This window comes from Dermacentor silvarum, chromosome 9 (assembly GCF_013339745.2).
Source record: "Dermacentor silvarum isolate Dsil-2018 chromosome 9, BIME_Dsil_1.4, whole genome shotgun sequence".
In the NCBI taxonomy this organism is placed as follows: domain Eukaryota; kingdom Metazoa; phylum Arthropoda; class Arachnida; order Ixodida; family Ixodidae; genus Dermacentor; species Dermacentor silvarum.
The window spans coordinates 128,562,668-128,696,655 of record NC_051162.1 but is presented as its reverse complement, the minus strand read 5'-3'; the positions used below and the strand labels follow the sequence as shown (position 1 = coordinate 128,696,655).

Below are 133,988 nucleotides of genomic sequence, written 5' to 3'. Positions count from 1 at the left end.
CGGCCTGCATTGTCCAAGGAACGGGTGTCGGCGATTCGGAGAACGAATGGCCGAGCCGAAGAAGCAGGTCACCCGCGGTGCGTCGGCGCAGAGCGTCACGCGATACCGTTGCTGTTGACCACGAAGTCGCCCTGCGTCGGCCGCAGTGATGCAGGGTTTCGGTTAGAGTTGTTGCTGTTGTTGTTATTGTGGTTGCCTATCTCGTCTGTGGCTCCTACCCACTATGGGGGATTAGCCAAGAAATTGGTGGTTTATTCAAATTTATTATGAAGCATAAATTTCCGAATTTTTATGAAATTAGCGCTGTATAGCGTAGAATTATCTGTTAAAATAAATAAAATCAGTAAAGCCAGATTGACTGAATAATAAATAATTTAAAAGTACACAAAAAAGAAAAGATACGATTTAGCATGGCATTCGGTTGGATTCTGTAAGAAATGTTTGGACAGCGGAGCACACGTCCCTGTGGCTGAATACGAAAGTGGAGGCCCCGAACAAAATAACACGTTTTGTTAAGTCCAGGCCAAGTCTTTGAAGCAGTAGTTCTCATCCTCATCGTCGTCACCATCATCGTAATCATCATCATCATTTATTTTTCCTTAACATGGGTGTTATATAAAGAAAAGGGGGCGGGGGGGGGGCGGTATGAAGAATTGCAAGTAAGAACATACATAACAAAATAACAGACACAGCACGAGGAAAAGGGACAGACACGTGACAAGCGCTACTCTGAGCGGTTCATTCCACAACGGAGTCACAATATGTTGTCACGAGCCTCGAGAAGTAGCCCTGAAGGTTTAATAAACGTAGAGCAGCTGGCTCTTGGAAGACGCGACCGTCGGGGCTGGCTCGAGCAGAGAAGGAGCGCGCGGTCTTCTTTCTTCTCTTCGGCTCGACCCACTCTTGCCCTCGACCCACTACCTACAGGTGGCAATATATATGCGAATTATCTTTTAAATGCGAAGCATTTCTTGCCGGTGGCTCTGTCCGTCCGTCCCGCGTCCCACACCCCCACAGCGCATGCGCGTCCCCTCCCCCTCTCTCTCCTCTCCTACGCTTCCCCCCTTTCTCTCCTCTAGGAATCCTCTACGGAGCGGCGCCCGCGTGCCACACCCCCACAGCGCATGCGCGTCACCTCCTCATCTCTCTCTCCTCTCCTACGCTCCCCCCCCCCCTTTCTCTCCTCTAGGAATCCGGACCGGCGCTCTCGACAGGTCACGGTAGTTCCGCGGTACGAAAATGACGGAGCGCGCGCGCCTCATTCTCTCTCCTGTGCAGCGCCGCGATGAGCGCTCGGGCCGCTGCGCGAAACCATCTCCCGCTCAAGCTAACCATCTCCCCGCTGCTTCGCATCCACACATGGTTCCCTTTAGCGGGCGATGGAGTAATTTTTTTATCTAAAATCCTTCCAGTAACAAGCCAGCTTGCTCATTGCAGCTTGTGCCAGAAATATTTGCTTCCCGAAACAATCTCTCACAAGTCTCACAACCGCAAAAGTTCACGTGCGTTCAACTTTTTACCTCCTCCCCCCCCCCGCCCACTATGTCCCGTATGCATCAACTGTAGGGCCTCAGCAAGTTCGTTTTAAGACAATAATGGTCACATTCCGGTATGACAAACAGAAACACACTTGAACAATCGCACATACACTTGTATATAGACGCAGCATGCCAAATGACGTATTCGCTTACAATTGTTGGCTACTGAAAAATGCAAAAGGTAGTGTTTTAACTTTGATAGGGTCTCGTTCGGTAGCTATATGCGATCAGGCAATTTTTTTTCCATTGTCTGCGTGGCTTCCGGCCTTAACGATCGCGTAAGAGCGTTAGTTGAACTGTGGCGTCGTGAACCGTGTTAAGATTTCTGAGTGCTAAGATGTCTTAGTGAGTGATGAAACACCTTTATTTCTGAAAAAAATTTGTAGCACTCCGCACCCTCGTAAATAATATCAAATATTCCTTTTTTTTTCGGGTGTTCCTGATGAGAACTGCAAAACTGAGATATGGAGACTGCAGCCATTTGTTTGCTCAAGTGCTCAGAGGGGCGACAGACCATGGCGGTCACATTTCGATGAAAGAGAAACGAAAATAATAATAATAATAATAATAATAATAATAATAATAATAATAATAATAAGAAGAAGAAGAAGAAGAAGAAGAAGAAGAAGAAGAATAGTGCAATAAAGAAAAAAAAGAAAACAAAGAAAAAACGAGAAACAGAAAATCTTCGGGCATTGACCTGAGGGGATGGCGTAGTCTACGCCTCCAGTGAGGTAATGCCACGACCGCTGCATTTTTCTCTTACTATCACGAGACCGGGACAGTCCCACAATAGTTGCCTGACTGTCGGGCGAGCACCGGTGTTTTACGTACTGCACGTCACTGGTGATGAAGTAACAAACATCGAATAAAGTTTTCTTCTTCCCGAGAGCGTATCTCTCGCGCACGTCTGTGAATGTCGATACTCCAATCGAAACCAGACGAAACCGTGCAATATTTACTGAGTACAAGGTTCCAGAGGCTCCTCTGCCATTCCCGCCGATGCTAAAGCAGATAAAAATTACTGCGCTTGGAGAGCGCGGTCATGCCGCTGGCAGTTATGATTAGCTGAAACCATGCTCTGCAGGGCTCAGTCGAGGTAAAAGAATTTAAATGAAGCCAATGATAAAATGTGAAAGACATGCTAGGAAAGAGGAAGAATAGGCGTGCTTCTTCACTTTACCACCGGAGGACGCTACCGCCACAATGAGTGACGTTTTTTTTTGTGTTTTTTTTTTTCTCATCAACCAGCGATTGTTCTGCGAGCATCTGCGATTGTTCTGCGAGCATCTGCGAATGTTTACTCCACGGATATCAAACGAAAGTGGGCAAGACTTACAGCGAATGACCAATCGATTGTGTCGATGACCCAACAGAAAAAAATAATGCACCTGAACAGCAATGATTGGCCGAAACCAAGCTCTGGAGCTGATCACCAGCACTCGCGAGTTGAAAGAATTCAGGTGAATTTACGCCGGCTATCGCGGCACTGTTCCACATTATGGGCAAAGCTGCATCTTTTATTTATTTATTTATTTATTTATTTATTTATTTATTTATTTATCTATTTATTTATTTATTTATTTATTTATTTATTTATTTATTTATTTATTTATTTATTTTTATTGCGATAGCAATTATATGGACACTCAAAAGCAGATTTCTGCCGTCGGCGTCGCCGTCGCCGTCGCCGTGAGGTTCCGTATGACGTCAATGGAGATGAAATCGTCGCCGGTGGTGGTAAGTGGTTCTTGAGGGAAAGGGAAAGGTTGGCGCTATCTTCTGCAGCCCTTGATAGCGCCAACCTTTCCCTTTCCCTCAAGAACCACTTACCACCACCGGCGACGATTTCATCTCCATTGACGTCATACGGAACCTCACGGCGACGGCGACGGCGACGCCGACGGCAGAAATCTGCTTTTGAGTTTCCTTCTCCTACCCAGCGGGCCCACGTCAAAATGATGCGCTCGAGTTCCATAGACTCAGATATAGTGTGACACGTATATGACCACACAGTCTGACGGTTGAGCAGAACGCATCACCAGACACGAAACCAGGCCTGCGTCTTTACTGACTGTTGATACAAGGCGACGCCAGCATTCAGCTGCCGGTCGTTGTTGTTGCCTATCTCATTTGTGGCTCCTACCCACTGTGGGGGATTGGCCAAGAAAAGCCGCCTGCTACAATGCGCAGCAGTCGAGGAAGAGGACGATCAACGGTGACGGCACCCACGCGCGCTGCTGCGAAGGGCGAGGTCACGAGGCAGCCGGCATCTCGCGCCCGGCAGCCGCGGTGGCCATCGTCGTTCCACTAGGCCTCGCCAGCCCTGCACAGCGGCCGCCCCGAAGATACGCCGGCGTCCGGAGGTCCCGCCGACCGAAACCTCTCGGGCGAACTAGGTTCCGTCCTAGCTCCACCACGCGTCCTCCAAGCAAGGCCCGCCTGGCCGCCGGCATGACGCCGGCGGCCGCGGCGGCGGCGGCCCGGGAGCACGACAAGAAGCTGCTGTACTTCGCCGGTGGCGCCATCATGCTGATCGCGGTGACCACGGCGTTCGCCAGCATCGCCATCATGCGTGCCGCGCTGCAGAACGTCAACAGGCACCGCAAGAGCAAGTCGCAGTACACGCTGCAGGCGGCCGACCTCAAGCCGTTGGGGCATCGCCAGGACGCGGCGCTGCAGTACCCCAGCAAGTTGCCGATAGTGGCGGCCCCTTCTGCAGGCAAGCTGCGCAAGAAGAAAGCCGCCGCCCGCAAGGCTGCCGAGAACCAGCGGCCGAGCAAGAAGAAAGCCCGTGCCACGACCAGGAAGGCCAAGAAGGCGACCACGGTCCCCCGCAAGATTGCCAAGACTGCCAAGAGCGCCGGAAACAGCAAGAAGCGCGCCACGAAGCCCACCACGGCCGCACCGGAGGAAAAGAAGGACGAAGACGACCAGGACGACGAGTGAGGATCCCTCTTACGTGTCGACCGAGTACCGTGCGTAGACCAGGCCACGAAGTGTGTTCGACGAGACAGGAGTCAGAAGAGAGGTTTCATGTGGGCGCCTCGCTTTGAAAGAACGTACGCTAGAGGTTGCACGAGAGCCGGTGTTCGGACTTGCGGAGTTTGCGCTTGTGCGACTCGGTTGTGCCAATAATGATACTCTGGAATGTGTGTGTGTCTTCCTTTCGCCATGGCTATGTCACTCGTAGGTTCGTAAAAGACACAGTGAAATATTTACACATTTAAGGGTGCATTCGGGGTATCTAACTCGCGCCTTTGCACGCACACACCCATCCCGGGAAGGTTGAAAGAATGCTTGCGCCCTTTCGTAACAGTGTTAAGTAACAGCAGAAGCATCTCTCTCTGCGTGTATGAAACGACTTTCTGGCACGCAAGAGCAAATAATGTTCGACACCTGACCACAGGGAGGGCTATACGCACGTAGTTCAGCTGGGGGCCAACGTGACTTCGCTTTTTATATACCACTTGGGACGGTGTAAAAATAATCCCAGAAGTGAATGAACTCCAGCGCATTCCTATATTTAAGAGTGACCAATAATCCACATTTAATGGGAGTAACTATAACAGGTGTTTATGGCACATATTGCAATTTACAAACTCTAGCCGGGGAGTTCGCAAAGCGGATCCAATTGGAACGAATTTCGGGATGACACCAGTTTCGAGATATTAATTCCCCAACTTTGTGGAGAAATGCATTGGCGTTTGAGTTACTTTTGCGCTTCAATGCATAAAATGACGTTTTCTTGAGAGAGTAAGCGGAACGACAGTGAACTTTTACCGCAAGTTTCAAGGCGCATATATCATAAATGGTGTCATGTGCACAATTCTTTTGAAGTGGATATGCGTTGCAGTCTCACCCTCTAGAATTTGTAAAGTGCAATATGTACCACAAGGTAATTAGTTGCAGCGGGGTTTCAACTGGGATGTAGCGATTACGAATCAGCATTATGGTTGGCAGCGTGACTGCCACTTCATGTGTCTGCTGATATGGCCGTAAAGTTTCGTGATAAACGGATGGTATCGGGATATGCGGCCTGTAAGGCAAGAGAGATATCGTTGACTTTGATAGTAATCTTCCATGGTTTCTGCAACAATTCCCGTGCCGACTGGAGTTCCTGATGGAAAATAATGCACCCTTAGGAGCTGCACACATTTTATGACGCAGTTTTGCCATAATGCTCAACATTAGTTATCAATAAAACAAATAATTCTACTAGAGTGATACTGCACAGTTGAAGAAAATACACAGTCCATTTTAAAGGCAACGTCTTTCTTAGCGAGTTACCCCCCCCCCCCCCCCGCTTTTTTTAGTTTCGGGTATGTGTTTCCAGCCTCTTTCATGGGCCGATCCCGAAGATAGTGAAGTCTAAAATGCGGGCCGATCCTGAAGATAGTGCAGTCAAAGAATTTAAGCAGTTCGACGCACCTCCTACTCTCCTCACGCGAGGGATCACGGGATAGAGCACCGTGCACTGTGACTCCTCCCGATTCTTAACCCCAACTCGCTGAGGAAAACATTGTCTTCAACTTCAACTGCAGGTTGAAACGCCTTCCAACTCTTTCTTTAACTGCGCTCTCCCAGTATACTTTCCTGTCAGAAACACCACGTTCACGTCTCAGCGGCTGAAGTAGCAGTAGCAGGCGGACTGCGTTAAAAAAAAAGTTTAACAGAAGATTGTTTCAAGTGAAAGAAACCAGCCAAAACCAAGCCACAAGACCAGAAGGAAGCACACATGTACACACGCAGTCTCTGGTGACTTTGTGTGTGCCTCCTTCTGGTCCTGCTTCTTGATTTGGGCTGGTTTCTTTCGCTTAAAACATGTACCAACTTCACCAGCATTTCACGTTTCCACACACACGAAAAAAAAAGCTCAAAAATTAAAGATGATGAAATAACTTCACTGCGTACGCAGTCGCGTGTTCGCGTGCAACTGGCTGCTGGGTCTCGTCGATTAGTACTTCCGTAATGCAGTTTTTACGGCGACTTGCTTTTTCTTTTCTTTTTATGTCTTTTTTTTCTGTGCGCACTGTGTACTTCTTGCACTTTACGTGTGTGTTATATCGATGTCTTCCTGCATGTGTACAAAAAGTAGTACAAATGTCGCTCCAAAATCCGCCTTTCTAAGCGAAGGCTAAATAAAAATAAGAGGTCGGGAAGCTGACGTGGCACTAAAATATCGCAGCAGGCATTGTTCCGATTAGGTTAGATTAACTTAGAATTTTAGTCATTATTTATATTTATAATTCTTATTATTTTTTTTACCAGCATCTTCTATGCCAATCCCTCGTAGATGGTCTGTCTCATCTATTTGCATAAAGGGTATGTATTCAGTTATTCCACATGACGCGATACGAATCTGCATTGAGGAATCCATAAATGAATTCGGCCCTAAGCCATTCATAATGCAACAGGTGTCTCAGGTGGTGCTTTTTTTCTGTTTACAGCAATGCTGTATATTTAGGTTCTGACCAAAAGTGCCCGCGTCGACAGGGTGCGTAGAAAAAAGTTGCGTCGATAAAATTGACTCCACAGTAGGCTATGTATGTAGGTTCTTTAACGTAAGTGTCAAAGCCAGTGATGGATGACCATTACGTCACAGTCTATCCACCAATTAAGGTGGATGAAAGAGGATTAAGGTGGATTAAGTCTTGATAAGGTCGATTAAAGTGGATTAAGGAGGATTAGAGTGATTAAGGCGGATTAGGGTGCATTAACGTGGATTAAGGTTGACTAAGGTGGATGAAGGAGGATTAAGGAGTACTAGGGGGATTAAGGAGAATTAAGGTATATTAAGGAGGGTTAGGGTTGATTAAGGCGGATTAGGGTGTAATAAGGTGGATTAAGGTTGCTAAAGAGGACTAGGGTGCACTAAGGTCAATTGAGGTAGAGTGGGGTGGATTAAGGTCGATTAAGGTGTATTAAGGAGAATTATGGTTAATTATGGTGTCTTTGTCTTGATGCTTAATTGCATATATATAGGCATATATATATATATATATATATATATATATATATATATATATATATATATATATATATATATAAAAATAAATTTCGTTATTTTCGAAGGACACAAAACAGCTTCGATGGACGTCCTTCTTCACAAAGTAGAAGGGCACTGAGTTTTTTTTTTTTTTTTTGAAAAATGATGCTCAGGTTTTACCTTAAATCGAGTGTCATTCACTGGTATGGCAAACCACATCTTTAGAAAGAAGGCGTGTGCATTGGCTCGTGCATCGTACCTATCACCAATGATATCTCTCTTTAGCGAAACTTGGCAGATCCCTCGCGAAGGTTTTGGAAGGCAACAAAGTGGAAAAAGCTTTTAGATACTTTCATTACCTATTCATGTTTCTTTTTTTATAGCAGTGGCGTAAAATAATTCGAGTCAGATGCTTTTAATGTACTAACTGCAGGGTGGGAGCATCTTAAACTTCTTCAAATGACACATGGATTCCCTGACAGCCGTGAAATAACCTGTTTGATGTGAATTGCATGACAACAGCATGTGCTGGATTTGTCAACTGCGTAGCAATAAGTCGCTTGTATCCTTCAACTGCGCATTCCAAGCTTGCGAAGCGTAACATTGTTAACTTGTGTTTTCATAAAGTACTCAAGAATTCCTGCCAGCAGAAAATGACACAATTTCTGGCAGCTTTCATGGCGCTTGACAGAAGCAGGCTACCTAATGCAAGTGCAAGTTTCAGTCACGGAAAACTTGTTAAAAATATTCTGCAGAAGAACAAATGAAAGTTTATAAGGGTCACCTAGGGAAAATCGAAGGGCAGTTGTCATTCCGTATATATGCACCAGATTTCTCCTAACTTGAAAAAAAGGTCACGCAACGTGCCTGGATAAAACTACCAAAACAGCAAGAGCCTAGATGTTAGTTTCTTTCTCTCTCTCTCTCTCTCTCTTCTCTCTTTGAAAAATCGTTATCCACATAAGAAGAAAAATGTCGCAGTTTCGCCCGAAAGGCGAAGCATCGATTGCGATAGCAAATTAGTAGAGAGCTATTCGGAGTAGGGATAGTAGTTTAATCGGCTGCACAAATTTGGACACATTGGCTTACTAACTGAATTAACAATCGTGGTGTCAGCGCGCACAAGCAAACATGAATAGATCACACTGAATGACCGCAGCCAACGACTGTCAAAACTGACAGCAAGCGCAGGTTCGCGCAGTCTATCGCTTCAACGGAAACTGAGCGGCGAATGCACAGCTCATACAAAGATCAGAGCCGTGTGGAGATAAGAGACGGTGCGGGCGACCGCCGGGCAGAGAAGAAGTTGTTGGCAGAGGAGAAGCTGCCCCCCCCCCCCTCTTCCCGTTTCTTGCTTTCGCGTGGGAGATTGAGTGGCAAGATACTAGGTGCCGGAGCACAGCGCCGCCCCGCCTCCCTCCCTCCCATACCCCTCAAGGCCTTTCGCGTTTGCTTTCCGCCGTGCGTTCGCCCTCCGTGATAGCGCGCGTCCCCCGCACGCTTTCGCTCGCGCATACGGCGCGCGGCGACGATTTTATCGCCCTTGGAATCTGTACGGAACCTCACGGCGACGGCGACGGCGACGACGACGGCGACGCCGACGGCAGAAATCCTGTTGAAGTGTCCATATAATTGATATCGCAATAAAAACAACTGGTATATCCGGTGATAGACCGATGACCCACGCCAAACCGCGGAGAGGAAGCTTCGCTTTAAAAATGGCTTTCCGCTTAACTGAGAAGACGTGATCGGCGAAAGCCGTCGCTTGTCGCAAGGAGCACAGGGGACCATACGGTTATACACGTGTGCCTATACTGAGCATCAACTGACCACAGTTTACCGATATGCGCTCACGGTTGACCAATACATACAGTATACGAAAAGATGGTATATCGATGTCAACAGAGCATTGACCAAAGAACTATAATACCCCACCCCGAAAAAAAAAAACATTGCACTCGAGGAAAGCATTATTTAAGTACAGCAGCCGTCAGTAGCACTGACCCTGAAAAGCACGCTTGCAAAATTTATTTTGCCGAGCTCTTGAGAGCCCGAAAAATGTCTCCGTTGTCCGCGATTTGAGCGAGATTCTGCGAGAGTTGATAATCCGAAACTATGTAATTGCTATACACTGTAAAAACAGTTTACACCCCCTGGGACGTATATTTGTCGCGCAAAATTATCGTCATCGGTCTTGCTTGCATTTTCTTTCTTGAACACTCTGCCTTCGCTACCTTCCTGTCAAGAACGCCAGGTCACGCTGATAACGCGCATGCCATTTGTGACCTGGAAGTACCGGACGCTGTTTAATGTGCTTTTTTCTTTTTTTTTTTTTTTAAGAGTAGAAGTCCGTGCTAAGAAGCATGTCTACTCCACAGGAAACTCTACACGCGAAAAACCGTTTACACGCTTTGGGACTTATCTTTGTCTGCACAACGATAATCGTCATCTATCTTGCGTACCGGTATTTCACGAACGGCATGCGCGTTATCAGCATGGAATATCATTCTTTACAGGAAACTTGGATAACATCTTCAGCGCCAACGGACGAGGACAGAAGGGAGACGTTGACAACACAATGTGCTAACTTCAACAATTTACTCCCAGGAAAAAATATCTTTATACACCATGCACAGTAGCGCCACACCTGATCAATATGTCAAACTGACGTTTCCAAAAAGGTTTCTGTATCATTTAACTGCGCTAACCCACACGGACAAAGACGAGGCAGACAAGACGTGCGCAGACTCGCAACTGAATGTTTAATGGGTGAAAAGGACATATATACAGAAGAAAAATGAATACATCTGATTGGCCATCCAACCATGGAAAAGTTGACGTCACACAGTAGCATCTAAAAACCCCCATCTCGCAATCAGTTATAGTGACACCGAAGGTTCGCTTGCACACCCACGTGTAGTTTTTATCTTAAATGCCTCAAACAGCTCCCTAGTACTACGGTCCCTATGACGGTACAAAATTCTAGTTTGTTTAAGAAGTGGGAGGCAAGTTTCCTTGTCAAACTAGAATTTTGTGACCGTAGTACTAGGGAGCTGTTTGAGGCATTTAAGATAAAACTACACATGGGTGTGTAAGCGAACCTTCGGTGTCACTATAACTGATTTCGGGATGGGGTTTTTAGATGCTACTGTGGGACGTCAACTTTTCCATGGTTGAATGGCCAATCAGATGTATTCATTTTTCCTCTGTATATATGTCATTTTCACCCATTAAACATTCAGTTGCGAGTCTGCGCACGTATTGTCTGCCTCGTCTTTGTCCGTGTGGGTTAGCACAGTTAAAATATACCATGCATGTCAGCAGGACCTAAATAAAGTTTTTCCAGTCCAGTCCATGTCAACCAACTAGCCCGACTTGGAGCTCTACTTCACTGTAGCTCCAATTCTGTATCTAGCAGGTCGACAGACAGTAGAACGTAGCGAGCGCAGCTTCGTAGAGTTTCAAAGAAGGGGAACGCAAGCAAGATAAATTACAATTGTTGTCTGGAGGCAAGGTACGCCCCAAGGGGTGTAACCTTTTTATGAGTGTACACTATCAAAAAAGTCTGCACCCATTGGGGCATATCTTGTCCCACAACCACAATCGTCATTTGCCTTGGTTACGTTTCCTTCCTTGAAACTCTGGGTTCGACCGCTGCTTTCCTGTCAAGAATACAATGCCACGTTGATATACGCGCATATCGTTCGTGACCTTGGAAGTACTGGATGCGCAGGGCTAAAAGAAAGGAAAGGCGCGCAAGATAGATGACGATGATCGTTGTGGGACAAGACAAGCCCCAAAGGGTGCAAACTTTTCGTGGAGTGTTGAGTGCACATGTTTAATTTAAATTAAATTATGGGGTTTTACGTGCCGAAACCACGATCTGATTATGAGGCCCACCGTAGTGGGGGACACCGGAATAATTTGGACCACCTAGGTTACTTTAACGAGCTCATAAATCTAAGCACATGGGTGTTTTAGCATTTGGCCCCCATCGAAATGCGGCCGCAGTGGCCGGGATTTGATTCCACGCCCTCGTGCTTAGCAGCCCAACACCATATATCCACTAAGCAACTACGGCAGGTGAGTGCACATAGATGCCGAAACGATTGAAGGAAAATTCCGCATATGAGCAGTCCACCCCAGGAAGAAAAGTAAGCCCTTGTCCGTCACTTAACAGGCGAAGCTCATTTATTCGCTTCAGCAAGTAAGGCAGATTTGTGTTTTCTTAGCGGCCCAACTTCTTTTTTTCTTTGCTTACACCACGCTTTTTGGTGCTCACAAAGTGTGTTCAAGGCCGGCGCAGCTTGTGCCTTTTGCCGGCCGCAACGCACAACGGTTGACACAAAGGAACTGCTCAAGCGTAGCGAAACCGGCGTAACTGCGTAACGCGCATCCGGGCTTTATGTACGACTTTCGCGCCAAATTTAGCGCCGCTCGCGCTGGGAAGCGGGCCACACTGGCACGACGTCGCTCTCGGAAAACGCCAGGTAGCGCTCGTATCGCCGGCCGCAGCTGAGAGGAGTGCAGCAACACACAAGTGAGAGCCAAATGTGTGCGCGCTTCTCAGGATCCCCCGTATGCGCGACAGCTGTGATTTTCGCAACGTCGTCTCCGGAGCAGTTATGTAGACGGCAGCGGGAGCCGACCCTTCGGCCACCAATCTCCATGCTGTGCTGACCTGTTTTGCAGTGTTTTCTTGCAACCAGTGGTGTCCGCGAACTTTACGGCAGTGCACCATGGCGTCAGTGAAGGTCGCCGTGCGTGCCAGGCCCTTTAATCAAAGGTGAGACAGTTTCGCGTCGCAAAGGACTCGTGTATGTGACTCACGCGCCTGTCGCTCCAAGAAAACCAGCCTCACTTCTTGAACCGCGCTCTCTTCCTTGCCTTTAGTTTGCTACGGTTTGCTTTTCTTTCGAAGCGGTTTCGCTTCTGACGGCCCTTGAATAGGTGCTGCTCCTGACATAACAAACACCTTTTTTTTCCTTGGAACGAAGCTGTGCGCTCCCCGCTGTTGCGCTCCCGATTTCAGCTGTTCGCCGCGCCGTTCCGGGCTGCCGTCTTTTTCTTATTTGCGTTTTTCGTTGCGCAGACCGCCAGCTCCGTGGACTGCGTACGTGCGACAGGCCGCTGGCCTGTGTCAACATTGGCTGAAAGGATTGCGCGGCGCGCTTTCAGATTTTGGGGTGTAGCGCGTGATGATCCGGCTATATTCGGCGCTTGCGAATAAAGCGGCGAACTGCGTGTGCGCGGTTCCAGGACGTTTGGCAACTGTCGGCGCTGCGGGCGAGTGTGTTTTGGTGCGCGCTTGCTCTCCGTCGTACTTCAATACCTTCGGAGGCGTAGTCGTTAAGTCCCACTATTCCGGTGGCGATTCGTGACTTCTCTCGACCGTCTATGCGACTCCTAGACAAAGGTGTTCGAGCTCCATCGTGTTCCCAGTCGAAGCAAGGCTGTAAACAATACTTGGCGGGACACGCGCTGGCAGAGATGTATCGGTTTCCAGCAGAGCACCTACGAACCCCACGTTCAGTGCACCCTCATTGGCTTCGCACAGTCTCACGTAAACAATACAGATAGATTAATGGGAGCGTGAGTAGCAGGGGTGCTTAAACCACGCATACATTTCGCCGACAGTGCTTCACTTTTTATTTACTGACTGGAGGCGTTGAACTTAAGACCCCATGGTAACTACACAGCCAGTGCTGGAATATGCTGTAATTTGCACGGTTAACTGGTTCCATGTTAGGAGTACGCCTTTTGTTCTCATAATAAAGGTTCAGTGCCACATACCTGCATGTTAAATATCTTCCTGCGCAATCAAATTTCGTTTCTCGCTAGTTTTCTTGCTTTTTCGTTAGTCTGCATGCAAGCTTTGTCGTGGGTCTACAAGTGTTGAAAAGCTTCTCAATAATTTAAGAAGCGCTCTGTATACGCCTGGAAAAAGAAGAGTTTTGGGTGTAGCGAGATTTCTCAAATACAAATCCTTTCCTGATGATCAGAAAGATGCTGTGAAGTGTCATCAGCCACGCAATTATAAATAGCACTCTTGAGAAAAACCAAATGGCAGAATAAAACCCAACAGCGTTTTACTTTCTGTGGTGTTGTCATCTCGCCGTTAATATCTTGCTCTATCGTTTGTTTTGATAGAGTGAGGTCGAGTGTGTATTTGCTGGTAGATAAACAGGCATTCGCTCATCGATATTGCATACTTGAACCACATGCTCTGTTGGGGAAACAGTCAGCACATGTCAAAGTACTCGCACAGCCATTGTGTCAGACCACCATGTAGTAGTGGTTTCATTATAGTTAAAACATATAATATATTCCGTAACATGTAAAATAACTAATTTTAACAAAAGCAAAGTGTTGTGGATCATAAGGTGCTTGAAATTCAGTTTTGAAGTTAAAAAACGAAAAATTACACAAAGGAAGTTCACTTTCCAAACACTGTTGGCAAAGCTTCTCATGAGCACAAGCTTATAAGCTAGCATGCCAAAATTGTATGCTAACTTTTCACACACCATTTCCTTCCTCGTGTGATTTCATGGAATGGTCCTGTATGACACAGTGCTGGGCTAGTTGGTAATCATTATAGTAGAACATATTGAGTGTAGACAAAACAACAGAGTTGATCAATAATGGAGCATGTTGAGTGCAGATGAAGCAAGCTGGAAACGGATAAGAATGAAACTCTGTTGTTCATCTTCTTGGTGCTGTTTGGTCACTCAATGCGCTCTGTTCTTCGCCACATATTTCTTCCACAATGGCTCCTCCTTTAGGTGCTAAAAAAAGGTACAAAAGAGCACTTCATTGTTTCCTTCCTGGTGTTTTCTTTGCACTCACTCAACATCTTGCATTGTGTAGGGTTTTGCAGCCTCTAGTCTGGCTATCTTTTTCTGGCAGCCTTTCGGCCAACTAGATGCTGAATTTCATTATCTTTGCTCCCCTACTTGAGAATGTGCAAAGGTATGGTCAAGTGAGAAGACGGCGCAAGCAATGTGTCTCACTCGTCTGCATCCTTTACGCTGTTTGCATGTATGGGACCTAACCAACAGGCGAAAAGAAATAGCTTACTGATTATTATTTGTATTGTTTGCTCCAGAGTGTCTCTGTACGTGAGCGCTAACTGGTCTCTGGTGGGTGGAGTGTGAACGATACATAGCAAGAAGCCAAAATAAAGGTCACATTAGCCTGTTAAGTGGTGGGCTTAAAATTTTTGGTGTGAGGTGGCCTGTTGTTGCCTGAACATCCTTCTGAGCTGTGCTCCCGTGGCTTTGTATAATGAGATCATGGGGAAAATTCAAGCTTTTTTAACACTTCGAAAGAAGAAAGCTTCCTGTGATGAGGACAAAGAGCAACCAAACTCCAGTCCTTTCTTTCATGGTCCTGGCAACTCAGCCCCCTCCCCCCTCTTTTTTTGTTTTTGTTTGTTTGTTTCTGACAAGCGCTCGTCCTTGTGTCTTCTTTCTGTGTCCCCGTTTGTTTAGCGCAAAATTTCACCAGAAAAGATGCATAACCGAAACACAGGTGGTGACACCAGTTTGCCATGACGTCACATATTTTTACGGCATCTGCTGAAGCCTGACTAAAGTTTAATCAGCTCAGCGTAGATGGACTTTATTGTGTTCTAAAAGTTCCATAGTCAGAACTTAGTGAGTTTCAAGAACTTTTGCGAGTCTACAATAGCCGAAATACAAGAAAATATTTCGAAATTCAGGACGTTGCACATGACTTACCGGCGCTAGGGTTTCGGCGCGAAATTCAAAAATGGAACTTCAACATTCATTTTGTGTTCGAATAATCAACCTATTGCCAAGAAATTAACGAATATTGAGTTTTGAAAGAATACTTTATCAATTAAACTTATTTAGTGTTTCTATATGAGCCTATCACGGAGAGCCCCTGAAACATTTCAATTCTGCCTGGATTGTGTTGACTCCTCATTACTGTGCTGGAAAGAGTACTTTGAAAAAAAAATTTCGTGCGTAGTTGTTGCTCATAGCCTGTTCGCAACAGTCAATTTTGATTAATTTGACATTGGCTGGGTACTTCAACATACCTTGTGACTTTACTCTGTTGAAAAATCCTGAAATGCACCTATATGCATTAAACAGCACTTTTTAATTATTCTGAGAATCTGATAATGCGAGGCAACTTATGTGTCGCTGTGGGATCAATTTATTGTAAGTCATACAGTGCTTACAGTGGAGCGACACAAACGTAGGCACTTCATGAGGTCTCTTCTGAAAGTTGTATATTTTAAAAGTGTTATGGGGAGGGAGACATCGTTATGTTTCATGTTACAATTGTAGCACTTTATGGGGGAGGTGACACTGCAGTCTTGTGAGGCCCTTTCAAGGGTTGTTGAGAGCCAAAAGTAATACTGGACTGGGTTCATGACAAAATTACATTCATGCCTCTTTTTTCTGCAGGGAGATTGACATGAAAAGCAGTGAGATTATTTGTATGGATGGTAACAAGACATGCATTGAAAACCTGAAGGTTAGTGATTGGCCATTTACCTCGTCTGTGCATGGAAATTAGATGTGCTTGATGCCATTGTGTGCAGTCAAGTGGTACTAGAACTCCGAACATTTGCATGTGCATTTTGCTTTGATCTGTAGGAATGTTTAGTTGATATTCTTTCCTGCCGACTGTTTTGTCCTGACATGACTTAATAACATGGTGAATGAATTTGTTTTAGAAACTTTTTTTTTTTTTTATTGGCCGGTATTGTTCATATTAATTTGCAGGTACCTCATTTCTTGTTTTTGGGTTCTTGCAAATGTTGACAGGAATGCTTTCAGCTGTTTGCCGTGTTAAGACAAATTTAAGCCCCCATATTTTCTATAATTGTGTATTGCAGGCTAGGTTACCTTTCAAATAGAATTGCGAAAAGATGGAAGGGTTAGTCACTTACATTCATAGGATGCTTTAGATATCTGGAAAGATTGCCATCGTTTTTTTTTTTTTTCTTTGTTTCATCTCTCCATCAGATTTATCTAGGTTTAAGCACTCCTTTCTTTTTCCCGTGTTTCAAATGCCTAAACTAAAGATGGTTGCTGATGAAATGTGCCCTCCCCTCTTATATTGCTTTTTGATGTCTATATAAAAATTTATTAGCACATATTGGTACTTCAGGCAGCCACAGTTCCTGTAAGTCAAACCTTCCTCATGCCAGTGATTGCAATAACTGTCAAGAATTGAAAGGGTGTTGGTGCTACATTTCTTTTTGTTTTATAACACGTGCCAAACTTGCTTGCATACATTTTACCTAGCAGCAGCTTGCAATAGCAAAACTGACTATGTATATTTCTGGCATCAAAGTGTTATGGTCTGTGCTTGTTTATCCTAGAGAACACTTCTATTTATATCTTAGCACAGTCAATAATCTGCCTTAAGTGCAGTCAATGTTTAACATTTTATTAAAGGTGAATTAACATCATGAATAATCATACTAATTCAGTTTGTCACATCTGTGCACAAATGCTGTTTTTCTTTTTCTTTTTGGTTTAGTACTTCTTGTATTCTTGTGTACAGTCAGTAGTTCACTTTTTCTTTCTCGTACCTCGCAACTACTTTATTTTTCTGCACCATACAGTTTCAGAGCCTAATCTCCTGCCCCAATATAATAGTGAGTACAGTGCTTCAAGCCTGTCAATGTGGTTATCGCTTCCTGTGTTTACGTGGAGTTTGTACCAGGCTGCATGTTTTCTGTCCACACCGTGTTGCATGGACATCTTGTGGGGGATTCTATGTGCATGATGAATTTTTGCACAGTACGGTATAATTGACCTGTATTAGTCAATTGTCATAATATTTTGCTGAATACCATTTCTGACCTCTCAAATTAGGATGGGACTTGTGAGCACAAGGGAACTGCATTCTGGCATTATGCTTAGTTGTCAGAAAATAAACCAGCGTGTCACCACTGTGTTGTTTGTCAGACAAAGTTCTACGCATTAGTTACCTATTGAGACTGAAGTTACTGAGAAGATCACGCACCTGCATCTATTCAGCTGTCTTAAATTCTAAGGTTCAGTCCAGCAATATCAACTGTTTTAGAAGCACTCAGAAGGTGCAATACAATGTGATTTGCAAATATATATTAAGAGGAGCTACGGATATAAAATTTTTTTATCTTAGCGACACAAAATAATTTTAATTAAAATGTAAATAGTTATTATAGGCACAAAATTTGTTGTGACAGCTAGGTGCAAAAATTGGTGCGATCTGTCTCCCTCTTGCATTTTGATTTATAGCTGCACTTCACTACAGCAATGTTGAGTAGCAGCATAGTCATACTGCCAGCACTGTTGGTGAACAAGCTGATTACACCATGTTTTTTATTTATTAATATATTTCACAATACTGCAGGCCACTTGGTCCAAGCAGCTAGAGTGGGGATTACAATACAATGAGAGAACAAAAAAATACACAAGCGCATGTTTGGCAAAATGTGAGAAAAAAAGCACAGAAATAATCGGCAGCAGTACTTTTGTGACAAATGGTACAGCAATTTTTGCAACAAAATTTTGACTAGACAAATGCTAGTTAAGAAGATGTTCTTGGTCTGTCATTTGATGACATAAAGTTGTCCCTTAACATCTCAGATTGTCAGCTTTACAGGCTTTTAAATGAAATTTGCAGGTCAGGGTTCTAAACATTTTTCGGTTGTAATTATTGCAATTTATAATTTTACATCACTGATGGTGTGAAAATTGAGGATAGGAGAGCATAATAAGTGTTCATGGAACCTTTTATTTTATTTTCATTCCTTCATCTTATTGGAAACAGCTTCTTATTTAGGGCCATTTAATTATCATCATCATCGATGCGCATTCTTGAAATGTAAACCATTTCATCAAAATAGAGAGTGAATGGGCAGACCCAGAATTTTATTTACCAGCCTCTAAAAAGTGCTGACGAATTGTTGTACGCACAGGCCTTCCTGCTGCAATGGTGTTCCTGCACCACATTTCAATCTATTCTCGCTGCACAGAAACAATTGTCGGTCAATGAAATTCCTGCAATAGCGCATTCACTTGAGGGCGTTTTCCCCACAGTTGCAGTGACAGGCACATCGCACAACACGCAAGTCCAGCATTGTGTTGGCATGTAGCTTTGCCTTATCATTTATCACCACTCCCACGGGGACATCGTGATAATGGGGGCGGTCTTTTGTTCAGTCCTGCAGCGGCATATCTTTGATGCAGAGCCATCAGGCTTTGACAGAAGTTTTCTTAACCCACATGTGGGTTCACACTGTGGGTCATAAAACTTTATGGCTCAGGGAGCTGACCTCGCGAAACTTTGTCTGAACAAACGTGGTGAATGGAGAGGCGTGAGCACGAGCGTCTGACTCACTGTGCCAGAATCTGTAGATAGAACATCTGTCTCTAAAATTTATGACCGTGCGACAGCGCAGTCTTTACAAATAGGTCATGTGTTGTGTTCCTTTTCTAAATTGTGGCCCCAGCGTTGGTCCAAAACTTTACTGCAGGCATCGTGGTGTCTGGCTCAGATTTCCCAGAGCAAAAGAATATTTTTCTCTCTTGGTGCTTATTCCCATTTACTTTTTTCGTTTCTAGACCATTACTTTGTAACAGTGTGGTTAGTTATCCACATGAATACATTACTTTTTTTTTATATAGTGGTGTGTCTTCAATAGTAGAGATGTCACATTGCACTCTTGTCATGAAAGCTTAAGCAGCAATCTGCCTCTCGAATTTAACTGATTGGCAGCTGACATCGTCAAGCAACACCTTTGCTCAATGTGTGATTTCATTGGCATATTGCATTGAATTTAATTACAGTGTGCTTGCATAATTCTAAAGTTTGTGTTCTATTAAACAATTATAAGTCTGTCATTCCCTTTTTATTATTGTTGTTGAAATCAAGTAATGTTTTTATTAACTTCACATTCACTGTCTGCTGCTGCCTGAAAAAGCAGAAATACCATCCTGCCTTTTTTATGTAAAGCCCAAACCACATGAGAGCAATTTTGTAGGCGACGGCGATGGCTTCGAGCGACGAAACAGGTCGTTATGCAAACAGATCGTTCGTTCTTGTCGCTCGATCGCTCGGTTCTGGAAATCTAAAATTCGTCGCTCGTCGCCCGGAAGTGCTATAAGCGACTAGCCAATAGCGCAAATCCAGAACAGGATTTACATCAGTCAAGTACTACCGATTGTCGCACGGAACGAGCGAACGACTAAATTTTAATATGTGCAAGGATAAGAACCTAGTACAAGACCTTTAGAAATATTTATGCTGCTCTTTATAGTAATACACATCAACTTAAATTAATAAAGCACGTGTCACTCTAGTTTCGGTGTGTATTTGCTTCCCTCATACCAGCAACACTGGGGAGACGTCGCTCAAAGTCGTCGTGCGCATGTGGTACAACTTGTAGGCGACGAGCGAGCACGACAGCCATCTCCATCACGTTGCTTGTCGCTGTCGCGCGCAAGATCGCTTGCATGTGGTTTATACTTAACTGTGTAGTGCATAATAGTGAAAACAAGGCAATTTTTACAAAGACCTAGTTTTCATAATTTCTGCATAATTCCTGGCGCACAGCTCATTAAAAATTTGTCCTACGAGGAATTCATACTATTGTCACATGTCACAGCCAATCCTTGCATTTTGCAAAATGTTGTGCTGTATATCATCATTCCAATACTCATGTTATGGCTGATGTTGCATAATGTCAAGTTCACGAATGTAAAGTTCTTTAAAGTTCTCTAATGGGTACTCATTTTAGAATCCCTCTCTTTTTTTTTACAAGTTTCACACCACAGTGCACATCTGGATATCAAGGGCAATTCACATGACCCAGCGATACTTTATCAGCTGCATTCTGTTATGGACAATAGGATACCACTAGGTCGTGAAGCTGTGCTGCCTTTAGTTGCACAGTTCTGCCTGCAGCCTCTTTTCCAGCTATTTGCACTTACATTTACACTGCAATACCAGAGGCTTGATGCACTGTGGGTTATATGCATGATGAAGTGTCTTGGTCTTCTCCTACCAAGTTGTTAAGTCTGCAGGCTGGGGATATTTGCCATGCTCTCTCCTCCAGTGTTGCCAACCTTAGTCTTTGCTGAGGCAACATCTAAAAAGAAATTACAAACGAAAAGAAGCAAACGTCAATGTCATATGCCATACATTGAAAAAGTTCATTGCCCTCCTGTTTGCTGTGTGTAACTGAACCTTTGGTGTAGCAAACAAAACATTTTGCTCAAACTTAAAACTTATTTTTATTTGCTGCGTGCTATTCATCTGAAAAATAAAAATTATTGCCCTGACAAATTTAATAATGTTTACAGTGTGCTACTCATGCTTTGCAACACAAGAATTAATGACCCATTCATTCATTCATCCATTCTGGACTTCAGATTATGGTAAACTGGGAATTAAATGTGATAAACACGACACTACGCTAATAAGCATGTAACAGTGGGATCTAACTTTGAGCTTGTTTCATCGACTGTCTAGAAAAAGTTACAGAATATGTGCATCGAAAAAAATTCCAATCTGCCTATTCTTAAGAACTAAAGCAGTAACTTCATTTTCATGGTTTGTCTAATATGAAATTATTTGTTATTTTACTTTTGTTGTCCAACTTACATCCAAACACAGTGCAGTGCATTGACAATTCAGCTTGAGCACTGTACTTGTGCAAATGCCAGTGATTCCAGCGCACCCATTTTTCATGGTACATAAGACTGACGCACGGATTACCACTACATTTGATTGTGCCTATGTAATTTGTTTTCCTGCTCTGGCGAATGGGTGCAGTGTGCTCTGTGTCCTTGTTTGTCACAGCGAGTATGTCTGTGCATTGTGTCACCTATGCCAGCACCTTGCACAGGTTTTAACTCTGCCTTTTGCCCGTAGGTGTCGCCACAGGGCGGAAGTGAGGAATTGGGCCGAGAGCGAATTAAGGAATTTACATTTGACTATTCTTACTGGTCGGTGCACCCGAGTGATCCACACTTTGTAACGCAAGAACAGGTAATATCTATAGTTTCGTGTTATCCTTCTTGCTTAACAGCTCAGTGTTATTGGGTCATTTATTAGAGTTTGCAAGCGAAGACGTGTGAGTGCTCATAGATCTGGGTGTTGGACAGATAATCTGTAGCATCACATTGCTTCTTTTGACTCGCAGCTCAAGATTATCAGGCCATTAATTATATTTTTCAATAAAAAATACTCCGCTTGGTACAAGTGGTAGTATAGACTTGAGGGAACATGTAATATGAATGTCACTGCATGTAATCTTTGTAAATAACTGTGCTTGAAAACAATTTTTTAAATGGACTGCCAGAATAACATGAGCTTTAGCTATTTGAATAGTTGCTAAACTGTTGTTAAAGCTTAATAAGTAGCTGCTGTTGTAAAAAAAAAAAAAAAAAGTTGCTACTTTTATTAAAACTTAATGTCAAATAAAGCTTTAATCTTGTTCTATGGGGATGTCAAGGCTGCTAATGATTGCCTGCAGCAACACTGCTGTAGCAACATATACTGACAGAACATATTCAATGTTTTGTTCAGTCTTGCCTAGAGAGCTTTGCAAACCATTGCTACTTTCCATAAACTACATGATTGATTAAACAGAGACCTGCTGCTCCTATACAGAAGCTTGAATATATGTGCTTGAATTCCTGCATGTTAGTAAATCATTACTGGAAGATTTTTTTCAACAACAGCTTGATTTGGGCGAGTTGGTTCATTCTGAATAATGTAGGTACAGCGCAACAATTTTTGGAAGGAAACAAATAGACAGGAAAGAACGATGACTTTCAACTGAGTTTATTGAAGAAATTCCAGCCGCTTTTATACAGGGGAAGAACCGGGTGCATGTGCAACATTGTTCCACTAACATGTGAAACAACAGCTAACACGTTCCGCTAACACTGCGCAAGCGCAGCAACACGTGTGTGATTATACATGATAACATTGTTGGCCTTTTACCAGCTTTTTTTCATCAGGAAGGCCCCGGATCCATGCATTAGCCCACCTTCCCTTCACCTATCTGATAGTTTTCATTCCTCGGTCAACACTGTTATCATGTATAATAAATCACACACGTGTTGTTGTGCTAGCGCCGTGTTAGCGGAACGTGTTAGCTGTTGTTAGATGTTGTTTCACGCATTAACGGAACAATGTTGCGCATGCAATGGTCCTTCTCATGTATAAAAGCGGCTGGAATTTCTTCAATTAACTTAGTTGAAAGTCGCCGCTCTTTCCTGTCTCTCTGTTTCCTTCCAAAAAGTGTTGCGCTGTACCTACGTTATTCAGAAGATTTGTTAGGAACTAAGTATATCTTCAAAACACCTCCACTGTGCATAAGAACTTTGATGTATTGTGGAGATTTGGTTTATATACATTTAGTGTCAAGTTATGTTTACTTGTGCATAGACCCTTGCCTCAAGGATTCAAAGCACATTAATACTTGTCTTTTTATGAAAATCTTGTTCACTTTTACAAAATATTTTGGGTGACTTGGGGCAGGTTTTTAACGACCTTGGCCAGGAAGTTGTGGACAATGCATTTGAAGGCTACAATGCTTGCATATTTGCCTACGGCCAAACCGGGTCAGGAAAGACCTTCACTATGATGGGCTCTTCTGTGAGTTTGTTTTCCGGAACTTGTTTCCGAATTCTTTTTTTCTCTGCAGATTCTTCTGGCCATTGCTGTTGCTGTGTGCTTTACAAGCTGTAAAAAAGGCATTTATGGGTAGCTATATTAAATGGTGCTGGAACCAAACGAACGCGATTTACATTTATCAATAAGTTCATTCCGTCACTTCATCTGGGAGGGGATGAAGAGAATACCCTGTGAAGCATGTAGTATTTAAAAGAAAGCTTATCTCTGATCTAGCACATTTCGTTATGTGGGAAATATTATAGTGCCTTTATTAGGTAATTACTGAATAAACTAATAAATTTGATGCATTTAAAATTGAAATTATAGGTGCTGTAACAGCTAGTTATTTTTATTTACACTCAAATATTCTAGAAAAATTAATTAAAGCTGCAACTTACAACTTGAACATCCACTTTTGACTGCACGTGTTTTATTTATAAGGCAGTCGAACATTAAAGAGTCTATACTGTACAAGGTATGAATTTAAGACTTTAGACACATGCCTGTAGCCATACCTTTGGTTCCAATATGAATTATGTTAGAGTTAGGATGTAATGTTAATTTAGCATAGGCTTGTTACGATTAAATGTATAGGGAATTGCTCAGTTAAAGAAAAATTGCTAAAAATGCAGATTTAGGTGCATCATATTAGCTCTGGAAAAGTTGCTTTCTGATTACATTGCAATGATTTCTAAGTTTTGTTTCTGGCTTGAAAAAAATATTTTGTATGGGAGGAAGCCTGTGACGTTTGACTTCAAGATTAGCCGGTCAATTTCAGTGCGCATTGCATTGCATATTGCATAATGGCTACGAAGCAGAAGTCTTTTAAATGTAGAAGTGCATATTTGTTTCTGTAGTTGGGGACCTCATAACCATTCGACAGTTTAGCGATTGTATATTTATGTTGAGCGCTACTGACAGAACACTTTCTTGTGAGCACTGTTTCTAGATTCTGCATTGTTGCTATGATATCGAATGCCATATTATCGCTTAAGTTAAATTTTGGGTGTCTTGACTATCATCTCAGAGACTTCTCTTTTTTCAGGACAATGAAGGGCTCATACCACGAATTTGTCAAGTAAGTATGCTTGTCATTTGAAGTTCATCGCTCTGTTTTGAGTGATTTCATTGGGACATTAGGATGAGAGCTCAGCGTAAACATGCTTGATAATTTTGAAGAGGGTGACACTAGTAATGAACTATAACGGACTAATAATGAAGGACTGCTTTGTCACTGTGGTCTCATGAACACTGAGCCATTTACCATCATTACTGCACACGGTAGCAGGGAGCTGAATTTTTCTCAAAAGGCCACTCACAATTCAACTTCATGTTTGTTGCATGTTTATTGTGTCACACACAATGGCTGTTGGCCACTGAGAGACCTTTTTAATGGTAAAGCAGTGTGCCACCTCGTAGTGGAGAGAAATACCATTTTCCCGACACTATGGCCTCCAAGATTGGGTGCTTGTGGCGGACTGATCTCAGAGGCCATGCCACTAACAAGGCTCAGCACGAAGATCGACAGAAGAATGCAGGCATCACTGACACAATGGCACTGCTTTGAGTGCAATGTAGGAATAACAAAGAAGTATGTAAAGCCAAAAAGCCATGGCAGGGGCAAAGAATTGATTGCCGATAACTTGGCTCATACAAGGCTCATTAAAAAAATCCTCATCAGAAATATTTGTGATGATGCTCTGTAATAACATATGCATTCTGCACCTTTTTTAAGGTGTGTTGCAGTGCTCCATAAATGTGTTTCTCTTTACATCCAATTTTTCTCTCACATTGTTTACTCTGTTGTAGCCTAGAACCTGTCAAGTGTGGGACGCCATTATATATGTATTGTTTTTCTTTTCTTTCATTCTAGGCTATGTACACTAGGATGAAATTAGGGCAAAATTCCGGCACAACATTTCGTACAGAAGTTAGGTAAGTACTAAACTTCTTGTGTTAACTTGCACCCAATGTTAAAAATGTGTGGAAGCACAAGTTTGTGTGCCACACTGGTTTACAACGATGTCACCAGTTTGACAGTGGCAGTGCACATCAACAGATTTTTCAAGGGTATATCCTGTATTTTTTTTATTTCTTGATATAAAATATAAAAAAGAAAGTTGGGACCGCTGGACATTTGCTGTACAGGGATGTCAGTTACTGCTCCACAGTGCCCACATTGTTCAACTGATCAGTTAGCGCCTGTACTTCTGCATGATCGTGGCAATTAACAGCTGAAAAGCGACCACACGAAGTGCCTCATTATACTTACTATAGTAATTTACATAACGAGAAGTGTTACTCGCCTCAAAGAAATAAAATGAGATTGCAAACCTAGCAAAGGTCTAGTGACAGTGACTTGAACGGTTGAGATCCTGTGCATGTAGTATTATTGTGCCAAGAAGCCATTGATAGAGCTCATTTCAGCAGTGTTACTCCAACCACGACAGCTCCGTAGAATTCCTTGGCAACAATTTGCACATGGGCAGTTGTACAGGACAAGCTGCTGAAATGACAGCGTGCAATTTCATGCTTCCTTTTTTGTGTCCAAGATAAATTTACCAACCCTCGACAATACCAGACTAGAACTGTATTTGAAGGTTTTGTATCCTTAAAAAAATCAAATAAACATAATACCTCCTTCCTTTCGTCTTTATTGTTTTTCATCCTTGCAGTTATCTTGAAATTTACAACGAAAAGGTAAAAGACCTGTTAAAGCGAGAAAGCACACAGCACAATCTCAGAGTCCGAGAGCATCCAAAGCTGGGTCCATATGTACAAGGTGAGTCTTCTAACAGCTGTTTGAACGTCTGTTTTATCTTTAGCCATTTATTAAGTGGCATGCTCAAATTATTCAAAGTGTGTTTTTTATTTTCAGTCTTGTCTTATTTACAGCCATCATTCTTTTTATAGCTGATTTTGGTATTATTGCTTGCATAGTTGAAGTCGATCAAAGACAATGTCTTCGTGAGCAAGTTGGGTACGAGAATGGGGCAGAGTCGCTGTGCACGGCACTCTATTGTGTCCCTCCACACGTGAGAGAAGTAGCAGGAGCGTCGGACTGCACTATTTTCGGGATCAGCCCACCTATTTAGACTGCACACACCCTCGGGAAAGGCCCACATATTTATACTGCACATCGCTACGGCAACGGACCACATTTTTAGACTGCACTATCTTCAGGATCAGCCCACAAAAAAAAAAAGGCTAGAAACCCAGATACCGAGTACATAAAAGCGGGAGTAACTTGCCAAGGAAGACATTCTCTTCAAAGAAGGGGGGATCATGCAAGGCGTATTTAAGTTTTCTGACTAAATGAGGAATCAAAGCAAACAGCTCTTCTGTTACAAAGCCGGTGGAAACACCAGTTCTGTTCATGAAATAGGTTCTAAACATGATATTTTCGCATTTATAACTGTAACTGTAATTGGCAGGCGCCGCTGTAAAATACACAAGGATCTCTTTCGATGGATCTCTAGCAACACACTCGTGGTGAAGATTTGAGTTCCATGGAACATTCAAAACGCAGTGTTTTTGAAGTGTAGTACGCGGCAGTACTGGCACGACAGCTGTCTCATGTACTACAACCTGTGATTTGAGTGCACACTCAACAAAGATTGTAGGCTGCGGATTGGAGTGATTGGCACATTTCATGCTTAGCAGGCACTTTGATGTCGTGTTCTCATCTCAAGAACCACATTTCCTCCATGCAATACAACTTGAGTGGACAGACTTCATGAAAGGTTGTTGTAAACCCTTGACTTCCGATATCCAGTAAGCATATGGAGAGGGTACGATCGTAAATATGAGCAATCGCTTTCTTTGATGCTCAGCTCTTATCAGCGTGCCACAATCTCGGGTCTGTAGGTCAATGTTAGGTTTGCTTGCACAAGACAGGAGTTGGACAGACTTCCCGAAAGGCTGTCTGCACTTGCCAACTGACAAGGCAAGGATGCCTCTAAGAATAAGTGAAAGCATCCCTTGGTGCCTGGCTGTTATCTTTACTGGCCTTATCTTTAAGATGTAGGTGTGTTTATGTCAGCAAGATTTTTTTTTTTCATTTTTTTTTTTTTTTCTGTGTTATGCGCCTCTCTCTGTGCTGTGATTTCAGGGAAGTTGTTTCACAAAAGCAGTGGTCATCACTTTGGAATCCCTGAACACTCGCCACAATTTCAAAACCTTTAGAAAAGACTTTTGAACAGACTTTTGTTTTCTATTAAGGGGCATTGAGTGATTGGCAAAGTGCAGCAGCTATATTATAACTTACACATGGTTGCACTGATGTCCCTTTGTTGTACCTTACATAAAAAGATGAGTAAATAATGTTACTCTGTAGATGTAGATAATATGTATGTAGATTATTATCTATGTAGATAATGTTATGTAGATAATAGTTATGTACATTATTATCTATGTAGATAATAATGCATCCCTACATCCTCACTTTAGATAAATACATTTTAATAGATGTACTCAAATAGGATAATATCTGCTATAGCCCTGTATGTTCACTTAAATTAATGTCTAGTTAAAAGAACCAGCACTTCTTTACTTTCTCATACTTACCAGTGATAAAATTGTTTATGTTGCTTGAAACATACAGTGGTCTTGCTATAGTGAGATCAAAGTTCTGCGTCCATTTGTGCATAAAGGCTGACCTTGAAGACGCATTAATATGGCATAACATATGTTTATGACTTTGTGCTTATGCCACTGCAAGACTGTAAGAGTCAAAAGAAAGCTTCATTTCAAACATTTTAAGTTTTAGTGAAATATGAGCGCAGTTTCCTACTACTTCAACCATTAAGGAGAGGAGAAGGCTGCTTAGGGAATGAAGAAAATAAGACAATGGTAGTTATGTCTATACATATTCATGTCATGTAGGAACTGCTTAACGAGGCTTCACTGCCTGGTATGGTTTTTGAACTATGTAACTGTTACACTACAATTTGCAAATCTCTATACACTCCGCAGCTGTGCACAGTAAATTGCTCTTAATTGCAATGCTTTTGTATCATGAAGGTGACATAATTTTTGCTATTTACATTGGATATAGCACTGGCGTCCTGTTAGAATAACTAGCTTGTTACCCCTGCTGCTGCACTAGATGTTTCTCAATACATGATGCTTTATCGAGCTTTACTGCCCATTGCAAAGCCAGCAGATGTCTGCTTTAATGAATTTTTAATATTTTTCTTTTATTTTATTATTAACAGACTTGTCACGCCACCTTGTCATGGACTACTCTGATGTAGAGGAGCTTATGGCACGCGGAAATGCGCACAGGTGCGTTCTATGGCTTAGCTTGCTAGGCTTAATTAAGTTTGACCTTGGCTGTCACTGAAGGTGTCATTTATTCTTTTGCCTTTCTTTGTGCTTGGTAGGACGACTGCATCCACAGCCATGAATGATGTCAGCAGCCGGTCGCATGCTATTTTTACATTGAATTTTACTCAGGTAAAGCTTTTCCGTTTGATTATTTCCTGTGTAGGATCGCTTGGCAAACTGTTAAACTGTGAAACTTTAGTTGTTTCGCTACAGTGAACTTCAAACACCTAAGGCAAAAATTAGCGACGGAAAACTATAGCAAAGCCAAAGAAGCATCGTTAAGTGAGAGTTGAAGGAATTTTTATCATCTTATTTAGAAGCTGCTGCCTTACTAAGTTTGTTTTGAATGCCACAATGAGGTTTCATCTTTAATCTTGAAATTACAATGGTCAAGGCACAGATTACTGCTCATGCTAAGTGGTATGTTTTCACGTGTTTCTTTGTCTGCATATTTACTGGCTTTAACATTTTTCAGGCAAAATTTATTCGTGACCTCCCGAGTGAAACGGTCAGCAAAGTTAACTTGGTTGATCTTGCGGGCAGGTAAAGTTTTGATTTTATGTTATTATGGCATTTCTATTCTTTTGAAAATGATCAGTATTGATGTACAATGATGTGATTACTTCTTTAATCAGTGAGCGAGCGGATTCCACCAAGGCAACTGGCCAGCGTTTAAAAGAAGGTGGCCACATCAACAAGTCTTTAGTCACCCTTGGAACAGTCATATCGGCACTAGGTCAGTAGACATTAGCCTTTAAGCCAGCATTACTGTTGTTATCCTCTTCGTGTTGATATTGCTACTGCTGCTGCTGCTGCTGTCATTGTTGTTGATAAAGCTGTAAATTGATTATCAAGCAGGTAGTTATTGCCAAACAAAACATTCTGCGATTTCTAGTGGATTGAACAATATAAGAAGTGATCAACAGACCTCCTAATATTGAATGAGAACATTAGCACCTTGGTAATGATAAGTTTCTGTATTATTAGCATCTTACAAAAATTAGTTTATCCTATATTGATTAAGAGTTTAAATCTTCTACATTCCGTGTATATATGCTGACTAAGCTTAGGAAGTTGGACACATAACATACTGATAGTAAAAGGGAAGGTCAGAACTTTTATCGTAAAAGATGATTACTAAAATTAATTTAATGCACATATTAACCCAGTTATTATGATGCATTTCTTTTGTACCATCTGACTTTGTTCATTTGTGTTATCATCGCAGCAATGTCAGTCAAAGCTGGCTGTGATAATGTTCAAGAAAACTACCAGCGGAGAACTCGGAAGAAGCACTTTCTTCCCTTGTTCAGAAGTTTTACTCTTGTCAACTCCTGTTTACTTGTATACTTAGATATTTTAGTTGTTCTTCAGTACTTCACTCACTTTCATGCCATTCTTCATTTTCTCACTGATGAAGTGACCTCTTTCAGCCGTTTGTATATGTTGGGTAAACTTGGGGAGATGTTCTATTATATGCACTTTTTTTTTTATTGCTTCGAGTTATCTGCCCCTCCTCTTTTTATAATGCAGTGGTTTTAAAAGTGGTGTCACTCTGTTGTGTATATACCAAGAAACTAGGCAGAGTTTCGGATAAGTTCATTTTTTTCTCTCTTTCTTGAACTCACTAAATTCATACTTCTTAAACCTTCCCTAGTGAAGGAAGACTATTAGTTGTCGTATTGGTTATTATGCGGTTCTTTTCTGAGGAACCTCATTTTACACACACTCATTAACTAGATATTAGTAATGTAAGTCTGTGCTCCTTTACATTTTTTAGTTTTTTATGTGCCTTGGTTTGATCTGAATTAGCTTATTGTAACCAGTGTACAATCTGAGCTTCTGTCAGCTTTGCTCTGCAAACATCAGTTACACCCACCTTCTCCCCACTCTTCATTCCCCTGTATAACGGTGTGAATGCAGCACAAAGTGCCGAAGTGTGGAAAGATAGACATGTGTTTAGTAGAAAAAGGTATAAACACAAACCTATCTAACTAACACACCTAACCACAATTCTGTCTTCTCACATTTTGGTGCTTTGCACTGCATTTACACCATTAACTTGGACCAACTAGCCCAAATCGGTATCCTGATTTCCTGTTTCAATCGCAACATGTAGTTGGTAGAGCAGGTAAAGTAAATGTTCATCTTTTCAGGATGCGTGCAAATTCATAACATTATCGCAGTTGTGCATTTACCTGTGTGTCTTGATGCAGTGTTTCGGGGTTTCATATTTTAATTACATTTTTGCTTTTCTGTTCAAAGCCGAGCTGTCGACCAGTCACAGCCGGAAGCGCGTGTTCATTCCTTACCGGGATTCTGTCTTGACGTGGCTATTGAGAGACAGCCTGGGAGGGAACTCCAAGACAATCATGATTGCCAGTGAGTGTTGCTGAAGGAAAATCTTGCTAAATAGTCGAAGATAAAAGTGTCTACTGACCACAAACGTGACAAAACACAAGACGTTTTTGCCAGCCTTGTTCACTATCATGCAGGAGCCTTTTTTCACAATATTCATGAACAAGTCTCTTATATGGGTGCTGAAATGTGTTTTTTTTTTTCTTGTTTGTGGTTGTAGTTTATTTTTACCTTTCACTGTGATTTGTTCCAATTAGACGAGCTTTCGTGAAACTCGTGACTGTCTTGCTGAATTTAGATGTTTTTCATTTTTGGATAATTAGAATTGCATAGTGCAGTGCTTGCTGTACTGATTATTGCGCCATTGTAATGCTATACTGATTATTGCGCCATGGCTAACACAGACAAGTATTTATGCAGCTCTTGCTGAAACCACTAGCTTGCTTGTGCTCAGGTTTTGGAAAGAGCTCTTGGTGGTGGGATTTTTTTCAATGTGATGCTTAGTGTAAGCACAGGCATCACTTATTTAAAACTGGTTGGAATGCACCATTCCACATAAGTAGGCTTAACAAAAGACACGAACTTGCATAGGCAAAAATTAACGATGCCATCTGTTGCTGGGAAGACAAAATGCTCACCAAGACACCAGACGATGATTGCCTTGTTGGCAATACGTAGCACATGAAGTTTTGCACTGCGGAACTTTTCTCGTTTCTACATCTTTGTTTGTATACGTTTTCTGGGCTTAGAAATTTCTACTACTTCTTTTATTTGGACCATAGACTGGCATATACAGTCAATGTATAATTTTTCGGACTCCCTAGTGGCCACGAAAACGTCCAAAAAATCAGGCAGTCCGAAAAAAATTATACCATCTTCCCGTAGGGGAACCCTGAGTAGTATGCGAAGCAGCCATGGAGTCGACTCAAGGTAGTTTTATCAGCTGTATAAACTTGGACATGCAGCAGCACCAGCAACGCGCAGAACTGTTGTCGACGCCATCGGTGTTTTGCCCGCGTTCGCACCGAACGCGCGCGGCGGTGGTGACTGTTGCCGGTGCCTCTGGAGCACCTACTGTCGCGCCTCTAACCTAAACTGCTTCGCATTATCGCGCGCAGAGCCACAGGTGTTGCCATTCGTTGCGCAATCCAGAGAGGAGAGGAGCGTCGGAGAGGAAGGGGGAGGAGGATGCGCATGAATGCCGAGAGGAGAGGAGATAAGACAAGGAGAGGAGGGGGAGGAGGATGCGCAGTGCGGGTGTGGATGCCGCATGGCAGAGGGAGGGAGGGAGTGACATAGGCCCGACCATAAGATGCTTTGCATCTAAAATGAATGCATGCCTTTTACTGTTCTCAAGGATTCAAATCGCCACAGGCATGTCCGAAATAGCTCTGAAGGCCTGCCAGTACACTTATTAGGTGTTTCGGGACTCGTACTGTGACAGGAGACTGTCACACTTCTATAATACTGTGCACACTGTGCTATACTGTGCACGCTTGTACAATTAAGGATTCCAAACTGTGTCCCGTGACAATTGCCCCTTCCCACTCTTGGTATGCTTCACCGCAATACTTTGCGTATGCTTCACCGATTAACACAGCTGTATTGAGGCGAAGCTGAGTTTCAGGAACCGGCATTATGCAATGCGTCATGCTTTTTGAGCTTCGAAGCCATTGGCGAAGATTACAAAGGCAGAGTCAGTGCCATTGCTGATAGTGGCGAATTCTTTCAATGAAAAACATGCCACTGGCTATGGCTGCCAGTGGATCTGCGTGCGAGAGCGCCTGTTTGAGGTGGCGAGATAATCAAAATGGCGGCTGTGGTGGCTTCGATAATGCCGTTTCGAACCTGCAGTCATGGCAAAAAAGTCCAGAAAATCGGGTGGCGAAGGTTTTTTGCGTCCGAAATTTCGGACATTCTTATACATTGACTCCGTGGGGTACGTAGCAGTGCCGCGAAGGCATCCGAATTATCGGGCATGTCCGGAAAATCGGGCATTCGGAAAATCAGTCATTGACTGTATCGTATATTGAAATTAAAGAAGCAAATAATAGTCTTCAGTACATGCCATTGCATGAAGCCACATTCATAGGGTTTCATCTAATAACCTCTGTGGATGGAGCCACAAAAGCACCAATTCTCTCTGTTTTGAGTTCTTGAATTTTTGGCAGGTATTACATGTGTGAAAACATGGTACTTACTGAGAACTCGTTTCACATGCAGCCATCTCTCCTGCGGAATGCAACTATGGAGAAACGCTGAGCACCTTGCGCTATGCAAACCGTGCCAAGAATATTATCAACAAGCCGACTATCAATGAGGTCAGTTCACACATGCTGTTTGCTTATTACTATGCATATTTCTGCTACAGTGACTCCACCTAGTATCAATCAGCTAGCCCAAGAAGCAGTTATTTTTGGCTATTTTCTGAGAGACTTAATGGGAGACAAAAAAAATGCCAAAAAACAACTTTTTGTAACATTTTTTTCTTCTTTGTTTTGCGTGTTCGTTATAGTGAGATTTACTGTATTCTTAAAGATAAATTTCCATTCGATTCATGGTCATGTATACATTAAGTGTCTTGACTAGTGTCTTGCCATTGTGGGCTTTTTTTTTTTTTTTTTCAGGATCCAAATGTCAAACTCATCAAAGAACTTCGAGAAGAGATTGCCAGACTACGGTCAAGAGTCGGAGGGGATGATGTGAGTATCGAATCATCTACCTCGATCACACAGCCGAGATATATTGCATGCAAAAGATAACCTGCTAAAATTGGCCACCCTTGTGATTTCAGAGTAGCACGCAGGTCATGGAGAAGCTCCAAGAGAATGAAGCAAGGGTAAGCTTTTATCTCTTATTAAGTGGGTGTAGAAATAGCATAAGCACGCATCATATTGTACTTACTGACTTCGATTTCTATTTCACCCATCAGGTGAAATTTTTGACAGAGGAATGGACGGAGAAATGGAAGGAAACTCACAAAATTCTAAAGGTAAGCTTCAGTTTGTAGGGTTTGGTTTGAAAAATAGAAGCAGATAAACATCATGACTAGTTAGTCACTATTTTTTTTACAAGTGCAAATATGCAGAATCAACGTTTTATTCTGGGGCAATGTTTCATTGGCTCCCCTGTTTTGGTTCATGCTTGTTTCATTTTATTTTTGATTTGGCTTAATACATACGGGCCCCTTACGAGGAGCATAAATAATGATGCTTATTTCTTATTTCAGATTACAGAAAGGGTAGCTTAAGCATTACCTTACATTTCATTATAGTAAGTTCACTTGCATGCATTAACACTTACATGCATATACTACATACACGGATTAGGTTTACCAAGCTTACTCTTACACACATTTCTGTATTTAAGACTGACTTGCTTTTAGACTATTAATATAAATTTAATTTTCTTTTTTTTTTTTTTTTTGCTCTTATGATTGGTGTCTCAGCATGGTGTAGTAATTGCCATCACCGTGAAACATTTTGTCGTCTTGTTGAGCTGCCCTGAATTTTGCCATGACTCTGGTACCAGTCGGTTAACTTGAGAGTCCATCTTTGTTGCAGGGTGTTTGTTGTTATGCACCATTACTTTAGTGGTGTCTGGTGTTACTCGACATAGAATGTTTCTCTTCTAGGAGCAAAAGACCCTAGGCCTGCGGATGTCTGGCCAAGGCGTTGTCCTCGACTCCGAGCGGCCACACCTGATTGGACTGGGGGATGACATTCTGAGTACAGGGGTTGTCCTCTACCACTTGAAGGTGCGGGTGGGGCCTATTAAATCTGTAAACCCTTCGTAATGCAGTGGTGCAGTTCTAAGTAACGATGTGGTGTCTGTTTCTACAGGATGGGAAGACCTTCATAGGCACTGAGAATGCAGTGACCAAGCAAGATATTGGTGAGAATTATTTCATTTTTATAATGGACTTCTACGCTCTAAGAGACAAGATCTTTATCTTTTTGTACTGGTGGCAGCACCATGTAATTTTACATTGTGTTGGCTGCTTAATTGAGATGATGGTTAAAAGGCACTCAGTCATACAGTGTATTCTAAAGCTGCACTTTAGCGCTGTTGAATTCATGGATGTTCTTCTGCTAGGATGAGTGCAAGACAAATTCTCGGCACTTACAAGCTGCAAGATCTGCCTGTCGTGGCTGAGCTGATCAGAATAAAGATATAAATGTGGTCACTATCCAGGACAAGGATATGGAGTATCATATTAGAACCTGAAATTCTATGGTAGAAACCTTATCATGTTTCAAGGAATAGTTCTGTTTTTTTACTTGACTGGTGACTGTGGTTTTTGTGTTGACTGGAACAACTTTGATGGAAGCCTTCCTTGGCATTTAGGACCAGTCACTGCCTTTCGAGTCTTTCACATCTGATCCCTGATTCTGCTGGAAATCTGGATCATCCAGAGCCTTGAATTTTGATCATTCTGTCTGTGTGGTTGTGGCGCAGTCCTGTCTGGATCTGGAATCCAAGACGAGCATTGCTCCATAGAGCTGGTGGATGGTGGGGCCACCCTCTACCCGAACTCAAACTCCGAGTGCTGCATCAACACAATGCCTGTGGACAAGCCTACCAGGCTCACACAAGGTTTGTGAAAACACATTCTCAAAGAGATTTTTTTTTCCTCCATTTCCAAAGGATATTGTGTAGTTATCCTTCATAGGATAAGGATGATGATTAATGAAGTTTTATGGCACAAATGCTACTATGGCTTCAAAGTGCCATTGTAAAGGTGATTGGTCAGCTCAAAGTAATTAAAATGAAAAAAGCTAATCAGTGTGTATAGGGTTGGATAAAAACACTATGCACATTTTTTATGGAAATGAAAAGTGGGATCCACATATCTTATAGTTAATATCAATGCAGTGAGGGTGGGTTCCAAGACATACCTGCCAACTCTCCAAAATTTTTTGTAAAATTCACGATATTGGGATCGTTCTACGATATTACGAACACTGCTTCAATATTTATGAATAAAGGGGAACTGTTAATGAAAGCGTCTTACTCGTCATTCTTCGACTCCTCACTTGTCAGTCTTTTGGCAGCGAATTGGACACAAGAGGGGTACTCTCTTCAGGCAAGTTTGTCCAGACAAGTTTCTCATGCAGGCGTAATCGGAAGCATCAAAGCTGCTGAGAAAGTCAATGTGATCCAAAAGCAAGGTGTTGCTTGTCAATCTAGCTGTTTCAAGTTTGCTGCTGCTAGAGTTCTATGGCTATATACAAATCATCACTAATAAAGTGTGTGTGCTTCCCTCAAAAGGCTTTTGTATAAATAATAAGTCATGGTGATTAGGCTGAGACAAGAATTCTGTTTACATTATGTGCAAGATTCTAAAGTACTTTAAACATGCCATGGTGGACTCCGTTGCTTTCACTTTCACTTCTCTGTCTTCTATCTGCCGCGTTGGTGCATGCTGTCTTTCCTTCTTAAATCTGCCTCTTAGAGGAACGACTATTCAACAGCTTGTCTCGGAGCACGCTTTTATAAAAATGCATGCTGTTCCCTTTCCCCTGTCAGTTTTGTGTCCGCAATATCTTGTCAATCATAGTTTCACAGGTTGGCAAGTATCCAAAAATACTTTCCAGTCTTAGGATGTTCAAGGGTTGTGAAACCCACTTCAAATTGAAGTGGTTAAGGCTACCGCAGTTACTGGCTCATCTCTGATATAGGACTGGGCTTAGTTAGTATTCTTGATTAATTACTGTTCATGTAATATGCATAAAGTTATTTAATTGGCTACACAAGCTTTCTGGAATGTTAGTGACACTCAAGCACATCATCAAACTTATGCCATCATTCTCGCTGCTTTAATTATGAATGTTATAGTGATGTTATCTGTATGTAGCATGCACATAGCCCCCCCCCCCCCCTTTTTTTTTTTTTCAGGCTGTGTTGTACTGCTGGGATCGACAAATGTTTTTCGTTACAATGACCCTGCTGAGGTGCACAAGCTTAGAAAGGAGAAGGAGAGGAGGGTAAGTCACATGACCTCCACATGCTAGCATTACTCGGTTATTCTTTTCCTTGTTGCTATGACGGTGAAAAAAGTTTTCTTTGGTTTCATAAGCTTTCTTTATTCTCTCTCTCTCTGTTTCAGTTTGGTAACTTTTGCTTATGCCTAAAAAGGCATAAGGCTAAATTTGAGTGTGGCTGTTCATCTTGGTTTTCATTCGCTGCCTTTGTGGGGGGGGCACTGGAATGTGGAAATCTCTATCCCAGTGTCTCTGCACACACCTTTGAAGCAATCAAACTGTCTTGCACTCAACTTCTTTATGCTCATTGTTGTACTGTCATATTGCTTGAATGCTAGCACAAGTAATAGGACTTGGGCTTCTGAATAATCAACATTTTGAACTATTTTCCGTGGGCAAATGCACATTGATTGCTATTGAGAGTTGTCACTCTTGTTCTGCAAGTGACGGTATGCCTTACCGTGTTGTACTTGTTCTGACCTAGTCTATAGTGAAGGAACATCATTGATAATTGAGTGATTTGCTTAATTCATTTTTCTTTCCAGTCACTTATGAACCTGTCCCACTTGTCTTTTCTGAGCCGATCAGCGGGCGACATGTCCAAGTCGACAGAGAGCATCTGCGGAAATGGGTGTGTGGCCAGCATCACTGCTATATGTTTGTGATTCTCCTTAAAGGGGCCCTGAGCCACCCCTCCAGCTTGGTGAAATAACAGTCTGCGGGTAGCATACACTGCTGTGAACATATCACCGTGGCCACCATGGGGTGCCGCCACAAGTCCACTGGCTGCGCACTGTAGACAACTGCGTTTGGCTTACGTTTAGCACGTGGTAGGTACCAAAATCGGAAGTCGGGGCCTCTACGTTAACTCGCTGTGGACAACCACGTTTGGCTTGCGTTTAGAGCGACGTAGGCACCCAAATCGGAAGTCCTGGCATCTACGTTAACATCCAAAATGAAATTTGAACTGTGCACCACAGTGACAATTCGAAGGCGGAGCGTTGTGGCCCCGCCCCACTCCGCCGTAGCCGTCGCAGTGCAAGGCACTGAAGGAGGAAGAGGAGCACAGCGGAGGCCGTGTTTGATCACCAATAACTCCACTTCTGCTGAACGCATTGAAGTACTTTTTGCAGCAAAATATGCTTCTGATTGTGAATCTTTTTCGACAAAGTTCTTTCATGTGCATTGGAATGATAGAGCAATCAAATCAGCACTCAAATGCAGCCACTGTCATTACCTTGTGACAGCAGTAATGTTGCAGTACATTGTTGCATTCACGCGAGCCCCTCTGACTGTTCTAGAATGTGCAATGATAAATGTATAAAAGCAGCCACACTCTAGCAGCTTGATTTGATTCACCGGTTGCTGACTATGCTCCCTTCTATAATTGTCATTTAAGTGAGTGAGCAAAAATATCTGTTATAAGACCTGATACAAGAACCTGCATGAAGATAAGAATCAGTATTTGCCCCGAAGGTCTACTAATGTTGCTTAGCTTCCCAAGCACAAGTTCACCCAATAAGCTGTTCGGGGACGGTATTATCAAACGATCACTTTCAGGGACACAATCACTTTCAAGATTTCGCACAACTCGGCAACGGGCACGTCAAAGTATATATGACCGACAGCATTCCTGGTGCTGTGTGAAGATAGTGAGCTTAGCACAGTACCAGGAATGCTGTCAGCCGCATACGCCGACGTGTCTGATGCTGAGTCGCACAACATCTCGCAGAAGTGATCACTCCGCATCCCTGCTTATTCCATTCATTCTCTTCGACAGCATTTCTGTGTGAGCACTGTCGCTACCTTGTGACAATAGACGGCATAAAGGAGTGTTCATGCTTGAGTTGGTCAGTGCTAGCATTTAACTAATTATGAATAATTATTCATTTGCTTCTTAGGTTTGAGGCTCATGAAGATGGAGGTGAAAAGATTATGGACATGAGGTGAGCCTGAATTTTCTTGCGAAGGTTTCTTGCCCGACAGAGTGTCAAAATAATACATCTTGTGCATTTTTACATTACTTGACGCATTAAACAAACAGCATGGAGAATCACAGGTGCCAGCCAATGACACTCTAGTTCTGGGGATGACCAGACTAAGTGGTGGTTATTTATATCTTAAAATTTTTGATTTACTTCATTATAGGCGATAATTTGTGACATCTGTGTTCGTTGTATCGGAGTTCCACTGCATTCAATGTTTTTCTTCTTTTTGGCCTTCAGTGTCCACAGAATGTTTCTCTCTCTAGAATATCCGTTCTTTTTGTTTGTTTTGGTTTATTGGTACATTTTTGTATACAGGTCATATATGTGCATAAGCTGTAAGTTCAGAAGGAGGTTCTGTGATAAGACTTACAGGGGCTCCAGCTCCTTGCTCTGTTTTGAAACATCAGTGCATTTCTCAACACTTCACATTTGTTTCTTTTCATGTGGCACGTGTCGTGTGAGCAGCATGCGCCAGTTGTTGGAAAAGCAGTCGGGCAACCACGAGGAGCACAACAACAACATCAGCAGCGTTGTCGCTCCGCTGAGCAAAGAGCAGGAAGCTGTGGAGGCACAGCTGTCTCAGAAGCGCGAGGAGCTCAGGCAACTACAGGAGAAGACCGAGGAGCTCAAGAGGATGGCCGATGAGGTAATGAGCACCCATTCTAGATGCACAACTTTATTTGACTGCACACAAGCCTTGACGAGGAAGCACAGATAAAAAAAATATATAGAATACCGTATTTTCCAGTTCATGGACTGCACAAGTTTAAACGTCGAAATTTCGCATGGTGCAGACTAAACGTTATTTTCTTTTTTTATATCAGAGGCACATGTGAGAATGACGGAACCAGACTGCACCTGCAAATTTTTTATGGGGTCAATCACTTGGCAAAATCAGCTTTGCGATGATCGTCGCTGCATGCGAGCAATATTTCCAGCTCGTACTGGCAGTGAGTTCCTAAGGCAAGCTAACACTGTTCACGATACTTAAAGTGGCTGCTTTTAAATTGCCTGTTTATAGAAGGGCAGTTTTTATTCAAACAGCCCTGAAGTGAGCGATATTAAAGGGTTTTAGAACTGACTCCTATATACAATCTAAAAAAGTATCCACGCTGGCTGGGAGCTTGGGTCATCATGGCTGACAATAAAATGTTTGCTTATCTGCTGTATACTGGTTTCAGACAAGTTTTAAAAAAAACTTCCTTTCAGTCAAAATTAGTCCATAAGGATTATACAGCAGGCGCGGACTATCAAAAAAAAACTTTTTCTTTTAAACCCAAGTTGTCCCCTGCAGACCATGCACCAGGTGCAGACTATAGCCCAGAAAATACAGGAATTTAAGAGCCTACTGCTTCAAATAAGGTGATAAGCTTGTGAGCGCCCATCGATTGCTTTGACCAGGAAAAAATTTGACTAGCTTATTCAGTGGCTGCATGTTATGCATATGTGAAGAATGGTGGCACGCACATGCAATGATCGAAACCTCTTGATCTCACGTGGCCTGCAGGTGTAATTTTTTGTGTAGCAAAATTAGTGGAAGACCAGCGCTCTTCCTGTACTGTTCTTTTTCTCTCCTGGAGTGCTTTCTCTCCTGCAAGTGTTGGAAATGTCACAAATGTCTAGTTTCCAACTAGCCCGGCTGTCACCTTTAAGTGGGCATTTAATTTGTGATGTCTTCATTATAGCCACATGTGCCCAGAGTGTTCATGGTGGCTACACATTGTGTCCAAAAGACAGGATGTCACGTGAAGCATGAGATTTCCTGCCTTCATTTATGACCATGCTGCAGTGGATATATTTCATAATTGTAAAGCTAGCTTTCATGAGGCAGTTTACCTTGCTAACGTTAGCGTAGCTATTTTTACAATTAATGCATAAGCATCGTTTGCTTGTGTTATGTCATGGAAAATTCAGATGTGACTCTTGTGACGAAACCATGCGCCAGAGACAAGCCCCAGCATGTGCAGGTAGCACTTTGTCTTCATTTGAAGGATAGCCAGTAGCGCCATTAGTTGGGCAAAGGTGCAGTGCATAGAAGTGAACTTATAAATTAGGGTGCGTAAGATCATTATATAAGTCTGAATAATTGAGCGTGTCCAAAAATGTGGGCTTGTGAAGAACTCGTCAGCAGCTGTTTGTTTTTTTACTATGAACGCAGTTGCTCGCTACTCGTGCAAGTTTCACTAACGGCACCTCGATCTACCTGTTTTAAGACACAGCAACTGTAGTAAAATAATGATGGTTGAAGTTGTCGATGTCTACAACAGAATAGTGGCTAGAGCAAAGAAATTTCTGCGAAACTTCAACTTAATTATAGTGAGGCCTAACTGTATTATTTTAGGATTGATTACATACAAAATATTGCAAGAGTTTGTGAAGCTAGCTCATACGTTCTAGTCTAGACACAGAGAGCACACAGAAGAGGTTGCACTAAGCAAGTGCTTTTCTAACATGGATAAAGTTTTTACATTTAGCATGCAAAGGCAATGACTATGGAAACTGATTTAAATCTAAGTCATCCTGTTTTTATTTTTATGGTTATTTTTCCCAGGTGACTAAAATTTCTAGATTTTATGTGCCACTGTGGCAAAGGTTTTGGAAGCTTGGTATGTGTTCACAAAAACCATATGCTGATTCTTTGCATTCAGTGTCTACTACAGGTGGCCATTAACTAAACTAGCTAACTTATTCACTAAACCCGTTAAGAATCTTGACAACCTGAGCTTGCCATAAGCGATTGTCACTTTCTCACTTATGGCAAGCCCACCACGGTTGGCAGACATTTTGTCAGTATAGCTTTTACTAAATTAAGCTTTCCACATCATTTGCAGACATATTTCTCTGTTCCAACATTAGTCAAGCATGTCACATTAAAAGACGAGCCGTTATGGTAGTATTCTCTTTTAATAAGTCACAAAGGGGTAAGGTGTGGCTGTTCCTGCTTTAATCCCATGAGAGCAAGAGTAGCATGCTGTTGTAGCTTTATTGGACCATCCAGCGAACTGCAACTTTCTGCTGTGTAACTCACTCTCATCACTGTCAGGCTCACAGAAAAGCTGAGGAAGAGCAAACGAAGCTTGAAAAAGTCACTGAGGAATTGCGAAGGCATCTGGAGAAGCAAGCCAGCGAAGAACAAGTAAGATTGTCTTTTTGCAGTATCAGCAGTGTCAGTATTTGTGCGCATACAATGTTCTGACTTCCATTTCAGTATTAGTCGACTTCGGTTCATTTGATCGTGACGGGACTGACGAAATTGATTGAATTATTCGGCGAGTCGAATTAAACATGATGCAGGAAAAAAAACTTCGAAGCATACCGCTGATCCATCTGGCAGTTTTTGCCCGATTCTAACACACTTTTGAATCAAACATGCCCATTCTTTCAATCTGTCAAAGTAGGAAACTAACGTAGAGATAATATTAAAGCTTCTAAACAAAGCTGAGACCTAACGTGAACCCGACTTTTATTCAAGAAAATTGGGCAAGGATATGTGTTGCACAGTGGCGGCCGGTTTCCTCAAGTCAGCTTCGCCGCACGGTTTTGGTCAGCTTTGCCACAGTACAGCTGCATTATGTGGCAAAGCAATAAATGTCGCAAACACGGGGTTTGGTTCAGTTTTCTTAGAAAAAAAAAGGCCCCTGTTAGAATCGTGTGGATACCGTAATCGGGCATTGAGCGAGCTACCGTTAGTGCTTGAAAATCTTCTTAGGGCACGTTGAAAATTGACGCTTTTGACAAGAGATTAATGTGTGTTCAAAGCATTCACTGTCCCCTAAGCTCGGTCAAAACGCACACTGCCACTAATGGGTTCGCTATTGGAATCACCATAGGGGTTCATGCTGACTGGTCACATTCTAATTATCCAGCGAAGTCCAATTTTAGGATTGAAATAACGAAAATTTGGGCCCATAGAAATGCATGAGTGCCAGCCTGAACTTTCGGTCAGGATCGAATGAACGAAAAATCTATTTAACCTGAGTTAAATTAATGGAAGGCTACTGTGTTTAACGATGACAGTAATGCAGAGCAGATAAATCTGAAGATAAGTGTATGATGAGGTGGGTTGTTGGTTGGGCATGCTCTGTTCTCCAGGACTCAGTGCCTGTGTGCTAAAATAATGAATGCCCTGGTGCAGGTATCTTTCTGTATCCTGTGTTGCATTAGTTATTGATAACTCTTTAATGAAAAATTTTCTAGAGGTCTTAGTTTTGGCACAAGTGCTCTTTGAGAGATGTACTGTTGTTCACAGCTGCATATATGTGTGTGTTGTCTGTGTGTGTTTGTGTGTTTGCATGTCTCAGTATTCCCTTGACGCTTCTTATTTCTTGAGTGGTATGTAAACGAGCTATGCCCCATAATAACACAATATACGTGACACTGAATACAACCAGTGCCCTTGATTACAAACATCAAGAAAATGTGTGCATCAGGCCTTCACGCATAAATAAGACTGCATACAATGGCCGTGTAAATTTTTACAGAAAGCAATATAGTGCACAGTCACCAGCATACAGCAAAGCTCCAGAAACTGCTCTTAGTTGAAGCACATTGCAGCTTCACTGCACTGCAGATAGCAATGCCATAAAGCCACATCACAGGGCCAAATTTGCGAATGACATTCACCCTCACTTCATGCTTACAGTTTTTGAATTGTTGGTGCCAGCATTAGACACGAGAATGCGGTGAAAGCTCACTCAAGATGTCCTCCTGCTTTGTAACTCGCTTTTCTTGCAGGGTACAGCACAGAGGATTGTGCAACTTCAACAGGAGCTGCGCTACCTGACGGCAAAGGAGAAAGAAGTGCGAGAGAATTTCGAGCAGCTCAAGAACAGGCTTCAACAGGTTAGTTTATGAACATTTTGGCACGCTGCAATCACTTCCCCTCTTTCCATCTGAACTTTGCCAATGCGAATTATATCTTGCATAACATTAAGCAGATAGGATCACCCCCTGTGGCCTCTGTGCACTCCACACACGACCAGCGTAATCTGCAATTGCACTCTTTTCACACTGCAAGGGATCTTCCTAGCATCTGTGCTGGATGTACTTCAGGGATTGTGCCTTGAACTACAAAATGTACCTGGACCATGGACTAATGCCTCCTGTGTGTCCCATGCTATGAGGGCAGTTATTATGAATTTTTCTGTGAGACACTGGTCTCGTCAAGATAATTGCGTATGTCTGTCGTGTTCCCTGTGCTGTAATTTCGCATGTTATTGCATTCACCTAGATTAGCATCCTAGGCATGGTACCAGACAAACCTTTTTCAGTTTTGATTAAAAAGCCTCTTTCTTCCTTGGCTAGAGCTAAGCCAAAGCTCTAGCCGTGGTGCTTGTGGTGGCTCTGTGCTAACACTAAGGCATTTTTCTATCTGGCATGAGGCTGTGGGTTTGACTCCCTGCCACGCCTGTCGCACTTCAGTGGGACGAATTGCAAAAGTACTTGCTTAGATTTTATGTGCTTGTTATTAAATCCTGCCTGGCAAAATTTAATACCAAGCTTTCCCATAATGACACCTCTGATTGTGCAGCATTAGGACTTAGAATCTAATTTATTATATTTATATATTACTTTATTGGTATTCTAAAAATAACTGAAAGAGCATTAAAAAAAATTAGATCCAGGTCTTTTTGTTTGTAGCGTAATATTAGCAGCATTTCGAAACTTTTGCAAGAATAATGTTGGGTTTTCTCATTAATTTTACAATATAGGTTCATCTCGTTGAATGCAGAGTTCTCATGGATTAAAATCGCCTTGCAAAAAACTGCAATCTAGCTAGGCTCACTTCCAGTTAGCTATTTATACACAATACGTTGACCAATGCTCACCTGTTGGAACATATTTGCATGTTAGCTTTTTGTTGTACTTACTATGGCAGCCCAGTGGCTATGGGGTTGCACTGCTGAAGCTCGAGGTAACGAGTTCGATCCCAGCTGCTGCAATGGCTGCATTTTGATGGGGCGAAATGCAAAAACATTTGTGTACTTAGGTTTAAATGCAGGCTAAAGATTCTGGTGTTCTTGAAATTAGTCCGGAGTCCTCTGCTATGGCTTGCCTAATAGTCATGTTGGGGTTATTGGACGTAAAACACTATTTCGAATTTCAATTTTTTTTTTTTTAACACTATCTGTTTGGTCATGGTAACAGTGGCATGAGAAAAGTAGCCGCAAATACTGGCGTGGTTTTGGTCATTTCTTTGAAGTCACAAAAAGAGTTACACTGGGAACCGTAGAGCATAATCTGCTGGATCATTCTTAGCTATTATAAAGTTGTTGTTTCTTGAAAAACAAAAATTTCAAAACAAAGCAAATTACTTTTGGGTGTACAAATATCTGGCCTTCAGCTTTTCAAAATGTTGTACAAGAAGGTGATGTGTGTGTTTAGTTTACAGAGTAGGTAGGATAGAATTGTAGAACCTATTGCCTGTTTATTTCTAGAGCCAAAGAGTGGCAACTGCTGCAGCCCATCGCTTGTGTGCCAAGTGGCTTTCCTTTAAGCACGAAAAAAAAAACTACAAATGGTAGCACATCACTAACTGAATGTGATGGTTCTTCAAATCTATTATTGACAGCATGGTTATAAAGGTAATTAAAAAGTTAGGCAATTAATCACTACTTGGTTAATTAATAAGGGCACAATGGAATCTGGAGCCTTCTTTGGAAAACTGCTAACAACACACCAGTGGTTTCATTCTTCCAGAGTGGATCATTTATTGCCAGAACGCTGTGTTTCTTTAAAACATTTTTTTAGTTTCTTGTCAGCTACAACACTCGATACATTGGTAATGTATCTGAGTCTAGCTGTTTATGCTTGATTTCGCATTTTCTTAATCAGCACATTGTATCGCTTTTCTATAGGTGCTTGTGGTAGAGCACTGTGTCAGCATCTTATGGTGCCCTTTCCTTTTTGTTATTTGAACGTCCAGGAGAGAGTGTACGTGCTGAGCAAACTTGAGACAGAGCAGTCGCGCCTCTACGACGAGATCAAGAGCCTCGAGATGAAGGAGCAGGACTTGAAGGACGCTATTGCCAAGCAGCAGCAGGAGCTGGCCCGCGTGGAAGAAGAGGTCAGCCAAAAGAAAGATGAATACTCGTCTCAGGTGAGTGTTTTCGGCTTTTTAGCCTTTTGTGTTAAATGAAGGTCGTAGTCACCAAAACCCAAAAAGAAAAATACTGGCGTGCCTGAGAATGGTCCTAAGTACCATATACACTCGCATAAGGGCCACACATTTTTTTGCAATCTTGATGGGGTGCAGCCCTTGCACAGGAGTAGTCCATTTCAGTCCGATTGTTCCGCCCATGCGTGGTCCACATGATCTTTGTGTAATATAAGAGCAAACGATATTGCTTTCACAATACATTTACTTGTACACGCATGCACAGCACACACCGGTTTAGTGTTCAATAGTGTCGCCGTCGTCACTACTCAGGCCCAGCTCGGCAGCAAACTCGTGGATGTGCTTGTGACACTCAAGCTTTTCGGAACAATGCCATATGACATTGTAGTCCACAGTCCGCACACTCAGAATCATAGGAGACAAGCTGCATTGATGCATATCAGTTTGCATCTTATATATAGTATATTTTGTGTTACCAAGTTGAGGTTGCAGCTGTTACACAAGTGCAGTCCTTACTCGAGTGTATACGGTAATTTGCTATAAAATCTTTTCTGCGAGCTAATTTTGGTTTTGTTTCTTAGCAGGCGTGTATGTCGAGACTGGAGGCAGTCATGTTGGAGCAGAACATTAGTGACATTTTGTCACTTGCTCTGGCCTGCCCAGTCATCTGTTATGCTGCTAAATCGTGCCCTGTTATCGAGTAGCAGCATGGAATTTAGCAGCACATTTCGCAGCATAGAATTTCGGATAAGTGCACTGTATAGTATAGTATCAATAATGATGCACAAAGCGAGTTCAGACTTCGTTGTGGTGTATAAAACAGCAAATTCATTCAAAACAATGATGTTAAGGTTGCTTCACCCGTGGATAACATAAGCAACAGAATTAATGTGCTCTTGCAAAGACTGTATTCTTGTGTACCTCAAACACAAGTCCTCCTTCAAAACAAAACATTGCTGTTGTGTGACAACGCAAGTATTAATGGTATTGTGCAGCTTCTTTGCGCATTGGTAGTGCTTCGTTAGTTTCCGAATGCCACAAGCCATGAAGCAAGGTGGTCTAGTGATGTGAAAAAGATGAAAAAAAACCTTGAATTTTTAGTAAACTTTCAAGCTCCTTGCAGAATGATGGAATTGTGAGAGAAAGTGTTTCATGTAGACAAATGAACAGTACACAATATTTAATTTCTCAGCAAAGCTCTGTTACAGTTAAAAATTTTCAAATTGTCCAGCCTCATCGGAAACTCCAGGGGTAGTGTGCTGTTTTCTAAGGGCAAGATGGTGATGCAGAAACATGTTCTTGTTGAACAATTGCACACAATGTCACAATCTGTCTTTCTCTTCTCGCTTAAGGATTGTTCTTATTTAGGAGCTCGAAACCGGTACGTCGCAATATTCTAACAGCCAGCCAGAAGTTAACAAACCATTATGGGCTGTTTGTTTTCTTGCCTGTCACACAGACGAATCTCCTCCAAGATGAGATACGTCTTCTGAAAGACGAGCTCGCACTTTCGACTACCCAAGCATCGGAAAACTGGCGCTCCCTCCTGTCGCTAATCTCCGGCGCCCGCGATGACTTGCCCCTGCCCAAGAACACAGGTGACCTAGAGAACATTGTCGAGAGCATCCGTCAGCAACTTGCCGACAAGAAACACGCCCAACTGGCCGAGATCCACGAAGAGCGGCAGAGCATTGCCGGGCAAATCGAAGCCTTGGCAGAGAAGCAGAAGTTGTTGCAGAGCTTTGCCGATGAAGCATCGCCAGACGAAGATGGCTCAGGTGACGGGCAAGGCCGCGAAAGGAAAGTTCGCCATGGTGCAAGGACTTCTGGCGAAGCGTCCTCCGACGAAAAGGGTGGCGGCGGAGACAAAATCTCGTCGGACGAGTCAGACAGCGAGGAAGTGAGCACGCTAGTGAAGGGAAGGCTAGCTTTTGTGGGTGAAGAAGTGCGCAAACTTCAGGAAGAGGAACAGGCGCTGGGCAGGAAGGAAGAGGACGTGGAAGTCGGCTGGCGGCATAACCTCGACACGCTGGACTCGCTGCTTCCATTGCTCGAGTCCATGGTTGAGGACCTGGACAAGCTGGAAGGTGGGTTGTTTTACTTGATGGTGAAGCTATGACAAAAACGCACAAAGGTACCTGCTGCAGTAGCTTAGCGACTGTGGTGTTGCGCTGCTGAGCACAGTAGCAGGTTCAATCCTGGCTGTGGCGGCCACACTTGTGTACTTTGATTTAGGCGCATGTTAAAGAACCCCAGGTGGTCAAAATTCATCCAGAGTCCCCTGCGATGTGCCTCATGATCAGATTAGAGTTCTAGAACAGAAAACTCCATAATTCCTTTTTTTTTTTTTTTATGCACGAAGGCAAGAACCACACATGCAGAAGCAAGACAAGGCAAAATGTGCTTAGTCTTGTCTCCTTATGCTTTTCTTACTTGTCTTTGTGGATTTTGTGCATTGTGGTTAGTTATTAGCAAACCAGCACATAAAAGATGTCTTGTCTGTTTGGTGTCCTTTTACATTCTAGGAAGGTGACCAGTGCGTGAAAGATAGCACATAGAATCTTTTGTGTATTTATTTGTTAAGTGCAAGCAAGTTGTTGCTATTATTGTAGCTAGCAGAATAAAATCAAGAGCTGAAAATGTTTCATTTGTTTTCGTTTTTCTTTTTTCTTTTTTTTCTCTCTCAAGGTTGTTTTCTATTTGCTTTGTTAAAGGCATTCACTAGATGTACCACAAATGTTCCCAGGGTCTGGAGTCTGTTGTGGCTCTCTAGATGCAAAGGAATTGACATTTCTTCTTTTTCGCATTGATGGGCCACAATAAGTTTTGTAACACACTCTTTGAAAAGAAAACTTTGCAGCTTAGTGTTCAGCTAACGGGTGATATGTTACAGGTGGCTTGGCATGTAGGTGACCTAGAATGTTCGCTAGTACACACTGCAATTAAACGAGGTACTACTACAGAAACTCGATCTTTCCATTTAGACATGACAGCATCCCTATCTGGACTGTTGCATGCGGATATAAAGCATGCATACTGCCACTCTTTATTGTAACAGTCCAGAAGGAATTATGAGGCCATTCAGGTAGCTCTCGTTGGAAAGAGTCTCCGTACATGTCTACAGTGGGGTAAAGTCGTGCATAGTGTTGACAAAATCAGCCAAAGAAAACATACAGACACACTGCTGCTCATTATTTGGCACTTTCAACAATCGCCAATGTAGCTAAATTTTGGAAACCTGCGCCAAGTACAAAGGTGTTCATAATGTTTGTATTATCAGTATTATAAATACTAAACAGGTGTTTACGATAGGCATCAAGATGAGCACAGGGCTCTCTAGTTTTAGCAGAATATAAAAATTGTGTTATATTTAGCACTGTGAAACGCCTCTAGGGCATCAAACCAAAAATGCCAGCATCCATTGGAAAAGTTGGTTGAAGCACAAGCAGTGATGCACTTCCTCCATTCGAAGGGGCTCAATGTAGAAAGATTCATGTCAAGCTGGGGGTGGTTGCGGTGACAGTCACTGCACATTGCCACCATCCATTTTTGTTTTGATGTCCTGGCGGTGCTCCGCCATTCTATCTAGCGGTGTTGCGTGATACTATAAGAACACAATGTTCATATTCTGGTAAAACTAGAGACACATGCACTCATTTTGATCCCTATTGTGTACACCTGTTTCAAATTTATGGTACCGGTAATGGGAAAATTATGAACGTTCCTCATATTCGTTTTGTCTTATATGAATATCGTCCCTGTAAATATTGTGGGAAAAAGTTTACTAAAACAACTTTTAAGCGTCCTTCTGCAGCACAACTTGGTGTATGGTGTAAACGCATGTTCAGTGCCAATGCAGGAACAACATTCTCTGTTACAAGAAAGATATTGGCTGAAACAGGAACACTATTGGTATTATATGCAGTGCTAATATCAGCCATAAGGTGAAGAGATAATGGAAGCCTGACCTAGCCTCAGGATTCAACCTCATTTCACAGTACGCCTTGCAAGCATGTTAGCTACAAGACCTAAACACCAAGACGAATCATGCCAAGAATACTTATGTTGTATAACCAAATCACACATTTTTTTATGTGTTCCAATGCAAATGTGTAGCTGAGAAGAATTACCTCTCTACTGTACAGTCCTTCTTAGTTGATTAATCTCGTCGCTGAAACATCCATGATATTCTCTCTCTCATATGTCTTTCTTTCTTTTTAAGGTTGCATATCGGAAAAGGAACAAGATGTCGCTGACATCGAGAGTTCTGTGAACCAGTGTGACACCAAGCTCACAGGCGTTGTCACCGAGAAGGAAAACCTGGAACAGCAGCTCCAGAAGGTTATTGCTTGCTCTTACAGTTATATGCATTCAAGGAGGATAATGGCTATGTAGCACCTTCTGCAGCCTTCCTGCAATAGAACCCTCACTGACACAATTTGCATGGGAACATGAAAGGAAACATGCTAAAAGCTGATAGAGCACAACACCAAGGAACCTAGCATTATATTGTCTTCGCACTGGAACCTTGCAAATGCGATGTAGTTGTCTGAAAAGATTTTTTTATTTTATTTATTTATTTAGTAAGCGAGGGGGAGCCGTAAGCTTTCGCTCGCATCAACAGCATACGGCAAGCAGCCGCGATGTTATCGCACTTGGACTTCTACGTGGAACATCAGAGCGATGCCAATGACAGCGGCGGAATTTCGCCTGGAGTGCCCATACAACTGATATCACAATAAAGAAAATGTTTAACCTTGCACTTGGCCGCGCAATGCTTGAAACAGCGAAGCTGGGCGATCGTAGCCCAGCATTTTTCGGAAGTGCACGCAAACTTTTCATCTTATTACTCATGATGATGATGATAATTTCTTTGCGCGCGTCTCAGACTTATGGCCGTCACTGCGCGTTGCATAGCACAGCTTGCAACACCGACACCGCATTGTAACCCGTTGCAATGCAGACGTGTTCCAGCAGACCCGCTCCGTGAATGCATCGCTCTCTCTCTCTCTGTCTCGCTCTCATAGGTCACATTTACATGCACTGCAAAAGTCGAACTACTCGTTTAAATCCACACCTGTCAAGCGCATTAGCCGCGTTTAGATGAATGCGACAGTAGCACATCAGTGCAATGCGGCAGCGCATCGCATTGATGCGCTCGCGCATGCGCCCGCGAGAACTTAGCGCCACATGCGTAAGTCGACTCACTCCTGTAAATCTACCCTCGTGTGGCGCATTAATGCGATGCGCCTTCCTAATGCAATACCACTGTTTAGATGAACGCGATGCGCTAAAAAGCGACACGATGCACCACGCGCGCAAACCTCTTCTTCACCTCACAGAGCACGAGCGTGCGAACACGCCAGCTGTAGACGAAGACGACGACGCTCGAACGCAATCATATGGTGCGCATAAATGCATGTTCTGCAAGAGTGGCTGTATAACCTAGTGGTTACGACGCTTGCCTTGGGACCGTGGGTGCGCCGGTTCAAATCCTGTCTCGGCAAAAAAGTTTATTTTCTTTTATTTCTTGATACGAACCACAGACCACAAATTGCGGATGGCTTAAACAGCTTCGCTGTTAAAACAAGCGTGTTGATGCTGTGCTGGTTGGTTCAGTATGGCTTTTGATGGCAAAATAGTGCAGAAAAGACACAGAATAAACATGCACCACAGCACTCTGTGGTGTGTGTTCATTTCTTCTGTTTGTCTTTGTTTCTTACGCTGTTTTGCCTTCAAAAGCCACTCTTAAAAATTTCTTTCTTGTGTGTGTCTGTTCTTATGCTCTGTTTTCATACCTTTATGCTATTAAGTGCATGCTCTGTTTTTTTTTTCTTGTTCTTGGTTTTTTTTTTTTACATTATTGTCCATGCTCCTTAGCCTCCAGTGGACTGTAGTCTCTAACAAAGCGAATTGAGAGTTTTCACAAATACACCGGCAACTTGGTAATATGCAGGTACAAGATCGCAAAGTGGATGCCGACACGGAACAGAAGGAGCTCAAGACGTCGCTGATCAGCCTGGATGACAAGATGGCATTTTTGGCACAGCAGGAAGAAGACATACTGAGCACGTTGAAGAACAAGCGACAACGGTCAGTCACTGAGCTTTCATCGCTTGCGCATAATGACTTGGAGAGCAAACGGGAGTAGTCGATGTTCTAGTTGAGATCAAAAGGAAGAAATGGAGTTGGGTAAGCCATGTAATGATAAACAGTGGCCTGTTACAGTTAGAGAATGCGTGCCAAGGGAAGAGAAGCGCACACAGTCAGGGAAGGCTCAGAGTTAGGTGATGTGATGAAATTGGGAAATATGCAGGCCTAAGATGCAATCAGCTGGCGCGAAATATGGGCAAGTGGAGAACGCTGGGAGAGGCCTTGATCCTGCAGTGGACATAAAGATGGGCTGATCATGGTGATCACTCTTTTTGGGATCAATGCTGGCCTGACCCGCCGTGGTTGCTTAGTGGCTATGGTGTTGGGCTGCTAGGCACGAGGTTGCGGATCTAATCCCGGCCATGGTGGCCGCATTTCGATGGGGGCGAAATACAAAAACACCTGTGTACTTAGATTTAGGTGCATGTTAAAGAACCCCAGGTGGTCCAAATTTTCTGGAGTCCCCTGCTACGGCGTGCCTCATAATCAAATGGTGGTTTTGGTACGTAAAACCCATAATGGTTAATTTTTTAATTAATGCTGGCCTGCTGCATACATTTTCTCTCAAGATTCCTTGGGTGTGCAATGTGGCATGCAAAGTAAGTTTTTCCTGCATATTCCCACAACACATATAACACCGATATCAACACAGGAGAAAAATTGAAAGGGTTGTGGCATGATGGTGTGGTCCTGTTTTGGTTTTTAATTTTGTTCATGTTTTAAGTTTCACTGCCAGAAGACAATGTGCTTATTTCCATCAATAAATTTTAGAGCTTTCGACCCTAGTAAACTTATTAATCTCATACTGGTTTTTCAGTGAGCTTAGCTTGTCAGGATCTCCACAACACTTTTTAACAGTGCCGAACCTTCAATATCTTTTTTGCTCTTTTGGAAGTGCACAGCTCAACTTCGCTCTGTAATACCCATTCCTGTCTAAATTCTGTTAATCAGGCTGATAGTAAGAAATAAAATAAATAACTTGCGTGTGCTAGTCGTAAAGCTGTCATGATTGCAGAGTTGGATTTGAGGCCAGGAATCCTCACACTCACGAGTTTGGCCTATAAATTATACTTGTGTAACGTTACTTTTCAACCTAAAGAAGACAACAGGCTACACACACAAAGAAGAAAAAGAAATGGGTATTTTCACGCATATAGCCTATTGCTACTCATAATTCACATCCCATTTACAACCCTCCATAAAGGAAAGCAAAAATCTGCACATGAAATTGTACAGTTAACCTGCAGAACAATTTTCACAACTTCTCAGAAAGTTAAGTATTAACCCCATGTAAGCGAAGCATGCCCACATAGAGTGGCAGTGAGAATGTGCATTTTTCACCTGTGTTGGAATTTCCGCGTGGTTGCTTGTTCCTTATGAACCATCATACTGGCCATGTATGTAGATGATAAATGCGCTGTTGCAGAGTTGAAGAGGAGCTCTCTAAGTTCAGCAATGGTAACGACCCACTGATTGACGCCCTTGGCAATGGCAGCCAGCTGTCATCCCCTACACACGAGAGCTTCCTTCTGTCGTGCTCCGACAACCTCGGACCTCTGACGTCTTCTCCCATGTCCAACAAGTTGCATCACAGCAGCTGGGTGAGTAGGGTGGGCACGTTACGCCTGCTGTTGTTGTTGACCAATTGTGGGTTGGAAGAAAGATAACAAATTTTAGATTGTGTCTGGAATCAGATGCATGTATGAGTTGCTTCTGATGTTAATTCTGAGCCACCATCTAATAATAATATATGGGTTTTGTGTACCAAGGCTACAACATGACCGTAAGAGACACGGTGGAAAAATATTGCCGACCTAGACGGGCAGTTGAGAACGATCAAATCGAATGAAGTTGGCGTTGGTGTTGACCTTGTTTTTTTATTATTATTTCAGGATCTATCTGGTCTTGAGGAGAAGTACTTGGTCATTGAGAAGGAGCTTGAGGAACGGCGGAAAGCATTTGATTCTGAGCGGGGAGAAGCTGACAATGTCTGCCTGAAGCAGCTCAGGGAGATGGAATTCAAGCATCAGGAGGAGTGAGTGAATGAGATTCCGATATCATTGTCGTTATCACTTTATTTATGGGCTCTTGACTGGATATCACAGAGAGATGTAGACAGCCATCAAACATGTCAGATCAGCAGCTGATGGCAAGACATAGTTATTGTAGTTGAAGTAGGCGACAAATTCTGTGTGCACGTATTGGGTATTTGGTACACATCAATTTTAGTTGCCAAGTCATTTCTGCGGGATTCAACCCACACCCAGGGCCCGTCAGAGGACCCTGCAGCTCCCCTTTATTTTAATAAATGTTTTCTCTCTCTCTCCTCTCTCTCTCCACAAGGTGGAAGCTTTTGAAAAGGTAAATTCCAATTATCGGCTGGATACTGATCTTTTCTCTTTTCTTCTTTTTCTTTCAGAAGATATTCAATTGTATGTGCCAGTCGATTGCACTTAAAAACATGTCCTTGGTCAAAGTAGCTTTCCACCATGCACATAATGTTGTATCATGTACAAAGAACACTGCTGTGCACATTTGCTGAAACATACTGTATATAGTACTGCATGTCACTTATGGAGAAAGCACGCTGTTTCAGATTACTGGAGCTCATTAAGGAAAAGGCAGAAGACCTGAAGAGACATAACTCAGGCCTGCATCCGCTGCCCTGTGATGGGTATGTTCTGGTCCTTTCGCTTTCAGACGTTGCCATTGTTTGGCCATGCATGTACAATCGAATGTTGATATATAATGAACATGGATATAGCAAATTATCTGGTTTAACAAACTAAATATAAAATTTCATTGGCCATACTTTATTTCAGTGAGTATTTTACTGCTATAATGAAACCGAAAAAGGTAGATCTAAGGCAGTAACGGTTACATCGAAATCAATATTTGTTTACTCATAGGTCGAAGTGTGTATTCTCATGGAAAAACGTCATATATTCAGTGAAAGCAAGTTAAAATGACATTCTGGACCCATGCGCATTTTGGCCAGTGGCTTTGCTTGGCTGGTTCACAGTCGGCAAGCCAGTGCTCTGATCCCTGTGGTCACACCGACCACATGGTTGCATGTTTATGGCGATGCAAAGTGCATTTTTAGTTCAGCGTCATTCACATTCATATGCCATGCATCATCATGGCAAACCGCTGGCAAAGTCTTAGGCATAACACTTGCTTTTCTTTAGCACAAGTCTAATTGAGATTTCTTCTTGTTTTTTAAAATATCAATATGTACGTTTATAACGAGTGCCAGAAATATCGAAAGTTTTTCTCTTGGATTTGACTTCATTATAGAGGTTCGACAATGTGTCCTCACATTTCATTGGTTTTTGTCAGAAGCAAAATTTGGCACCGCATGAAAGAAACCGTACACTAGCAGTCACTTGGGGGACTAAACAGACTTTCCATTATAGGATGGAATGGTTGAAGCTTGTTTTGTTGCCCACAAAAGATTATGTGGCTCCTATACACATGTGCAATAAAGGATTGTGGAAAGAGAGTGAGCTTTTGGAATGAGAGCTGAGATGGGGTTTAAGGTGGCAATACAGTCGTCTTCCTTTAATTCGACCCTGATGGGACCGCAGAAATGGATTGATTTATTCCGCGGTTCAAGTTAAACAAGATTCACAAAAAATGCCAGAGCATGCCGCTGATTCATAGATATGGCAGTACTTGCCCTATTCTAACACACTCCAGAAGAAAATGTGCGCCGACTTTCTATGTGCCCGAAGTAGAAAACTAAAGTAGAAATTACATTAAATCTCCTAAACATAGTGTAAATCTGATGTGCACCTGATCCTTTAGCAAGAAAAATGGGCAATGGTCTAATGCGTTGCACATTGGTGGCCAGTTTCCTAAAATCAGCTTCACCGCACGGTATTTAGTCAGCTTCGCCGCAATACATCTGTGTTATGCGGTAAAGCATACGAACGTGGCAGAGGCAGTTTCGGTTTTGTGTCCGATTGCACCATGCTGGCAATTTCCGGTCCAATTTTCTTGAAAAAAAAAGTGCATGTTAATATCAGGTGAATACCATAATCAGACATTGGGAGCTACGGTTATCGTTTGGAAGTCCTCCTAGGGCAGGCTCAAAACAGGTGCTTTCAATGGTAGATTTTTTTTTTTTTTTTACATGTGTTCAACACATTCACTGTCCGCTAAACTCCGCCAAGATGTGCTGCCACTAAAGGGGTCTCTATTGGGGTCACCATCGGGGTCTGGCACTTGTGTGCTGACTGGCCAAGGTGGAATCACCCGGCACAGGCCAATTTTAGGATCAAAGTAACGAACGTTTGGACCAATAGAGATGCATGGGAACCGGCCGGGACATTCGGTCAGGATCGAATTAACCGAAAAATTGAATTAACCACAGTTGGAATGAACGAAACTGTACTGTACTTGCTTTGTAAATGCAATGCCATTGTAGTCCTGTCGTGTAATCACTTTTCTACTGTATTCTCAGTGCCTTATTGATAACATTGGATTTTAAGTGATTTGATATTCGAAAGCACAGAAGAATGGCTTACGTGCTTATTCAAATTTTTCTTGATTAAAACGTGGTGTTTGCTTCTCACTAACAGCAATTCTTCCACTCTGCCTGGAAGGAGACAAAACATCACATCTCGATCTCTGGTGAGTTTGTTTTGTGTGTGTGTGTTCATTCATGCACGCTTTTTCTTTGTTGAGGGAGCAAGTAATAGGTATCTTCGATTTGAGGGCACCTTCTGCATTAATTAAAAATCATTCAAAGAGCACTTCTATGCGAGTTGATTGCATCTTTCGCATGCTGCTTTAAAAGTTCAGGACATTTTTGGTGAGCTCTTTGTTAGAGGTAACGTAGAACTGTTGTTATTATCAATGCATGGATGGACATGTTCCCTGTTTTCTTATTAGAATTATCTTTATAGGTGCCATAGGGTCAGTCAAAAGTCACAAGGCTAGATTATTCTCGGAGCACACGTGTTCAACCTTTTGGGACTTTTGCAAAACATGTAGATGCTGAACAGACAAAGTGTTTGAACATGCACATTAGAAAAGTGCCTCAGGCTAGTTGCCTATTAAATTGCAATATGTGATCTCACATAGCATGAATTCTATATGTTGTGCTAGTAATGGAACAAAATGTTATCAGGCAGAGGAAAATGCACAAAGGGATCCACTCTTTTATGACTGTTGTGTGTGCTCCTTGTGCATGTCTCTCCACAGCACAGTCCCTTGATATCAACACCAAAGTCAGAATCTAAGCGAGATGGTTAAGTATTTATTATGTATACAGGGAACAGTGCTACAGTACAAGCCAGAATAGTACAATGATACTGAGTGCAATCTGTGCACGCATGTGCACCTCGCTACCTACCTAATTTAGTGCTGATGCCTGTAAATATGATCCTCATTATCAACGTAAACATGAGGTTGTAGGAGTGGCGTTATGGAATTGCCCTCAAGAGTGTCTTAGGCTGAAACAAGATTAGGTTTATAACATCTGGCAACCTTGTCTGCCTCCTTGCAGCCCATTCTCCCAACGCACCCCTACCTGTCATTCGAGCGAGGCACGGAGGAGTGCCCCATCAGAATATCTATTCCGTCCTACACGTTGCGAGGAAGTGGATCTAATGCTCACATTGAGTATGAAGTCAAGGTAAAAATCGCTCTGCAAAAATAGTTTTGGCTCTTGCCTCTTGAAGCAGGTGGTACATTGGTGTGGTGCTTGTTGCATATGCACCACACACCACACATGCACCACACCACCACACATGCCTGCTGGCACACATTCATTTTACCCTGTCTGTCCTTGGTTAAGCACCCCTTACTTTAACTTATCAGGCTTTTCATTGCCGTTGAATGTTTCATGGAAGATTCTGCCATGTGTCCTATTTATTCCTTTGATGTTCTCGTGGCTGTTTCTCCTTCATATAGTGTCATAAAAATTAAGAGCATTGAAATGAATTTCAGAACGGGCCTTTCGTCTGTCAGGGGCTGCATTATGATGGGGGCAAAATGCAGAAATGTTCGTATGTCAAGCACTGGGGGATTGTCAAAGAACCTCAGGGAAGCAAAACTAACCTAGGGCAACCCCCCCCCCCCCCCCCTTTTCCTTGCTGTGGAATATCTCGTAGCCGCGTTACAGCTTAGAGACATAAAGCATGACCATTGAACCTCTTTTTTTTTTGTGTGTGTGTGTAAATGTGTGCTTGTATTTCTTTTCCAGGTAGTAGTCATGGATGACAGCTGGACCTTGTATCGGCGATACAAGCGGTTTCGAGAGCTCCATGACTACATGAAGTTAAAGTATGGACACAAGGTGAGACCGCATGGGAAAGAAGGCCGTGGTTGTTCTCCTTGCAGCAACTTCAGCGCCATTGGTTTTTGACCATTTGAACTGATTATTGTAGTACGAGGGGAGCACCTGCTCAGTTGTCTTTCACACTTGTGCTTAGTACTAAGTACATTCAGCAAGCTATCTGTCGTTGCTAAATACTGTATAAGTGGCCGGATTTTCGTGAGGATGTAATTTTTAGCATTTTTCTCAAAAATGCAAATGCATTTCATGTTGACTTGCCGAGACATCTTGGTGGCTATGGTGTGCCACTGCAGACCACGAAGTCATGGGTTCATTTCTCAACCATGGTGGCTGTATTCTAACAAGGGAAGAATGCAAGAATGTTCATGTACCGGTATTTTCCGGTCTATAGTCCGCACTGGTGTATAGTCCGCAGGGGCCAATTTGCGCTTAAAATAAAGTTTTTCTTAGATAATCTGTGTCCGCTGTATAGTCCGTAGGGACGAACTTCGAGAGAAATTGGGCATTTTAACTTGTCTGCAACCAGTAAACAGTAGGTAAAGAAAATTTTTTATTATCCACCAGTAAAAGCCTGTGTCCTTTATTAGACTGTATAGAGGAGTCAGACGTACTCAGACGTCAAAATTGCTCTCGTCGCAGATGCCATTTGGACTCAACGGATGGCTCCTCAATGCCTTTATCACCTTCATAATCGTTAGTTCCTTGCGCATGGTCGCCTACACTGAGCTTGAACAAGGCAGTATAGCCTATTGCACATTCACTTGCATGTTGTCACGGTGTTTCATATGTTGTGGCATACATTTCATACACTCTTAACAATCTCCCGAGCTGCCTGATTGAGCTGGAAATATTGCTCGTGTGCAGTGACGTTCATTGCGGAGCTGACTTTGCTATGCGATTTAGCACGGAAAAAAGTTCACAGGCGCAGTCTGGCTTTTTTATCTTCAAGTGCGCCTCCAATCTTAAGAAATAGAATCGTGTAGTCCGCACCCCGAGAAATTTCAACTTAAAAACTTGTATAGTTCGTGAAGTATGCTCCGGAAAGTATGGTACTTAAATTTAAATTATCATTAAGGATTCCCAGGAGGTTGAAATAATTTAATTGTGATTTCATATCGACCAGTGGAAAACGATTTCTTTGCTGTGGCCTCCTCCACGTCATCTTATGCTATTCTCCTTGAGTATTTCATTTTTAAATCGTCTCTTTGTTCTAATTCTGTGGCAGGTGATGCTACCATACTTCCCCCCAAAGCTGCTCTTCGGCAACAAGTCGCAGCGACTGGTGGAGGAACGACGCAAGCTGCTGGAGGTTTACCTGATTGAGCTCGTCAACAAGTGCCGTCGCGACTTGTCCTGTCCCTTGCACCGAACAGTGCAGGGCCTCTGCAAACAGCACATGTGGGAGTTTGCACCGTTCTTCCGAAAAGGATGCTTCGAGACGAGCAAGCACAGCACCGGTTGAAGGCCACAGCATTTGCACAGCCCGGGAGACAGCTTAATGCTTTGTGCCGCCTGTTTCGTGCAACGATATCATTCGCACCATGCCTTGCAATGTGATTTTGAATCTGCAATCGCGAGCCTTCACATGTGGTGTGCGGGTAAAGGAGCTTGACAAGTAGGGATGTGCAAATAGGGTAGTTTTTAACCACGGCTGGCATCATTTGTCATGCAAAGCACACTCGCGCGTGGTTCGTCCTTGTGATATCGTATAGCTCGTTTCCGAGTTGTTGGACTACTGTGCTTCCACGACAGGTTGGCCTCCAAGCCAGACAGTGGTATGGCATTGAGTTTGCTGGTTACGAGCATTCTTTTGCCAAGGCAAAAGTTATGTCATAAGTTGACTGATTGGAGTCATTTGTTAAAAGGATGCTGCATCGACAAACTGAACAGCAAGCTTTCAGCGTGGCCAAGACAATGTAACCATGAAATTGGTTGTTATACCAACAGCATGCCTGTGCCATTTCAGATGGCGCATTGGTGCAGCTTTGGTAAGCTTTCTGCTGTGTTAAGAAACCAGTGTGCAATGAGCGGGGGTGTGTTCACACCCAACTCTTGTAAAGTCACAACTGTTCCTAAACGCTGTCTGCCTTGAGGCAAACTTATGCGAGTTCAGCAAGAGGTAATGTTAGGAGGCCTTCCTGGTGGCCAAGGACCGGCTGTGTTTCCGAGAGCCAAGCTTTTGTTTCATATACTCACTTGACAAAGTGTAACCTAGTGCGCCCTCTTTTATCAGCCGCTTTGTTGCATCTGCTTTTCTGAAGCCTTAGTCGTGGTGCTTTTGCTTGTGGTAGCCCTGAAGAGCAGTACTGTTGCTGTGTTGGCTTTTAAATGGTAGTGCCTGTTACTGCAGCGTCACTTGTATATTGGTGCCACTTTGCAAGAGGAGACTAGTATTAACTGCCCCAAAAGTGCATCTGTGCATGCTGCAAAAAGTGCAAGGCAGTTTTTACTTGCATGTCTGTCTCATTGGAGAAGGTTGTAGGGAGCATTAAGGAGCGAAGTTAGCTGCTGCCGCAACCTTTATCAAATGCATCATCTGGCAGTTGTCACTAGCCTTCTGAGCAAGTCGTCGTACACCGTGTAAGGGCTCTGCCGCTTACTTGAGTGCAAACAACAGTCATTGCGACGTTTTTGTTCCCATGTGTTATGTAGCTTTGGCCACGACATGGCAGCAGCTTGAAGCCGAGCTTATTTATGATGCACCCAACCATCAAGTCTGATTCAGATCTGCAACTATTCTAGGTTTGATATTTTTTTTTTTTTAAGCCATTTTGGAGCTTGCTGGAAGTCTTACCGTTCTGCCTTCTAGCTTTCATGGGGATGCTTGGGTTGCCCTATTTGTATAGATATTTTTAACTTTTGGGGAGCTTATACCGTTTTGCATGAAAGCACAATGTGGGGCGTGCCTTTTCTTTTTTATTATTACGAATGAGTCGGGCTTGTTGCAACACTCTTGTACAGTTTTCTATTTTGTTTTTCTTTCTCGGCTTCCACAGAGATTTCGTGTATACTAGATTATCCCTTGTCTTTTGCATTTGTCTGTGCTTTGAATGCCCATCATCAGAATTTATTTACTCAAACTCCACTTTCTATTGTGGGAACACATCGGCACAAAGACATCTGGTGCGCACAAGAATTCCTTTAAGTAGTTATATACACTATAGCATGTGAGCTTTAAGCCCTGGGTTCACTAGTTGCAGGAAGTGAAGGTTGTAAGCTCATAATCACCAAGGAGTGCAGTACAGGTCCGCTGCTGTCGTATGGCAGCTCGCAACACATTTCCTGGGGAGTCCTGATCTCGTACATTGTATAGTGCTTGGCAGAGGTTATGATAATGTTTAGGTTTTTCTCACTTGGCCATATTACTGGCGTACAAGCACCCGCTCATCTTACATGGGAGAGGCTTGATTCAGCACAGCCCAGATATTCATCTCATACATTCATCTATGCAAATGCTGCAGGTTCTTCAAAGTGGATGTTAAAAATAGGGAGCGTATAGCAATTTGCATTAGCTTGAAGCAACTGAAACTCTTTTGCATATATTTGGTTTTACAGTTGTAGTATAAAACAGCATACTCTATTGTATCTAATCGCAAGGTGGTTATACCAGGCCGCATTTTAGTCATTTTTGTTTTATTGAATCCACGTCACTAGCTGCTTCACTACATTTGTAAGATTTGTGTGGTCATTGAGTGACGAGCTCACACTTTTATGAGACCACACTGAGAGACATAGTTGCTATATCAGGTGCCGAGGTTACCCAGTGGAAACAGCGCAAGAGTTTACGGTGTATAGTCAAAACTTTAGTGCACACTTTGCAGAAAACCACTGTAAAATCTAATGCAGTGACGAAGCTTGCTTTTTTTTTTTTCATGAAACTAAAGAAAAGTCACCATACAGCTTATCTCTCACCAGTCCTGTCACAGCACTTTAGTAGGTGCATTGTAAAGTTAATTTGCTTCAATGTGCCTGGCACACTAACGTATATATGTTGTGGTTGGCATGAATTTTATCACACATTTGCCACCATGCACAGACTCGTCCGCATGCCGCAGACCTGCTTGCTAAGGCTTGTCAATAGCATGGGACACTTTCTTGCATGCCACAATGTAGAGCTTTTCTTACAAAGCATTATTCTTGAACATTCTTGTGGACATTTGCCTGGTCATTCACTTGGTCATCGAACTGTGTTTCGGCAATACTAAGAGTGGCCCCCATTTCCACAATGATGGGGGACGAGCGACGCTGAACAGTGATCTGCCTCCTCTTGAGGGGCGTGCGCACAAAAATCTGCTCATTCCAGCGTTTTGTCAACAATGTGTTTCGTTCAACGTGTTATTGATGATGCCTTTTTTTTTGTGCTGCGTCTGTGCGAGTTCGTGTACAATGTGTGCGTTTTGTTTATATTTATATTGAGAAGACACCACCCCGCCCCTCTTTTTTTTTTTTTTTTGCTACTGTTGTTCTTGTGAGTGCGCACATGAGAAAAGAGGAAAAGCGTTCATTTAACGACTGCGCAACATCTTGATTGCCGAAGATATGTCTCCACCTGGCCTTAGCCGCTAAAAATTTATTTTAACTAGTGGGACTCTCTGGCTGAAGTTTGACTGTTTAATAAGTAACCATATTTGACCAACTGCCACTATTTGTGAATGTTGAGCCCTTGTAAAATGGAAAATTTAGTCCCTTTGAGGGGGAATCTGTAACTTTGTTAAATTTGTACTTACAGTTCTCATGAAAACTGTAGCTCGTTTTTGTTTATAAACAGTTAAATATGTTTGATTGATGCACATTCTTTGCCAATGTTTTCACACATACGCGTTTTTAGTGTTGGTAGTTTTGTGTATGAGACTGTTTAGAGCTTATTATGTTACAAAGCGCTTGCATTGCTTGTGTGCTGATATGTTGAGATGTCGTACCTGACAAATTTCACACCTCAGCGTACTTGGCTGAACATGTGCAAAGCTCAGTTCAAATGTTTACACATTTGGCTGGGCTCACATTTGGCTGGGCTGTAGGAAATGCTATAACTGATCCAAGTGGCTTCAGTTTCTACAGCAACAGACTGTGACTATACTCGCTCACTGTGCACTCTTGGCATGGCATCAGTGCCCGTGAATGTCAGTATTTGAGAAATGTTTGTTTTTTGTTTAGTCATTAGACATTGTTGCGGTTTTGGCATTTGTCAAAAGTGAATCAACACAGTTGTTGCTTCATAACGCCTCAAACCCCACCTACCAGGACACTGAAAATTTTACTTTGCTGATTGCTCGAGAGGCTTGTTTTCAATTACCTTTCTTTTGGAGACTTTCTGTGGCTAAGCAAGTAATTTTGGAGCTTGCACAATTGATGAGCTTTTGTCACTGCAATATATGGAAGTGCCTTTTCCTTTTTTTCTTTTTTTGTTTTGGTACAAATGTTGTTTTTTTTTTTAATATGAAGCCTGTTTTGTCTATGCATGAAGATATGACCATTTGTACATTACCTTTCTGCCATACAAAGTTACAGAAGCTCCTTTGCGGTTTGAAGTGTTTAGTTCTGTCATCGGTTATGCACATGACGGCTGTTGTGTATTGATTTCTCGCGACTTCTTTCACGTGAGTTTGAAGGCCAACTGCAAGAAAATTTTGACCTCATAAAAATCGTTGTCAGGCAGTGTGCAAATTTTTATTTTTGAAATACGAGTGTATGCATCACAACAAGCTAGCAAAGAAATGGCGTTTTTAATATCGCAACTGGAAAAAAAGAAAAAAAGGGCCACCATTACCACTCACCGGAAGTGACACAAAACCATAATGTGGAGAACCAGAGTGGCTCCTTGCCATGACCTCCAAGATAGGAAGATGCCTGCCGCATGCTGAAAAACTCGAGAGGCCACGGTCTGTGATCTGTGTCGTATCTGCTAACCACCAGGCAATCTATCGGAACGGAATGAAAAACGAAACGCGACAATATTTTTGACCCGAACGAAAACGTAACCGAAACATTATTTATTATTTTGTTTCGGAGTGAAACCAAAATGTTTTTGATCGGTTTTTGTTTCAAGGGGAAATTCAGCAATCCGAATCAACCGACATCAGGCAATGTTAGAATTGGTGCGTATCTCAGGCAGGCAGAGTGCGAGTGATAGCCTGTCGAGCGCTCCACTAATCTAAGCCTGCCGCTCGGTGCACTTTATACTTCGCTTGTGTTCGTTTAAGTTAATTTTATCGGAACAGCAGTCTCAAATTACGGCGAGTACACTCGATGACGTGGTGCTTCTGAGATCATGCTCATGATCTCAGAATTCACTTTTTTTTAGAAAAATTAATGCTACGTTTTTATCGTTACTTTTCTTCGAAAATTTTTGCATGCGAACCAAAACCATTATGAACTGTTACGGGTCATTTTTTTTTTTCGTTCCGGAGCAGAACCGGAGCGGAACATTTATCAGTGGAACGAAGCTAAAACCAGAAAGAAAAACATTTCGTTCTGACACCCTGCCACCAGGTGCGCGCATTGTCTGCTTGGGGGCTATTTAAGAATTGTTAGTGAGGAACTGAACAACTGCCAGCACTGCAGCTTTGCCAAAATTACTTCAATAAAATATACTGCTCACTTGTAACCAATTTAGCCAAAGTGAAAATTCCTTGCATTTGGCCTTTGAGAACATTGGCTTTGACTGTTGCTCTTTTTAGCTGTAACTGCACTTACTTTGCAAAAGCATGCTTGGTGCAGATAGTGATAGTGCAACATTGCTTGCTTGTCTGTATAAACAAAAACATTGCCCATGACTCTTGCAAAAAACAGTCTTCAAGGGCAGTGTTATTGTCTTCAAGGGCAGTGTTATTGTCTTCAAGGGCAGTGTTATTGTCTTCAAGGGCAGTGTTATTGTCTTTAAGGGCAGTGTTATTGTCTTCAAGGGCAGTGTTATTGTCTTCAAGGGCAGTGTTATTGTACTTGAAGACAAAATTTTGTCTGTCTCAATAGAGTAATGAATGGAGTATGGCTGTGGATAAGACACCAAATTTCACCACTACATCATGCCATAATGGTATAGCATTTGCTGTAGCATGATTTGATGTACTTCTGCTGGATTTCCTGTGGCTTGTGCGAACCGTTTTCTTAAGGTAGCCAAGTCCCGGCAAGTCCTGGCATTGTACTTGACATTTATATGTGCACAAAGCTTATGCAGTTCAGATGTTGCTCATGGCGCCAATAATATATACACAGTGTGCCTACCAGTTTTGTCTGATCAAAGGTATGTGCCTTATTACCACACCTTAGCCAACCCTAAAAATGTTTGTGATAAGAGCAATTTTAGTGATGCTAAAATGAAGTGTCTCGAGATGTAGGGGTATAAATTTAAATCGTCTTTAGGATTTTGTGTCCTTCTGAAAGTTGCAGACGTACAGTGTGGCATTGTCACTGGCTTTAGAGATTGTTTGCGAGTCACATGCATCAATAGCTATTTCACTTGCAGTATGTGTGTACATAAACATGCTTCCATGTGGTCTGTGTTGACAGGTTCATTTGGGTGTATTTAGGGCAATGCAAGCTGCTCGCAATACAAATAAAGGAGATTAAAACTAGGGCTAGTTCCATTGCAAGGTTCCAAGCGCATAGGAAATGGTGAGATGTCATTGTACAATGTGCACATAGCCATCAACATGTTCTGCTGCACAAGGGAAAAAAAGGCAAGGTGGCTGCAGCAAGTTGTTTGCCTTCGCACTAGCAATGGCATGCAGATAGGCATACAGATAGCTTGCCTTGCGTCAGCAGAGAGCTTAGGCCTGACCTGTGCGTATTAACATAGTGCTGGAATACCAGTGGCACAGATGTAAACAGCATTTAATTGTGGCATTTTGTGATACTGTTTCCATAGAGCTTCCTACAACAATTACTAGAGAGATCTGGAGCCATTGTCTGCGAAGGCTGGACGTATGGTGGTTCAACCAGAATAAAAATTATGGTTAGTACTTGGATTTGACTAAATTTAGTCCTTCTGGCTTCAAGCAGTTTTGTGACTTAGTAAATTGATCGTTTTCAATAAGATGTTGCGTTATAAACGCAGAAATTCACGATGGTTATGCATATTGTCTTCCTCTATGCCTTTAGAAGAGTATGCATGAGGATTAGAGGAATTCATTTACCATCCACCATTCCCATGGCAGCTTTGCATCACAGTGCCAGAGTTCCCTCTAGTAAAATTTGTAGGAAATTTTATGGCTGTTCCCAACCAAATTTTTGCAAAGCTTCTCTCATGACTATGGGAAAGGTCTTGGAATTGGTGTGAACTCCATAAGGTACGCTTGGCTCTCGATCTTATCGGCAAGGAGATTTGTGCTATGCGCCAACTTTTCTAACATGTTCCCGTTGAACGAAGTGTTGCAGGAGGCCACAACCATAGTAGCTGTTCTCATCTGCGTCCAGTATTCCAGCATTTCAGCAACATCAATATGTACACGCCAGGCTTAAATCTGCAGGTTTTCTCGAAATTCTGTAGGTTCTGTAGGTTGCTCAATACACGTCATGTTTTTTACGGTCAAGGCTGCATGGAAATTGTCTGTGGTGGAGTTCTTTGTATGATCTGAGCCAATTTATTTATCACAAATGCATTTCTGTTGGCTGTTTCTTTACAGAATGGCCAATAAATGTTCCTCCATTGTTACGATGTGTGTCTGCTTGACTTAAACATCTGCTGTTGAAAATTCAGATTTAGGGGGAGTGCTCGGTCTTCAACAATTTTTTTTTTTAATCTTAGTTATTCAGCTTAAGGTGCTTAGAACTTCTCAATATGTGCAATGTTAAGTGCTGACTTCAAATATGAAGTCCATTTTTGTTTATCTCATTTCTGATTTTATGCATTTTCTTTACCTAATATTCTGCAAAAATTAGAAAAATTACTAGTTTTTTACATTTCACTAAACGGGCCATCAGTGGATTCTACAAGGCACAACACATCCCATAAAACCAACCTTATCATTCTAGGATAGACAAAGCAATGAGGTTGGTCCTACTGTATTTCCTTAACGATGCAGAAGCCATTGAATACCTGATAGCTAGTCTGTATAGCAAAATCTGAGAAACTGATTTTTCTGCAGATATTTCAAAAGAATAGCTTTAAAAAACAAATAGAACCAAACAAAAACTCTCCCCATATGAAATAAACACGTAAATGTACACATCGGAAAGTTTTGAGCACCATAATTTTTGTTCCAGGACCCAACTCCCCCTGTAACACAATTTTTGCATGTTCAACATTGTAAAAAATGAGCAGCAGTAGAAGGGATTCCAAGCTGCAAAGTTCCGGCCAGCGTTTATTTTATCCGCAAGCATGGACTCTACGCCTGAACTTCGATGAATGTTTACATGTACGTGAACCAAATTGGCCATTTTTCATGTGCAGTGCACTTGGAAGCACCAAAATTCTCAATTTTTATAAAAATTTCTTATTGTACACATTCATGGCTTAAGTGCAAACAAAACAGGTGAGGAAATACCTTTGCTGATGCATGCCATTCTGAGAAACTCGGTCATCAAAGACAGCATATGGCTGTATAAGGTAGCTATATTCACACTCTTTGGAAGTCCTACACTCTGAAAAAGTTTACACCCTCTGAGCTATATCCTGTCCCCAAACAATAATCATCGGTCTTGCTTGCACTTCCTTTTTTTTTTTTTTTGAAAACTCTGCGCTGGCTACTTTGCCATCAAGATTGCTATGTCACACTGATAACACACAAAAGGCACACAAGATGACTATTATTGTTTGGGGAAACCTGCAAACTTTATTAGTTTGTAGGGGTTTGTTATGCCAGTTCCCAAAATCCCAAACGCTTCAATAATATATCCTGTGCAATGCCTTCGCTATACCTGGGCCTTTTCAATATGCTTCACTATATATCCGAGCTTAGTACTTTTATACTCTCTATTATATCCGATGCATGTTTCTGCATGGTGTGCCAGCTCTCCAGCGTCTTGCCGTGCATTTCGACGGTATCGTAGGGCTGCGTTGGTGGCTCTTAGATTACCGACTCTGGTGTCCGGCTTCATGTTCTTACCAATGACAGGCCCCTTTACACATTGAATCTGTTGTACAGTATTTGTGTGCGAAATTGTCATCCCCTTTCTTTTTGCGTACATTTTACTTTGCCCCTAGCTGCGCATGGTAGCAATTAAGCCAAACTTCTTTATGCTAGTTAGAGTTTACTAATTCTATGTCGATGATTAACCCTTTTTGTAATGGCAAGCTGAACTCAATGAGCTTTTACTAGCTGAAAATGTGGAAGGGTTGCTCAACTCATTCAAAGATGCTTCAACTGTTGAGTCCTGAACATGGCTTGAGCTTGTCTGTGCTCCTCCAACAACAGATTGTGTAGGGATCCTGTTGAAAGTAGTTAAATGTTGAAGTGTTAAAGAAAATTCCTTGAACAGAAACATTTCACTTCATTGCTCCATGTGCTCCACTCGACTCTAGGGCCTGGCTGCACTGTAGCATTGTACACAGTACTGTGTTTTTGTGTCTTGCTAGGAAGGATGAATTGCAAGAACAGAATAAGTATATGTGGGCGTGGTGCGGGAAAGGACAGTAACGGTTCGTGGTAGCAATGTGAACATTTTTCATGGTACTTATTTTCCTTTTTTTTCGTTAACACCAGAGCCAAGTTTCGTGTGTAGAAAGAGCAAAGGGCAGACATATTTGAGGCAATCAGGAGAGAATGTAGAGGAATGTACGTGTAAGGATGTAGTACGCACATATGTGTGAAAAGTCAACGCCATAGCAACCTTGGCATCTTTACACGACTGCATGCCACAGCGGGGAGCTTGCACTGAGCACTTCATTTGATGCTTTCATGAGCATGCGGTGCCAATTGGTGCACGGTACCACATGAATGTGCATGCCAATTTGTTTCAGTGGAAAAGGAATGCGTGCCTATTTTCACACTATTTCATGGATTCAGACGCACCATATGCATTTTAACCCCTTAGCTGGAGAGCGCGTCTGTAGACACACCATCAAGTTGACCCTGCCAGCCATGGGGAGTGCGTCTACAGACGCATGACTCTCTTGCCGCCTTGAAAAGCGTGATTCAAGCAACTCTTTTTTTTTTTTTTTTCCCAAGCAGAGCATGTTATGCCATGTCTCGGAAGAACAATAGTGAGTGGTGGTGAGTTGCTTGTTTTCCAGATAGCGCCACTTTGCTTTTGTAACAGCAAAGTGGGGAGCACGTGGTGGGGAGCGCATAATGGCGCATGTACGGACGCACAACTTTTTGGGTGCGGGAACTCTTGATTTTGGCGCAAATTGTGCAATACCTCCAAACACGGAATCCGCAATGAGGCGAAAAGCTTTGACAGACAGCGAAATTGAGGCTTTGCTAAAGGATAGTGACAACTCTGATAATAAACACGTGCCGAAGTGCAACAGTGGCTCTGACAGCAAAAATAGCGACAGAGAAGACGAGAACCACTTGGAAGCACAGCACCTGAACTCTATTTGTTTTTCAAGGAATTCCTGGGATGACTACATGCCCCGAGTGCTGGCTGTGCTTCAAGATACTTCACATAAAAACGAGCTTCTGAAATGACTAAATTGAGTGATTCTAAAAAATGTGACTGAGCTCTCATGTAACACCAACATATTTCTATATTTTTTTTTTTTTTTTTGCCCCAAACACTATAAATAACTGGAATACACTTCCCGCTGCTGTTGTTGAATGCCCGACGGTATTGTCCTATTTAGAAGCCCTAGAATTCATAACACATTGATCTGATTTACTTGAACCTTGATTGTCATTTCCATTGCATCGTTCCTGTATATTTTCCAGAACTTTATGATATAGTATAAGCACTAAGCTTCCTGTCGTGATTCTTTCCTGTCGTTTACATAGTATCTTATTCTATTCCTTTGTAATATGTGTTCAATGTATGTATTTGATTTGTAACCCACTCCTGCCTAAGGTCTGAAACCCAGACCGGCAGTACTGAAATAAATAAATAAATAAATAAATAAATAAATAAATAAATAAGTAAATAAATAAAAGGAGCATAACACGATGTTAAAAAGCTAACTATTCGTTGTATATCAAAGTTTTGTAAAAAATAATTTTTATTATTTAGAACAAAATTTCTGGAACTCCCCAGCTAAGGGGTTTATACAATTAACATCCTTTGGGAACTTCACCCAGTTTGTAGTATGACTGTTTGCCTGTTGGTCTGAGTTGAACCTCTTTCACGCCAACTTGTGTCACTGGATAGCCCATGGCAAAGTCTAATGAGTAGAGTACGTATCAGGCTGCTGTGCTGAGGGAACTATGTTCAAAACCAATTGTTGACCAACATATAAAGTCCCTAGATATTTTTTTGCTTTACATATACAGTGTAGACCGCTTATAACGTAAGTGGCCCGAGTCGCGAATGTCCGCACTATAAGCGGTACCGCACTATAACTAAAGCAACAATTTTCAAGGCCCGCACATATGCAAAACATGTGCACCGAGCCGCCACGCGTAAGCGACAGTCGAGGAATGCGGCTAGAACGTTTGCATTCAATTTACAGTCGAATCTTGTTAATTCGAACCAAATCACGCGGCGGCGCCTCCGACCGGCATTGCTCCGGCACCGCCATAGAGTATATGCTTAGGGGAGACCCCTCAATGTCGCGCGCGAACCAAAAAAAAAAAAAAAACAAGAAAAAAAAAAAAAAAAACCGCGGCGGACATTTCACCCTCTCTTAAATGGCAAGGTCGCCGATTCTGCGTTGCGCCGGAATATGCGTGTACGTGCCGACGTCTCAGCCACGCTACCGTAGCCACGCGTAGAAAATGGCAGTAAACCCTTCTTTCTCCTTTATGCTTCCTCTACTTTCTAGTCACGTGTTGACCTTGCACGCTGCGGCTATGGCGCAGAGGGAAGCAGCGGCGCTGTCCCAGGCCGGCCAACGAAACTACCCACGCCGGCAAATGCCCGCTTCCCGATAACGGCAGAAAACGAAACTTCGGGCAGCTGGCGCTGGGCCGGCTGTAGCGGTGGCGCCTGCACGGCGGCGGGCACGTACGGTGACAGTCGAAAGTGAGGGAGTTACGAGGGAGGGCGAGGGGAGCCAGCGAAGCGGCGGAGTTGCCAAGGCGAAATCCGCTTCCCTGCCGCCCTCCTTCCCTCACATTCCACGGTCTCCGCGTGCGCCCTTCGCCGTGCCGTGCCGGCGCCGCCCGCTCGCTCGCTCGCTGAAGTTTCGTTTACTGCCGTTATCGTGAAGCGAGCGTTGGCCGTTTCGTGGCCCTCGCTCGCTAGCTCGCTATGCGCGCCGTGATATTTCACGACTCGACTCGCACTCAAGATTCTGGTTTTAGCCTCACCGGCTGTTCGTTCGCACCACGCGCCCTTCTCCTCCACTTCGTCTCTTTCTTCCTCGATCACTCCTTGGGGCGCCCGTTTGAGGGGAGCGTTCGCCGTCTCCGCTGACTTCCGTACTCCCAGGCAGCCGCACTGTAACCGGTATTTCGTTTCCCGCAACTGCACTATAAGCGATACGTGTATACATGGAGTGCTATGGGAAAATTAACGGGAGTCTGAAAAGACCGCACTATATCCGGTCCTGCACTATAAGCGGTTACGTTATAAGTGGTCTATACTGTGACTAGGTCACTGCAGGTATATGTGACACTCTAGGCATGTGGTGCTCTCCAATGAACCCCTTTCATGCCATCTTCGGTCACTCTCTGCAGGTATATATGTGCCACTTTTCAATGAACTTCTTTTACGCCAACTTGGTTCAGTGGGATTGTGGGTATGAGCTATTCTTCGATGACAAAAAGAAAAGAAAACAATTCACAAATTAACTGATGCTGGGTGAAATTGAACCAGTAACGCGCGGACTTCGCGGCGTCGCCGCTAGATGGCGAAGCGTTTTCGGAGGGAATAAGGTCCCTAGATAAAACGAGGAAACTTATTTTTCTTTTCTTTCTTTTTTATATATCTGGGGACCTGAAGAGGGAAGCACAAGTGAAGAGTCAGTGCGGTTGGAGTACAGGACGCGTTTCGGCGTCGTTGCTTCATGCTTATCGCATTAAATTCGACAGTCATCCAGATATGGTTTCTGCCAGAATTTCTCGCATTTTTACTTCTGCAAATTATTTAGCGCTGCTTCGCTAGCGCCGTCGTACTGTCACAGTTTCTACGGCGCATGCGCGGCCTGCACGTACCTGGGGAAGAAGTCCTCAGGTATGGTCTCTAGAAAAGGGGACTTCAGGTAGAGTGCCGCAGGGACGCGACATATCTGCGATTGGCTGCAAAAACGGCGAATCCACAACACGCAGGGTCACTTGTCGCATACGCGAAACTAACGAACGTTGAATGCACTGGTGCTAGATGTTAAGCATTTTTCAGAGGTTGAATGATTGATATATTGATTTATTTGGACAAGTATTTGGTCCACGCGTTTATTCATTTCTGATGTGTTCACGAATTCTCATCTATTGTTTATCAATTTATATCAATTGCTAGTGCTGATCAGGTACCTTATACGAGTTCCTTGCCACATACCGACGTTCTCTTTCATCTGTAACATCCCATCTTGTTCATGGTATCGTGGTAGAATGCCGGAAGATGTTTACCCATGAAGAGGGTAACTGCATGCGCTCTCTAGTGCTTGTTACAATCACGTGCTCGACAGTAGCCAATGGTATTGCGCGACTGTCCTCGTCGTAAGCACCTGCGTTCGTCTATGTCGGAGCACATGGTGAGCGTGTGCACTGTGCCGTCAGTCATATGGGAAGAGGAACGTGTCAATCTTCGCACCGATCGCAGGCTTCCTAGTGCTCTCACGCAAATGAGCAACCATTTCGGTCCCAGCGACGCCTTCAGCACACCAGAGCCTTGCGTTGCTTAGAGCGATATGGCCCGCAAGAAAGGCGAAACTCTGAAGCCTGCGCCGGTTCAATCGGCTCAGCATGTGCTCGACCGGCTCAATGGTAAGCTTCGCATGTATATTTTCTTTCTTTTCCGGTACCTGTGCTCTATTTGAACCCACCGTAAGTGTTTATGCATTACGCGTGGATGCTAAGGATACATATAGTGAAGCATGGAGGTGTCCTTGTTTTGAAGCGACGGTTGCTTGTCTTGTCTTCGCCGCGGTTCAAGTCAACCTCTGTGAACGTAGCCCGACAGAGTCACCGCGGGAGAAATTGTGTCCCTTGTTTTCAAGCTAAAGCTTTTTGCTTTTCGTTAAAATGAAGCTGAACAGGGACGGGATGAGATCAAATGTCGGCACTCCAGAGCATTTTGCCCTGTCAGAAAGCTACAGAGCGATGAAACATTTTAACTTGATGACTCGCTTTAGAGTACGCGCATACAAGGATGTAATGATTTAGTTTCAGATCGCACACAGTGACCCTAAACCGCATACTTGCGTTTCGTGTCACCTGCACGTCGTTGCATTGCATCCGATCACCGTTTCAGTGGTCTGTCAGTGTATTACTATGAGCGGCGTACGTTCCTGTATTTTGGCCGGCTCGTCACTCGCGAGAATCTCTTACCTTTCAGTGATGAACAGCGGACTGTTTACCGCTCACCCTACAGTGATGGCATTGTCTTTCCTTGTCGTTGTCCAGATTTTCTAGTAAAGAATCCCAGCAGCAGCCTTCTTGGAGAGCTCTATCAGACACTGGTCAGCTCTGATGGCGTGGAGCAAGTGGCTGCCATAAAAAAGGTTTCGTCTCATCTTCATCTATTACCAAAGCTGCTGCGCTCACATATTGAAGCGGCTGTGCGTGTTCTGGGCGCAGCTGACCAAGCTTTCAACTTCCAGATTGAACAAGAGCTCCAGCAGTGCAAGGATGTGGTCCTGCAGGAACTAACCGTGGAAGTTCTGTCCAATGTTGTTATTACGGCCAGCCATGGGCAACATGTCAAAAAGGCTGCGTTCAGGTTTGCATTGTTGTTCTGCTTTGCAGTTTGTATCTTGGTAAAGTTTGCAAGAAATTTTTTTTGCAGAAAGAGAACTGGGATAACGAAGAGAAGGCACTCAAACACTTACTGTAATGGGCTGTTAGCACATGAAACATTCCTTTACTTGTCTCCGTGTTATGCCACATGTGCAGTGCAGATTAGCTAATGCACGTGACATGGGCTGTTGTGGTAATTCTAAATGTTAATTGCCGTGTTAAATGTTTGTATTAAAGGCTGCACTGTTAATAATATTGTCCTGAGCAAAGTGGACAGTTCTGTATACCTTTGTCTGTTTCGATTATCACTGATCCCCTGCATCAGCATTGCAGATATTTTTGACATAACACAGTAAATACAAGTATTTATTCTATTATGACTGCACCCATGTGTACTTAGTTCATTGGAATACTCGCTTGTAAAAAGGCAGTAGTAAATGCGCAAGAAATGATCACATAAAGCAGTGTACACAGAAAGCGTCAGTACAGATGCAGTAATTCAATGATTAAACTGTTAAGTGCCACCTGTGGTCGCAGTGAAGAAGAGCTGCAGAGTGACAAAGGTGATATTGCACAATTCAAAGATGAACAATTGGCAAAGTGCTGGAAAGTTGCAAAGATATTGGCAAGGCTAACGACGTCAATGGGACCTGTTAGCAGTTTACAGGACATTTACCAAACGACGGGGTGTACGGTATTAAAAAGCAGAATAAACAATGAGCACCTTTGATGCTTGGGAAACGCAAGGTGAGAATGCTTAACAGTGCTGTTGATATTTTGTGCCTGTATTTGGGTCTTTGAAAGAAACACAGATCCTGGGACCTTTTCCTGGAATGACGTGGTCATCGTGCAGATATTTACAATATCCTCACTATACACAAATGTTATAAGTGGTATTGTTTAGTCGCTACCCTTATCCTGAAAGGCCTTGCTCTCATAGGGCCTGTTGTGAAAGCTTCACCTCTCTGCAGTGATATTGCTTGTTTCATTCCAAGGTGGGGGGATTAAAAAAATATCCTTGCGAGACCTCTTGTACATTATTATGCCTATTTTCTTCAATGTTCTTCTAATAATAAATAAACTTGGAAGTGATTACATAAAATTATTCATCCTGGATAAAAAGTCATGTACGTGCGAAACTGTAGGAAAGTGGTTTATTCATATTTTTGCCACCAGCTTTTGTGAAATTCACACTTGATTTGATTGTGGCATATTGTCTCAACACCGATGATGAAAAGCACCTGTAAAGTGTGTTTCTAGTGCCACGAGCTCAGCATCATTTGCCAATTCAGCATCAGTATGCCAATGTACCACAGATAGCTACATCTTCGTCTCTGTGTTTAGACCATGAAAAAAGGTTTTCACTACCAGAAGCATGAAGAAATGGTTACTTTCTCCACGTGGATAAAGATGTATGTGGAGATGCATAAAGATGCTGCCTTCAACTTATAACTGGCATATTACTCTTCCTTTACCTGGCCCCCCAAAATAGATCATTTTGATTGACAGTTTTTTTGCAGGTTAAACATTGCTGTTGCAATTCTTCTTTGAGGACTGCCGTGCAAAATATGAAATGACAACTGCAATCAAACTATTAATCAGATTTGACAATTTCCAGCGCATTGGGGAGACTGGAAAAATAAAACACCGACAAGGAGGTATCGTCAAGACTAGCCTTTGGTGCTCCTAGTGCTTCCGCAATCAAACAACACAAAATTTGCCCTTTGGTCAACTTTGCAACATAATTTTTAAATGATAGCATCAGTGAAGACACAAAAGCTTCTGTCGGGTCTGTAAGTAACAGACACAGATGAAGAGAAAACGGGACTACAAACGAGTGCTCAATCTCTTTTTCTGTCCATCTGTGTTACTGTGCTACATTTTGTCGTAATACCAGTTGGGTTAAGAACTGAATTGAAAAGCAGTTATGATCCTGAGCTATCTTTGGGTCTGAGAAAGATATGCTTGCCACGTGCAAAACAAAGTTCAAAATTTAGCATGTGTCCTGTCGTTTTCACTATGCTCATGGGTGTCGAGTCCGTTCCTGTTGGAACAATTTAGTCTTGTTGGAACAGTGAATTCTTTTCTTTTTTTTTTTTTACTATGAAAATATTATGCTTTTGGAGCTCAGCGAAATAACGGCTCCCCGAGTTTTCGACTTTTTCGATCATAGACATCCAGCTGAAGTTTGTAGCTGGAGTTGTGGGAAGAAAGGCTGGAAAAGTAAGAAAATTCTGAAAGTGTGGTTTGCTGAAAACCCCACTGCAAAACTTCACCAAGTTTTGTAGAATTTCAATTCTCATTTAATTTTTTACTTTATTTCTTGCAGAGTTCTGGGAGCCAGTTTTCCTGCTGCTGCTGTTCTGCCTCAGCTGTCTGCGGCATTGAAGGACTCTCTCTTTATGTCAGATACGAATTTGGGCAAGATTTCGCACAATGTGGAAAACCTTTTGTACTGCTTGTCTGAACCACTAGGTAAGCTTGCTTTTATTTTTCTTTTTTTTAACTGCATACCTGAAAATGCGAATTCTTTGTTTCACAGTGTATATTAAAGGGGCCATGATGTAGTCGTCCAACTATTCTCAGTTTATTATTGCAGTTGAGAGTAAAGGGGCCAATATGGTTACACACGCACACACATGTACACACACACACTTACACACACATGTGGGCTCTCTATTGCACATTTTAACCTGAAATTTTGGGTTTTTCGAGGGCCTGTAAGCCTCTCCCTAAGGCAGCGACTGCTATTTCAAGTCATGAGGTGCAGGGTCATTGACTCATCGCTGTGTCATTTTATTGTAGCTTTACATTCGGGATCTGTAGGTGAAATAATTGAAATGAAATCTCGGTTATTACAAAAAAAAAAAATTGTCACCACATCTGATAAGAGCTGATGTTACCTGGAAATGGTTGCAAGCATATCAAGGCTTGAAAGAATACTACAGCTTCTACAACTTGTAAAGTTATTTCGGTACTCTCTAAAATCATGGCGAGAAAAAAATAGTACAAGAACAGTAATCAGTCATTGCCACTCAATATCTCCACACATTGTTGCACTTTTTTGGATGAAGGATACCAGGCATCCTCTGACTCAAAATATTTCCTTTTTGTTGAGTGCAAGTTGTGTAGGTCTCGTATCTCGCAGGAGCACTGCCCACCGTGGTTTCGGGCTTAGCGAGCCTCAAGGCTGTGTCAGGCGTTGCGTCGCGTAATCTAGCGTGTTACTGTGCACGCGCGCTCACCCTGCAAAGGATGTTCAGTGCTTCGCGGCAAGAAACATAGTAACAATAAGTTAATGGGAACAGGCTTATTTGTCTTCGGCGACAGCCAGCACTGCACAAGCGTCCGGTTCCGTGGCGGCGTGCAAAGCAAAAAGACTCCCGCGCCAAGGGTGAAACACAGAAAAAGAAGCTGCTAGGATATTGTCGTGAGAGGATGGTTCTCTGCCGCACACCTCTAAGCATAAAGTGTCCCCGCGGCTATGCTGTTTACTCTTGCGATAAGTAATGGGCCTACTCGTGAGAGCAGTAAGGGCAATGTTCGTTGGCTTGGGCCTTTGATAAGTGCAGCTTGGCGTAGTACAACCACGCATGAGCACTAGGCACTGCTATTTGGCTTAGCTTTCAGAATAGGAGCAATGCCAGGTATGCACTCGCCGTAGGTCCAAGGCACCATAGATGACCTCAAGTCCGAGCGATGGCCAAAACAAAAGGGGCCGGCGGATGAGAGGAGAAAACGGGTATGCACCTCATGCTATCCCAGAGAAGTCTCTCTCCCCCCCTGTGCTCGCTCTGCCAATCGCACTGGTTGTGCTGCCGTGGACGGCAGTGCACAGCGCCACCATTTAAAACCAGTCCATGAAGAAAGCCACCCCAGATAACCGTTCTGGGTGAAAAGGGAAATGCACTGCAATTTACACAAAATGCAAGTTTAGAAAATGCACGCTCTCCTTCGCTGTCCTTTTGTCCCCCCCCCCCCCCCCTTTTTTTTTTAATTACAAAGTGTTGCCTCTCACAGTCTACATACAATGTTAGTGGTGGCTTCTGGATCTGATGGTGTATCCATTGCATTGTTGTTGCTTGTATTCCCTACCCAATTTGACCTTTGCATTGCAGGAGTGCGATCGGTCGAGCGCTGCTTTTCTGATGGTAAGTGCACACCTCGGGCAGTGTTGTTTAACTCAATTTTTCACTGTTATCATATTCAATACAATTGGTCGCACATTTGGGTGAGCTGTCTGTGGATGGCTTCTCTGGATAGGTGACTGGTTCCTTTGCACTCAGCTTGGCACAAAGTTTGCATTTCGTGGCTCTTTTGTCTAACAGCATGCTTCTATGCACTATTTAAAGGGACACTCAAGACCGAAACTTAATCAGTCTAGACGGGTAAACTTGTTTCACTACCTTTTTTTCATTAATATGGGTGAACACATCTTAATAATTACTGGAGAAAATTAAGTTAGAACGTCTCCTTCGTGAATTTTGCACCAAAACCTTGCCACTGGTGACTGCTGGGATTAAATTTATCACACTTTCACTCCAAATATATGTCTGATTGTGTTCACTTGCGCATTTGAAATAATCAAACACTGTTAAAGAAATATCCGCGTTTACAAATGCGTCTATTCGATTTGTTCTTTGATTGAAATAGGACAATGTTCGATTCATTATTCAATAGTTTAGAAAATTCACACACTGCTCTATTAAAACCAACTGATACGTTTTCAAGCAATACAGGAGTTTCGTTAACTTGAATTGACTTCCGTTAATGCGACCTTGACGGCGCCAATGAAATTGATCGAATTATCCAGCGAGTCCAATTAAACAAGCTGCAGAAAAAACTCCAAAACTTGCGACTGATTCATCTTGCCCTGGTTGCCCAATTCTACCACGCCCCCCCAATCAAACGCGCCCGCTTTCTATTTGTTAAAAGTAGAAAACTGATGGAGAAAAGATATTAAAGCTTATTACACCCAATTTTTAGCAAGGAAAATGGACAAAGGTCCAATTTTAAGATTGAAATAACTAAACTTTGGGCCCATAGAAATGCATGACTGCCAGCCAGTACCTTTGATTGTGATCGAATTAACAAAAAAATTAACCAGAGTCAAATTAACAGTTGCTTGCTGCAGTCCATTTCACTTCCATGTGCTGACGCACGTACACACACACAGAAAACCTGTCTTTTGGAAAATAAATCAAAAGTATGTATTGTCTGCTGCGGTACTGGATGAAAGATGCAGGTTTTCTCATCGATGGAGCGACCGTGCTGTCTGTCACTGTTTTCACCAAGTATGCTGTGTTTTGCTGTAACACTGACAGGTGGCAGCACCATTTTGTTGCTGAGGAACTGCGTTACACGGTGTAAACAATTAAAGTTCATTTGTGTCAACCAGTTCTAGCAGTCATAACTGTGCATTGGGTCTGGAGCCCTCCACTACAGTGTCCCTTATAACCCACTGTGCAGATTTGGCACATTAAACTTCACAATTTAACCAATTTAAATAATTAGAAGTCAGAACTGCCAATTTTAAGTGCAATAGAGAACATTTCTTTGAAGTTCCCTGGCCTGACATTCAGCTTACTTTAAATGGACAACAAAGCAACATATTAAGTCGAACTCGATCGATTAATTATTCATGTAGAAGTCTATCACCATTTTCTGTGAGTTATCTCTTTGTCGCACAGAAAATTGCCTCCGGAGGTCACTCTGCTGTTCCTTAATTTGAACCACCTGTGCAAAAAACGGACAAGTTGACGTAATCTCCTTGCAACCTCCCTCTATGCTGCTCTCTGTGAATCGGCAAATGCTGACGTCACAAGAGAGGTACTATGTAGTGCCACTGCTATTTTCCATTGTCATCATTTCATTGCTCACAAAAGCTTTGTTTTTGCTACAAATGATGAATTTATTACTACAGAAGCCTAATCTTATCTAGCTCAATATTTTCTTTTAGTATGGGTGAACAGTCCCAGCTCATATACCTCATAGAGGTTGGCCTTATGAATATGGACACTATTCTTACTGTTTTAGTTTTTATTAGTTATTACAGTTAGCACGAGTTTAGTCGCAGGCTCAGTGTAAGCGGTGAATATAAATTTTATGCATAAATGTCAAATGACCCATTGAGTGAAATGTAGCTCCACTAACGTGAAACCTGGGGAGGTGCAAAGCATGCAGTGGTGCACTGCTAATGGGCTCATACTGCCTTAAGCAATGTCTCATAACCTCGTAAACGCGGCCTCCCCATTACGATGACAGAAGAGAAGTAAAAATGTACGCTGGAATGATGAGCGGCAACGCAGCCAGCTGTGGAAGACGACGAATGCTGGAGCGCTCGGCAAACACTCTTCACAAGTGCGTGGCAAGCACGAGCCGCTAGCTTTACCGTGACGATGATGACGACAGGAGACGCCGACAGCCCGAGCGCATAAGGTGCTTCGCACCTAAAATATCTTTTAGATCTATAGCTGCTGGTTTTGTGCCTGCATGAATTGCGTGTCTCTTCAGATTTTTGGAACGAGCATGAAAGTCAACTGATTGTAATTGCACTTTTTTTTTTCAATTTTCCTAACAATTTTTCAGTGCTTTTCTATCTCAAGTCGGTGCTCAACTTAGGCATTGATACAATTGGGTAAGTAATCTCATTGACGCTAGAATCTTTATCAGGCATGCTGAACGCACTGAGTTGAAAATTTTATGGCCCCAGTAGGGGGGTGTCGTTGGAGAAACTGAATTTGAATTTTTCAGTGAGTTCTTAGGTGTGTAGAACTGGTGACGGGAAACCGCATGTCGTTTCTAAACTCTGTCAAGCGCTAATTAATTGTCTGTTAGAAATTTGGATCTAAAACATTTCCTATATTCTCAGTGTTATTGAAAACATACTTTAGTGAAATAGGTTAACAACTGCGAATTTTCAGTCCACAAGTATGAATTTTACTCCCTAACTCAAAAGAATGCTGAGATTTATTTTAATATATTTAATATGCAGTGATTCGACTCCTGCGCCAACTGCACCAAAGTGCGCCAATTGGGATTTATTGCGCCATCCTGATACAATCGATGAAAATTGCGCCTAACTGCGCCAAACAGTCTCGGATTTGACGGCGTCTATCGCCAATTGCACCACCGGGGAATTAAAACGTTCAACGTGACGATAGGGCGAGCCTTAATTGCAACCTTAGCTGCAAACAGGAGACGAGAAAGCTCTAGCGCGTACGTCCCAATTAAGGTCACTGGAACCTGAAAAATACCGCAGCCCTTTTCTCTTAGCCGCCGCGCCGCCGATTGGTCAGTTGCCGTCAGGTGATCACTTCCCACTATAGATGGCGGATCTAAGCCGCGCTGGAGGAGATAAGGAGACAGACATCGCTCGCACACGCCGCGCGTACGAGTCATCAACGAGGTCAGATTTTGCATTTTGTATAATTTAGTGTGTATGTAACTTTCGTAGACTTAAAACAAAACGAAAGGAAATGCCCGGGTGCTGCACGTTCGGGTGCAGCAACCGCCGGGAGTCCGGGAAAGCGCTTTTCGCGATACCAGTTAAGCGGAAAGAGCGACAGCAAGCGCCGTGCTATCTCTGGCTGCACCGGATAAAGAGCGACAAGTTCACTCCCACTTGGTGAACTTGTTGATATCGCAAAGCTGAGAAGCTCCTTGCGGTATTTCATCGAACTCCCTAAATGCCATAATGTGATGGAAAAGCTTCTTCGCGCATTTGCTTTGGAGACTGCGGTATGCCTTGAGTAAACAAAGCGAGGAGATGCTCAGAAATATGCAGAACCGTGCAAAATGTGGCTCGAAGAGCGACGGAATACGGGCGGCTGTGTCAAAAATAACAAAGTGTAGTGAGAAAACCACTGCAATAAAGATCGATCGACCTGTCAATGTTGAAAATTAAAATATAGATTTTCTCGTGTGTTGTTTAAAACAACACGAACACAACCTGGTTAATTCTGTTGTAGCATCCCTTTTCTTGTAGTGCAGTCAGGGACCGTTTATTTTCGTAGAAATAGATCTGTATGAAACATTTCGTGCGCAGTTAAATCAGTAGCCACGTTAGAAAGCGATAACCACGCGTATAAACGATTTTGTGGCAGCGCTTGATACCTAGTCATCCGAAGAAAAAAACTTGTGTGACACACGAGCATCGGGATCGCTTTGCATTTAGAACGGGTGGCGCACAGTTGAATGCTTCACTTTACTACTTGTAATTTACATCGTATCTAGCTAAACGAAATGCGGTTTTGTTTGTGGATTTCACAGGGCCCACTGCGGCAGCCATCGTGCTGTTCTTCACTGTAGCAAGCCTAGAAAACCCGAGGAAGAGCTGCTAGTTTTTTCCGCAACACGTCGAATAGCTTGAGTTAGCTATACGAGGGTGAAACAGTTAATGTAAACAAGCCCGAGGTTCACGTAGGCCTGCCACGCATAAAATGCTTAAAACACGAGTAATGTTGCTTAAATATGCACGTTGTTAAGCAATGTAGTATACTCCTTGGATAGCTTTCCAGCGAGCACAAAACTTATCGGGAAGGAGAACAAACGAAAGAATCCCCTCTCGAGTGCCCGTCCTGTCGCTGGTCTTGCTTCATCCAATTTGGCGCCTGTAAAATATTACGATCGTACTTCGCTGTACTGCTTCGCACGCACAGTAGATGCACCATCTCATCTTCTATGTAAAGGACGATGAAATGTGTCGATTTGTGATAATATAAACAGCTGAAAGCGAAGCTACATAGCTGAGCCATAGAATAAAGACCAACTTTGGCTGAGCTGCCGCCGCCCGAGATACGCGTTGGACCAAATCTGGCAACAACAGCGCTCGCTCCGGCGGTTGCGGTACTTTCCAAGTTCCAGTGGCTTTAGCAGTGCCACGCACGGTGCCGACGCGGCATCTGCCTTGCAAGGCGGCTCGACGGCAAAGTGCGGTTTCTGCCGAGGCTCGCGGCTTCAAGGTTAATTGGAGATTCATCGGCGGACGTTATTTACTCCGGAAACGCAGCTATTAGCTTGTTTGAAGCGCAGTATGACGTGGTTATAATAACTGCGTGCCGCCAATGTGTCCATCATTTCTGTTTCTGGATATTACCGATGACATCTGGGAAAACTAGCAATATACGAAATGATATCAATTTGTGTCTGTGTGTGTCGCATGCACACAAGTGCATTTTTTTCTCCACGAGATCTGCAATAGATGGAAATGTTTACGAAGCTTCTCGTGAGAACATAAGAATTATTCAGGTAATTGAATGTAAATTGCAACTCGCTTTTTCGAAATACTTCAGGATGTGAAAAATCAGCTGCTGCAAGCTGCTCCAAAATGCCAAATTGCCTGCTCCAAAGTGCTCCAAAATGAAATTTCTGGTGCTCCAAAAATTGCTCCAACTCATAAGTCCGCAGTAGCATCACTGAATATGTCATATCAGTGTTTATATACAAAGCTCAGTTATGATGAACATTGATATAATAGAGTAAGTCTAAAATGTATGTTGCTGACATCAGCATGTCAAAATATACGCTTATAACAAATATCGGATATACCGAAGATCTTTTTCTGTCGAAAGCCCAGTTCATTCTAGCGAGGCTCAACTGTATTATTGCATGCTCTAATTTGATCATAGAAAAGGAAACCTCCATTCTGTTAAATGTAATAGGGCTGTGTGCATGAATTTGCATATACACTATAATCTCGTTTTAACGAAATGGGATATAACGAAATAATGGATATAACGAAGTAAATAAAATTTCCCTTGAAAACCCCATAGAGATCCACGTATTTAAAACTTCGTCGAAGTGAAATTGTCCTGCCAATGGATATAACGAACTAGATTCGTCTCCGAAACCAAAACATACCCAACCGTTGCGCACTGAGTACATAGATTTTTGCACGGATCGGCACTCGTTCGCTGTGGCAGTTCAAAACTACCGCTTCCCCACGTCGAATTTGGCATCGAGCAACACTGGTCTTTCTCACCGTAGCGCGTAGCTGTGCACGTGCGCACCAGCAGCGGCTCGCTATCGCACTTCTCCACTGAACTCTCTCTTGCCCGTGCCTGGCTACGTGAGGCACACCGCCGGCATGCTGCGCGGTGGTGCGAAAGATTAGTGCATTCACTTCTACTGTGTGCCGTGCAGGCAGGCACAGCTTAGCGTGGCCTCCGAGACCTCCCCAGTTCAATCTCGGGGGTCACGCGCAAGCCTGCACGAGTCGCGCCATGCTGTGCAGCTACGCATGGTGGTGCGAAAGATTAGTGCATTCACTTCTCTCACTCTCCGTGGCGTGCCGCGCAGGCAGCCGCAACTAGGCCTGACCTCCGAGATTCCCCTGTGCAGCCTTGGAGGTCACGTCCAGGCCGTGCATTCACTTCTCTCTGCTGCGTGCCGCGTGGGCTGGTAGCTGGGCGTGGCCTGCGGAATCGCATTGGCACTGGTGCAATCTCGGAGGTCACAAGCCATCTGAGCTGGGCCAGTTCGCCTGCCTATTTGATTACACGGTGGGGTGCTGTGTTGTGTGCCATGCACAGCTCGACCACAACGAGCCAAGTGGGAAGCAGATGTGAAAGACCATCGCATTGGAACAGAAGGGAGCTATCTAAGTGCTGTCGTGTAAGGTGCTAAGAAGTGGCGTGTTGCACATGCCGAAGATTTTTTTCTTGTTTTATCCAAATTTCATCGCATGCATGGCCGTGTAGCGGTTCCGTGGGCCGCAAAGCCGTTTTCTTAATTCCATGTTTACAATTGGGCACCCCATTGGGCATATATTGCAGTAAATGACAATAATGGATACAATGAAGTAACGGATATAACAAAGTAATTTCAGCTCCCCCTTCAGCTTCATTACAGCGAGGTTTGAGTGTATCTTTTTTTTTTTTTTCTCTCTTTTGCACGAATGTATGGATTGGACTTGCTTGCTCAGTGTTGTTCTTTGTGGGCTCTTTTCCAGGACTTGTTGTGGTGACACTCAAGTTGTTGGAGATTGTTACCAACTCCTCGCCAAAGTGGTCAAAGCGGTGGGGCTCCTTGTGCAATTTGCCACAGGGCAGCGCAAGAACTACTCACTGAAACCCTGCGCAGAGACCCTCATTGCTTGGACAGAGGAGATATTTCCACCCCTGCTCCACCTTCTCAAATCAGGTTCGTTGTTGGCGATTGCACGATTTGTTGCACCCTCCCTACCTGAGCCTTCCCAGCCGTAGATTTTGCCAAAATTTTCCTGAAGCAGTGGTTCTCAAATGATGCTCCACCAAAACAAAAGATTATTCTAGTTTGGCAACTGCTGAACATAGTGAAGCGTCATCATTATCATCAGCAGCAGCAGCAGCCTATTTTACATATTGCAGGGATGAAGGCCATTCGCAGCAATCTCAAATTATTGCATTTTAGCACTTGTAACTCGCAGCAAAAAACAAACAGACAAACAAGCAAACGAATAAATAAATAAAAAAGAAACTAAAAAAGAACAGCTACCGTATTTACTCGAATCTAGGCCGACTCCGATTCTAAGCCGACCCCCCAAAAGTTTGAAGTCCGAAAAAAAAAAAAACTTACCTCGAATGTAGGCCGAACGAAAAAGCGAGGACAGCATTCGCAAAATGAAACAGCATTTATTAAATTTGAACATGCCGAGCTCATTCTATGTCACCATCGCTGCTAGCCTCGTCGCTATCTTCCTTATTGCTGACATCTTCAAACAGTGCGCTATATTCAGTACCATCCAGCGCATTAGAGATGCTGCATTTTTGGAAGGAGCGCACGTTGCGGCGCACGCAAAAACCATCTCCCGTGGCCCCCTCCAACGACAGACCGATGCCGAAGTTCCGCCCGGTTTGAACGTTTGACGATGCCTCTACGGCTAGCACAACTACCGTATTTACTCGATTCTCACGCTTCCTCGATTGTAACGCGCGCCCGTTTTCCGTGAGGAAAAATTTGGAAAAATAGATTTCCTCCCGATGCACTGATGTTGCGATGAATAAAAGTCGCAGTTTCGCCCGAAAGGCGATGCATCGAATGCGGTAGCAAATTAGTAGACCGCTATTAACAAGCACGGTGTCACGCGCGCTCAAGCAAACATGAACACACCTCGCTCGTTGACCGCGGAAACGAACTGTCAAAACGCTGGAGACGAAGCGCGCCTTCGTGCTAGCATGCCTCTCGCTTCAACGTGGCGAGAACACGGCGCGCGCCGGACTTTACCAGTCGCAGATTGCTTTTAAGATAGGGCCAAGCCTGATCGTATCGCCGGAGTGGATCGTCGCAGATTACGTCCTGCTTCGGTCCACTGAAACCGTTCCGCATTGCTTTGCTGGTGAAAATCCTCTGCTGTTTGCGCCAGTCCCGCTCGCAAGTTTCGGATTCTCCGAACGCCCGTGATGCGGCCCGATTTCCGTCCGTCTCCGCACAGATGATCACTTTCCTTTTAAACGCGGCATCATGATGAACTCGGCACTTCATGCTGATAGATAGAGCAGACGCTGAGCACGTGAAGACAGATGGTAGACTATTGCCTAAGCACGTGTACTGCAGCACACAGAGGAAGCTTCCGCATGCTACGGTAGCTAGGCACGACGCGCGTGCGAGGCGGCCATTTTGAAATGCCGACGCAGATTTAGGGTTGTGTTGAAAGTGTGCGTTAGATTCGAGTAAATACAGTATTCGTTTAGAAAGCGGCACTATAGTGGCATCGCCCATTTGGTGCCATTACGATAACGCCACACCGCGCGCCGATGCTGCACCATACCGATACTACCGATACGACGCAGGTCAAAATGGCGACGTCGCTCGTGTACTTCAGCTGGCTACTGGCGCGGCTAGTAGCGGCTGCGATACTGACTTTTCTAGATGGCGCTAACTATGCACCATATTTATCAGTTTCAGTTAAAAACTGGCGCGTTTTTTAAAATCCTCGAATCTAAGCCGACCCTAGAGTTTCGTATGTGATTATTTGAAAAAAACTATCGGCCTAGATTCGAATAAATACGGTAAGTTGAGGTCTGGATTTAACAAATTTTGCCTTGAGATGTGGTTTCACGGCAGTGCACGCCACATTATTCTACTTCTGCCCTTCAAAGTTTCGTTGTCTCCGGGGAACCCTACCTTCTCCCCACCCTCGTGCTTTGGAGCTTCCTTCTCCTCTCTTTCATGGCTGCCTATTCGTTACCATTTTGTGCTTTGGCTGTCTTGACTGAATTGGAGCACTCAGTAGTAGTTGGTAAATAGTGCATCTGGCGCTGAGGAACCAGAACTTGGATCATGATGACCTTTATTTAACAGCAGTCCTTTACAGTGCAGCTGAAACTGTTTGAGGTCACCAAGGAGGTGGGGAACAGAGCTGCTGGCAGAAGATGAAACGTGGAGAACATTATCTACTATAGTGGTAACGGCATTTTAAGCGAAAGTTTAATGATTTAAAGTTTAACACCGTAGCACCCCACAGGTGCTACAGTGTTCATGGCGTCTGGTTTTGTAGTTGCACTGAAATGGCTCCATCAAAAACAAACAAAGCACACACACACACGCACACACACACACGCACACACACACACACACACACACACTATACTTACACATAAAAACATGCGAAATGCACTAGTACAAAAGTTATTTGCAGTGTCTCATTGAGGCCTGTATCCCACAGAAATGCTATAAGCACTTTAGTGGGGCGCACACACACACACACACACACACACACACACACACACACACACACACACACACACACACACACACACACACACACACACACACACACACACACACACACACACACACACACACACACACACTATACTTACACATAAAAACATGCGAAATGCACTAGTACAAAAGTTATTTGCAGTGTCTCATTGAGGCCTGTATCCCACAGAAATGCTATAAGCACTTTAGTGGGGCGCACACACACACACACACACACACACACACACACACACACACTATACTTACACATAAAAACATGTGAAATGCACTAGTACAAAAGTTATTTGCAGTGTCTCATTGAGGCCTGTATCCCACAGAAATGCTATAAGCACTTTAGTGGGGCGCACTTGAGATCCAGGACGTCGCTACAGTGCTGGAATTAGAAATTTCGGGGCCTGGGGCTAACTGCATCCTTGGGGCCCTAATGATGATGATGATGGCTACTGGTTTAAGACGCTGAATTTTTCGAAGTCCACATGTTACGTTTGCTGATTAATGATAAAATATACATCATCTTTATGGGTTCGGGAAACTAATTTCTTGGCATGATTTCTAGTATTATTTATTGGTTATTATCTGACGTACACGTCGGTATGTCTAAAGCGTCAGTCCATCACAAATTCACAATTGGTCGAAGTGCCGCATCGGCACGCAGCGCGGACCAAGAAATCGGAAGAGCATATTCTTCAAAACAATAAACATTTTATTCGGCATTCAATCTTGAATTTATAAACGCATAACCTTCAACAAAACGTATGTACAATTGCAATACAGTGTAGACCGCTTATAACGTAAGTCGCGGGAGTCGCAAATATCTGCACTATAAGCGGTACCGCACTATAACCAAAACAACTATTTTATTCCTATAATGGACACTCCAGGCGCATTTCTGCCGTCACTGTCACTGTGCTCTAGGTTCCGTATCTGCTTACTAAATAAATTAACAAGCACAGTGTCACGCGCACACAAGCAAACAAGAACACATCTTGCTCGTTGACCGCGGAAACGAACTGTCAAAACGCTAGAGTGACGAAGCATGGCGAGCGAATTGACCTTCGTGCTATCATGCCTCTCGGTTCAACGCGACCTATAAGCAGAGAAAACACGGCGTGCGGCGGACTTTCCCCTTCGCAGATTGCTTTCAAGATAGGGCCAAGGCGATCGTATCGGCAAAATGGATCGTCGCAGATTACGTCCTGCTTCGGTCCACTGAAACCGTTACGCATTGCTTTGTTGGCGAAAATCCTCTCCTTCTGTTTGCGCCAGTCCTGAATGCAAGTTTCAGATTCTCCGAACGCCCGTGATGCGGCCCGATTTCCGTCCGTCTCCACACACATGATCACTTTCCTTTTACATGCGGCATCAAGATGAACTCGGTACTTTATGCTGATAGAGCAGACGCAGAGAACGTGAAGACAGACGGTAGACTATTGCCTAAGCACATGTGCTGCAGCACATGGAGGAAGCTACGGTAGCTAGGCTCGAGAGTAGCTAGGCTCAATGGGCGTGCGAGGTGGCCATTTTGAAATGCCGACGGCTATATGGTAACGCAGATTTAGGGTCGTACTCGATTATGATGCGCACGCGATTTTTGGACCTGTTTTATCGGAAAAAAAGTGCACATTAAATTTGAGTAAATACTGTATTTGTGGCTTGAGGGGAGCATTTGCCGTCGAGGTTGACTGCCGAACTTCCAGGCAGCAGCACTGTAACCAGTATTACGTGTTCCGCAACTGCACTATAAGCGATACGCGTATACATCGAGTGCTATGGGAAATTAACAGGAGTCTGAAAAGACCGTATTATATCCGGTCCTGCACTATAAGCGGTTACGTTATAAGTGGTCTATACTGTATTTTAACTTTGAAATAACCATACAAATCATGTACAATGATTTCACTTTTAAATCAATGTTTACATTCAATACGACAAGGAAAAGCAATCACGTCGGTCTCAAACGTCGTCACTCGTGACAAAATGGGAACAAAGAACGACTTCCTTCACACTGTTCATTGACCAAAAACAAGCAAGTGAGAGACACTACCACTAAACTAAAACATGAACAAATATAACATGGCATCTTGCGGCTTTCAACCTCACAAATTCACATATGGCTTCATCAAAAGAAATATCTCTGAGCAGGTCCCTTTCGATCGGCATGAAGGCTTGAGGAATTCAACTTCTCGCCGAGAGTGGAGAGTAAGCAGCTTTTAATTAACGTCAGTTTTGAAAAGGAGCGCTCAGTCTCGCAGTTTATTGCAGGAATAGTTAGGTATAACCTAAGACGAATGGAGACATTTGGAAAAACGCATTCAATATCTTTTTACTCTAGCATTTTAAGCAGACCGCTCGCGCTTCTGTCTTGGCAACTGCAACTCTCCAGTAGTGAAGAACTGGACTAGTTCAGCGGAAAAAGTCGAGTTGATATCACCCTTGTATGCTTCCACTAATCCACTAGCTTGATTGACCAGGTTGTCATCGCAACGAACTTCCGTGGGAAGCACTGTGCACTGAAATTTCTGGCAGAGACTGGTGTACGCTGATATCCGAGCCCGTAACGCTGTGCTTAAGTTGTCAATAATTACATTGAACGTCCCTATTCTGAACTTTATGCTGCCACATGTCCTGTTGTCGTCCTGTTCTGCTACAAGCTCCGTTGAAGTGGATTGAGTGTGTTTACACTGATAGCTCTTATCTACGCCAAGTGCCTTTGCTCTTACCTCAAAAACTTGAAATTGTGGTCGCAGAGATCTCGCAAACCCGTCTAAAGAATTCAGCAAGTTCCCAGCCGTTGACAGGTCTAGACCAGTTTTCTGGAGCGCAACATTTTGCCTTGTTGAACCGCCCCAAAATTTCAGGCCACAATGTTGTCATGAATGTTTCCAGTTTGGACAGCTTCTTCAGAAGAGACCGTGCTTTAATGCGAGTGTCACAAGTCTGCCCCCTAGCGTGCTTAAACGAACGCGACAACTGTCAAGTTGTCCCGGCCATCAGTTTTCGATGACAACGTGGGCAGCAAGCACGCTCAGCAACATTTTTTTTTTTTTTTTCAAATGGGGGGGCCCCTGAAAGTTTGGGGCCTGGGGCTGCAGCCCCCATAGCCCCACCATAATCCAGCACTGCGTCGCTATAGTCTAGGAACTTCAAGCGAGAGCAACAGTGCGAGTGGTGACAACTAAAAAAAATTCGAAGCAAGAACATTTCCAAGGTGTTCCTTTGTGTGGATAAACGTGCTCAACTGTTTTTACAAAGGGTTGAGTGTCGCACACAGTGGTGTTCTGTGAGTTATATGAGCCGATTTCTTTTTTTTTTTTTCTCCTTGAGGTGTTGCAAGTGGGTGTGCAGATTATATGTGGAAAAATACGGTTCCTCTGTCTTTCATCAGCCGAGTCCACCCACCGCCTGCATATTTTCCTAATTTCATCACACCATGTACCTCTCTGCCGCCCTCAATTGCATATACCTTTTCTTAGCACACCCGTTCTGCAACTCGAATAGACTGCTGACCACCTTTTCTATGCATTACATGGCTTTCTGAACTTTGGTCCTTCCTCTTGGGTAATCTCAACTTTAAAATAAAAAAATGTTCGCTACTCCCTCGTTCGTCCTGTTATCCAAACGACTGTCCTCCTGTCTCTCTACACCTATAATTTTTCGTTCAATCGCTCCGTTTACTGTCCTTAACTTCTCCTCAAGCTTTTTAATATCTAAATTTCTTCCCCATATGTTAGCAGGATGCAGTGATTGTACACTTTTCAAGGATAGCGACTATCTGCTGGTCATGACCTATAATAGTGCCTGTTGCATACACCATATTGTATGCATGCGGGGACACAAAATAAGGACAAGCTTATTTCTTTAATGGTGGCTTGCTGGGCTAGTTGGTTCATTGCAACTTGTGTAACAGCGCGAAAAATAACAAGAAAAGGACGACGATAGAGACCGAACTCTGTCTCTATCATCGTCCCTTCCTTGTTATTTTTCGCGCTGTTACACGAGTTATTTCTTTAAAATGCGACCAAAATGACAAGAATAACGATATAAACTGTTCAACTTTCAAGTCAACCCCAGGCCGTTCTGCAGCCACTACTGTGACAACTATAGCAGCCGCACACCCTCTGCCGCCCTCGCCTTTCAGCCACCTGTCTCCTCCAACCTTTCAGCGTGATCTCTGTTATATTTATAAAAAATATGCAGTGCTGTTTTGTATTAGTTAAATGAATATGGACAGGTGCAAATAGCACAGATCATGCCTCAGAACTCTGGGAATCCTACAAGGCGTTTTAAATCCTTGCAGACTCTTCAATCCTGACTTGCAAGCTGAGTACAGGCACCGTCCTCCCGCTGGTCCTCAGAGTCAGGAACGATGGCCAGCTTCAGAAGGTACGCTTCTTGGCGCTGTGGAAAATTTGCTGGTGATGATGTTGGAACGGTGCTTATGCTTTGTTGAGTGCATTCTCGTTAATGCAGCCCTGATTAGCCAAACTGGCAAAAGATGTGAAGTTTCGGTGCGGGCACACCCATGCCAGCATTGTTCTCAGATCGCTTCTTTCCTTTGCCGAGAAGGCTTGGTAAGCCAGAAAAAATCCAAAATAAAAAGATGGCTTGTGCCATCCTAAAACACTAGCCTGCTGTGACATCATGAATTTTTGCTGTGTCTACTGTGGTCTAACTTATTGTCTATCAGTAAAGAAGGTCTAGATTGCATTCTCAAGGAACCAGAGGACCGATGTAGTGAGTTTCAAGAACTTTTTCGGTGCCAACATGGCGCAAATGCTAGAAGCTACTTTGCAATTTGTGATGTCTTATATGTACTTGCAATCAGGTTATGGTACAAATTTTAAACATTTGTTAAGCCTGCCATTGCTTGAGTAATGTACTGTATTTGCTCACATTAATGCTTGCATTTGCATAATTCTCGCACCCCCTGCATTGGCCATCAAAAATTTGATTTTTTTCATTTCCTCGAGTAATTATTGTACCCTTGAAAATTGCTGCAGCGACAGTCGTCTGCTTGTTCCGACATCATGGTTGACACCCACTCCGAATAGGTCATCAAGAAAAAAAAAGAATTTTTTGTTGGTGTGCATCTATGAGTGGGTTATGCATTTCTTTCTTCCCAGGCATTTGATCCGTGGCCCAAGGATTGGTTTCGGGAGTCGCCGTTGGCTGAAATCTGTTTCCTCAGTGGCCTAATCTCCGGGCTGAGCGAAGAGGAACTTCTGCAGACAGATGAAGACAATCGCACTGTACTGCTACACATCCTGCTCAAGAGGGCTCTCATAGTCCACGAGAGGCAAGCATTACCAACTTGAGGCTGTATGTTGTATGCATAGGGGGTGAAGTAGCTAACCGTTAAATGCAACTTTGCATCCTGCATCCTACCCGCCGGGGCGGCTCAGTCAGCTAAGGCGTTGCGCTGCTGAGCACGAGATCGCGGGATCGAATCCCGGCCGCAGCGGCCGCATTTCGATGGAGGCAAAATGCAAAAACACCCGTGTGCTTGCGTTGTAGTGCACGTTAAAGAACCCCAGGTGGTCAGAATAACTCCAGAGCCCTCCACTACGGCGTGCCTCATAATCAGAACTGGTTTTGGCACGTAAAACCCCAGAAAGAAGAAGATGCATCCTGCATCCTTAGTAATTTTTTTTTTTTCATCTTTCTAAAAATAATTTTAAGGAGGAACAACTGCATCTAAAGAGGTTATTTTTTATTTATGGGTACATTTTGATGAAACTTGCATCACTTAGGTATTTCAACATGCTGATTTCAAATATGTGATTTGTTTTGTGCAACAAGCAGTTTTGAAAATAAAAAGGAAATACTATGACCATAGTAATTTACTTTTTATTTTAAAAACTGCTTGTTGTTACTTTTTGTTATTTAGGTGATTCGCATATCCAAATGATTTTGAATGATTAGAGTTTGAAGTGCTGCGAGAATGAAGGCTGCAAGATAATCAAAATGGTGGCGGCAGTGGCTTCAATTAATGTCATTTTAGACGTGCAGTCACAACAAAAAGTTCGGAAAATCGGACGACGAAGGGTTTTAGCATCCAAAATTTGCAATGGCTCTATGAGGGTATGTGGCAGTGCCGCGGAGGCGTCTGATAAATCGGGTGTCTGAATAATTGGTTGTTTATATTTTAAGCCTACTTCACTCTCTCATGTTCTACCTTTCTGACAAAAAAAAAAAAAATTATTGCGATAGGGTATGTAGAGCATGAGATATTGTCAAACCAAAATTGCAACACCATCAAAAATGCTGTTTCGAGAAAATTATGAAAAAACATTTCCCCACATGTTCATTTTGATTATGGCAAAGGTTAAATTTAATCAAGGATGATACAGGGGTCCAAACAAACAAAAACGAGTGCTCTACACCAACTTGGAGCAAAGGAACATTAATATACTTTATTTATGGGCTGCTTTTTCATTACAAAAAGCAGTGTAAATTTTGTAGTGTTCATCATTGGCATTGTAATCAATTTGTTTATTCTGCATTATTGGCTTCGTTACACACATTGTACTGATTTTTGTGTTGCATGTTATTGAAGTGCTTGAACAAGACTAAAGAAAACAAATACTAATGAGTTAATACCACACAGAAGTTCATCATCCTTTTCTGCATGTTCAAGGTCTCGGGACTCTGGCTTTCTGCTAACCTGCGTCAAGAGTGTCCTTCAATTGGTGAACCGCATAGTGTAAGTTGCCCATGTTTATGTCTACTTCAGTGTGTGGTAACATAATGTGATAGTTAAGTACAGTAAAAGCTCGATGATACAAATCTCACGGGGTCACGAAAAATATTCGTATTAGCCGAAATTCGTATCATCGAAACACAATTAAAAATACTGTCGAATCTTGATAATTCGAACTCGAAGGGGCCCGAAAATTTGTTCGAATTAAAAGGACGTATTTTTGAAGTATTCGTGCACCATAGCACGATGCACGAACGGTGCAAGTCGTGAAATATCGCGGAGCGCAAGCGCATAGCAAGCGCGGGCCACGAAACTGCCCATGCCGGCTAACGGTCGCTTCCTGATAACGACAGAAAACGAAGCTTCAGGGAGCGAGCGGGCGGCGCTGGCACACGGGTGCGCGCGGAGACCGTCGAAGGTGAGGGAGGAGGGCGGCAGGGAAGCGGATTTGGCCGCGTCAACTCCGCCGCTTCGGTGGCTCCCCTCGCCCTCCCTCTCAACTCCCTCGTAGCTCTCTCACCTTCGACTCCGTGCGCGCCCGCCGCCGTGCTGGCGTCAGCTTATTTTAGCCGCCCCCTGAAGTTTCGTTTTCTGCCGTTATCGGGAAGCGAGCGTTTGTGGGCGTGGCAGTTTCGTTGGCCCGACTGTGCCTCCGCCGCTGCTTCCCTCTGCGCTGCTGCCGCAGCGTGCAAGGTCAACATGTCACTAGAAAATAGAGGAGACGGGTTCACTGCCATTTCATCCGCGTGGCTGAGACGTCGGCACTATTGTGTGCTAGAATACGGTTGTCTAGAACACTCTAGTCGGCACGTACACGCTTGTTCCGGCGCGATGCAGAAACGGCGACCTTGCAATTTGAGAGAGGGGGAAATTTCCGCCGCTGGTTCTTTTTTTTTTCCCCCGTTCCATCGCGCGCGGCATTGAGGGGTCTCTCCTGAGCTTTTGCTCTATGGCGGTGTCGGAGCAATGCCAGTCGGAGGCGCCGCCGCGTTATTTGGCGCGCTGCTAAGAGCATTGTCGGTGCGCAATATGTTCGAAATAAGCGTGTTCGAATTAACGAGATTCGACTGTAGCTAAATTAAAGAGTCAGAGGTGAACTCACTCAGGCACATGTACGTAAAAAGCATTTATTTCTTGAAGCGCCACCGCTTCAAACTCTTCGCGCCCAGTCGCGGAGTCCGCGCTGTCCGGCGCCGCGCCTCCGCACCAAAAGAGAAGGAGAGAAAGCGCGTGACTGCGCGCTGTTCTCTTTCGCGGCCGTCGGTGGGGCGGCGTTTATTCGTATCAACCGACGCAGGCTGAAAATCGATTCGTAACAACCGTTCTCTAGCACGTTGCAAAGTAATGGGGCTCGGCCGGGACCACAGAAAAATTCGTATCATCCGGAAATTCGTATTAGCCGTGATCGTATCATCGAGCTTTTACTGTACTGCTTTTGTTTCTCTTCTAAAAAGATTGCTAATGGATCATCAGCAAATCCTTGAAATATATATGCACCTTTTGTTTTGTTTTCTATTCTGCACAGTTCCTTTGTTAGTGCAGGTGCATTTTTCGACTTTGTGTTAACCTTTATTTGGTTGCTGTTCATTTTGATTTGATTGGTGTTAATTTTTATTTGGTTCGTGTAGGATCATGTTGATACCTATGGCATCTGTGTTTCTTTATTATTCAGGTGTCAAAAGTGTACTGGTGGTTTGGCTGGGCAATGCAGCTAACTTACAGCAATGCAGGAATTTTTTTACTCTGGAAGTAGTAAAAATAAATAAAGTTAGACTGGTATAGAACATGCAGGTCTGCAGAGAGCCTACAAGTTAGTGAAGAGCTGTGGGTTTAAATTAATCCAGAGGTTCTTCACTAAGTTGTGCCTCAACAATCTTGGCGTAGGTTATGGATGCAAATCGGTTGTTGCGCAGACATGATCAAGACAGCCATTTTGCTGGAAGAACCTTTGTGCTTAAGTTACGCTTTTAGTTATTGCCTTATAGATTTTAATAGTGTAACTCTTCCTTGTGCTGCCTTGCCCAGTCTGTGTTCGTGCACAGGTGCGAAAAGAAGAAAAGTACAGTCTCGATTTAAAGTAGAGTTATCAGATAATAAGAGAAATATTATAGGTGTAACTTTAAAAGACAGGAAGACAGTTGTGTAGATTGGAGATAGCTAGCGGGGTTAGCTGATATTCTAGTTCAGTTTAAAAGAAAGTAATAGAGTTGTGCAGGGCATATAATGCAAAGAACAGATAAAGGTGGTCTGTTAGAGTTAGTTAGAGAACAAGTACCAAGGGAAGGAAAGTGCAGTCAAGGGTGACAGCGAATCAGGTGGTGTGATGAAATTGGGAAACCTCAGGCAAAGGATTGGGTCGTACTTGCCAGTCCTCCAGAACTATTTGTAATGTTTACAAATTTGTGTTCATTTTATGACTTTTTGAATGTTGCCTCGCATATTAAGGAAAATAAATTTTGTTCACGAAAAAATATTCACTCGTCGATCTCCCAACTTTCCATTGAAAGTTATTTGAAGGTGGAAGGATGACAGAGGGGCACCCCTTCAAACAAGTTCCTCAAGCAGGCGAAATCAGCTACAGGAAATTTGCTGGTGGAGTCACCGTGGTCCAAACACAATGTGCTGCTTGTCAGTCTCTACTGTTTTAAGTTTGCTGGTGCTTGTGTGCGGTGTCTAAAGGTAAAAGATTGTTGAAGTGCGTATGTATCCCTCAGAAGGCGTGTGCTCAGAGAAAGCTTGTAAAAAAAAAATTCCGCGCAACTGCCCCCCCCCATCTCCTCCCTCTCCTCGGTGTCGTGTTCAGGGGTTTTACAAATGTTAATGTTCACAGGTTGGCAAGTATGCTCAAGAGAGCGGTACCGTATTTACTCGATTGTAGCGAGAGTTTTTTTCCAGATTTTTGCTACCTGAAGTTGATCCTCGCGTTACAATCAAATACCGAAATTCAAGTTGTTTAAAAAGTGCAATCATGCACCCAATTCTAATAAGTGAAATGTGCGAGTGAAGGGCGCGAGGGACGCACGCTTTCACGGCAGGCGAACGCACGGTGGAGAGTAGACGGGACGTCTCCATTGTGCGAAAGGCCGTGGGGGAATGGGAGGGAGGGAGAGAGGGGAGGCAACGTTTAGCTGCGGCATCAAATGCTTATCTCGCGACCGGGCGCAAGGGGAACTGGCGGCTCAATCTCCCACGCGAAAGGAGGAAAGCAGGAAGGCAGCGTGGGAGAGAGGGGGTGCGGCTTCTACTCTGCGTACTTGTACTTTGCGCAGCTGAGGGCTGTCGTGCACACTGTATCTTGAAAGTGATCTCCACACGGCTTTGACCTTTGTATGTGCTGTCCTTTCGCCGCTCAGTTTCCGTTGAAGCAATAGACCGCACAAACCTTCGCTCGCTGCTATCGCCACGCGTACTCATGCAAGCGTTTTGACAGTGGTTGTCTGCGGTCATCGAGTGTGATCTATTCATGTTTGCTCATGCGCGCTGACACCATGCTTGTTAATTCAGTTAGTAAGCGGATTTAATTATTTATTTATTTATTTATTTATTTTCAAATACTGCAGCCCTATGCAGGGCTATTGCAGGAGTGGGAGTACATGGAATACATAAATGAAAGACTTAGAACATTAACATCACACCAATGCTTGTACAAAATCAGATGTCGCCATTTCACGAACACAACCGGGTAAATCATTCCAGCATTCAATAACTCTCGGAAAAAAACTGTGTTTGAATACGTTAGTGCGCGCAAAAAAGGGCTTTAGGTTAAGGTTGTGGCCACGTCTAGTCGGAAGAGCAGTAGCATGCACGATGTAGTTATCATTAGACAGTCGGCAAGACGAGTGAACAAATGAATGTAACAGTTTCAAAGAATCAATATCACGTCTGGTACACAAAAGCGGTAATTTCAAAGCGGTCATTGCAGATGAGGGTGAAAAAACACGGTCATAGCGATGGTGAATGAAACGAACAGCCTTCCTTTGGACAGAATGTGTCCAAGTTTATGCAGCCGATAAAACTACTATCCTTACTCTGTATAGTTCTCTACTAATTTGCTATAGCAATTGATCCTTCGCCTTTCGGGCGAAACTGCGACATTTTCGTGCAACCTTACTTTAGCTGTTTTCTTCATGCTTTTTTTTTTTTTTGCTGGACGCAACAAAAGGTCACCCCTCGCGTTACTTTCACGGTTTTATTTTTTCTTGATGGACACAATGAAAAGTCACCCCTCGCGTTACAATCAAGTAAATACGGTAATCGGAAATTGCTGGGAGAGGCCTTCGTCCATGAAGGGGACGTAACATGTGCTGACAGTGTTGAGGAACAGAAGTGTGGAATTACTGTATGTGTGCTCTTTTTCAGGCAATTGCTCAAGTCACACAATGAATACCACGTTGCCTTCACCAGGAAGCTCCTCTGCGAAAGGCATACAGCGACAGAGCCACTCCTTCGCTTTGTTTGGTCGTATTGGGAGCACTATGTTGATGTGAGTTATTGCCCCGATGTAGCCTCATTGAAAAAAAAAAACAAAAAACGGTGCAGATTTGCACGTACTAAACACTAGATTTAAATATCGTAGAGCTTATGAAAGTCGTCCTAAGCATCTGATCAGTGAAAGTGAAAGCACTGAATCAGTGAACGCACTGATTCAGCATTTCTCTGAGGTTAAGCTAGCCCGAGTGCCACATATTTATACCAATGGGGGACACTTTTCCATTATGTGAGTCATTGAAGCTAGAATGCGTGAGTGTGTGTTTACTGTGAGAACAAGGTTAGCCCTGCATGCTGTATTACTACTGTTATGTGCTGGAGCATGCAGCGAACATGTTGCTGCTAGCAGTTAGGTAAAGTTAGTAATCACAGTAATGTGAAAGCTTGTGTGAATGACAAGCCAGACCTGGTTATCGACGTGCATCGTTATAAAATGTCAGTGGCTCTACTGTTTATCATGAAACAATGCTTCCAGTATCAAGGGCTACATACTAAAGCAGCAAATTTATGAAATTCTGTGATATCTAATGCAGTTATAGAGGACATACAAAGTTTTTCTCACAGTTAGGCAATATTTAGATAGCGTTAACTGTGCTTGTCTTTATTGCTCCTCAGGCGGTAAGCCAACATGCCAGGCTGATCTTCAGGGGCATCGTGGACATGAACATCCTGCTGGCATCAAGTAAGTTTTGTGCATAGCTCTGTATTTCCAACTCTTTTTGAGACAGATTTTCTTTTTTTATTTTTCTCCGAAGCAACAGAGATATTGAGGATACAATAGGATACTGTTAGCGAGTGTACGTTTTTTGCACCAGTATGTTTCCTCACCAGACGAGTTTTCGTCAAACACTTGACTAAATAGCATACTGTATGAACGAACTTGCCAGACATAACAAAAGTATGTCATTGGAGTGTACAACATAGGAAGTACGCTACAAACAAAAATGCAGTTCAAACAGCTATACAGTCGGCTTTTGTTAATTTTATCCTGACAGAACTGATAAAACTGGTCGAATTATCCGGCGGGTCGAATTAAACAAAAGGCAGAAAGAACGGCAAAACACGCCGTTGATTTACCTTGCAGTATTTGCCTTTAAAGTTAGCTTCGCCGCAATACAGTCGTGTTATGCAGTGAAGGGTACCAAGTGGGGAAAGGTGCCATTGTTACGGGACATTGCATCTGTTCCTTAATTTACACATGCACGTGCACCATCTCCGGTCACAGTACGATCACCAAGATGCCTAATAAGCGCACTGGCAGGTCTTCAGAGTTTTAGCTAGACCCCTGCTTCTTTGTTGGCTATAAATGCAAAACCCCAATTAACTAACTTTGTTCTCCTGTATTAGTAACTAGAATGTAAGCTTTCTTCAATTTTTCGCTGGAAACCGAGTTCTGTGTTGTCATTCTTTCACACACCCCCGCTGAGCCTATACGGCAAGAAACCTAGCTAGATAGCCACACCAAACGCGGCGGGTGTAGGCAGAGAAACTAAGACATCATTACTTTTTAAATGGTGGGGAAGAACACAAGCAAGACGTAGAGTACAGTGCTCTAGGCATGCAGTTACATGGTGTGACGTTCCAAGGTTAGAGGAAGTTCTGATCACCATCATGCCCGTTCTTGCTGCCAGGCGAACAGGAGGCTCGTGCCTTCTTGGAGGAGTCGGCTGTGTTCCTGATCGACCTGCCGTGGCACCGCAAGGGCAAGTACGACACGATCGCCTACCTGGCCGAGGTGATGGGCTGCTCGGCACTGCTGCGGCTGAGGCCAGCGCTGGTCACTAGCCTCCTGTCGGCCGCCGAGGAACCCACCATGTGCTCATATGTGAGTGTTTTGGCTCAGATCGCCACTATTGGTCAATCGGAGAGCAGCGTGCAGTAGTAGCTAGGGCCAGATATTCTCCATGGTGGTGATCAAGTGCTAATTCCTTACTGCATGAATTTAGATTTTCTTGTGAAAAAAATTAGACAAGCCTTTGCTTAGGCCAGATGTGCCTAAACCATCCTCGCTTTTTAAAGAAACACTTTTTTGCCAATTTATGATCAAAATTTGTCTCATATCATACGTGATATTACACTATGCAGTTACAGGTATATTTTCTAACCATGCAAAAAAAAAAAAAACGCATTTTCGCTCCGAAAGGCGAAACCTCGATTGTGATAGCAAATTAGTAGAGAGCTGTACGAAGCAAAGGTAGTGGTTTAATGGGCCATATAAAGTTGTAGACATTCGCTTTTTAACCAAATAGACAAGCACAGTGTTACGCACGCACAGGAAAACATGAACACATCTCACTCGATGACCGCGGAAAACGCCGGAGTGAGAAAGTGCGCCAGCAGCAGCGGGCAAATTGACCGCCACAACGACTCTTGTCTTGCTTCAACGCGAACTAAATGTCGAAAGCACAGTGCATACGAAGCTACCAGCACTCGGTGCATGCACTTTGTCCCCATCGCATATCGCTTTGAAGATGAGGCCCGCGAGGGCGGGCACTTAACCCATGTTGAAAATCGCTTTCAAGATATGGGGGCCGCGCTGTGAGCAGCAGCAGACGGAGGATAACGCACCCCCCCCCCCCCCCCGCCCCCCTTCCTCTTCCTCTCTGTCGCCTCGCCCCCGTGCCTCGCGCGCGTCTTCAGCGCGCTTTCGGCCTGCCTTCCTCCCTCATGTGTGCTATATTGAGCCGTGATTGCCGGCTCACCCTCGTACGCTTTCACTCAGGCACACAGCGTATGGCACGCGGCGACGATTTTATCACTGTTGGACTTTATACGGAACCTCACGGCGACGGCAGAAATGCGCTTGGAGTGTCCATTAATTGCTATGGCAATAAAAAGACATTTGAAATGCAGAACGCTTGAAAAAAATATCATAACCATTGAAGAAACTTGACACATTGCTAAGATTGAGTTTATTTCTCACAGGTCCAGCTAGTACAAGTGTCATCAAAATTTGATGATGTCATTCTTGATTGAATAATTCATACCTTCAGTATCTTGCCCGGATCATTTATAAACCTTGGCTTTATGTTAATTTTTGCTTTGTATAGTCTTGGTGAGTTTGGGGCAAGCAGAAGAAAAGACCTGCTTCCTCTTCTTCCAAGACGTATTTGCTTCTATTGTTGTTGGCTCTTGGAACATGGCAGGCCCTACGCTGTCTTCATCATCAACACTGCTGGCATTTCTATTTTTATTACTTATTCTGCACCAGTAATGGTTCTGAGAAAAAGTATAGCTCATGCAAACGATAAATTTTGCCACCAAACTTCTTCTTTGGCGAGGAAATGTATCTCTACTGTCCTCCAGGCAGACAACCCATAACTGCATGCTGTATCATATGTAATACGGCAATTAATGCTTGCCTCACAGAGCCACTCAATTAATTTCTCTATTGAAACATCAGAGATGGCTAATAAGGACCCTGATATTTTTTGTGCACTGATTTCAAGTGTATAAATTGTGGAAATAACATGTTTATTTACTAACTTTTCACATGTTATGTGACGAGTTGTTGCCATGCATTTTGTAAAGGAAAAATAGCTCAAGTATTATGTCCAGTGATAAAGTCATTATGTATTTCGTTGCTAGAGAGGACATAGATTCTGGGTAAATATGGTGACTTTTCTTTCTTTTGTTAGGCTAGAAGTTGTTCTATGTATAGCATATGTGATACACCATGCAGTAAGGGCTAAACTGTGACACTCCAGAAATGTTCTTGAGAGAGGCCTTTGTCCTATGGCTTAACTTCAGAAAACATGCAATATGTATTCTTCCTATATTTACATTTACAGTCAACATTTGATTTTTCGGACTCCTAGGGGCCGTGAAAACGTCTGAAAAATTGGGCAGTCCAAAAAAAAAGAATGCATGCCTTTTACTGGCCCCAAGGGCTCAAATCGCCACAGGCACGTCCGAAATAGCTCTGGAGGCCTACCAGTACACTTATTAGGCGTATCGGTGCTCATACTACGATGGGAGACGGCGGGTGCATGCGTTTACAGCCTCCCGCATTTTTAACTATATCGTGCGAGAACATTATAATATGGCCGTACGTCGTCCTGGAGGGAACTTCGCTTCAGACGACTCTTGCACAGAAGAGTGCTTGGTGCACTTGAGAGTACTTCAGCCAGTCTCGCTGATTATCACCGCTTAAAGGCGCTAAAATGACGTGTGATGGACGCTCGCTCATTAAAAATGTGGGAGGCTGTACAATTAAGGAATGCATACTGTGTTCAGTGACAATTGCCCTTTCCTACTCTTGGTATGCAACACTGCTGTAGTGAGGCGAAGCTGACTTTCGGGAACTGACATTATGCAACGCGAAGGCGTCCGAATTATTGGGCATGTCTGAAAAATCGGGAACCCGGTGGTGGGGGGGGGGCAGGTCGGAGGAGCGAACCGGCCCAGGGTGGAAACGCAGCAGGCAAAAAGTCCAGTCCGAAAAATCGGTTGTTGGCTGTATTGCAGTTAATTTCTTGTTTTCACTAGTGTGAATAACCATGTACGATCAAGACGCTTTCATATACACTTCCTCTTTTCTTTATCCTCTTTCTTCTTCTGCCTAATGTTGTTTTGTCTATCACATTTATCTATTCTTTACTTTTTTTGTGTGAGCCTCTGATTGATTGATAATTACTTTTTAAGCACAGACAGCAGCTGAGGATTATGGAATATTTATTTTCAATATTACTCCTTTTCAGTGTACTTTTGGGATTTTCAAAGTGGTGAGGTCATTCTTTCTTTTCTTTCTTTCTCTTGAAGGTTAAAGACTTAGTGCAGAAGTTAGCATCCCTGCATCGAAAGGAAGCCTGCACAGCTGAGTTCGAGCGTGCCTGGCTAGAGCCGTTTTCCTCGGCCACCAAGAACCATTCCAGAGAGCTGCTTGTACCTCTGTTTCAGGTGAGTGTGTGTCCTGCGGCCTTGAATCTCTTATCGAGGATTCGTGCCATGTTCTGTTGTATGCGTTATGTATCCAGTCCGCAGAAGCTGCTATCCTTTTGAAGCTTCTTTAATCTGTGTAATGTGATTTTTTTTCTCCTGTGTCTTTATTTTTTGACAGCATGTCTTGCCTGTCCTCACTACCATTCACCCTGGGACTACACAATACGTATTTGGCAAGCTTTCGGAGGACCGGAGTAAGTGTTCAGTAGTTCTGTATTTAGGTCAGAAGTGTGCAAACTTGGGCTTGTTGGTAGGTCTTACAATTGAACCTTGTTATAGCAAAGTTGCATCTGAAATTAAGATAGCATCATTATATGACACTCGTCATCATTAGAGTAAGATACCATCATTATACAAGGCATTCATTATAAGTAGAGATGTGTGAATATCAAATTTCTTGCATACAAATCGAATACGAATACTTAGCCTCGAATATCGAATTGAATATGGAATAATGATATGCACATGCATTTATTAGCAAGTTGGGTTATATTAACATGTTAGTACATCCCTGTTACATTGTCAATGGTAAAAAAATCAGACTTTTAAGCAGGTATCCTAAAAGAGAGTGGATTTGGCTCATTTTAAGTCGGGAAATTGAGTAATTACCACTAGCTGTCCATTCTTTCCAATCTGTGCCTTATTATACAACATCGAATGCCTGTAAACTAAGAGGCACTTCACCCTGTGCCAGCCGTCTCTCATCGCATTTGTTGTCAAGTAATAAGCTGCAAATGAGTGCACCCTCGCTTCCGCAAACCCGTGCCCCTTGCTCTTGAAAGACTGACTTTCCCGCGATGCATGGACGTCTGGTGGCGAAGCGTGCTTTACAGAGGAAATTTCATCAGCCGCACAGAATTATAAAAATTCAGCACAAGATTAGATACTTATTCTTGGAGTAGATAGAAACAAATGCTAAGAACTGTGTTTGCTCCCACACAGCCAGCAGTATATTCAATTTGTTTAGAATATTCGTATCCAACCAAATAATCAAAAATTTTCAAATGCGTTGTATTAAAATCGAATGCAGATATTAAAAATGTAGAATCAATAATATTTGAAATTTCCGAATACTCGCACATCCTTAGTTGTAAGCGTACATTAATTACAAGCGCTGATATCGGTGAGAAACATTTTATACTTACTTTGTTTGATCCAATAATTCGTTATATCCATATTTCTTGTACTGAGGTTCGACTATAAACAAATAGTGGAAGCGTGCTTTCTGTTGTTTCGTCCCAGCACTGGCACTCGGTTTAGCTAGCTCTTACGTGTAGGAAGCAGTTCTTGCTTCATTTGTGTGCAAGCATAATAGAATTTGCACTCACCCATTGGTTGTAGATTAGATGGCACGCAATTTAACATAATTCGGAGGACAAGTTCTCCGTGTAGCAAACATTCACCATTATCATTTTTTAGAAATGGAAATGACTGTAAAGGAGTTATTTTATGCTTGTTGTAAATAACATCAGATGGCGCAAGGAGCTGTTGAAGAGCTAAATTGGGAGCAATGACTCACTTGTGTGCAATGAAGCCCACCTTCATTACAGCGTAAAAAGATTTTTTTGTTTTTTTGTTTTAAGTAAACTTCATCTTTCTGACAAATTTCTTGCATGGCCTTGCTTTATATGATTATCAGAATTGCTTGCACATGATGTTTGGAGCATACACTAGTGTGCAGTTACGCCCACATTTGTTACATTGTAATTTTTTTTTTCGGGTCAAGTTCACCTTTCTGACAGAAATTCTTGGGGTGGTCTTACTTTATATGAACATCAGACAAATTTCTGTCTTTTTTGCTAGTTCTTCGCATTTTTTTACCGTTCCTTATAGTAGGTAGGCTAACATGTTAAATAGACATTTTGGGCTCCCACACATTTTAAGCAGAGCAGATTTGTTTACTAAACAAACGGGCACAGAACACTAAGCATGACTTCAATTCAACAGTTTTGGCCCTCTGTAGGGCACACATAGATTCTCGTCTTCCAAATTTACCCTTTCTGCTGGCACATTAAAGAACCCCAGGTGGTGAAAATTGATCCGGAGTACCCCACTACGGTGTGCCTCATAATAATATTGTGGTGTTGGCCCGTAAAACCCCATAATAACCCCACCATATCTGGTGCATGTATTGTTTGCGATTCGGAATGTTGCCACGGCAACCATTGCAACTAGTTCTTTTTCTTAGCAAACACAGACATTATTTTCTTTGTAATATGAATTTACTTGCCAACTAGACCAGGTGTCATTCAATTGCTGATTTTATCTGCAAGAACAGATGATTGCAGCAACTAACTGTTACTGCAGGTGATTTCGTCCCGGCCACCCTGAAGTGTCTGCTGCTTGACAAGGCACTCATTGAGTCTGGAAACCTGGAGCGATGGCGTCATGTCCTTCTTCAAGGAATGTCCCACAGGGATGTGCAGGTAAGATATCAAGCCTGCTGTTGCTTAATTGTTGGGAGAAATGGTAAGTAGTGCTAATTGATTTATGCTGCATATTAGTCTAAACCACTCTATTGATTCAATTTGCCTGCCAGCACAAGATGCTGTTATCGGTTGGCACCTCGAAAATTCAATGGCAAATACACTGCAGTTCAAGTCAAACAGAAGTTGATTAGATGTGCCAACCATTTACATTAGTTTATTTTCTTGGTGGAGGCAAACTTTCAATATCAACACGTCTTGGGAGGCACAGGGGGCACATGTGTAGTACAGTGGAATCTCGATGATACGAATCTCACGGGGTCACGAAAAAATTCGTATCATCGAAACACAATTAAAACTAGCTAAATTAAAGAGTCGAGAGGTGAACTCACTCAGGCACACGTACGTAAAAAGCATTTACAGTATAGACCACTTATAACGTAACTGTTTATAGTGCAGAACTGGCTACAACCCCGCCTTTTCCGACTCCCGTTTACCCTCCCATAGAACTCCATGTATATACGCATACCGCTTACAGTGCAGCCGCGTGAGACGAAATTGCGGCTTCCGCGGGAAAATCTCGCCGACAAGGGCGGTAGCGAGCACGAGGTGCGCCCACCGATGGGAGAGGAGATCAACGAGGGCGATGCGGAGGAGGAGCATGAGACGTGGAGCGCGAGTCTAAGGGCGATAAAGTCGTCACCGCGCGCCGCATGTGCGAGTGAAAGCGCGCAGGAGACGCGGGGGGCCTTCACGGACAGCGAACGCACAGCGGAGAGCAAACGCGACTTCCGTTGCGCGAAAGGCCGTGGGGGTATGCGAGGGAAGGAGAGGGGGGGGGGGGGGCGACGCTGTGCTGCGGCGCCTAAGGCGCCAAATGCGTATCTTGCAACCGAGCGCAAGGGTAACTGGCGACGCAATCTCCCCACGCGAAAGGAGCAAAGCGGGAAGGTAGTGCGGGAGGGAGGGAGGGAGTGGGGTGGGGGGGGCGGCTTTTACTCTGCGCCTGTGCCGGCTGTCGGTGTTGTCGCGCGCACCGTATCTTGAAAGTGATCTCCACACGGCTCTGACCTTTGTATGCGCTGTGCTTACGCCGCTCAGTTTCCGTTGAAGCGATAGACCGCATGAGCCTTCGCTTGCTGCGGCGGCCGCGCGTGGGGAAGCGCGGCCGCCGCAGCGAGCGAAGAGACAAAAAGAAAAGCACAAAAGCAACAAAAGCGCCACCGCTTCAAACTCTTCGCGCCCAGTCGCGGCTTCCGCGCTGTCCGGCGCCGCGTCCGCGCCTCCGCACCAAAACAGAAAGGGAAAACGCGCGTGACTGCGCGCTGTTCTCTTTCGCGGCCGTCGGTGGGGCGGCGTTTATTCGTATCAACCGACGCGGGTCGAAAATCGATTCGTAACAACCGTTCTCTAGCACGTTGCAAAGTAATGGGGCTCGGCTGGGACCTCAGAAAAATTCGTATCATCGAGATTCCACTGTATTCAGTCTCAGCACCCCATCTTAAAGTAATATTGTATAAAGTTGAACTCCGCTATAACGAAATCGGCAGGGAAAGCGAAAAAAATATGCGACAATTTTGTTCTTGTGAAATCTGACAGAACAGACTGGAAATGCACTGAAAAACAAAACTTTACCGTCAAAATTTGGTTAGCCTACTTTGGCGAGCCTTCCTCAAGGCTATCTAGAACTGTATTGTTGACAGGACAAAGTGCATCACATGCATTGGTCAATGGTGACGGCTCAGCCATAGAGTGGTATTCTCGGCCGTGGTGTTCCCTCAGGGATACGATCACTTTAGCAAAATTCTGCATGATTCAGCACCAGATGTGTTGGCGTCCACGAGCAACACTGTAACACGCACACAACAGTGTAACTCTAGTGATAAGCACATTGTCTTGGCACGATGCCAGGACCGCTTTCGCCTGTAGATGCCGACATGTCCGAAAGCGTTCGACCGAGATTACAGCCCCATTGGGCAAATCTACATCCAGCGAAGGTGAATCCACATGCGATGCCTGTTGGGTAGTACCGAAACCAGTTTTCTTGAAGCAGGGACCGTATTCTCGGATGATCACTTTCAGGGACACAATACAGCCACAATTCTCAATTGCAGCCAGAGAGGCTCTAGGTGGGACGTGGACTTTTGTTTCATCTGCACACCATGAATTCACCTCCACCAAAATGTTACAGGGAGAGGAAAGAGTAAAAAACTATATTTACATTATATATTTACTATTTACAATGGTTGAGCGGCATACAAGATGGTGTTTTTATTCTTGTTGTTGTTGTCCTGAATAATTCTCGCGCATAAACCCACAGGGAGGGATTGGCCATAAAACAGGTGTGAAATGTACGCAATCTGTCTGCTTCATTGTCTTCTGCGCTATCCTTAGTTTCTTCTTTTGCAACGCCTTGTGACAAAAAATATAAACTTGCAGCACAGGTCCAGTCAGAAGTGTTTCAAGTTGTGTGACAAGTTCTAAATACAGTAGAACCCACTTATAACGATGCTGGTTTTGACAATACAGTATAGACCACTTATAACGTAACCGCTTATAGTGCAGGATCGGATATAGTGCGGTCTTTTCAGACTCCCGTTAATTTTCCCATAGCACTCCATGTATACACGTATCGCTTATAGTGCAGTTGCGGGAAACGAAATAACGGTTACAGTGCGGCTGCCTGGGAGTACAGAAGTCAGCGGAGACGGCAAACGCACCCCTCAAACGGTAGCCCCAAGGAGTGCTCGAGAAAGTTTTCGTTGCTCAAACTTTTCATGCGGAAGCATGATTACAAATAATTTTTCCCTCGGCTGATATTTTTATACCGGTTTGCTACATGTACCAGCCATATGGGCTTCAAGTGCGGTTTGAAATGGCCGAAAACTTCCTTACATCGAAACCGTGTCACGAAATTACTTCGTTGAGGTGTGAGAAAAAAATGCACTCTTTTCAATAGAAGTAAAATTGGGAAATGAAAATAGTTAGTTACATTGCGAATTTCATTGAATTGAGGTTTGTTATATCGATTTCTGACTGTATTACCAAGTTATGGTTGGCAGCTTATCCCTATTCTTGATAAGCATGCAGGCACTGCATTCTACCAGTATCATAGCGCTATACTATAGCGCAGAAACTTGGAGGCTCGCAAAGCAGCTTAGAAGTAGTTAAAAACCATGCAATGAGTGTTGGAACAAGAAAATGATAGGTGTGACATTAAGAGACGTTGCATGTAGTCACCACCTTAGTTTAACATTGCTAGGTGATTTCATTAGGAATAAGCAATTCTAGCACATCAGTAGAATTACTTGTTTCTGACGGTGCCAGATGAGTTTCTGTAGTTAGTACTATGAAAAAATGAGCTTTTTGTTTCAGTGCTTCTTCTTCGGTCTAGGTGCGGCTGGATACACTTCAACTGCTCACTGAACATCCCAAGTCGTGCGAGCCCGTGAAGCCACTGTGCCTGCGGCTGCTGCGCTCCTTCCTGCACCTCAACGTGAACATGCAGGGAGCACCATTCAGGCAGCAGATGATCTCCTGCATCAAAAAGGTGTGTTGCGAAACATAGTGGTTGTTATGATGTAGTAGGGTTGCCAAAGGAAAGTGGCCATGGGTGTCTGTCATTGAGAAGCTGGGCAGTTGCGAGGCTCAGCCTAGCAAATCTAAACGATTTATTTACCCAGTGAAGGTCAGAAACGATAGAGGGAAAGAAAAAAAAAAGAGGGGGAGGCACTTACTTTATACAGTTCAGGGCTTCCGAAATGTCTCCAGTTCCCTAACAGGGGAAGTCACCATGTTCATGGAATTCTTTCCTTTTTGTTGCATGGTCGACGGTCTGGGCCACCAAAAGCAAGAGTGCTCTCAATTATGTGGCTCGTCTGGCATACAAGAGAGGCGTGGTTCCTTGTAGCCACAGTTTACTGCAGATGTCATCGTTTTCGAGGCGAGTTGTAATAGGGTGTAGTGGGTAGGTTGGCTGCACGGCAGATTGGAACACTGCACAATGATACAAGGCTAAGGACAGAATGTGAGGAACTGAGACTCGGGGGCATAGAAGGAGCTACTATCGTATTCACTCGCATAATGAATGCACTCGCGTAATACACGCACCTCCCACTTTTCCAATGAAGAAGTGTGTTTTTTTTTTCTTTTCCTCGCATAATGAACACACCCTAAACTTGCTGCCGTGAAGTAGGAGAGACACGGTACGATTCAGCATCTGATATGGTGTCCGGCGGGTACGATTGTATTGGATGCCGAATCGTACCGTGTGTCTCCTACTTTTATTGCGATAGCATTTATATGGACACTCCAGGCACATTTTTGCCGACAGCGTTGATGATTGCACCTGTCTCTCGTGTTCAAGGGAGGAAAGCGGGGAGGAAATGCGCCGTGTTCCGTTGTGCGCGTGGCGCCGGGGGGAGGGGAGGAGGAGGGGTGGCGCAGCAACTGCGCATTGTGCAGCCGTGCGCACCTTATCTTGAAAGCAATCTGCATCGGGGGCGGAGTCTAGGTGCGATGGCGGCTTATACCTTTGTGTGTGCTCGATTCTTACCACTCAGTTTGCGTTCAAGCAATACACAGAATGAAGGTCACTTCGCTCGCTGTTGCCGTGCTTCCTCACGCCAACATTTTGGCAGCGAGTGTCCGCAGTCATCGAGTGTGATGTGTTCATGTTTGCCTGTGGGTGTTGACATCATCCTTGTTAATTTACATAGTGAATGTTTGCAAGTTTATATGGCCGATAAAACTATTATCCTTACTTCGTGTAGCTGTCTACGCATTTGCTATCGCAATCGATGGTTCGCCTTTCGGGCGAAGCTGCGACTTGTTTAGAGGTGGCCGCAGAAAGAAATTCGCCAAAATTTTACCCCGCATATTGAACGCACCCCTCAGTTTTGCGCATATTATTTGGGAAAAAGATAATTCATTATGCGAGTAAATACGGTAATTGGACATGCGAGACTTTACTTCAATTAGTAAAGTTGTTGAAAAGTTATTAGTTAGCCGTATTAACAGCTACCTTAACAAATTTAGCTTGCTGAAGCCTTGTCAGTTCGGTTTCCGTTCAGGAAGCTCGACTAACTTAGCTTTGCTAGCATTAACTGATTATATTAGACGTTCACTTGATCTCGGACACTTTGTTGGCTCGGTCTTTTTAGACTTTACTAAAGCCTTTGATACAATAAACCATAATGTTTTGTTTACTAAATTGCAGTCTATTGGAATTTCTGGTCCCGCACTTAAAAAGTTATCTAATCGTGAATTAACAGTGTATGCAGGTGGGGCTTTCTCTGAAAGCAAAATTATTAACCAAGGAGTACCTCAGGGCTCCATTTTAGGTCCACTATTATTCTGCATTTATATGAATGATTTACCCGACTGTATTAGTTATGCACTACCGATATTATACGCAGACGATACGACTGTTGCCCTCGCAGATAAATCTCTACTTTCGCTAATTTTGAAACTAAACAGTGACCTGTCTAAAATTACTGATTGGTGTAACGCCAATTTTCTCATTTTAAACCCTGCTAAAACGCAATTTATGATATTTAGGTCATCACAGAGACATTTACCTTGCTCTCCGGCCATAACCCTCAATAGGCATAACATTCCTCCCTCCACTTGTGTGTCCTTCCTCGGCATTAAATTAGATCCCCACCTTAAGTTTACCAATCACATTGCTCACATCAAACAAAAAACAGCATTTGGTATTAGAGCACTACTCAAATCACGTGCATTTTTTTCCAAAGAAGCACTATTATCGTTATACTTCGCTTTCATTTATAGTCATATCATTTATGGTATTGCTTCTTGGGGTAATACTTATCATTGTCATCTTTCCTCTATTCAGCACATTCAAAATCAGGCCATTCGCATTATAACCCGAAGCCATTTTTTCTCTAATGCCTCCTCTCAACTACGTACAAACCGCATTCTTCAAGTGACAGATTTGTTCAACTATCATTTAGCGATATTATTTTTCAAACTATTAACCAAACAAGTTTCTTACAACTTCGTTAGTTCTGATCTACTTCTTAATCCTAATAACACAAGGTTTGCAGTAGAAGGAAATTTCCTGTTACCTTTATGCCATACTAATTACGGAAAGATGGCTTCCTCTTTTTGCACAATTAAACTTTGGAACAGTCTACCATATGTCATTAAATTGTCATCTACCTTGTACTCATTTAAACACCAACTTAAGAATTATTTGCTTTGTGATTAACTTTGTATAATGTTATATTGCTAATTTGTATTTTTGCTTATTCCATTTTGTTGTTTCTCTGCTCTGTATTCCGCTTTATTTTTTATATAACAATTAATCAAGGGTCCCGGTGCAGTCGCTGACTATGGGACCCTTGTCTGTATATTATATCTTGTGTAATTAACTGTGTGAATGAATAATAAACTGAACTGAAACTGAACTGAGAAGGCAAGACACATAGATCTCTTCAAACGCTACAGATGCGTAGTGAATGTGCAGCGTGGGAAAAGGCTGGCAATGCATGCAAGGAACGTCAGTGAAAGCAGCATCCTCCACTTTGCTGAGTAGGGCTACTAATGGCTACTAAGATGCAACTAAGCAGAGATGGTAGATTGAAACTAATGGCTACTAAGATGCAACTAAGCAGAGATGGTAGATTGAAACGGTAGATAAAATGAGTGAACAGTTTGCGGATGCAATAGGATAGATAGTTGGGCTAGTTGATAGTCCATTCTTGGAAAAACGTGGAGAGCAGGAACGAGACAAAGATGAAGGTGACACTCAACACAAGTTCTCAACTTGCAACTAATTTTACTACATGCGTTGAAAAAATATACGCATATACACAGTGCATGCCAAGAAGACCTAAGAACAAACATCAAAGGCATGAGTCTAACAATGTACAGTGAAAACTGATTACTACGAACACTTTTCAGAAATCCCCTGGTGACTGCTTATAGTTTCAATGTAAAAGTACAGTCAACGACCGATTTTCCGCACGCCTGATTTCTCGGACATGCCCAATAATTCGGACGCCTTCGCGGCACCGCCACAGAGTCAATGTATAAAAATGGTTGACATTTCGGATGCAAAAAACCTTCGCCGTCCGATTTTTCGGACTTTTTGCCATGACCGCAGGTCCGAAACAGCATTAATCGGAGCCACCACCACCGAAATTTTGATTATCTTGCCTCCCCAAACCGGCACTCTCGCACGCAGATCTGCCGACAACCGTAGCCAACACAGTGGCAATGCTAGCTAGGCCTAGCTACTTCGACGTTTGCTACCAAGCTTCTTTCTGTTCGGTGCAGTGTTTTTCATAATTCGCCACTGTTAGCAATGGCGCTGACTCCGACTTTTTAATCGTCGCCAATGTCTTGGAAACTCTGAAAGGATGGCGCATTGCATAATGCCGGTTCCTGAAAGTCAGATTTGCCTCAATACAGCAGTGGTATGCAGTGAAGCATACACAAAGTATTGCGGTGAAGTATATCTGGAGTGGAAAGGGGCTTGTCACTGTACATGGTGTGTATTCCTTAATTATACATGCGTGCACCCGCTGCCTCATAGCACAGGACGAACTATGATACGCCTAATAAGTGTACTGGCAGGCCTTCATTTCGGACGTGCCTGTGGCAATGTGAGCCCTTGGAGGCAGTAAAAGGCATGCAATAATTTTTTTGAACTGCCCGATTTTTCGGACGTTTTCGCGGCCCTTAGGGAGTCCGAAAAATCGGACGTTGACTGTTTTTCAGTACAACAAACTTCAGAATACTGAACTTTTCAGAATAATAATAGTTAATCAGTTTCCGTGTCGTGCTAACAATACCTTATTACCATGAATTATTATTGCAAAATCTGGGGATTCTGAGATTTTCATGTATCCTTCATGGCAGTTGGAGCAATAGGCTAGCAGACGGCAAGGTGCAGAAAGTGGACACTGTGGTTCATAGGTTCAGCAAACCTGAGACTGCGCCAGAGGAGAAAAATGCGAAACTACTGTGGAGGCGACAACGCATCAGGTTTTGTGAGCGCATGCTCCGTCCAGACAAGTGTCGCCTAGCAACGGAGGTGCGCCTCTTCCTTCTTTTGCCTTTCTTTCTGCGCATGTCTCTTTTCTTTGCTGTTATTTCTGCGGCCGTACCAGCTACGCGCGTGGACAAATGTAACCTTCATGCACGTGGGGATTCCACAGGGTCGTACTTTCCGGACGGTGTCATTTGCACGCGCTTGCACTTTGAAATAGTTCAGGTGTATTTCTCGAGTGAGACAGTTGTGGTGTCCACGGCAAAGAATTTGAAAAAAGAACAAATAGAACCGTTACGCTTTGGAGGTGACATAGAGCTTCCTCTTTGTCAGTGGTTTTCTTTTTTTCGGCATCAGCGTCTCTTTTACGTGTGCCACTCTTTAAATACGGTGCTTCGGTGGTGCGTAGCGTCACAATCTATGGAAAATAGCAACAGCGCGGGCCGAGAGCCAACAGCGATGTTTTCGGGGATAGCTCATACGGTGGCAACTGATAAGTTGATGGGCGGAATGGTTAATTTGGGAGTTTTCGCTATAACAACCTTTCAGAATAACGAACAATTTTCCGTGGTCCCCTGAAATTCGTTATATATTGAGATTTCACTGTATGGCAAAGTTGAATTCTCTGTTATGAAGTTAGAAGTTTGTCTGGCTTGCATATAAGAGCAGCATTCATGGTGATATCTGATGCCTCCAAATATATTTCATTTTATGGTCAGGGTGCCAGAACAAATGTACCGTGGAACTCTGTTCATACATTCCTTGCTGTTGCGTTTTCCTGGCTGCTGCATCACATTTTCAAGGTCCCGACCTTAAACCTATGTAATATTGTCACATTCTAGTGACAGTGAAGAACACAGTAGTATAGCAAAACTGAATCACGAAACAAACATCTTATTGGGCAAACCTTTGCCCACAAAAGCAAGTGACACTCAAAGGACAATGATAGCGGCGAGCACAGTCGGCGATCATCGAAATCTGATCAGCGGGTCAAGCGCGTTGGCTTTCATACATGACCCGTCGAAGGTTCCAGCGTAATCGCTGGTGCCTGCATGCCTTCCAGAAAGTACTACACATTTCGCGTCGCACATACAATCAGATTACGCAAGGTTTGGTGATAAAAGACAACGGATAGAACTATCGATAACATTCGAAAAACTTCCTAAACATGCAGGCGTGTTCTGAGCCGAGTGATAACGTTTAACATTTGTCAGCCGGTAAAAAGCGGTCACCAGAGAAAGATAAACAAGTACACGTCAGTATTAGGTTCCTATTTGTTACGCAGCATCTCCAGTCGGAGTATGTGTGCCGAGACATCTAATAAGTAGAACCCCGCTGTTACGTTCCCGGGTGCTGCGTTTTCCCGGCTGTTATGTCGTTTTTGGGCAGTCCCAGCATAGCTTCCATAGGAACCAATCCATTAGTAACTCCACTGTTGCGTCGCAACTGTGGCACCGTTCCCGCATCATGCGTTGTGAACTGCCACCCTGCACTGGCCCGAACGGCCATGCTGACTTTTCATACCGCTTGGCTTGGTGGCTTGATGATGAGATTGGCCGCCCAAAGTACCGGGGGCGGCACATATGACATATTTTCGGTTTCCGCCAGCAGAAAACATGGCCTTTGAGATCCGTATTTGCTATCTAAGGATGGTGTCTATGACGCGTTGGGGCCCTAAAATTGGTTTTGGCGCAGAGATGTTCCGTATAAACATCAAAACTGAGAGCTGGGCGACATGGTGTTGTTCCGTCTTAAGAAAAAGCTACTGCGAAAAAGACGTGGATGAGCAAGAAACTACAAACACGGACGCTGTGTTTGTCGTTTGGTTCCGTATGAAGTCCAAGGGCGATAACGTCATCACCGCACGCCGTATGCTGTATGTGCGAGTGAAAGCTTGGAAAGCAACCGACGACTGCGGCCTCGCACACGCAAGAAAGAAAAGTGGGGAGGAAGCGCCCCTTCTTCCGTTGCGCTCAAGACATTGGGGGGGGGAGAAGGATAGCAGGCAGCACGCAGTCGCGCTGGCCGTATCTTGAAAGCGATCTGCGTTGGGGGCAGAGTTTAGGCAGTGTAGGTGTGTCGGCGGCTCGTAGCTTGTGGGTACTGTGTGTTCTCGGCGCTCAGTTTGCGTTGAAGTGATTGACAGCACGCAGGTCACATCGCTTGCTGCTGCTTCCGCACGCCAGCGTGTCCGCACTCATTGAGTGTGATGTGTTCATGTTTGCCTGTGCGCGCTAACACCGTGCTTGTTAATACAGTTTATAAGCGAATGTTTACAAGTTTATACAGATGATAAAACTACTGTCCTTACTTACATTTGTATAGCTGTCTACTAATTTGCTATCACAATCAATGTTTTGGCTTGCAGGCGAAACTGCGACTTTTTTTCAAACAAGAATTAAAATAAAATTGTGTGCAGTTCACCACTACTCTCATTTCTAAATTTTCTTGATTTCTCGGTTCTCGAATTTTCCGGTTCGTACATTCTTTTTTTTTTTTTTTTTACAGTCTCGTGAAAAACGTATCAGCGAGGTTTTACTGTAACTGTACTGGCACCCATTGAGAGCCATTTCGGATGTTGTGGCGATTTGGGGCCCTTTTCATTGTTAGGTTTTTTTGGCTGTTAGGTGCATATCTTTTTCCACGGTCCCTTGAAAAACATAACGGGGTTCCACTGTACCCTGTTTTTGAACAAAGGTTTACATTGGCACGATTGGCAATGTGATGCAAGATAAGAGAACGATTCACTGTTGAACAAATTTTGATGTTCTCAGAGGTCTATATTAACACACTGGCCTGTTTAACCAATGTACATATGTCCACATGAAGGGGAATGATGTAGACGACTCCTGTAACACTCAACAAAATGATTTACATGCTTCTGCTGGCATTTCCCACTACCTACTGACGTGCCCTGTGCCCTTCTGTGCAGGTTTTGCAGGTAATTACTAGGCTCACTTCCACACACTTCAGAGCCATGTTGTCTGTGGTGACACTCTAACTTTGTTTTTCTTTTATTGCGATAGCAATTCCTGCCGTCGTCGTCGCCGTGACGTTCAGTATAAAGTCCAACGGCGATAAACTTGTCGCCACACGCCGTATGCTGTATGTGCGTGTGAAAGCGTGCGAGGGACGCGCGCTTTCACGGAGAGCGAACACACAGTGGATAGCAAACGACATCTCCAGTCGTGCTAAAGGCCGTGGGGGGATGGGAGGGAGGGAGGGGAGGTGACATTTAGCTGCGGTACTAAATGTGTATCTTGCGACCGGGCGCAAGGGGAAGTGGCTACTCAATCTCCCACGCGAAAGGAGGAAAGCGGGAAGGCAGCGCGGAAGGGAGGGTGCGTGGCTTCTACTCTGCCAGCAACTGCGTACTTGTACTTTGCGTGGCTGAGGGTTATCGCGTGCACCGCATCTTAAAAGCAATTTCCATACGGCTCTGACCTTTGTATGCGCTGTGCTTTTGCTGCTCAGTTTCCGTTGAAGCGATAGACCACATAAACCTTCACTCACTACTCCTGCCGCGCTTGCTCACGCCAGCGTTTTGACAGTGGTTGTCTGCGGTCATCGAGTGTGATCTATTCATGTTTGCTTAAGCATGCTGACACCATGCTTGTTAATTCAGTTAGTAAGCGAATGTGCCCCAAGTTTATGCAGCCCCATAAAACTACTATCCTTACTCCGTAAACTCTACTAGTAAATTTGCTATCGCAATTGGTGCTTCACCTTTTGGGCAAAACTGCAACTTTTTTTCTAAGCTTTCGAACTTCTTGGACTCTGCCTGTGCATTGTAACCGAGGCCATGTTATGCTCGTGCAGATGTGACATTCTTTTTCAGGCCCTTAAACCTGATAGACCTGCAAAGACTTGAAAACTTGTTAGCATGTTATGAAACCTGTCCTTCGTGCTTTCTTTCCTGCAACTGTTGCAGGTGTTGAACAGGATCTTCGACAGCAGCACACTGCTTAACAGGCAGCTGAGGAGGGGAGAGGTGCCTGAGGAGCAAGCACAACGCATTCCCTCGCAGCTGGAAGCGCATCAGGTGGGCATGAAACCGTTGAGTGGTATTCTAGTGTCTCGTACCGCAGTCGACCTTTTTCGCGGGCGTAAAGAGTACCTGCGCCAAGCTCGTTTATTCGAGATGCACGCCTGCTTCACTGAGACAATGGACCTGCCCGAAGCAAATGCATGTGGGGGCTTTCACTGGTGGCTGTGGATTATCTCAGCTGATAGATCGACAAGAAGTTTGGATGCCTCTCCACTCTTTCAGTTTGATCTGAATTAAGCAACCATTTCTCATGGTTCCTGCTGAGTTTAATCATCCATTGTTGTGTAACAACAGGTGTCGAGTTAAATTGGAGTTCACTGGACATCAGAAAACGTCTACTAGTTTGACATGAAAGCTGCTAGCAGAGAACTTGCGAACCTGTTGTCCAACTGTTTAGTCATATTGTGTTATCTCATCACTGGGCTCTCACAGCTGTGCTTACCTGTGCCAAGGATGATCCCTCCTCTTATGTAAAACTTTCTAGCATAAATATGTATATCATTTTTACCCACTGCGGTTGTTCAGAGACAGAAGAGAGGTTTAGCTTGCCTGGAAACTTATAATTTACAGATTACATACTGTGTTACCTGGAGTTGTGGACAGCAGCACCAAAGCTGCTAGCAACACGTGACGCTTTATGCACCTAAAATGTGTTTGAAACATTTTAGTTAAGGCCAATTTTCGCCATCATCGCTATTATGTTTCCTATAACGTCCAAGTGCGGGGAAATCCTGTATCGCCATGCTTGCTGTATGCTGTGGGTGGGAGGCAAAGCATTGCGAGGGTGAGCCGAAAGGAGTGATTGCTTGACGTGCCGCATCTTTCTATGCGCCCTATGTTGGAGGTAACTTATTGAAATGTGGGCTGGGGGGATCAGGTGAGCGTGCGTGACTGGCTGAGCGACTGAGCACCTATGCAGCCTGTGTGCCATATCTTGGAAGTAATCTGCATCGGGTGCAAAGGCAAAGGGCGTGCTGAGATGGATGGTGGCTTCATGCATGCTGTGTTCCTGGTACCTAGTATTAGAGGTCGCGCAATCAAAGTTTCCTATATGCACAAAGGGTTTGCTCCCTTCTGCCGGGGCTCTGCCGGGGCTCTGCCGGTGACAGCGAGTGTTCGTGGTAATCGAGTGCGATCTGTTTGTATTTGCCTGTGTGCCCGGGACACCATGCATGTTAATTTATGTATTAAGTAAATGTTTACTGCAATTTATATGGCCAATAAAACTGCGAATCTTACTTTTGAGTACTAGTTGTCTAATGCTTGGCTATCGCTATCAATGCATCACCTTCCAGGCGAAACTGCAACTGTCTTTGTGTTGGATGTGTGTTCTTGTTGAAGGAAAATCATGAAAGGGCTGCATGATAACAGTTATGTGGCTGTCAACGCTTTAAACCAATAGCAAGTAGAATATGGTAGGTCACTGCAGTATAAGCTTTGTGCAATGTCTGGTCAAATTCTGCATCACAAGATGTTGCTACTAGCATTGTTGTTGCCTTGCACCTCTCCGGTAGCCCAGCAAATGGTAATAGATTCACGAACAACCTTAAACACTCTGCTGCCGAGAGTGAGGTGGCGGGTTTGATTCCTGGCCACCGTAGCTGCATTCCAGTGGTGGTGGAATGCAGGAATGCTTGGGTAGTTATGTTTGCGAGCACATTAAAGAACCCATGGTAGCCGAAATTAACCTTGAAGCTTCCACTACAGCGTCTCTCAAAGCCCGCACGCTGGTTTTGGGACATTAAACCTCATGATTTCATTTTTGTCTACCAGTGTCCCTGCTACCTAGGGACTTCAACTTTAGCAATGACCGCACCGTTCCTGAATGCAGGAGTTTGTGACCTGGCTGCATGGCGCATGCATGGAGCAGCTTTTCCCAGGTGCAAACTTTGGCCGCCGCTTCACGGCACTCGCGGTCCTGGAGGTCCTTGTTGCTGTCCACACTTTGAAAGGTCAGATGTCCTTGTCTTCTGTGTGTATTGAAATTTGGATATTCCACTGGCTTTGATCGTAAAGCTTCCTACAAAAATTATTAGAGGGGCTGTGATTGTTCAGCTATCGTGGGGAATGATGGTTAGTACATAGATTAGTGTAATATTTATGCTTGTCACTTTTTTTTGTGATGTTACTTATTGCACTTTGTCTTTATAAATTTCCAAGCACTCGTACCGTGCTAAGAATTGCAAAGGCTAGCGAAAAGTTCTTGTGCGCATGCACAATCATTGCGACTTGTTTCACTTAAAATGCAACATTTTGTTGAATATGGCCACTTAGCAAAATCTCAAAGCCGTTTGAAGACAGAAGGGTGAAGTTAAGACAAATCGATGCATTACCCATCGTTACAGCTCCTGTAGACGCTAGGGTCAGAGTTCCCTCTAGCAAATTTTGTTGGAAGCTCTTATGTCTGCCATGGTGTTTCGGTGATTTGCAGAAATTTGAGTGTTGGTCTAACATTGAATATTCGAGCTACCTGAGTGATCATAATGTTCATGCAGCAAGACGAACATTCTAAAAAAGTACTCGTACATTAGAGAGAAAACATGGGCAGCTGGAAAGGGGTGTCCAATCATAAGTGCTAACATCAGCTTCAGTGTCATAAATTTTTGCATCTTTCGAAGGACAATCCACATACGGTGGAACCTCGTTGATACGATTCTGCATAATACGTTTTTCGAGATAATACTTTTATTTTCATGGTAATACGATTTGGTTGGATAATACATTGAATGATACAATTTTCGGATGAGACACTTTATTTTCCGGTTCCCCTGAGGATCATATCAACGAGATTCCACTGTATAATGAACTACTGAAATAACCACTTCCTGCGGAACTATTGCATTCATTATAAACGGCCTTGGCTCTCCTGTTCATACCATTATATAGTGGAACACCGTTAATATGTTCCTTGCTGCTGTGCTTTCCTGGCTGCTACGTCGCATTTTCGCAGTCCCGACCCAAATCTCATTGACTTCCATGTATTATATTCTCCTCGATACGTTGCCAATTTGTAATGTTCTTGCACGTTATGTTGCATTTGAACGTGGCAGTCATGTAAATTTAGCGGTGCAGTAAGCTACCAAAGTTTGCAGTAAGCGACCACAGTTTGCATTAAGCAACCAAAGTTGCACGAGCCATAAAGCCTACTAAGAACCACGCACACTGGGCCAGATCCACCGAGTGCAACGTCGCATTTATTTTGGAGCCGGCAAGGGTTTTATATGCGTAGCATAATCACTGATTCTCTTAAGTCAACTTTCGCTGCAATGGAGCCGTGTTATGCAGTGAAGCATAAGCATAATATTGCGGTCTAGCATATGAAGAGTTGAAAGGGGCCACTGTCGCAAAACAGTGTACATGTGCCTTAATTATACACGCCCCTCCTCGGTCACACTACGAGCGCTGAGACTTCTGGCAGCCATTCAGATCTGTTTCTGTCATAGCTGTGGCGATTGGTGGCCTTCCTCACAGTTAAGTTTTCCTGGCTGTTACATTTTTTTTTTTCATGGTCCCTTAAAAAACGTATCAACAGCGTTCTAATGTAGCACTATATTACAGTTGACTCCTGTTAATTCAACCCTTCGGGAATGGGAAAACTTGGTCGCATTATCCGAATGATCGAATTAATAATCGGCAACAAAATGAACAAATTTGAAACGTTTTTATAGCTTGCGCAAAGGTATGAAGTAACAGCGCGAAAGGAACAAAGACCACAGGACAAGCGCTGACTGCTAACTGAATGTTTATTACAAGAAAACCAGCCTTTTTATACATACTCAGAAAACATGCGCACATCAAACACTCGCTAATCACAATCCCCATCTTTCAGGAAGTTTATTTCTTTCTCCGATTGTAGAAGAGAAGGCGAACTGACACAATTGCCACCTTTGTTGCTGATCCAAAAGGCCTCTAAAATTTATCTTTCCTTGTTAGATTTTCCTTTTCCTATAAATTTCATTTTATTAAACAATGGAGCGCATGCGCGTTTCTTACAGTGGTCAGCTAAATGGCTACCATATCCGTTCTTTACGTTATTGCAGTGTTGAAGAGCACGATCATTGAAACATTGTCCAGTTTGACCAATGTAAACTTTTCCACAATTCAAGGGAATCTGATATACTACATTACTTGTGCAATCGGACAAATTCCTTTTGCGCTGTTACTTCATACCTTTGCTCTAATTATGAACCAACTAGCCCTCATTAAGTTGTTACTGTTTTTACAGCATGAAGTAGTCTCTTGTCATTGGCAAACTACTTCAATACAGTATTGCAATAACTGTACACGAAGCTGACAAAATCCTCAAAAGAGACATTGCTCACGGCACAGCATAAGTCATCATCATCACTGCAGGACAGGGTGCTGCCATCACCGTCATTGACTAGGGAAGCAGTAGCTGTATCTGCTGAATTTTTTGTTTTCAAGCTTTTAGTTACCCCTGTGAGCATGTGAGGGCCCCAGTGGGGGTTTGTGGGGGTCGAATTGTCCGAAGCGGCTTGCTTTCCTGTTCAAACTAAATGAGTCTTCTTTCCATAGCAATGTATGGTTTCTTGCTGGGACTATCTGTGCGTTTGAATGAAGTGAGGAATCTGATTAATCAAGCTCAAACTTACTGGAGTTGACTGTATTATAAAAAATGGTATTTAGAAGTGCCTGCTTTGGGGTGCATCGTTCTGCAGGGGAGAGTGCCCAGCTGTCAGTGCAGTGGTCATGGGAAGCGGTGCTTACGCTGATGCAGTGCCTCAAAGACCCCTACGAGGCCAACAAGACATCAGTGCTCCAGGTGCTTCTCGCTGTTCTGCCTGGAATGCAGGGGAGACCTCAGGTATGTATTGGTGCTGCCTGTTGCTGCATTTTAAAGGCGTTTGAATTCACAATGATAGAGCTGTGAAAACGCTCTTTAAAAAGCACGAGATGGCACTAATGTCGGAGCTTTATTTGGAATAGATGCAGTATGCATTGTCTGAATATTTTGCCTCTATTGCACATTCTTATGCTAGGGGTTGTTCAGGGAGGGCTTCAAGCAGAAGCAAGCCATCAATTCACATTTGTCCAGGTCTCCACGTTGATCGAGATCAAATCAAAAACAATAGCACTGCTTAATGTTTCATTGGAGTTGGTACTTCAACTGTATTTTGTAAAAGCTAATGTCAGCAGACTGGTTTTCTGCATCCAATGCACTGGTGGATCCAGAAGGGCAGCCCTGTAGCTCCAGCCCTGCGCCCCCCTGAGAATGTCCACACTTTAGCGCTGACAGTACAAAGTGTGCAGAAAGCACCCCCCTCCCTCTCCCCCCATGGAGAGTGCTCTGGATCCGCCCCTGATCCAACACCACTTTTCTTAAGATCATAAACTTCAATCATCATATAGGCTAAAGACTTATCAGGACAGTATGTAATATGACAGGATGCAACTCTTCGTAACCCTAAATTTATGTCTTTTCCTATGTTTGTCCGGGAATATATATATATATATATATATATATATATATATATATATGTTTGGGGGGGGGGATAAAAATGTGTGAAAAGGAGTCTCTGAACAACCTGTGGGAAGGGATAGGTGTTCACAGCATGCAAAAGCTTGAGAACCACTGCCATTGTGTAGTCAAGGTAATCAAAAGCATTGTTACTAAAATCCAAGTTCACCGAACTTGGATTTTAGTACAAGCCTTTATTGGCTGAACAAGCACAGCACACAAACATCAGGAACCTTTCTGCTTTGCAGCACTGCTTACCGTATTTTCGCGCGTATAACCCGCCCTTGCATATAACCCGCACCCCTAACTTTGAACTCCACGAAAGAGAAAAAAATAACCTCGCATATAACCCGCACAGTTATCCGAAAAAATGAGGACTAGGAAGTTACAACTACGCGCAGTCATCATTTTGTTTTCAAAACACATCTATTTCAAAATGGCCGCCACAACGTTGTCAATGCTGTCCGATTCACTGCTGCCATCCAAGGCTTCATCGCCGCTCTCAAAGACGTAATCGTCTTCGGAACCATCTAAGCTGTTCCTTACAGCACATTTTTTGAAGCACTATGAAAGACTGCCGCCGAGACACACTCATGATGCCGAAACAAGGCTGGCCAACTGTGCAAACTGGGCGTACAAGAAACGGCACCTGACTCGTTGCAAAACTGTGCGAAAAGCATGGCGAAAAGCGTCTAACCAGACTATGGATGTGGATCTGGCTATAACCTGTGTTGGCCTCTTATTGGCTTAACACGCGTCGATGTCGATAGACATGCGGACTCTGCACGGCAGGCCGCGCGTTGCCGTGAAGCCGACCCCCACCCCCTCCCTTCGCGAATATTCGCAGATAATCCGCACCCCCACTTTTTAAGCAATTTTTTTTTTTTCAGTTTTTGGTGCGGGTTATATGCGAGAAAATACAGTATGTGCTTACCAGCACATTTGACATAACATAGCTGCTTATACAGTTAAACCTGCTTATAACCAACCTACATATAACGAATTCCTGGATATAACGAAGTTTTTCTATTCCCCGCCGTTACTCCATAAAAGCATATGTATTTGAAACCTCTACGTAACGAAGTGGCAGCGGGAGACCCCCTCTATATAACGAATTTTCCCCGCCGGCAACCTAGAGATTTCGCCCCAAATTTTTTCATTTTTGCGCGAGCACCAACCGGAAGCACCTTCTCCCCCGCGACAGAATGCGAAGCAAGCGCACGTGTGCTTGCGTGTGAGCGTGTGTGAGACAGGCCTGCATCCCTTGATCCTCGACCCGGTGATCTTGCCGCCGCGGGCGTGACCTTTCCCCTTCCCTTCATTCAAACCTGATCCTGCCGCTTGCTGCAGTTGGCCTAACCCGCCAAGCCGGCACTCTCCTTTTCCAGTTGATGTTGCCGACGCACTGGCAGACGCTGTGACATCAAACTCGATGAGTGCGGACACGTGCTGTCAAACGCAGGCGGCGTGTGGAAGCGCCGCTGTAGAAGCGAGCGAAGTGACCTTCGTGCTGTTGTCTATCGCTTCAACGCAAACTGAGCGCCGAGAACACACAGCACGCACAAAGCTACGAGCCGTCGATGCACCTACACAAGTTTGTATGGGTGTTCTGTGCCTATACTGCCTAGACTCTGCCCCAACGCAGATCGCTTTCAAGATACGGCCCGCGCGACCGTGCGCCGCCGCGCAGTACGCAGTTGATGCCAGAGTACAGTACAACGCCGCCCGCTATTCCTCCCCCCGCGCTCCCTCGCCGGTGCCTCGAGCGCAACAGTAGAAGGCGCGCTTCCTCCCTGCTTTTCTTTCTTGCGCGCGCGAGATTTAGACGCCATCGTCGGCTCCCCTCGCACGTTTTCACTCGCACATACACCATACGGCGCGCGGCGATGGCGTTATCGCCCTTGGGCTTTATACGGAACATCTATGAGCCAAAACCAATTTTAGGGCCACAACGCGTCATAGACACCATCTTTAGATAGCAAATACGGATCTCAACGGCCATACCTTTGCTGGCGGTAACCCAAAATACGTCATAGTTGTCGCCCCCGGCACTTTGTGACAGCCAATGCCATCGTCAAGCCACCAAGCCAAGCGACATGAAAAGTCAAAATGGCCGCTCGGGCCGACCCGGGGTGGCAGTTCGCAACGTATGATGCGGGAACGGTCCCACAGTTGCGACGCAACAGCGGGGTTACCAATGCATTGGGTTCTATGGGAGCTGTGCCGGGACCGGCCGAAAACAACGTAACAGCCGGGAAAACGCAGCACCCGGGAACATAACAGCGGGATTCTACTATAACACTATACGACGCTACGATGCCATCGTGACGCTCGCTCTTCATTTCCGATGCCTCGCGCTTGTGCGAAATGACACGCGTCCACGCATCCAGTACCTGGTATGACATTCCAAGGATGAGTGCTTCGACGAAAACAGAAAGTGGGTGCGCGTTACAATCAAGGGCGCGTTAGAATCGAGTAAATACGGTAAGCGTTTCTTTTTCGAATTTTCGTGCCGAACCTGCATATAGCGAAATCCTCTTTATAACGAAGTTTTTGGGGAATTTGTCAATTTCGTTATATCCACGTTTAACTGTACCTTTATTTCAGGGCCTCCAGTGCTTTTTCTTAGAAAGACACCTTCAGTATCATTGTGTCACATTCTCTGTTCTTTTTTATTCTGAACCCTGTAGGACGAGGGCTGGATCGAAGAACTCCTGTTGGCAACTGTGGCGCTAACAAAAAGTGCCCGGCCTCCGGATTCAGTCACGGCTGCATACTTCCTCGATCTCATCTCCACGCTGAACCTGACTGCGAAAGTCTCGCATAAGCTGTCTGATTCACTCATTGGTCTGTCTCCATTGCTTGGAACTGCCAAAAAGCTGCGGAAGAGCCAGGACGAAGACGATAGTGTCTTCTGGACAACATTTCTGGTCCTGTCTGAGCTGGAAAGCCAGTTGAAGGTGGCCAAGAAAAACCTCCTTGAAGCTTCATCGACCGGTCCATTATATGGCGCTCTGATCTCACTTCGTGCTCTTCTGAGGAAAGTCAATTGGAAGTGAGTACCTTTAACCGCTACGGAAAATATATGTCTTGGCCTGTGTTCACTGCCACTTTGAAAGTACTGTATTGTTAATCTGAAAGTTTCGTGACTGTCTTTTACCTGCTGCGATGTCTCAGTGGCTATAGCATAGTGCTGCAGAGCATCAAGTCGTTGGCCACATTCAAGGGGGGGGGGGGGGGGGGCAGAATGCAAAACATTGCGTACTCCACTTTGTGTGTACATTTTTTAAAGACTCCCATGTATAGTCATACTAATCCAGAGCCCTCTGCTACGACATCTCTCGTGACCCTCTGTGCAGTTTTGGGATGCTAAACCCCAATTTCAGTGTAAGGGGAGACGTGAGTCTCACACGAATTTTTTTTTTTACTTTGGGGGAGAATTGAATGAAATTTAACAGTCTCGTTCAGTTCTTTTCTGCTGATACCAAATCTGCAATTAGATTTTGGATAGGTGCATTAGAACAAGAAATATAGAATTTAAAAAAGATTTGTCTGTTTCTTTTGGAGCTATTGGGGAGCAACGACACCCTCCTGCATGTCACAATTCCTCCAGACACCGATAAGAGCTGCTCACTGGACACACTAGTGTCTGGCATCAGAAGATATTGCTTTTCAAGCCGCGCCAACATCGGGCGTCATTCTTACACCACCCAAGATTTTACCACACCACCCAAGATTTCATTATACACATCTCTTTCAACCTGTGCTGGTGGCAGTCAGAATTGCTGCCACAAGCAAGTGAAAATTGCTGGCGGTTGATGAGCTTATCAGTCTTTTGATAGTGCTGGCTTTCAAAGAGCCCCTTCAGAAACTTTTGTTGTTAAGGACATATCTGGGTTCCTTGGCGTTGAAATTTTCCTTGCCTCTTCTAAAGCCAGGTTTTTTATAGAGTTTACTAACCTATTCGAATCGAAGTTTTGCTACGTTTTAATACTGCTACTTTTTGCCCTTTGTCTGTGCCTTCTTTATCTGCATGCATTCTTAAAAATGTTCTCCTATTGGTGGAGTAATTTTGTCACACTAATATTATTAGTAATTTCTGTAGTCACTTGCTTTCCGTAATGCTGTGTGGCTAGTACATTCCTGACAGTAACGCCAGACATGCAGTACTAGAAAAAGGAAGTGCCCAATATAATTATTATTGTTATGGAATAAAATTTACATCTTGAAGCATGTAATCGTAAGAGAATGTGGTGGATACTGACCTTCGCTGGCATTACATATTTATGATTGTGTTGTCGGCCTTGTGTTTATTTTACAGACAATTGGCAAAGGAAAATGTGGCCTCTTGGAAAGCAGTTTTGTGCCAGTCAATGCAGGTAGCGTTTGAAGTGGCTACTGTGGTTGGACCAGTAGTGAGCAATGCATCTCCCGAAGGTCAATTGGACATTGCTGGAGATCCAGGTAAGAATATGGTTGCTGTCAATGGCTAATCAGCAAGAGAGCCACTATTGGCAAGCAGTGTGGCCAGTTTGGCTTACCTTTAGTGGATTTGTGTTTGTTTCTTCCTTAAGAGTCACTGAAGATAGCAATGCACATTCTGGTTTAAAAAGGTGCACCTATCGATTCCTGGAGTTTTGGCTCTGGCTTGAAATCCTGGATTTTATCATTTTACTTGTGGCTTCAGTATTTGGCGAGTGTCTGGATAGATGGTCTCACCAGCATAAATAAAGTTTGAATTTAACAAAAAGGAATGTGCTGAGAATGTGTACTATAAATGTGTGTTGTAGTTTGAGGAGTATAGATATCACTGCAATTTTGATACCTTTCGTTTATTGGTTTCTTGTAGGTGTCACTCTGAGGAGTTAGTGTTGCTCTGTAGAGGCAGCCTCTTCATTGTCATGAACACTGCTCATGAGATATTGGATGGTTGATATGTACTATCGACCAAAAGGTTATGGACCACGGGATCTCAGAAAACGCTAAATATCCGAGCAGCCTTTAAAAGTAGCCAGTAAAACCGTACATCACAATGTTGATCGCATATACCAGTAGAGGCTGGAAATGGGAATACCAGGCTGCGTTTTGAGGCTGCAGGGATATTCAGCTTTTAGTCAGATCCCTTGGTCCGTAAACTTTTTTGGTCGATAGTACATTTCTATGCATCATTTTTCTTTATTCTTATTCTTAGCTCATGTGGTTTGTTATCTATGAGATGTATCCGTCTGTTCCAGTTAGGACAGATACTACCCAACAAACGTACGACCAGCTTTTTGGCACTTTTCTCTGCATTACTGTAGTTTTAGACATGTGCAAAACATGACTGAGTAAATGAATTGAATGTGATGTCACATTGCTCTGTAGCTGCGTGCAAGACAGTCGGATTTGACTCTTTGCTTTCAGGCTTGAATTGTGTGGATTTCACATGCACTTGATGAGGATGGAAGTTTTAAGATGTGTTTACATTTTTAAAAGTTTTGCAATGGCGATGGTGTCTTGCGTACTTATTGTTGCCATAACTTTCACTGCCCTGGGTCTACTGTGCGAAGTCATTGCAGTGAAACCATTAATTCATGCGCAGGTCTTCTGGAGCAAATGCAAGTTGCGCTACAAAAGGGTCTGGGCCGCAAGTTTGAGCTGGCCCCTGAGGACGGTGACGGGCCGTCTGTGGATGCCATAAAGAGCACCGCTGTGGTGGCGCAGATGTTGCTGCTCTGTGGCTGGCGTGCACACCGTGAGGTGTCCCTCTTTTTTGGTGACATCTGCGAGACATGTCCGCTGGAAGCTGGACCTGCCAACAGCGGGAGTTTGCCTGTCGTTGAAGCAAGTGAGTGATGGCATCGAGCTCCTGCACTTGAGGTCCTCGATTTGAATCCTTGTCCCGGCCTTTACATGTTTGGGCTTGGAGTGGCAACTGATTCTGGCACAAAAACGCACAGATCCAATGCAATTCTGGAATCTATATGGCGCGAAGCTTGTTTGAGTTAGTGAGGTAGCAGCAGTAGCAGGTGACATGAGCACAGCCTTGTCGCCTGTAGCTCTTAGCTGTCTGTGTCAAGAAGACAAAGGCAATGTATGATGCTTGTTGAGGGACGAATATTGATAAGAGGTGTATGCACAGAGAAGTGTGACACATATCTAAATACAATTAAGGCTTCATATTCCTTGTGTCAAAGTGGTACATTTATTCTGGGGGATTGGCAAAAAATGGGAACACACCTAGGGACAGATAGATACTCGGTTACCCATACCGAGTGCTGAAGTTGTGTGTTCGAGTGCATACCCAGTGACTCAAGTTGTCTACTACGCCAGACAGCTGCCAGCAGCAGGTTGTCAATTCGAGCACATTCCAAGTGACCCAAGTTGTCTACACCCTTATATATTCAGTTAGGAAACGATGATAAATTGATAAATGCCGAACCCCGAGAAAGCGGAAAAAAAAAATCCGCTTTAAAAAGAAATAGGAAAAGGAAACCTTCTGAGGGCCAGTGGGCTTAGGAGTAAGCCACCCTGGTGTAGTAATTGTTCATAGTTTCCTAATAGCTCTTATTTCCCTCGTTACCTCGTCTGGAGAGGCCAATCGATCTCTAACCTGGTTCTTTAGTAGACATAAAATAGGCTTAGAAAGCAAGTGGGGGGACCATTTGCTCTGAGTATGTTCCAAGCCTGGGTTATAGGCCAGTGCTTACAAAATAGTGTTCTTATCTCACAGCAGCACTGTTAAAACGTGGTGCGCTTCTGTTGCCTACTACGCCCGCACAGTGAATTTCATTGCGCTTGCTGCCACATTACAGATAACAAAGACGGGTCAAATGCGACATGTGTTCATGCAAGTTGCTTTTCATTTGTGTGTTCCATAGGTGCTGTCCATTGGCGACTTCTTCATGGAGCAAATGTCGACAGTGAGGCATCGCGGAGCCTTTGAGCAAGCCTACACTGCTTTCCAAAAGCTTTGCCACATGCTTTGGAGGTATGTATGTTATCATATACAGTCGAATCTCGTTAATTCGAACGCGCTTAATTCGAACTTTCTGTTCCTTCGAACTGACGTTGTGGTCCCGTAAAAGTTGTGTATTCCAATGGGCGAAAACGCCTGGTAATTCGAACGCGGAAGCATTTGCGACGGGTAATTCGAACATACCATGCTCCAAAAATGCTCTCTGCAGCTCGCCAAATCACGTCGCGGCACCTCCGAACAGCATTGCTGTGACCCCGCCATAGAGGAAAAGCTTAGGAGAGACCCCTCAATGCTGCGCCAAGAAAAAAAAGTCAGTTTTGCCCGAAAGTGGAAGCATCAATTGGGATAGCACATTATTAGACAGCTATACGAAGTAAGGCTCATAAACTGTAAACATTTGCTTACTAAATAAATTAACAAGCACGGTATCATGCGCACACAGGTGAACATGAACACATCTCACTCGAAGGCCGCAGAAACTCGCTGTCAAAACGCTTGAGCGAGGAAGCGCGGCAGCAGCAGCGAGCAAATTGACCTTCGTGCTGCCTCTCGCTTCAACGCGGACTAAGCATCGGAAGTGCAGCGCATACGAAGCTACCAGCACTCGGCGCACTTTCTCCACATCGCAGATCGCTTTCAAGATAGGGTGCCCGTGCCGTCCGCAGCAGCCGCCGGAGTAGAATGCCCTCCCCACCCTCCGGTGCCTCAGGCGCGACGAAAGATGGCGCGCTTCCTTCCCGCCTTCCTCCCTCACGCACGCGAGATTGAGCCACAATCGTCGGCTCCCCTTGCATGCTTGCACTTGCACATGCAGCATATGGCGCACGGCGATGGTGTTATCGCCCTCGGACGGGTGTCTTGTTATTTGTAAATACATGTGACTAAATCAACTCGCAATTCCCACTCGTGTGTTAGCTCAGTGTACATGCGCCACTGCAAGTAAGTCTTCCATTCATTTAGCTTCCTTTAATTCTAACTTCCTTTAATTCTAACTTCTTTTAATTCAAACAAATTTTCGGGCTCCTTCGATTTCGAATTTTGCGAGAATAAACGTACTAAATGGGAAAACATGCAGTTGAATGTGACTAAAAAAATTGGCAGACTCAACTGTAGTTTACGTTTCCGTAATTAGAAGCGTGGCGTGAATTGTTGTGGCTCGGCACAAGACGCTCACACGCACTGAGCTGGTGGGGCAAGACCGGCCTGACATGCACATTGTTGTTTTTGCGGCTTTGACAAGCTTACATTTGCGCTCCTCGGAATTCGGCTTACGTCAGCAGCTTCTTTAGGCGGGGCATTCTGGCGGGAAGTTTTCACATGCCCACTCTGTACGTATCGTTGCCACACGGGACGCCAATGCACGTCGAGCTAGTGGGGCACGAGCGGCCCAAGGCGTTTATTTTCATTTTCCTGTTGTGTATTGTTTTAAGACTGCCACGGGAAACCAAAACAAAATTGAGGTCATGGGTGACACTGGAATATGATGCCACCAGAGCTCACATGATGCTCACTTTGTGCCGCCTGCAGGAGAGGATGGCAGCGGGTTTGGGTTATGTTGATTAAAAGTGCGCAGTGCGCTTGCAATGGCACTATGCCACACGTGCTGTGACACAGATAGGTGAAGATGCTAATTATGTTTGGCTTGGTGGCGATAGCTGTGAATGCGGTGTGCGACGTGCTGCGAAGTGATTTGCTGGTACCGGAATAGGAAACGATGTGCACTGGCGTTTTCACGTGAATGGGCAGGCGAGTATTGCAGGCAAGGTGCTGCTGCAGGTGGCGATTGTTCGTGATTGCACATGCCTCGCGCTTTTTCTTGTTTACATGGGATCTAGCGGTAGGAAAACATATCACACGATCACAGTTTGGCAATGCACTGAATGTTGGTGCCGAAAGATTGTGTTTTCCGGGAACATATCAACCGGCAAAAAACCGCAGCTGTATTGGCTCATTTTTTATGTTCTCAATTGTAAACATTGCTGTCCGGAAAGCATGCGAAACGGGATCGTATCATTCAGGTTCTACTGTATTAGCTTAGCATGTTTGCTTCCTGCTGAAGCACTTGAGAAGCCAATACACTCTCTCGTTGTTGTGACATGAACTACCTAATGGGATGTGGCTAATGACTAATGCCAAGGCTAAAGTGTATTTATAGCTGACTACCGCTTTCATGTGACCTTATTTCGAAGGCATTTTTGGCATTTCTCTCCCTTGTTGCCATGCCAGGTGCAAGCACCCAGAGTTGGCAAAGCTTCCTTCCACTTGGCTTGGGAACATCATGGCGGTCATCAAAGAGAAAGGTGTCTGCGCCACACGCCGGAGCGCTGGCATTCCCTTTATGGTTCAGGTAGGTGAAGGGTTTTGCCCACTCTTCGGCAGTTCATAGGTTAGTCCATCTGTCAACTACCACTCTCTCGTACTCAGTTTGTCCGGTCACATAAGCAGGCTGGCTGTGTTGCCAACTAAACGCTACCTAATGGCAGCTCACTGGTCGTGCAAATGATAACTGGCAGCTGGCATTTGCATCAACCCTTTCAGTGTCACTGATGTACCAGTACTTTTCCATGTTTCTGTCCCGCCATGCCACTGAGGTACCCGTAAGTTCTCCACTCGGACGTGCACAGTAACACGAAGTTGGTGAGTTCTGAGGTGCTTCCACCATCTATTGTATGTTTCTAAAAGCATACTGTATCATTCTCTCTCTGGGTTTGCTCAGTCTGGACCATTTTTGTTAGCAGCTGTGGAGCGCGCCCCTGCGTGGGCATGATTGTGCCGCAAGATGCACGCGTCTCTAAATTAGAAGCGTGGCTCCCAGACTTTGTACACAGCTACGGCGGTGATTGTTCATTCAAGTGTTAGCACTTGTGCACAGGCTCGTGTGCTCC

At 43.7% G+C, this 133,988-nt stretch overlaps 2 protein-coding genes across 3 annotated transcripts; both read left to right on the top strand.

Moving 5' to 3' along the window:
* Positions 1-12,039: 12,039 nt before the first annotated feature.
* Positions 12,040-67,066, top strand: LOC119464284 (kinesin-like protein KIF16B). Of its 2 annotated transcripts, XM_049656264.1 has the most exons (37): positions 12,040-12,313; positions 15,963-16,032; positions 17,132-17,164; positions 21,433-21,549; positions 23,050-23,166; positions 24,230-24,262; positions 25,058-25,119; positions 25,860-25,966; positions 28,401-28,470; positions 28,569-28,641; positions 28,988-29,055; positions 29,148-29,248; positions 30,778-30,894; positions 33,094-33,191; positions 33,498-33,572; positions 33,665-33,709; positions 33,803-33,862; positions 34,505-34,627; positions 34,713-34,764; positions 35,329-35,466; positions 36,769-36,857; positions 37,400-37,485; positions 38,756-38,800; positions 39,308-39,488; positions 41,886-41,978; positions 43,577-43,684; positions 45,768-45,941; positions 47,419-48,046; positions 50,182-50,300; positions 51,916-52,052; positions 53,539-53,713; positions 54,005-54,147; positions 54,709-54,786; positions 56,696-56,747; positions 57,625-57,753; positions 58,324-58,416; positions 59,642-67,066. In XM_049656264.1, exons 1-37 carry the CDS (start codon positions 12,267-12,269, stop codon positions 59,876-59,878), a joined length of 4,173 nt encoding a protein of 1,390 aa, XP_049512221.1. In that variant the 5' UTR covers positions 12,040-12,266; the 3' UTR covers positions 59,879-67,066. The 2 variants fall into 2 exon arrangements, with proteins under 2 accessions (XP_049512221.1, XP_049512222.1); XM_049656265.1 differs by lacking the exon at positions 17,132-17,164.
* A 5,936-nt stretch (positions 67,067-73,002) lies between these two features.
* LOC119464286 (thyroid adenoma-associated protein homolog) lies at positions 73,003-133,450 on the top strand. The gene is made up of 25 exons (XM_049656546.1): positions 73,003-73,370; positions 74,010-74,107; positions 74,207-74,325; positions 76,672-76,817; positions 78,461-78,493; positions 80,931-80,979; positions 85,294-85,484; positions 92,344-92,429; positions 93,170-93,342; positions 94,684-94,749; positions 99,106-99,229; positions 99,850-99,916; positions 100,866-101,059; positions 103,996-104,133; positions 104,294-104,369; positions 106,483-106,601; positions 109,996-110,151; positions 118,550-118,660; positions 120,498-120,618; positions 123,346-123,491; positions 126,836-127,200; positions 128,467-128,609; positions 129,727-129,972; positions 131,006-131,115; positions 133,330-133,450. Exons 1-24 carry the CDS (start codon positions 73,295-73,297, stop codon positions 131,068-131,070), a joined length of 3,108 nt encoding a protein of 1,035 aa, XP_049512503.1. The 5' UTR covers positions 73,003-73,294; the 3' UTR covers positions 131,071-131,115; positions 133,330-133,450.
* The last annotated feature ends 538 nt before the right edge of the window (positions 133,451-133,988 follow it).

Coding starts and splice junctions, on each gene's coding strand:
- LOC119464284 (XM_049656264.1), top strand. CDS start 12,267: ATGGCGTCAGTGAAGGTCGCCGTGCGTGCCAGGCCCTTTAATCAAAG. Junction 29,249..30,777: donor AACAGTCATATCGGCACTAG/GTCAGTAGACAT, acceptor TTCTGTTCAAAG/CCGAGCTGTCGACCAGTCAC. Junction 56,748..57,624: donor ACATCACATCTCGATCTCTG/GTGAGTTTGTTT, acceptor GCCTCCTTGCAG/CCCATTCTCCCAACGCACCC.
- LOC119464286 (XM_049656546.1), top strand. CDS start 73,295: ATGGCCCGCAAGAAAGGCGAAACTCTGAAGCCTGCGCCGGTTCAATCG. Junction 94,750..99,105: donor CAATTGGTGAACCGCATAGT/GTAAGTTGCCCA, acceptor GCTCTTTTTCAG/GCAATTGCTCAAGTCACACA. Junction 129,973..131,005: donor TTTGCCTGTCGTTGAAGCAA/GTGAGTGATGGC, acceptor TGTGTTCCATAG/GTGCTGTCCATTGGCGACTT.